At 49.6% G+C, this 142,598-nt stretch overlaps 2 protein-coding genes and 1 long non-coding RNA gene across 16 annotated transcripts in view; 1 reads left to right on the top strand and 2 right to left on the bottom strand.

Annotated features, from left to right (window-relative positions):
- Positions 1-43,186, bottom strand: part of FHAD1 (forkhead associated phosphopeptide binding domain 1) — a 129,535-nt gene extending 86,349 nt beyond the window's left edge. For 7 of the 10 annotated variants that reach the window (XM_059376201.1, XM_059376202.1, XM_059376209.1 and 4 more), the window contains exons 1-3: positions 24,322-24,503; positions 17,954-18,160; positions 802-1,069 (exon numbers count right to left, since the gene is read on the bottom strand). In XM_059376201.1, the coding sequence (XP_059232184.1) occupies positions 802-1,069; positions 17,954-18,160; positions 24,322-24,501 (655 nt within the window). In that variant the 5' untranslated portion in view covers positions 24,502-24,503. Of the gene's footprint in view, positions 1-801; positions 1,070-2,372; positions 2,842-17,953; positions 18,161-24,321; positions 24,504-29,381; positions 29,750-39,240; positions 39,348-43,052 lie in introns of those variants that run through there. The other 3 variants (XM_059376203.1, XM_059376206.1, XM_059376210.1) reach the window with 3 other exon arrangements.
- A 16,870-nt stretch (positions 43,187-60,056) lies between these two features.
- On the bottom strand, positions 60,057-116,119 carry TMEM51 (transmembrane protein 51). 2 transcript variants are annotated; one of them, XM_059376193.1, is made up of 3 exons: positions 115,844-116,097; positions 63,305-63,850; positions 60,057-61,189 (listed from the first exon to the last, which is right to left on the bottom strand). In XM_059376193.1, the coding sequence occupies exons 2-3, from the start codon at positions 63,643-63,645 to the stop codon at positions 60,775-60,777; spliced, it is 756 nt and encodes a 251-aa protein (XP_059232176.1). In that variant the 5' UTR covers positions 63,646-63,850; positions 115,844-116,097; the 3' UTR covers positions 60,057-60,774. The 2 variants fall into 2 exon arrangements, with proteins under 2 accessions (XP_059232176.1, XP_059232177.1); XM_059376194.1 differs by having other exon boundaries at positions 61,034-61,185; positions 115,844-116,119.
- Positions 116,120-116,718: 599 nt separating this feature from the next.
- LOC132001501 (uncharacterized) lies at positions 116,719-125,675 on the top strand. 4 transcript variants are annotated; one of them, XR_009399628.1, is made up of 5 exons: positions 116,719-117,496; positions 121,197-121,341; positions 121,822-122,017; positions 122,523-122,724; positions 122,977-125,675. It is a non-coding gene; the product is annotated as an uncharacterized LOC132001501 (long non-coding RNA). The 4 variants fall into 4 exon arrangements; XR_009399630.1 differs by adding an exon at positions 118,500-118,616 and having other exon boundaries at positions 121,197-122,017; XR_009399629.1 differs by having other exon boundaries at positions 121,197-122,017; positions 122,523-122,613.
- The last annotated feature ends 16,923 nt before the right edge of the window (positions 125,676-142,598 follow it).

The raw sequence follows: 142,598 nt of genomic DNA, 5'->3' as shown, positions 1-142,598 counted from the left end.
GCCTCAGCCTTCTCTTACCTGCAAAATGGTAATAAAATATTTAAAAACTTCCTAAGGCTGTTGTGGCCAAGAGGGATTTCAGGTGCCAATATTTCTGCATGAGCGAGTCGAAGCTGTAAGTTTTCAGTCCTGCTACACATTCATGTACAAGCACACACACACACACATTGACACACACACACACACACCACTCACCACAGGGGCACTGATGTGTGCCTACGTGCCAAGCACAAAGTCTGAAGGGATATGCCCCCAAAAGCCAACAGGGGATATTGGGTGATGAGGGTGACAAATGATCCTTAACTATTTTCTTACCTCTGTTTATCCCTGATTTTTATAAAAGATTATTTATTTATTTATTTATGTGGCAGAGAGAGAGAGATCACAAGTAGGCAGAGAGGTAGCCAGAGAGAAAGGGGGAAGCAGGCTCCCTGCACAGCAGAGAGCCCGATGTGGGGCTTGATCCCAGGATCCTGAGATCATGACCTGAGCCGAAGGCAGACGCTTAACCCACTGAGGCACTCAGGCGCCCCCGATTTTTTTTTTTTTTGAACTAGGCTCTACCCTGGGCTTTAACCAACAATGTGGGGCTTGAAACCACCACCCTGAGATCAAGACCTGAGCTGAGAGCGAGAGTCAGACACTCAACTGACAGAAACACCCAGGTGCCCCTATCCCCCGATTTTCTCATGGTTAACTATGTTCTACTTTTAGAATTAGAGAAAATAAGCCAAAATCAAGACCCATCTCTGTGGCTCTAAGCCCATCCCCAAAGCCACCAGTGGAAGAGCGTGTGAATACCTTGTTTGATGATGGGAGGCCTGTGGGTACTATCCACCACAAAGGAGAACATCTTCCCACCAGCACTCACGGGCCGCCGGTGGGGGGCAGGCGGTACCATGGTGGGTCTGGGAAACCCCTGGGACCAGCTCCTCTGCACTGGGGCTGGCCGGATGCCCGGGTGGAAGGGTATCTGTGGCGGCGAGGATGGCTGTTTCGACTGCTGTGTGCCTCGAGTTGGCTGTGGTCTTGGCCAAGGTACCGAGTCACTCATCCATGGGAAGGAGACCTGTTGGGGCAGACAAGAGGGTCAGAGGAGGTTCCGATCTGCTGGGGGTTGTCCCTACCCTTGTCTCAGCCCTATAATTGTGGCTCTAGGGCTCAGCTTATAAGTCTCTTCTGTCAGGAAGCCCTCCCAGACTCTCCCAAAGTTTGGGATGGCGGTCCCCACCGTGGGTCACATTTGCACCACCATTAATGGGGGGCGGCCTCCATGCCAGGCATCCTGTCAAGAGGTTCACGTGCATTGCCCTATTTAATACACCCAATGCTCGGTCATGAGACTGAGGCTGAGCAAGACCTCGTGGTTTTCCAGATCGCAGATTTGCCGGCGAGCGTCTGAGCTGGTAGAATGTCACTTCTAAGAGAAGAGGGCTTTTGGTCTATCTTGCTCACCCCTGTATCTTCAGCACCTAGAATAAGCACCCGGCACATACAGAGCAGACCCTCAAATACTGGGTGAAAGAAGGAATGAACAGACCACTGAGATTCACACCCAGCTTTCTAGGGTCCCCAGCCTGCTTTTTTTTCCATCCACACTGTCCATCTCTTGGGCACTTAAAAAAATTATTCATTTATTTGACAGACAGAGATCACAAGTAGGCAGAGAGGCAGACAGAGAGAGAGGAGGAAGCAGGCTCCCTGCTGAGCAAAGAGCCTGATGCGGGGCTCGATCCCAGGAACCTGGGATCATGACCTGAGCTGAAGGCAGAGGCTTTAACCCACTGAGCCACCCAGGTACCCCTCTTGGGCACTTCTATGCCATCTGGCCTCTGAAGCCGAGAGCTCTGGGATGGCATGGACCACAACTGTCCCCTTAAGCTTTGATCCTCAACACCTACCACATCTGATTTTTGGGAGAGGCCCCGTAAGTATCTATCAAGGGAATCTTTCAGCACCTGACCTGTGGAAGAGTCTGCAGCTGCTGTCCTTGGGAAGTACACCCAACTCCACCTCCCACAGACAAGCATATGCTGAGAGGGGCTGACTCCTGGCTTGGGCCTGGGTTTAATGCCTTGGTGGTAGCTTCTCCCGGTGCCTAGCGGTGAAACAATAACACTGGGGCGGGCTGTCATTTTTGCTCTTTCCTTATGCATTCCTCACAACAGCCCTGCAGGTCTCCTGATTCCTGAGCCTACCAGGCTCAGGTAGGGGTAGTGTGGGGTGGGGGTGGGGAGACTGGGATGGAGGTCTGGTGATCCCCCTCTCTGTCCCTCAATCCTTCCTTACTTCTCTTGAAAAAACACACTAAGTTCAAATGTTTGTCACCTAGGTAAGGGCACACACCTCTCCCCCACCCCCCACCAGCTCACATTTCTCCTTCAGCAGACTGGAGAGAATATGAACTCAGAGGCACAAAGAGAGAAACAGACACTTCCAAAATACGAGCACCAGCTTGCAGAACTTCAGTTGGATTTTGTTCAGGAGGAAGGTTCTCTGCTCACTCGGGCGCCTGCACCAAGCTTTTAGCTCCAGGCTTTCCCAACAAGTCAAGGATCCTGTGCGTTCCCTCTGAAGATTCTTCCTTGGAGTTGGCGAGAACAGTGTTCGGGGAAATCAAGCTCCACGCTCCAGCTGCCTGGAGACATCTGGCCCAGCATTCCTAACCATACAGGCCCACTTTACATCTGCTTCAGGAGCAGACTTGGCAGGACTCCGAGACTCTGTCACCTTCTGCGCAGTTTCGAGTTTCTCTCCACTGTCAACACCTTAGTCTCTGCATCTGTGCCTTCTTCCTGTCTTCACTGTCAGCAGCCGACGTGTCCTGCTCCTGCTCTGACTTCTCCATCCATCTTGTCCCTCCCCTTCCCCACCTCTTGCCTCATCATTCCTACAACCTTTTCCCCTCACTTTGATAAATATTTATTGAACGAATGGGCTGAGGGTGACAAAGTGCAAATTCTACTGTGGTTTACCTCCAGCCTGCTGGAGAACAAATCTAGAGGTGACTGGTCATGGTGGAGGAATTCCCTTTCATGCTGGGGTCCTCAGGGAACCTGCTCGCCGCCAACCAACTGCAAGGATGGTAGCAAGTGTGAACACACAGGGTGGGGGAGGAGGCTCGAGTGCTCCATTTGCCTAGTGCTCAGGCCAGAACCCGCTCAGGTCTTTTGGAGACTGGGGGGGAAGTGGGGGGAGAATCCCCCACCCAATCACTGAGCTCCTTGTTGTGGGTGGGGTTACAAACTCAGCCAATCACATCCCCTGCCCATCGTGATTGGTTGAGTGGTGGGGCATGCGATCCAATCAGGGCCAAGGAGACCCAAGGGTCTGAGGCTGGGCACCAGGACCTGGAAGGACCTCCCAGGCTTGAGAAAGGAGCCCCCCGTGAGGGAGTGGGACCCCGGCAAGGAGAGATGGGAGCTGTTGCTGTTTTAATTTGGTAAAGCACACATAACATAAAATGTGCCATCTTAACCATTTAAAAAATTTATGTTATGTATTTATTTGACAGAGATCACAAGTAGGCAGAGAAGCAGGCAGAGGGGGAGGGGAAGCAGGCTCCCCGCTGAGCAGAGAGCCAGATGCGGGGCCGATCCCAGGACCCTGAGATCATGACCTGAGCTGAAGGCAGAGGCTTTAACCCACTGAGCCACCCAGGCGCCCCATCCAAACCATTTTTAAGCGCAGGGTGCAGGAGTGCGACGGACACGCACATTGCTGGGAGACGATCTTCAGAAAGCTTCCATCTTGCAGAACTGAAACACTGTCCCCATGAAACACCACCCCCCCTTTTCCCCTCTCCCCAGCCCCTGGCGCACCCACCATTCCACTTTTTGTCTCTATGAATTTGACTCTCTAGGTCCCTCAGGTCAGTGGAGTCACGGAGCATTTGTCTTTGGGTGACTGGCTTACTTCGCTGAGCAGCCCGTCCTTCAGGTTCATCCACGTTGTAGCAGGAGTCAGAATTCCCTTCCCGTTTTGCACCCATCCCATTTTGTTTATCTATTCAGTGTCAAAGGGCTCTTGGGTCGTTTCCACTCTGGCTTTTGTGACCATGCTGCCATGAACATGGACGTGCACACGGGGAAGCTGGCTTTGAGCCCTGGGTGTTGCCCTGAGCTGCTCAGCCCCATGAGGCCAGCGAGAGCAGCACAGAACCCTAACCATAAGGTCTCTAAAGGGGGAGGGGCCAGAGACACGTAAATGCAGCAAAGACTCCAATCCCAGCTTTTTGGGTTCAAAAATAAAATTATAAAGCCCCCCCCCAAGCTTGTTGATTGCGATGGCTTTCGTTGGAAGTTTAAAGTTGATTTTTTTCCCCCCTGGTTTGCATGCTTGCTCTATAATAAGCAAGGTCAAGGTTTTCTCAGAAATTGCAGCTGGTAACTATAAGGAAACAGGCAGGGGTAAAGCAAACACAAGAAAAAAGGCTCACGTTAAAAGCTGGTTCTGGGCTGTGCTCACATTAGAATGTACACAGAGCTTGGGGTCAAGGTCAGTTATCAACAAATCTGTTTTTAGAAACTTGAGTTTAAAAATACACGCTAATGCCTTTCTTGTCCTGCTCCCACTCCCAATTCTCCGACCATATGGCACTTGAATGTTTTTTTGTTTTGTTTTTGAGGCAGCATATGCGATGGTCCTGATTTTCTCCACACTCTCTCTGAAAGAGCAGGTTGTCAGCCACCTGGATTAGCCATGACACACCCATTGCTGAATTTATATCAGCTTGAACAAACACCCGTCAATGATTTACTCAAGAAAACACAACCCATTTTTTTCCAGGTTATCTACCTGTCCTTTGTGCTATGTTTCCAATATGTGCTTCTAGTCCTGTAAAAGGTAGCACGGACACCCTAAAATAATCAAGGTAGTTTGCATACAGAGTGCCTACAGGATACACATATTCTGCCAGACAGCCCTGGAGGCTGGGTACAAAGTGAAGTAGACCTTGTCCTTGGAAAGCCTGTCACGAGCTCTGCTGTTTGTAATTGCCAATACCTCTACGGCTATGAGCCACGATATCACAATATCGAGAAGGCACACATGTGCCAGAGACTGGGCTGTGCACTGAACAAATGTGTTCTCATCTAATCACCAGGATAATCTCGGAGGTGGTGAGGCCTTTCTACCCTCCTGTTGTGGATTAAGAAAGTGCAGATCAGAGAGGTTAAATGACTTGCCCGAGGTCCCACAGCCAGGAAGCAGTGATGCTATTTGACTCTAATACCTGTGCTCCTAGAGCACTGAGGCTATTTGAAAACATGATTTTATGCCTGCTTTCCATACTCACAAAAGGGTCTTAAATGATTAGTGGGGAATCAGAGATTTTCTGAGTTACAAAAAAGAAAATTATAAAGAACCACAAAACGTTGCAAGAGGTACTTGATACAGGATTTTCTAGGAACACTGATAACTCTTTTATGGAAATGTTATTCATATGGTACATACTGGATGCTACTCAGAGGACACCAGCCCTGACCCAAGCGGGAGGGGGGCATGTCCTCTGTACCAGAGGTGTCCTGCTGAGGCCAGCCGCTACCGGCTCCTGAGAGCCAGTTACTAAATGCCCAGGAATTTCTTGAGCTGGTTGATAAACACAGCCATTAATAAAAAAAAAAAATCAAATTACACAAACATACATTTAAGTGATATTGGAAAGAAAGGTAACAGTTAAAACTCACCCTTCCTAATTATTTCACTCTATTTTATTATTATCCATGCTCTTGAGGTTATTTAACTCTACATATGCATGTGCTACTGCTTGTCTCACTGTATCTCTGTATTCAGTGATGTCTCACTGGTCACTTGACATTGGTCTTGGTGGAAGTATTTATGTCCCAGAAATTAGGGAACACTGTAAATCAGAGCTTGATCTTTTTTGTTTTGATGATTGTCTACACTTATGGAGGTTTTGGCAAAAGCATTAACAATGTGGGGCGCCTGGGTGGCTCAGTGGGTTAAAGCCTCTGCCTTCAGCTCCGGTCATGATCCCAGGGTCCTGGGATCAAGCCCCACATCGGGCTCTCTGCTCAGTGGGGAGCCTGCTTCCCCCACTCTCTCTCTCTCTGCCTGCCTCTCTGCCTACTTGTGATCTCTGTCTGTCAAATAAATAAATAAATAACAATCTTTTAAAAAAAATGTTAACAATGTAAATTATATAAAAGCATGTTGTGTCTAGAGCCATTAAATTATTAGTAGCATGTAAAATTGATGACATATTCTTGAGGAAGTATTTGAAAACTATTATCTGGTATAGCAAAAAGATCACTGATAAACACGTGAAGTTCTACCGTGTCTTTCTCGTTTCACTTTTGTCTTACTTGTGGATGCAAACAAGATACCCACCCACGTCCAGGTTGGGAAACCGCCCTCTCGTCGGTTGTGAAGGTAAGTTGGCTGTGGCCATGGGAACTCAGCCCAAGTCAGTGAAAGTGCTTTATGAGAGTCGATCGGTTATACGCAACTTACTTTAAAGATTTTATTTATTTATTTGACAGAGAGAGATCACAAGTAGGCAGAGAGGCAGGCAGAGAGAGGGGGGCGGGGAAGCAGGCTCCCTGCTGAGCAGAGAGCCCGATGCGGGGCTCGATCCCAGGACCCTGAGAACATGACCTGAGCCGAAGGCAGAGACTTAACCCACTGAGCCACCCAGGCGCCCCGCAACTAACTTTAAAGAGAGGTATATAGTTCATTATTATTTGCAGAGAATGGGTTACACATTCTCTCCATCAGTAAGCCTTATGCTCTACATGCACACTTTACTTTTTTCAGAGCCGGGTGGTAAACATTTTCTAGTGGAGCACAGCTGGGCCCAACACCCCACGTCATGCCTGGGACACGTGGCGGGCATCGGCTGGCTGAGCTGAAGGGGACAACTGGCAAACGGCACAAGTAGAAAGGCCTTTGGCTGATGCTGGGAGTGGGGCGGGAAAAATACACTGCGAGCCTGGCTCATCATATAATAGTGGAGAGTGAGGAGGCCCTCCAGAGCCAAGGGTGGGGACTTCTCAAAGGACACGCAACCAACCTCAAAGAGCTCCCAATGGCAAGGCTGGGAGTTATTCCAGCAGCAAGACAGGATGTGGGATTGGATCATAACCCAAAGTATACAATGAATATACACGAGTTCATACTGATACAAAGACACGATTCAGGAAATACAGAAACAGGGAAGGAGAGACAATCTTCCTTACAGAAGAACTGAGCACCTGTAGATAGGCTGCCTTCCAGGAGGCGGGGCTTGAGTCCCACTGTCTGCGCCTTCCTCCCCTCTCCTTTGGGGGTGGACAATACTCAGGACCTGCTTCCAAAGACTAGGGAATGGAAGGGGAAAAACAGTAACTTTCTGATGGAGAAACCTGGCAAAGACCAGCTGAGTCAAGGGAAGAAGTTAACGTCCCCAGGGAAGTCATGTGGGTAATGGGTTCCCCCCTGATAATGCGACAAGAACCATAATCCCAGTCTAATGAGAGAAGAGAATCAGGCAAATCAGAGATGAACACAATCCAATCCAGTCAGCCATCCTGGAGAATGACACCTGGCCAATACTCTTCAAGACTATCAAGGTCATGAAAGACAGACTAAGAAACTGTCACAGACCAGAGGAGGTTAAGAAGACACAGTGATGAAAGGCAGTGCGGTGCCCTGGGCTGGGTTGAGCCTGAAGTTGAGTTAATAATCACGGGCCAGGGGGCACCTGGGTGGCTCAGTGGGTTAAGCCGATGCCTTCGGCTCAGTTCATGATCTCAGGGTCCTGGGATCGAGTCCTGCATCGGGCGCTCTGCTCAGCGGGGAGCCTGCTTCCCTCTCTCTCTCTCTGCCTACTTGTGATCTTTCTCTGTCAAATAAATAAAAAAAAAATCTTAAAAAAAAAAAATCACGGGCCAGTGTTGGTGTCTTGGTTTGGAAAACTGTACTGTGGCAACAGAAAATGCTTCAAATGGGGGAAATGGAGGGAGACATATACAAGAACTCTCTGTACTATCATTACGACTTTTATATAAATCTAGAAGTTATTCCAGAATGAAAATGTTAATTACTAAAGCCGGGGAGGAGACTTTGAGTTCCCAGGAGAAAACCATACAGAATCCTTACACAACTCCTAGCGTAGCTTACTCGTGGGAGAGCTCTCGGGGACTGCTTTCAGCCCCAGAAGTTTACCAAATACAGTTTACTGAACTTTGCTCTTTCAGCTACACAACAGTAATGACCGGAAGGGATGAAGGTGGAGAAAAGAGTGACCCTGCCAGGAGCAAAGAGGTTCGACTGGATAGACTAGAAAACACAGACATTGCTGCCAACGGCCAGCAGGGGGCGCCATTTGGCACCAGGGCCAACAGCCTTCCCTACCTCAGCAGCTCCTGGGGTGCTGCGCTAACTCTAAGTGGGGTGCTAATTCTAAGTCCTCCAGGAAAGGAGAAATGGTGTCCAAGACTTCCAGTGTGAGAAATCAGGATTATACATTTGGAACAGGGACCTGACACGTCGTTTTGTGGGGTTCAGAAGAAACATTCATTTGGATTTTTAGCAGCTGGGTTAAAAAAGAGATCGGTTCCATCGAATTTCCCCATTGTCTATAAGTCTTCTAGCCTACAGTTACCCTCCCCCCCTTTTAAAAAAGATTTTACTTATTTATTTGAGAGAGAGAGAGGGAAAGCATGAGCAGGGGAAGGGCAGAGGGAGAGGGAGAAGCAGGCTCCCCACTGAGCAGGGAGCCCGACATGAGGCTCAATCCAGGACCCTAGAGGATCATGACCTGAGGTGAAGGCAGATGCTTAACCCACGGAAGCATCCAGGCGCCCCCACTTTCCCCTTTCAAGCTCTAACTAGCTTCCAGGTCAGTCCACAAAATGGGAAATAGAGTCTAATGAGAAAAGACCCAGATTTTTGCAAGTAGTCTTTGCAAGTAGACCTAGATGAGGTCTACTTCCGGTCAGCCTTTCCAGATTGAGAGACTGAAGGGGGGAATGAATGAATGATTTCCCACTAAGTTAAGAAAAAGGAAGCAGCCACGTGGTTCTGGTGTGGTCACAAAGAGTGTGAGTGGCCAGAGGGCACTGGAAGCAGCCGAGGCTGGTTCCTCGGTTCCTGGGCTGGGTTGTTTCATCAGGATGCCAAGCCTTTGCCTGCCTCTCCCCTCTGCGTCCCCGCCCTGCCCGCCGATGTCATCTGGGGGGCCTGTAGACGTCTGATGACAACACAGAGACTTCGAGAGTCCTTTTGTGTGAGTTCTTGCTGAGGACACCCTGCCCGAGGCGTGTGCTGCCCAGCCCCTCCACTCCACGAGAAACACCCGGCCTCAGGGCACTTCATCACATCAGCGGGTCCCCACAGAGTCCTTAAAGCACAACTAGGAGATCAGGTTGGCGATGACAAAGCTTGTCTAGCAAGACGTTCATTCTGAAGAGTTCCATTTGGTCACTGGTCCCTCAAGCCTGGGTACAGGCAAAGCAACATCGTCTCAAGAATGGGATCTATGGAAAGGCCACCCTTCCCCAGGATGGACCAATGAACTCCCGGCTCTGTGAGCTTCTCATCACACCCATTCCCCAGAGGGGAGGAATGAACTAGTTGGCTTCCTTGGGGATCAGCTTCGGACTTTTTAAGTGGAAAACGGAAAAGCAGATTATTCCTCATTTTCTTCCCTCTTCCCCCAAATTCCTACTCTCAGTCCTGTTAGGAACATTTGGTTGAGGCAGTGGGAATGCTTCCTAATGTCATGGATGTCTGGCATTTCTTTGTTGTTTGTTTTGCCCACCCTGCATCCATTTCTCCATCTTCTAGATGGATACCTTAAATTTTGTGGAGCAGACAGCCTGTCTCCCGCCCACCCCTCATAATTCTGAGTCCATGCAATTCTGGTAAGGCTGATCCCTTCTGCTTCAGGGGAGAGATCGTGACCCAGGCCTGCCAATCAGACCATTCCATGTCCCTGGCCTCAGTGATAGGTTCAGGAATAGGCACACGGTCCAAGTCAAGCTAATTAAGAAATTTATTCTTTTCTTAGAACGGTGCTGGGGATGCTGGCTGCCACCTCACTACAGGTGAGGCAAAAGACTGCCTGAGATTGTGAAGCTAACAAAGGTAAAAAGACAGATTCCTGGCCATTGTTTGGGCACCTGGATCCAGCTGGGACTGAAGCTGGTTCTTTTGGCCTTTTCAGTTATAAGAACTCCTTCTGCCCCTACCCCGACCTTAGGCTATTTTGAGTTGGGTTTCTGACACTTGCAAACAATAAAATTTCCTGGAAAATAAGCTTATTGCGACTTCACCACAACCATCAGGACTTAGAACAAGAGGTGTTATGCGAGTTGTGATATACTTGGATACAACCCACCAGACTGTAAACATGTACCACATTTATCTTTGAACTTGTAAAAATAAAGCAATGGCCCAGAGAAGAAGTGATTTAAAACCAAGGAACCAACCATAAGACCAGTAGTGAAACAGGACATAGAGAAACTTTGAACAAATGAACAGTTCTCTAGCTACAGCAGACTTCAGACTAAAGTTCCAAATATCTTTTCAAAAGTTATACCAGGAAGAACCTTCCAAAGTTTTCAAAGAAAACTTTCCAATTGAAGAAACACTAAAATGTATAATACGCATCTGTTGTGTATGTTCTATATTAACGTCTAGCATACTTATCAGATATATCTGAATATGATTATATCACATGTGCAAATGCATATATATGTATCTATATATTTAGAACCACATATTTTCAGCTTTTTCAAAAAAGATGTGGTGAAAAGACTGTTCAAATCTATTTCTTCAGCTCGACAATTTTTGTTTTTTTTATTCCTCAGTTACCAAGAAAAAGCAACAAAACGGCACAGTTCCTGGAACACAGTAGGGCTCGAGCGGTCCTTCTCCCTGTCCTCACCTCCATTTTCAGCTCCTCTTTCACAAAACTAAGTAAAAGAGGGAAGTCAGTGGAGCATGGGGTTATAAGCAGACACTGGTCAATGTTTTCCATGGACCCAGACAGCAGATGTTTCCCGGTCTGCGTGCGGTACGCTCTGCCCCGCTCACTCTGCTGCCAAAGCACGACAGCAGGTGTAGCCACACCGTCGCGAACAGGATGATGGCTGGTTTCCCATAAAACTTTATTTACAGAAATAGGTGCTGGCCTGGCTTTGGCGTGTGGGCTGTAGTTTGCCAGCGTCGGGGTAGGAGCATGGGATTCAGCATTACACGGAATCAGGTGCTGCTCCCTCTTTGTCCCTGACCTTCGGTGTGACCCTGACGATGTGATCCTTTTGTGGCTCGTCTGAAAAATCAGGATGGCATCAGCTGCTTCTTCGCTGGTGAGAAGTGAACGAGCTAGTGCGTGTGTATCACCCTTAGAGTACTTCCTGGTAGGTAGCCCATGCATACTGAACAGTGTGGGTCAGACATGACCATCACCAGCAAAGAGGAAGAAGAAAGGGCGTGACACAATCTGCCCTGGAGCTGCAGCCACAGCCGGTAAAATGTTAGTGGAGCAAGTAAGGAAGCCAATAAATGCAATTGCGTTTTCTTCTACTCTTGGTGGCTTTTGTTTTTACTGCCGGGATAATCTTTCCCATCAGCAGGAAGCATGACAGATTGGCCTGGCGCTCGCCCTTGACTGCCCACAGTGAAGGACTGTGGTACTCCAGGCACCCCATGGTTAGGAAAAACCTCTAGACCCCCAAGGACATGGGAGAGTGGCCCTTCAGTCCCAGCACTGGCTGTAGCCTATACATAAACTCAAGGAAGTTGCAGGAAATCTTTGAGCACCATTTGCACAATGATGGGGTGGTCCCAAGGGCCTCTACAGAAATCCTGAAGGGAGAAGGGGGACCTGGGATTACTGAGTATCTGCTTGGCAGAAACTGGAAACAAAAACATTGACCAGTGTCTGCTTACAGAGGTGACATTAGCAGTAGCTGGAGTTTGAACTTGAATCTATCGAAATCCAAAGCACTTGCTTTCCTTCACTAGATCTGCCGAGATACCCCATCACAGCGGGGAGCAGTAAGGGGTGGGGGCTGATAGAGGCGTTCTCCGTGCGGGGTAGGCTGTCAGGACTTGCAGGAAGGAAGAAGGAGGTATGCAAGTCACATGGGACAGTGTGGCTGGCCTGGGAACAGGGCTGAGCAGCTACAGGGAAGGGTAGTCAAGTTTACCACTGTGGGGTAAACTGTGGTCAGGGTTAGCCCAGAGCCCTTTCTGGGGTGATTGCTGATGGGACCATGCGTGGGGCGAGGAAAACTGCTGCCGAGGGCTGTCTACCCATCCACAAAACAACTCCACACATCACTTGGGGTGCCTGGCTTCCTTTCTGCCTTCTGGGAATTTCCATTAGACTTGCCATATTTCATAAGAGAGAAAGACACAATTTATAGATTTGGGCGAGGTGGGGGTTTCCTTGCCCAGCTGCTTGATCAGGCCACCACCACCCCTACTGGACAGTTTGTTTCCACACCTCCCTTCCCGGAGACCAGAAAGCACTCAAAAAGGCAACCACAGACAAAACCCACAATATGGCGGACATGTCCAGCTGTGCAACTTCTACTGCTCACTCCTGGTGCTGAAATGGAGACTCTACTTCACTGGTTTTTTTTTGGGGGGGGGGGGCATTGCAAATGGCCCTGCAGCTCATGCCCTGCATAGCTTTGGGGGGTGGGGAGGGGTGGTGTCACCCACATGGACTCTGATGTGAATGGCAACCCTGGCGTTGTGCAACATGGCAGCCCTAGGTTAACTTTTGGTGAAAGAGCTATGATTTACAAAGCATGTTCCAGAATATATCCTTGGGGGCAGGTGCCAATGTATTTCGTCAACCAAGAGGGATTTGGGGGGCAGTTTTTCATCTTGGATGTCATCCCACAGGTAATTTATATGCATGTGTATCCATCTGCTGGCTGGGGAGGTCTTGGGAGGTTTTCTGGCTAAAGGAACACTCCCAGAGGAGGTATCCTGGCTGCCACGCTGCTTGTTTGCTTGATTCTAGAGCTGAGAGTTACCAGGAACTTGTCAGAGGGGCAGGAGGCTGAGCCAAGGGATTTGCATACATTAAGCTCTTAATGCCACAGTAACTTCCCGTGGTAGGGACTGTTAGTTCCCTGAGTTTACAGCAGTGGGAACCAAGGTGTGAGAGTCAGGTGACGTAGGCACAAACCCAGAGCATAAGAGCAGGGCTGGGACTGTGCTCGAGGCAGCCAGAGCAGGATGCGCACTCCCCCCTCCCCTGCCCCCGCACTGTGACAGCTTTTAACACATGTGGCTCCCTAACCCACACCCCACCTTCCCACCCCCATGAAAAGGCTGGCATATCCCTTCTGATTGGTTATGGTGACCACCCCAAAGCCTGAAATAAATGTTTTCCTTTGGGAACTCTTTGTCAGGAAGGGGCTAGTTCTGACCATGCCCAACCCTTTGGATTTCATGATGATTCTCCTTGAGAACTCCATCTCGGGGGGAAACACAGTGTCCTCACCTGGGACCCAAAAATCCAGTCAGAAACGCTAGCATAGGAATCAAAATGGCCGCACATTTCTTAGGAAGGCTGGACCTCGAAGTATTCAAGGATAGATGCCCTTCCTTCCCTTCTCTTCCTCCCTCCCCCCTCCCCTCCTTCCAGCCCACAAGGCTATCCTCACCCCAGCCCGCCCCACAGAGGACCCCTCCATTAATACGATCTCCATTAATAAGAGGATGCTTGCATGAAAGTCCCTCAGTTTAGGAAAGCTCTGAGCAGAGAGCACTCTGGGGAGGATGGACCATGGGTGAGTCCTGCGGGGTAAGGTGGCTCCCTGGGAAAGCCTGGGAAAGCACCCTGGGCACAGGCCAGGGGAACATTTGTGCAGCTCCTTGCCGTCACTTGGGGAATGAAGTGGGACACAAATGCTTGTAGAAATAAGAATTTTAAAGAAATGTGTGTTTATTCAAGTGACCACAAAAGTGTTTTTTGCTCCCTCTGGAAACCAGTCGGGGATACTGCTCTGGCTAGCGTTAGATTAAGTTCTCTTCTCTCTGTTCCCCACAAGTGGGGAGAGAGCTTAATTCTGCATTGGCCAGCTGTGTGACGCTGGGGAAATTACTTAACCTCTCTGAGTTTTGGATTCTTTGTCTGTAAGGTGGGGATCATGAGAGAACCCACCCCACAGATTGTGTTAAATAAGGGCGAGCAGGCAAATAGGTTAGCACAGTTAGCACAGTTTCGTTCATATCCGTGACTCCTGATACTCTACTGATTTCTCTTTTTACAAAGCGTCCTCTTCTGCTATAGTCAAAGTTCAAGGTCTTGATCATTGTTTCTTTTTTTTTTTTTTTTTAAAGATTTTATTTATTCACCTGAGAGAGAGACAGTGAGAGAGAGCATGAGAGACGAGAAGGTCAGAGGGAGAAGCAGACTCCCCGTGGAGCTGGGAGCCTGATGCGGGACTCGATCCCGGGACTCCAGGACCGTGACCCGAGCCGAAGGCAGTCGCCCAACCAACTGAGCCACCCAGGCGCCCTTGATCATTGTTTCTTACACTTACCCAATATCAGAAGCATCTCGTAAAATGAAGTACCCCTTCCATACTTATACACCTGTACGCATCACACTCTTACTCATGACAGCCAAAAGGTGGGGGCAGCCGTCGATGGATGGATGGACAAACGGCTCAACAGAATGTGAGGCAGACACACGACGGAATATTCCTCGGCTCAAAAGGATCCCCTTACTCAACATGTATGTTGAGTACATACTACCTGCTACAACATGTATGCACCTCAAGGACACAGTACTACACAAGTGAAGCGAGACAGTCCCAAAGGGATAAACACTATTAAGATTCCACTTACACGGGGGGCCTGGAGCAGTCAGATTCAGAGAGACAGAAAGAACGGGGGCTGGGAGCGGAAGCCTGCTTCTCCCTCTGCCTTGCTCCCTCTGTCTCTCATGAATAAATAAATAAAACCTTAAAAAAAATTAAAAGTTAAAAACAACAACAACAACAAAAAACCCTAAGTACCTCCCAGGTTTTTTGGGGGGAGGAACAGAAATGGATAGAAACGTTCTGAAAGGAAGTCGTGGTGATGGCCAGCTCCGTAAACATACTAAAGCGGGTGGGGGGGATGCCTGGGTGGTTCAGTCAGTTGAGCTTCTGCCTTCGGCTCAGGTCATGATAGGATCGAGTCCTGCACCGGCTTCCTGCTCAGCTCTCCCACTCCCCCTGCTTGTGCTCTTTCTATCTCTCAAGTAAATCATAAAATATTTTTAAAAAATCATACAAAAATGTGCTGAATCATAGGCTTACCATGAATGAAGTTTATGTTATGTAAACTGGAGGCAAGCGAACAAATGCCCTGTTCCCGAGGAAGCTTTTGCGGGCCACGGATATGGTCACTGTCTTGACCGTGGCGATGGTTATTCAGGTGCACACGTAGGTCAAAGCCCATCAGATTATATAACCTTTAAACACGTGCAGCTGATTGTATGTCAGTCATATCTCCATAAAGTTGCTCTCTTCCCCCCCTTTTTGTAAGTTGGCTCTATGCCCAGCTTGGAGCCCAATGTGAGGCCTGAACTCACGACCCAGAGATCAAGACCTGAGCTGAGATTAAGAGTCAGATGCTTGGGTGCCTGGGTGGCTCAGTGGGTTAAAGCCGCTGCCTTTACTCAGGTCATGATCCTGGGTACTGGGATTGAGCCCCGCATCCATCGGGCTCTCTGCTCAGTAGGGAGCCTGCTTCCCCCTCTCTCTGTCTCTGCCTGCCTCTCTGCCTACTTGTGACCTCTGCCTGTCAAATAAATAAATAAATCTTAAAAAAAAAAAAAAAGAGTCAGATGCTTAACTGGCTCAGTCCCCCAGGCACCCTCTATAAAGCTATTTTTTAAAAAAAAGCAACAGTTTTCCATATACAAACAAACTCTCGTATTTTTTTTTTTAGACAATGCCCCCTTCTGATGGATATTTAGGTTTCAATTTTTGTGTCCCTATAAATAATATTTCCATAAATATCTTCGTATGAAAAAAATGCAGACATTATCACCCTTTCCCCTTCTGGCAAGCCACAAAATGAGAACTTCCCAGGCAGGGGGGCTTGGGAACCTGTAATTTTGTTGGACATTTCAGAAACATTCTTATAATCAGACAAGTTTGAGAAACATTGACTCAAACTTCACAAACTTGGATTTACAGGCTTGGGGTTTGAAACTCCATTTTCTTTGGTTCCAGAAAAAAAAAATCTGTAAATGCTCTAGACAAGGGGCTCCATATTTAGGTTTTTATTCTGTGGGGGGTACAGCAGAATCACCAAGGAGCCTGGGAAAATGCATATTCCCACTCCCAGGGAGGCTGTGTAGAGTTGCCAGATTTAACATAAATAAATACATAGATTAAAAAAATATATATATATATATAAATGAAATACAGGGTATCCAATTAACTCTGAATTTCAGACAAATACCAAATAATTTCTTTAGCATAAGCAATCCCTTGGAATATTTCAGACATACTTATACTATAAGATTATTTGTGGTTTATCTGAAATTCAGCTTTAACTGGGTGTCCTGTGTTTTTTTCTGGCAACCTTAAGTATGAATGAGTCCCTGGGCCCCGGGTGAGGCCCAGGAATGTGCATTGTTGGTCTGCTCCCCACAGCATTCTGATGTGGGTGTGTGTGTGTGTTTGGGGGAATCCTTATTATCCATGTTGAGAACTCTTGATCAAGTCAACACCTTCTGGGTCAGGAGCCCCCCTCAGTGCTGCCCCAGGACCTTGGTGCGTACCATGAGCAAACAAACTTTAACGGTCTATGTAGGATAAGGCAGCTGAGCAGCAGCCGAAAAGTCTGCCCCACATCTTCAAAGCCAAATGTGATGCATGTGGCATCATGGCCCACGCAGCCTGGGGGATGCCGTCCGTCTTTCTGGGGTGCGCAATTAGGGCTGCCTATGGGCTCAAAACCCCAGGAGTCTGTCTCGATCCTCTAGACTTGATTTATTTAGACCCAGCCTTGTCCCAGAAAGGCTTTTAAGCCTTGGAGGCTCCAGTCCATGTAGCGTTCTTAGAGGCGGCGAGTAAGACAAAGACGCCATCTCTCTGGGACACACATGGCAGATATTAATTGTGTGCTCACCGCGAACCGGCACCGTGCTAGTTTTACAATTATAATCATCTCTTTCCACACTCAAGGTGAACCTGCAAGGTCATGGCTGTCATTGGCCCCATTTTGTGGAGTAAATGGGAGGTTCTGGGGGCTCCAGAGGCTTGCCCGGGAGCACTCCAGAGTACGCTGGGATTCTGGCCAAAGCCTGAGCTGCTAACCTCCCTCACCCCTCACCCCTCACCCCACCCCAGCCTGCCTCCCCCGTGAACGGTGTCTTCCGTGGGACTGAGCTTTAACGGGGAAGTTTTGTATTGCATTTTGCTTAAACTGGCCATATTATAGGTCAGGATCCCAAGGACATTTCTGTTCAGGGTATGGTAACAGCTGCCGGGCCCTGAGTCTCTGCTCCAGGCCGACACTGACTTTCACGCTCTATAGATAGATCTCTCAGTGCTGCGCATCAGCGGGGAGCCTGAGACCCAGGCATATAAAGAACCCTTGCTGATCGCAAAGTAAGGAAGCTGCAGAGCGCTGATATGCGTAAAAAAAAGCATCCATCTCTGAGTTTTCTTTCCTCTTGCCTCAACCAAGGTTTGCATTTTCAGGAGAATGCTATGGCTCTGGGTTGGCCCCTGTGCAACTCTTACATGTCATTCCAGGAAATGCCCAGAAGAGGGCGCTAAGATGCACACCCCCCCCCTCCCCCAAGAGGATCCACCTGGATTGGTGTGAACCTTGTAAGATCCAGTAGGTCAGGGTCACTTGTGGGCCCAGCATGAAATCCAGTTGGTACGCTGTGGACAAGCACCACCCTTTGGAGGTACAGAAGGCGACAGGACACCGCACCTCTGGCCCCTACCCTGCAAGGGCCTGGACTCACCGAGGGAGCGTTTTCGATGACAAGTTCGTAGGTCAGCCCTCCGGACCCGAATCTCAGGATGTCTCCGGGCAGCAGCTTCACGGCCACATTCTGAATGTGGCACTCATTGACAAAGGTGCCGTTTCGGGAATTGAAGTCCTGGAGAACAAAGCTGTCCTCGGCCTCATTATATTCAATAAGTGCATGATGGTTGTCGATGTCTGCAGACTGAAATACAGAAGGAAGACAGCTGTAGCCAGGGCCCCCACATCTACTAGGGAGTATGGGTACCAGAAGGTGCTAAGTCCCTTCCCTGGCCGGCTGGTCACCACAACCCTCATCCAAAAACGATGATGTTCAGAGTCAGAGAAGTGAAGTGGCCTGGCCAAGGCCACATGGTTAGTGTGCGATGGGTCTGGGGATGCGGTCTCTGACTCCAGACCCAGAGCAGGTGCCCACGTTGTGGCGTGGGGGATCAGGCAGCACAGAGGCAAAGGGAACTGAGGGGAGTCTGAATGAGCACACATTCTGGGCAGGGAGTTGGCCACCTACATCTTATAAAAATAACATTTTTAAAAATATTACAGAAAATGAGAATTGGAGAAAAGCACAAAGAAGACATTAAAACCACTTAGGCTCCCATCCCCCAGAGGCGGGCACTGTCAACACTGGTTCACCTCCTTCCAGTCCTCTGTCTGTGCTTACAAGCTTTTTAAAAAGCTCAAACAAAACTGAGATCACACCACATAACATACAGTTTTATAACTACTTTTACAAAACCTTGGCATGCAGTGAAGGTTTTCCCATGCGATTAGTTATTTTTATTGCTTCTTAAAAACTGCTCAGAATTTATCTCATCAGTGAGGATCTGCTTTTTCAGTAGGGGGCCGGGTGTGACTACCTGTCCAGAAAGAAAGGGACTCCAGCCCAGACGATGCCCAGACGGTGTGTCTGTGAATTGGCAATGCCAGGCAGAAGGCTCCTCTGTAATTTTCTTTTTGTCAGAAGAGTGAGCAAAGGTTAGCACCCAGGAGGAAATACTACATTCCTGGGGCGTGGGGCTCTGGACTGCGGCTGCAGGGCACATGTGAAGCCTTTCTCCTTTCAGGACACTGTGTCTGTTAGATATCTACCCCAGCCAGAGATTTGGCAATTAGTTTCTAAATTTATCTTCTCGGAGTGCCTCATCTGACATTCATAGAAAGAATATTTGCTCTTAGACAAGTGTAAAGTCCCATGATACAATGATACCAATAGCTTGTATCAATAATATAATAATAGATTATATTATATAGCTTATATTATTATATAGTAATATCATAACTTATATTAATAGAGTATATTAATTTAACATTACATGCCAGGAAGTTTGCGCTACTGCATTATTCCATTTCATCTACACAATAATCCAAAGGGATTGTTCTCTATTTTGCAGATAAAGAAACCGAGGCACAGAATGATTTAATTTGCCCAAAGTCACCCAGCTTGGCTAGCTTGTCTTGTATTCAGATTTGCTTGATTCAAATGTCTGTGTTCTTAACTATGTTGCAAATTTTTATCATACACGTGGGTACTTAGAATATTGAAACACAAAAAGAAAGCAGGAGGAACTATGTTAATTTCAGATGGAACAGACTTCAGAGCCAGAAACATGACCAGGGTAAAGAGAGGCGTTACATATGATGATAACGGGGTCAGTTCTTCAAGAAGATGCAACAATCCTTAACTGTATGTGCCTAAAGATAGAACATCAGAGTAAGTGAGGCAGAGAGTGAAAGAAGTTTAAGGAGAAACAGACAAATCCATTATGACAGTTGGAGACTTCAACATCCTTATATCAGTAATGGACAGAGATACAGACAATTAGGGAGGATAAAGCTAAACTAGACCACCATCAGTCAACCGCATCTAATCGACACGTACAGATTGCGTCACCAAATAATAACAAAATGCACACTGTGCTCAAGCTCACATAGAACATTCACCAAGAGAGACCACATTCTGAGCCACAAAACATAACGAATTTCAAATTTAAAAGAACAGAAGTGATACAAAGCATGCTCTCAGCCTATGAAAGATTCAAACTAGGAATCAATAGCAGAAAGATAGCTGAAAATTCCCGAGTATTTGGACATTAAACAACATGCTTTTAAGCAGCATGTTGGTCAAGGAAGAAGCTTTAGGAAAAAGAAAAAATGATCTAAATTAAATGAAAGCACGTGCAAATTAAAATACAACTTATCAGAATTTGTGGGAGGCAGGAAAGCAGTGCTTAGAAGGAAATTTATAGCATAGAATGCATATATTAGAAAAGAAAGACTTAAAATCAATAATCTAAGCTTCCACTTAAAGAAATTAGAATGAAGAGCAATATAAGCCCAAAACAAGCAGAAGAAAAAATTAGGACAAAATGAATGAAATTTAAAAATTTGAAAATAATAGAGAAAAATCAATGAAACCAGAAGTTGATTCTTTGAAAACATTGATAAAATTGGCAAAACTCTAGCAGGTTAGCCAAGAAAAAAGAGAGAGGGTACAAATTACTAAAATCATGAAAAAGAGACCATCACTACTGATATCATAAATATTAAAAGGCTAATAAAAGAACACTATAAATAAATCTATGCCCACAAATTTGATAACTTAGATGAAACTGAGCACCTCCTCAAAAGCTACAATGTACCAAAACTCACACAAGGAGAAATAAATGATCTGAAGAAGCCCATATCTATTAAAGAATTTGAATCAATAATTAAAAGCTTTTGGGCACCTGGGTGGCTCAGTGGGTTATAGCCTCTGCCAGGGTCCTGGGATAGAGCCCCACATCGCGCTCTCTACTCAGTGGGGAGCCTGCTTCCCTCTCTCTCTACCTGCTTCTCTGTCTACTTGTGATCTCTATCAAATAAATAAATAAAATCTTTTAAAAAATAATTAAAAGCTTTTCAAAACAGAAAGCATCAGGCCCAGATGGATTCATTGGTGAATTCCATCAAACACTTAAGGAAAAAAATAATACCAGTTCTCTAAAACCTCTTCCAGAACAGAGAAATTGAAAACCAGACACAGATATTACAAGAGAAACATCAGACCAATATCTTTTATGAACATAGAAGCAAAATCCTCAACAAAATATTAGCAAATTGAATCTAACAATGTATACAAAGAATTGTACACCACTAGCAAGTATGCAGGAATGCAATGCTTGGTCAACACTTGGAAATCAATTAATATAATCTATCATCTCAACAGGCTAGAGAAGAAAAGTCACATGATCATATCACTAGATGAAGAAAGAGCATTTGACAAAATTCAACACCTATTCATTATTGAAAAGCAAAACCAAAAAACTTTTGGCAAATTAGGAATAGAGAGGAACTGCCCCAACCTGATAAAGAACATCTACAAAAATCCTAAAGCTAACATCACACTTAATGGTGAGAAACTAGAAACGTTCCCGTTAAGATCAGGAACAAGACAAGGATGTCCCCTTTCATACTCCTTTTTAACACAGTATGGTGTCCTAGCCAGGACATGCAATAAGACAAGAAAAGGAAATAAAAGGTATATAGATTGGGAGGGAAGAAGTAAAACTGTCTCTGGTTGCAAATGACATGATTGCCTAGGTAAAAAAATCCCCCAAAATCAACAAAAAACACTCCTAGAACTAACAAACAATTATAGGGAGGTTGCCAGATATAACATTAATACACAAAAGTTGATTGCTTTCCTGTATACCAGCAATGAACAGCTGGAATAAGAAATTAAAAACATGGGGCACCTGGGTGGCTCAGTCGTTACGCGTCTGCCTTCAGCTCAGGTCATGATCTCAGGGTCCTGGGATTGAGACCTGCATTGGGGCTCCCTGCTCTGTGGGAAACCTGCTTCTCCCTCTCCCACTCCCCCTGCTTATGTATCCTCTCTCACTGTGTCTCTCTCTGTCAAATAAATAAATAAAATATGTAAAAAATTTTTAAAAAGAAATTAAAAACATAACACCATTTACGTTAGCACAAAAAAAAAAAAAGAAAGAAAGAAAAGAAAAAGAAAAAAAAAAGAGGGCGCCTGGGTGGCTCAGTGGGTTAAGCTGCTGCCTTCGGCTCGGGTCATGATCTTGGGGTCCTGGGATCGAGTCCCGCATGGGGCTCTCTGCTCAGCGGGGAGCCTGCTTCTTTCTCTCTCTCTCTCTCTCTGCCTGCCTGCCTCTCCATCTATTTGTGATCTCTCTTTGTCAAAGAAATAAAATCTTAAAAAAAAAAAAGAAAGAAAGAAAGAAGGAAAAAGGGAAAAGAAAGAAAGACCAGACAGAAAGAGTTAGGTAAAGATCTAACAAAATCTATGAAGATCTATATGAAGAAAACTACAGGTTCTTCTTTGCCATCTGTGTATCTTCTTTGGTGAGGCGTCTGTTCATATCTTTCACCCATTTGTAAACTGGGTTGTCTGCTTCCTTATTGTTGAGTTTTAAGACTCATTTATTTTGGACACATATTTATAGCATTCTTATTCATAATTGCCCCAAACTGGAAGCAACCAAGATGTTCTTTAAGAGGAAAATGGGTAGGTAAGCTGTGGTACATCTGTACAATAAAATAATAGTGATGAAAAGAAATGAGCCATCAAGCCACAAAAGGACGTGGAGAAACCATGGAAATGCACAATGCTTAGTGACAAAAGCCAGTCTGAAAAAGGCTATCGAGTGTACAATTTCAACTCTATGGAATTCTGGAAAAGTAACGCTATAGAGACAGTAACAAGATCAGTGCTTTCCAGCTGGATGGAACTGGAAGGGGATGGGATTCCACAGGGTTGGATTCGTGCCGCCCAAAGTGGATGTGGGGCGGCCAGAAGCGGGGAGCACAGGGATTTGGGGGCAGCCAAACCATTCCGTATGACACGGCAGTGGTGGATACTTATTATATATTTGCCAAAACCCACAGATTATGCGATGTGAGGAGTGAGCCCGAATGTAAACTATGGACTTTACTTAATATAGCAGTATTGGCTCCTCAGTGGTAACAAATGTCCCATTTTATTTTTATTATTTATTTATTTTTAAGAAGATTTTATTTATTTATTTGACAGAGATCACAAGTAGGCAGAGAGGCCGGCAGAGAGAGAGAGGGAAGCAGGCTCCCTGCTGAGCAGAGAGCCCGACGTGGGGCTCGATCCCAAGACCCTGGGACCATGACCTGAGCCGAAGGCAGAGGCTTTAACCCACTGAGCCACCCAGGCGCCCACAAATGTCCCATTTTATTTTATTTTATTTTTTAAAGATTTTATTTATTTATTTGACAGAGATTACATGTAGGCAGAGAGACAGGCAGAGAGAGAGAGGAGGAAGCAGGCTCCCTGCTGAGCAGAGAGCCCGATGTGGGACTCGATCCCAGGACTCTGGGATCATGACCTGAGCCAAAGGCAGTGGCTTAACCCACTGAGTCACCCAGGCGCCCCCACAAATGTCCCATTTTAAAGCAAGATGTTAATGATAAGGGAAGCTGTGTGTGTGCTTGGGGGGCGGTGGGTATGTGGGAACTCTGTGTACTATTTGCTCAATATCCTATAAACCTCAATCTGGCCTCAAAAAGAAAGCATTTTTTTCTAATATTAAAACACATCCGTTCTTTGGGAAATGCCACTCACGCCATGGTTGTCACCATTCTCATTGATCTCTTGCTCTAAGAACCCTTGATAACCCATCAAAGAGAGGAATTCTGTGTGCTGCATTTTTTTTCTTTTCCCAGGACTCATAACTTTCAGTTCCTCTGTAGCTGTCAGGCCATTATTAAGAAATCAAAGCAAGCAGGAAGTTTTGAATGACTCCATCAAATGGGGTGAGACCCTGCCACATGTTAGGCCAAGAGAGGGCTTCCTGGGGCTGCCCTGTAATAGCCGAGTGAAGAGCCTTGGCTTCCTTGGAAAATTACTAAAAGCAATTTTATTTACCCTGCGGCTAAGGTGGGCAGACTGTACAGGCTCCATCCTGCTGAGCTGCCCACCTTTCACCATCCACAGGTGCATTCATTAAAAGGTGCAGCTCAGGAATTGGCGTGGCTCGGTTGGTTGAGCAACTGCCTTCTGCTCAGGTCATGATCCTGGAGTCCCAGGATCGAGTCCCGCACCTGGCTCCCTGCTTGGTGTCTGCTTCTCCCTCTGATCCTTCCCCCTCTTGTGCTCACGCTCTCTCATTCTCTCTCAAATAAATTTTTTAAAAAATCTAGAAAGTAAAAATAAAAAGTGCAGCTCGACGAGAAAGACGGTATGGCAGTTCCTCAAAAAATTAAGAATAAAGTCATCAGACGATCCCGCAAGCCCACTTTTGGGTATACAACCAAAGGAACAGAAAGCAAGGGCTTGAAGAGCTATCTGGACGCTCGTGTTCACAGCATTACCTGCAACAGCTGGAAGGGGGGAACAACCCAGGGTCCACGGCCCGATCGGTGGCTAAGCAAAATGCACCAAGTACATACAATGGAGTATTCTCCAGCCTGAAAAAGGAAGAGAATCCCGATGCTTGCGACAACATGGCGCAGACCTTGCAGACATGCCTCTGAGTGACATAAGCCAGGCATACACGGGCAACCACCGTCCGAGTCTACTGATACAAAGTGTACCCAGAGTTGTCGAGCTCACAGAAACAGGAAGTAGGATGGTGGCCACCAGGGACCAGAGCAGGGGAAGTTGGGAATTGCTTGATGGTTTGATGGGTACAGAGTTTCAGTTTTGCAAGATGAAGAAGTTCTGATTGGTTATATATAACTATGTGAACACACTTAACACTGCTAATCCGCACTCGTATAAACGGTTCAGAGGGTAAATGTTATGTGTATTTTACTACAATACTAAAAATGGCGAAGAGGCGGGCATCTGGGGGACTCCATTGTTGGGGGCCGGACTCTTGGTTTTGGCTCAGGTCTTGATCTCAGGATCAGGGGATCAAGCCCCGAGTTGGGGTCTGCGCTCAGCTCAGAGTCTGCTTGTCTCTCCCCCTCCCCGCACTTGTGCTCTGTCTCCCTCTCTCTCAAATAAATTAATAAAATCTTTTTAAAAAATGGCTAAGGGGAAGGGCCTCAGCCAACATCAAGATGCTGACCCGTGGCACTGCAGGACCCAAATCTATATCCTTGACTTGTCCTCTATGCTTTTCAGAGTAGACAGTAGTTTAATAGGGAGAGAGGAGTGGAGTGGAACTTAATATGGGACATGCATTTTATTTTATTATTAATTAATTAATTTGAGAGAGAGAAAGAGAAAGATCGCATGCACACGTGTGTGTGCACGGTGCGGTGGGGCAGAGGTAGAGGGAGAGAGAACCTTAGGAAGACCCCACACTCCATCTCAGGACCTTGAGATCATGACCTGAGCTGACATGAAGAGTCAGACGCTTAACCCAATAGTCACCCATGGGCGCCCGGAACATGCATTTAAAACAGTCTCCTGCATTTTAAATATCTTTTAAAAGTATTTAGTGGGTGCATAAAACACTGCGACTTCAACAAATTTGCTAACAGCAAACATCTGCTCAGTGACCCCGGGGCTTTGAGGAAGTCTCCCTGCGGCCCTGATGATCTGGAACCCTCCCTCAGAGCCAGTTCTCAGCCCTGCCTCGTCTGGAACTCAGAAGCCCAGTCTCAGGGCATGACCTTCTTCCTCCTCCCCTTCCTCTTTGATTCCTTGTGGCCTCTGCTTCCTTATCCAGTCCCTGTGGGCACTTCCCTTCACCTGCCCAGGCCTGGCTCCCCGCTCAAGCTCACCAGCTCCTCCAAGTCCGGCTCTGTCCCCATCTCCCCCCAACCCTCACACTCTCTCCACAAGTCGGCCCAGTCCAGCCATATGCTGCTCCCTTCGCGTCCCCCAGCCACCAGTCCCGGGTCTTTCATTCTACCTCATTAACAGCCTTCTGGGTCCTCACCTCCTGTCCCCTGCCAGACGTCCTCCATTTGCCACCTCCGATCCCCACTCACCTGCTCCCCCTTGCCCTCTGCCCCAGCAGGTCAGCCCATGTGGCTTTGCCAACGGGGGGATGGGCTCCTTGCCTCTGGCATCTGGCTGGGGTTGGTCAATGGGGGATCAGAGATCTGAGCAGGGAGGAGAGAGGTTGGGGTACTTACTCCCCTGGCTCCTGTCCTGTGGGGTCACCATGGGCTGGGTACACCCTCCCATCAAAAGTCACAGCTCCTGTTGGGGATCCAGAAGATGTAACCCCTTCAGCCTTCAGGTCTAGGGTGGGAACAGTCCCTCGCTCTTAGTGGCTCTGGGCACCGCCCCATTCTGGGTGGTTTCCTTAAGTCTGGCAGCCCTCTCTAGGAGTCCCTTGATGAAACGCACCTCTGTCACTCTACGCCCACTCTAAATGGCCTTCCGCTCCCTGCCAGGACCTGGAGTTCCAGCAGGGAGAGGCTCTCGGATATATGGCTTTCAGTGGCCTTCTCTCAGCCGCCAAGGGACTCGGGGTTGTCTTATCACCCCACCTCGTCTGGTCCCAGCACACGGAGGGTCTCCTCTTTGTATCTTCAGTCTCAGTGTGACCCCCTAACCCATGACCACGCTCACCGTCCTCAGAACGCCTCCCCTCCCCTCCCCCATTCCTTCCCTTTGTTGTCAAACTGCCTGGAGAGTGTTCCTGCCCACCTGAGCCCCCAGCCCCCGGCCGCTGTCACCCACGGCCTCCCCAGCCTCTCTGCGGCACTTAGTCCGGGGGAGGCACACGGCCTCCTGGTTAAGGGGATGAAGAGGCAGGAGGGCGTGGTGGTTCTCGGACTGGCTTTCGGGGTGGGGGCCTTGGTTCAAAGTGCAGCTCTCCTGCTTCCTAGTTGGGTGACCTTGGACACGTGACCTAGTCTCTTCGTGCCTCGGTTTCCTCCTCTGTGAATACAGACCCCAGTTAAAGAGCGCGGTAGTTATCGGTGAGGTATAAATGACATAACACATACAACAGCGCTCTTAGAACTTTGGCACATCGAGAGAATACCAAGCCACTCACTATTTATTGCTACGAGCAGGAGGACGGGCTCCGGGGTTGGGGAGCCTGCAGTCGCATCCCCCCCTCCACCAGCGGTGCAGCCTGGGGCAAGTCTCTGGCTTCTCTGCGCTTTCTTTTGGGGCAAAAGTGGGTTTCATATGCTGTGTTTCTCAGGACTGACAGGAGGTACTGTTTGGAGGAATTTTCAAGGTAGTAGGACGATGTTTTTAAAATTACATGGGGGGTGTGTGTATGTGTGTGTACGTGAGATCTATTTCTTTCTTTTTTTTTTTTTAAGATTTTATTTATTTATTTGACAGAGATCACAAGTAGGCAGAGAGGCAAGCACAGAGAGCGAGAGGAGGAAGCAGGCTCCCTCCCGAGCAGAGAGCCCGACGCGGGGCTCGATCCCAGGAGCCTGAGATCATGACCTGAGCCGAAGGCAGAGGCTTTAACCCACTGAGCCACCCAGGCGCCTCAGATCTATTTCTTTTTACCTTTTGGGTCTTGGCTGTCCCAACCCAGCCCCATCTTCCTTACCGCCTCAAGAGAGATGTGGTGCCGAAGTAGTGAAAACTGGGGTTTTCAAAAGAATACGGAAATTGAGGAAACAGCTGGGCTCTGGTGAGACAATGAGTCTGGGAGGAGAAGGGAAGGGGAGGCTTCTCTGGCTCCCTCTGTCAGTGACACCCTCCTACCTTGGTCTCCCTGGGGGAGCCCTGCGGAGGGGCAAAGCCTCAAGAAGAGGCTGGTTCCTGAAATCAGACTGCCTGAGCAGGGTTCCCAGGCCCCAGCTCACTGTGTGTGACCTCAACTTCCTCATCCGTAAACTGGGGGAAATGATAGTGCCTGCTTCGGAGGGTCGTTGATCATACGGATTAAATGAGTTAATATACGTGGAAGTGTCCAGAAACCCTGCCTGGCACAAAGTAAACCCTCAATGTGTTACCTATATGTTACTGATGTATTCCTTGGCCCGGCCGCAGCTGGCTGGCTCCGCTCCCTCTCTGATTTCTCCTGGACCTCCGCGCTGGGCTCCTCTCCCTATGCTTGCCCCCAGATTCCACAATTCCCGAGGATTCGAGTGCCGGCTCCCTTTCCTTCTCACTCCGTCCACAGGTGGGGCCACTGCACCAGCCCCAAAATCTCCGATGTGTATTTCCAACCCCCGGCTCATCTCTGAGCCTCTCGGTGCCTGCTGGCCCCCGGGGACTGATGCCCTCCCCTCCTGCCTCTTCCCGTCCCGTATCACCCCCAAGCTCACCTGCCACCTCTCTTCAGGGCTCCTGACATTGTCCTTACTGGTTCCTCCAAAAAGCTCTCAAATCAACCCCTAAGTCCACACTCTCCCCACCGCAACAGTGCAGGTAAGAGGTAGGATTAACAATAGCAGGAAGGGGGCACCTGGGTGGCTCAGTGGGTTAAAGCCTCTGCCTTCGGCTCAGGTCATGATCCCAGGGTCCTGGAATCGAGCCCCCCATCGGGCTCTCTGCTCCACAGGGAGCCTGCTTCCTCCTCTCTCTCTCTCTCTCTCTCTCTCTGCCTGCCTCTCGCCTACTTGTGATCTTTATCTGTCAAATAAATAAATCTTTAAAAAAAAAATAGCAAGAAGATGGGTCCCCCAAAGAGATCCATGCCCTAAACCTGGGTCCTGGGACTCTGCTCCCTTACATGGCACAAGGGACTATGCAGATCTAGAGGTTACTAATCCGTGATCTTAACAGAGGGAGAATATCCTTGATCGTTCAGGTGGGGCTAGTCTAATGCCATGAGCTCTTAAAGCAGAGCACTTTTCTGGCTGGAGCTGGGCAGAGGAGACAGTACAGGGGGTCAGAGAGATCTGAAGCATGAAAAACCCTTGACCCAATGCTGCTGACTTTGAATAAGGGGGCCACCAGCCTGGAATGTGGACAGCCTCTCTGGGCTGAGAGCCATGTTCACGGACAGCCAGCCCGCCAAGGGGACCTCAGTCCATAACCGCACAGGCTAAGTTCCACCAATCACCAGAATCCACCTGGAGGCCGACTGTTCTTGGAGACTCTGTCAGAGCCCCGGCCCACCAGCACCATGATTTTGGCCTTGGGTGACCTGGGGCAGAGAAACCAGCTTAGTCCACCCTGACTTCCGACATGGAGAACAGTGACGTCATCCCTTTGTGGTGTTGTAAGTGGAACACAAATACAAGAGCCAATGTTCACTGCGGTAGGGACAGCACCGGGCACTGGTCTGAGCACATCCCAGTAATTCGGTTTGATAACGTGGTCACTGTAACTGTCCCCACAGCACTGACTTAGACATGGCAGTAGGGGACAGCTGCACAACTTGCCTGAGACCCCACAGGCCACCAGGGCAGAGCCGGGCTCTGAACCAGCCACCTGGGGTCAAGGTCATGCCCTTGACTGCTCTGCTGCTCTGGAGCCTCTCCGCCTGCCCCTCTCCCACCCAAATAACAAAGACCGTCAGTTCCTCCCCAGCTTTAAAATCCTTTACCTGGACGGAGGCTGGGGCAGTGGGGGAGGGGCAGAGGTTCCTCTTCCAATGCTTAGCCTGGCTTCCATTTTCCATATTGCCACCAATATGCCATTTTGTCCTCTTCTTCCAGGGTCAAGTTATTCACCAAACATCTCTGGACCTTGGCATGCGCTGTTTCAATACACCTGGGGTGGCCTTTCCTGCTTGCTCTGCCTGGAAAATCCACAGGCTTCTCTTTTTTAAAGGGGCAGCTCAAGTTTGGTCTTCTCGGAGGTGCTCCCTCACCCCCAGACGGGATCCTGGTGGGGCCTCAACTTAACAGCCCCAGTGCTCCTCTAGGCTGGAAAAAGCACTGGGTCAACATTCCCTCCCCACACAAACCCCCCACTAGATGGCGCCGCCCCCAGCCAGTTTGCGGAATGATCGCAGGAAAATGCGCGGCACGTTTCACCTACCGTCCCCACTTTGGATTTCAGCGGTGGAATATCCCTAGCTCAGTGAACTATTTTTTCTTTTTTAAAGATTTTATTTATTTATTTTGTGGTCTATTCAGCCAGAGTGGCCCCACCCTGGTTGAACTGCCATTTTGTTGTAAAACTTAAATGGACCCCCCCACCCCCACCAGGGGAACTTACTTAAAAACAAATCCCGGAAACAAGTCCCAGGTAACAAAGTCCAAGTACAAGGGTGGGTCAGGCCAGGTGGAGGTATTCAATCAGTGGGGGTGCATACTGTCTCCTAGCTACCAAGGAGTATGGGCCCCCGCCCTTTGGGCACCTTTTGGGCGCCAATTCTGAACTAGGTGATAGGCTGGTTCAAATGTCTACTAGGGTAAATTATAATTCAATTGGTCACCTAGCATCACTGTGGAGTTTCCTGTGTGTTTTACAATCTCATTGGCCGCCTGTGTGTGGCCAGGCCCAACCACATGGCCTTTGCTCTATAAAAGTTAGTCTGGAAAGCAGGAAGGGGTTGTCCTCTCTGTAAGGGGTCCCCCGACCGGTCTGTTTGAGGGTCAGTCTGATTCCTGACGCTTGGCGCGAAATAAAGCGTTGCTTGCCCTTCTCTTTGTATCAGTCTCGCTCCTTTAATCACTTACCCATTATTGGGGTACCCAATTTTGGGGGGACCCAACAATTTGACAGACAGAGATCACAAATAGGCAGAGAGGCAGGCAGAGAGAGAGGAGGAAGCGGGCTCCCCGCTGAGCAGAGAGCCCAATGCAGGGCTCCATCCCAGGACCCTGAGACAGGTCCTGAACCGAAGGAAGAGGCTTTAACCCACTGAGCCACCCATGCGCCCCTCAGTGAACTATTTTAATATTCCAGTGAACTCACAAGGAATTTCAGATACTTAGATTTTTTTTTTTTTAAGATTTTATTTATTTATTTAACAGAGCGAGAGAGGGCACCGAAGTAGGGGGAGTGCGAGAGGGAGAAGCAGGCTTCCTGCCAAACAGGGAGCCTGATGTGGGGCTCGATCCCAGGACCCTGGGATCCTGACCTGAGCCAAAGGCAGATGCTTAACAACTGAGCCACCCAGCCCCCCCGCCCCCAGATATTTAGATTTTAGATGCTCCCAGCTAAATTTGCACCCAAGGAATGAGACTTTTCCTTCTCTAGAAGCACTGAGCCAGACAGCCTGAATCTGAAACTCAGCCCCACCTCCCCTGACCGGCTGTGTGGTTTGGCGGAAGTTCCTTAACCTTTCTGAGCCCCAACTCTACATCTGTAAATGAGGCTAATAATGATAATAACAGTTCCTACCCCATAGGGTTTTTTTCTTTCCTTCTTTCTTTCTTTCTTTTTTCTTTTTCTGAGGCTGTATTTTTGTAAACACACATACAGTTCACAGAATATATAGGAAGCCACGTGAGGTGCGGTAAACAGTGGAGAAATGCACGCTCTGGCTGTTTGCAATATTGTACTATTGGAGAGATTACGATCTTCTACCTTACTTTCTGTTAGAATGACTTCTGTCAAAAAACTGGGTTAAAACCAATGTCGGGGGGGTGTGAGGACAGCGGAGTCCTGGTGCCCTGTTGGTGGGAATGTAAAATGGCACAGCAGGGGAAAGCAATGGTATGGCGGTTCCTCAAAAAATTAAGGATCAAGTTATCATATGACCCGGTGAGCCCACTTTTGGGTACACATGTAAAGAAACGGAAAGCAAGGGCTGGAAGAGATATTTGTAGTCCTGGGTTCACGGCATTATTGACAATAGCCACAAGGTGGAAACCACCCAGGGTCCACAGACAGGCGTGTGGATACGTAACAGGTGCCGAAGACACACAGTGGAAATCGCAACAACGGACGAACCTCGAGGACGTGATGCTAAGTGAAGTCAGTGTTGTAAGAGGACAAACACTGCATGATTCTACTTAAAGGAAGGACCTAGAGGAGTCAAATTCATAGAGACAGAAAACAGTGGGTACAGGGCTTTGTAGGATGAAGGGCTCTGGGGATGGAGGTGGCGATGGCTGCCCAAGGTGACGGTATTGAATGATGCCACTGACCTGTACACCAAAGAATGGTTAAGATGGAAAATGTGTTCTGTGTATTTTACCATCTCAAAAAAAAAAAAAAAAAAAAGCAAGCAACATGGCATCAGCCACTTTCTATAAATTCCCTCCCCCCACATTGGAAGCTCTCCATCTGTTGGAGGGAAGGTAGACTCATCAGTTGCTGCAGAAGGGGGCCACTGGGGTGGCTCAGTGGGTTAAGCATCTGCCTTTGGCTCAGGTCCTGATCCTGGGGTCCTGGGATTGAGCCCCGCATTGGGCTCCCTGCTCAGCAGGGAGCCTGCTTCTCCCTCTGCCTGCCACTCCCCCTGCTTGCGCACTCTCTCTCTCTGAGACAAATAAATAAAATCTTAAAAAAGAATTTTAAAAAATTGCTGTGGTAGGAAGTGACCAATGAGATCAGCTCCAAGTTCCAGCTACCAGTTCTCCAACAGGGGAGAGGAAAGTTCCCCTGGGACTCAGGAGACCAGGTAGGTGAATCCCGGAGCAACAGAGCAAAGGGAGGAGCCAGTGGGAGCACAATCCAGGTGAGTAGGGAATGAGAACAGCAGATGGACAGGCAGTTACTGCCTGTTACTGCCTCCAGGCCCGGGTCTCTCTGTGCCCTTCCCCACAGAGACTGAGCAGGGTAAGAATCCTTATCTAGCCCAGGTCCCTCCTGTCACCTCATCTCTCAAAATGCAGGGGTTCACTCATAAGAGAAACACTAATGTGGGGCGCCTGGGTGGCTCAGTCGGTTAGGTGTCTGCCTCTGGCTCAGGTCATGATCCCAGGGTCCTGGGATGGAGCCCCGAATCGGGCTCCCTGCTCAGCAGGAAGCCTGCTTCTCCCTCTCCCACCCCCTCTGCTTGTGTTCCCTCTCTTGCTGTCTCTGTCAAATAAATAAATAAATAAAATCTTTTTTTTTTTTTAAAGAGAGAAACAAATGAAAACGACATGGGCGCTGGGTTTAAGGGAAGATCCAGTGAGTGGACAAGGCGCGCCGGGCAGCGCTGTCCAGTGCTGATAACCTGTGGTGGGCAATCCAGAGTCGCCCATCAGAGGGACAGATGTATGTGCCCTTTGGCCCAGCCGACGTACCCACATGTCTGTGAAATAATGAAAATAACGGGACAATCATGGCAGTCTTGTTTAATAATGATAAACAAGAGGGATGCCTAGGTGGCTCAGTTGGTTAAACTACTGCCTTCGGCTCAGGTCATGATCCCAGCGTCCTGGGATCGAGTCCCACATTGGGCTCCTTGCTTGGCAGGGAGCCTGCTTCCCCCTCTGCCTCTGCCTGCCACTCTGTCTGCCTGTGCTCGCTCTCGCTTCTCTCTCTATGACAAATAAATAAATAAATAAATAATAATGATAAACAAGAAGACGACATGGGCTCTGATGGGTCTTTTCTAAGGGACAGCCTGGGACCGGCAGATGCCAGGCAAAGGGACAAGAGTCATCTGGCTGTATGGGTGTTGGTGTGTCTGCTGGACCAGTCTTGTTCCACGACCCTCAGATCCCACCTGAGAAGCGACTGCCACGTGCTGGACTGTTCTAGCCAGAAAGGAGCCAGCTGGTAAGGGCGTTGTGTGCCCAGCCCGGAGAAGCAGGTCATTTTTGTCCTTCATTCTTTTCCTGCTACTACCCCCCTCCCCACCACGGCGCTGTGCTGACTTGGGCTGTTCTGTAGCTCAGTCTTCGAGGGGATGTGGAAACCCTCGAAGGGTTTGAGAGGTTTCCAAATCTCTCCAGTGTGGCCCTGTTGAGTTCTTGGGGAGGGGCGAGGGTGTCAGCTCTCCACTGTGGAACTCTCGCTTCTCTTTCCCTTAAAACAGAGTATTGAAATATATGCACCGCCCCCCCACTCCCCGAAAGGGGCTCCCACAACATCAGGAGGGAAGAAACACGGGTGGTCAAGAAGAGGGAGGAAGGGTCCTCAAGGCATCGACCTGGAAGCATCTATGGGACCCTGGTCCCCACCTGCACATGAGGAATGAATATAATGTGAAGATTCCTGGTCCCTACCCAGAACCCACCGGGTCAGAATGTCTAGGGGCTCATGTTTAAGGAGCACTCTGATACAGATGGAAAGTTCTACAATCATTGGCTTGTAGTATTTCTTCGTTCTGGAAGAACTGAGCCCCTTTCTCAGTGGGGTTTAAATAACAGCCATATCTAACTCTACAAATTACAGTTCACAAACCACAACTGATCAGACCAGTTAAAATTCACAAGATTTATGTCTTAGATGAGCAAGGCTGGGGCTTTCAAGCTGTGGAAAATGGGAGGGGGAGATTCTGAACAGAGCTCTTCTTTAAAAAAAATTAAATGTACTTATTTGAGAGAGAGACAGAGAGAGCAAAACAGGCACAAATGGGGAGGAGAGGGAGAAGCAGGCTCCCCACTGAGCAGGGAGCCCCTCGCGGGGCTCGATCCCAGAACGCTGAGATTGTGACCTCAGCTAAAGGCAGATGCTTATCTGACTGAGCCACCCAGGTGCCCCAGAACAGAGGTCCTGATTGCGAGTCCACAAAAGACAGCCAGAATGGTCATTTTAAAATCAAAATGCAGGGCGCCTGGGTGGCTCAGTGGGTTAAGCCGCTGCCTTCGGCTCAGGTCATGATCTCAGGGTCCTGGGATCGAGTCCCGCATCGGGCTCTCTGCTCAGCAGGAGCCTGCTTCCTCCTCTCTCTCTCTCTGCCTGCCTCTCTGCCTACTTGTGATCTCTCTCTGTAAAATAAATAAATAAAATCTTTAAAAAAAAAAAAAAATAAAATAAAATCAAAATGCATGTCTCCTCCCTTGCTCAAAATTCCTCAATTTCTTCCCATGCCCTTCAGATATGGTGGCCGAAGGAGGCCTTCTCATCTTTTAATTTCTCTCCCTTCCCACTCATCTGGACACATTCATTTTTCTCTCAGGCCCTTGGGCTCATAATATGCTCTTCCACCCCAGGACCTTTGCACATACCATTCCCCCTTCCCCTTGTCTTATTAAATCTTCCTTATCCTCCATATTCCTTTCCTTTAGAGATCCAACATGAAGAGAACCATACATGTCTTTGTGGGATTCTTTGACTTAATGTGTCTCTCCTGGCAGCTTTCTGACTACAGGGACCATGACTTATTCTACCATCACTTTATCCCCAGGCTTGCCTCCGTGCTGAGGTTCCAGGTAAATATTTGTGGAAGGAATGAGTGATAAAAACAGAAAGCTAGCCTGGTGAAAACAGGCTTCCATTTGCCGAGAGAGAAGCAAATTCCTTACAGGATAGAGAAAGAAGTCTGCAGGGCAAAACCCTGCAAAATCAATATGGACTTTTTCCCTGAGCCCAATGATTACGAGGGACTTTTATTTTCTTCCTTATATTGTGCTTTCTCCCAATTTTTTAAAAGAAGCATGTGATGACCTTCCATTATCGGAAAAAGTAAACGGTCTCAAAATCTGATGACATCAACAATCAGCACGATACATCCGCCTCGCCAGTGAGTCTGAATCTCCGGAAATAAGACTGTCTCTTCTTTAGGATTTACTCAGGTAAATGAAACAATCCTTTTTCTTTGCTAGACATAACCTCTGGGTAACCTTGAAGATGACTTTTTATTAATATGTATTTCTGAACTTTATTTAGTGAAATGACCTCCCGGGGTACAAATAACATAAACTATAAATTGGCTGTTGAATTAGTCCTCAGCGTGCCTCGTGGCTAATCAAGGGTGATTCCTCTCATCAGAAAAGCCCAAGGAAGTCAGCAGAGAAGCAATTTTCACCTTGTCTTATTTTACAGAACTAGAAAATGTTGACACATCCACAAGTTTCAATTTTTCAAAATGGGCCTGCGTCCCTGCAATCCTTTTTAAACAAATCTCTACTCCCAAATCCATTTAAGCTTTGGGAAGAGGATTTGTCTAAGAGAAGACAGAAGCGCCCATCAAAAGTCTGTTCACAAAACATTAGGCAATTCATGTGTCATCCGTTCTCTAGGGAGCCAATGTGAGCTTGTGCTTCTGGAAATGCAGCCGATTGCTTCATAAATCAATGTGACTGTGGCTGGCGGGGGTGACTTACTTCTTAAACCAAGTCTGAGGAGCAGTAGGCAGTCAATTATTTTTATACAGTGAATGCAACTCGATTTCCGTCTATATAAAAATTGTCCTCATCAGTACCTTTTTTCCATACAGCTTGTTAATGTCAGTGGCTCCCCATTTTAATCCTGTGTGCATTTAAGGAATCTTCTCAATCTCCATTTCATGAGCCCATGTTAACAATCATGGTGTCATTTACTTAGAATCATGTGCCAGACACTTTATGTACATTTCTCACTTAAGCCTTACAACAACCTCTGAGGTCAGTGGCTTAGAGACAGGGAACATGAGCTCAGAGAAATCAAGGAATTTGCATGGAGTCACACAGCCAGCCCATGACCTAATGAGATTCAAACCCAGGTCTGTCCATCTCTGAAGCCTACAGTTTTCTAACGCCATACTTAAGTTTGAAACACAGATCTCTGTTTCTACTTTGGCCAGCCATGAAAGAAGACTACCTAAAATCCGTCCCTAGCTGTGATAAAGAAGAATATGCAATTCTTTTTCTTTTCCCCCACTTTGTGCACTGAACAGATATTTCTGTGTCCTTCCTTGTAGGGAGGCCACATCATGGATAAGAACCTCAAGGGCCGGTCCACTGGGTTATTTTTGAATTTGAGAGTTTCTGATAAACTCAGAAAATTAGGAATAAGCAATTAATATAGGTTTATATTGCTTTGATCACTGCAGAGCACTGGATGTTCTGGCTAGTGCATTAAAACAAGAAAAAGGAAATTAAGGGTATTAAGATCTTTTCTGGGGCACCTGGGTGGCTCTGTGGGTTAAGCCTCTGCCTTTGGCTCAGGTCATGATCTCAGGGTCCTGGGATCGAGCCCCGCGTTGGGCTCTCTGCTCAGCAGGGAGTCTACTTCCTCCTCTCTCTGCCTGCCTTTCTGCCTACTTGTGATCTCTGTCTGTCAAATAAATGAATAAAATCTTAAGAAAAAAAGATCTCCTTTTCTGAAAGGAGAAATGCAAGTTTTTATTTGTAGATGGCATGATTGTTTATGTGTAAAATCCTAATAAACCTATAAAAGCTTTCTAGGGGCACCTGGGTGGCTAGGTCAGTTAAGCACCTGCCTCTGGCTCAGATCATGATCCTAGGGTCCTGGTACTGAGCCCCACATCAGCTGGGGGAGGGCCTGCTTCTCCCTCCTTCTCCCTCCACTGATCCCCTTGTTTGTGTACTCTAAGCTCTCTCTCTCTCTCTGTCAAATGAATGAATAAAATCTTAAAAATAAAACAAAAAATAAATCCTAGAAAGTTTAGTTATGGTTGCAAGATAGCACAAAAGCATACAAAATTCAACTGTATTTCTAGATACTGTCAATGAATATGTGGACACCATATTAAAAATATAATACCATTTACAATCATTAAAAAAGATGAATACTTAAGTGTATATCTAACAAAATGTGCACAGAGCTGGTATGCTAAAACTACAGAACATTTATGAAAGAATTCAAAGACACCCCTAAACAGAAAGAGAGACATACCATGTTCATGGATTGGAAAACAACAGAGTAAAGATATCAGTTCTTCTCATACTGATATATTGGCTTAAATATAATTCCTGTCAAAATTCCAACAAGATATTTTGTATATATAGACAGGCTTATACTAAAATTCACGTGGAAAAGCAAAAGAACTAAAATAGGTAAAAAGAAAAAAATTTTTTAAAGAAGGATAAAATGAAAGGAATCACTCTATTTGTGTGAAGACTTACATAACTACTGCCATCAAGACTGTGTTGTATAGGTAGGGGGACAGACACATGGATCAATGAAACATACAGGAAACTCAGAAATAGCTCCCACACAAGTATGCCTAAATATTTTTGACAAAGCTCCAAAAGCAATCAATGGAAAAAGGACAGTCTTTTCAATCAATGGTGCTGGGACACCTACACATCCACATGCAATAAAAAAGAACCTTGACCTAAATCTCATGTCATATATAAAAATGAACTCAAAATAGTTCATGGATTTAAACACAAAACCTAGAAAACTTTTAGAAGAAAACATATGAGAAACCCCTTGGATCAAGACTCGGCGATGTATTCTTGGACAGGACATGAAAAGCATGATTCACGAAAGAAAAAAATGATCAGCTGAAGCTAATCAAAATCTAAAACTTCTGCCCTGTGAAATATTCTGTTAAGAGAATGAAAAGATAAACAATTGGCCAGGAGGAATGATCTGCAAGCTCTGTATGTGAAAAGGGACACATATCTAAAATATTTTTTAAAAAACTCTCAAAACTCTGTAGTGAAAAACCAAACAATGTGATTAGAAAACGGGCAAAAGACATGAAGGGACATTTTACCAAAGAGGATGTGCACACGGCCAAGAAGCCCATGAAAAGATATCCAACATCACTAGCTATGGGGGAAATGCAAATGAAAACCATGGGGAGGCATCATGATACACCAGAACAGCTAAAATAAAAAACCAGTGATAATACCAGTTGCTGGTGAAGATGTAGAGAAACCGTGTCCCATACATTTGCTGGTGGGGATGTCAAATGGTACAGCTACCCTGGACAACAGGCTGGCATGTTTCTTTAGAAACCATACACTTCCCCTCTGATCCAGCAATCACACTCCTGAACATTTATCTCAGAGGAATAAAAACTTGCATTTACACAAAAACCTGAGCTCAAATGTTCATAAGTGGATTTATCTGTTAGAACCTCAGGTTAGAAACAATCAAAATGTCCTTTAATATGTGAATGGCTAAGCAAACAATGTTACATCTACACCATGGAAATATTACTCCACAACGAAAAAGAAACAGGCCAAAAACCTAAATGGATCTCAAGGACATTATGTTGAGTGAGAAAAAAAAAAATCAACCTCAAAAGGTCACATGTGGTATAATATCATTTATATAACATTCTCAAAATGTGATACAAGTCACAACAGTTTCCAAACGCCTCTAGAAAGGGCGAGAGGCCATTGCTCAAGCTGAGTACTTCAGGTGGCCCTTGGTGAAGGTCAAAGCAAAGCATCAGCTCCATGGCCCCATTTGGCTGGGGGGAGGGGATGTCAGGTAGGGCATCTGTACTCATGATCAGCAAAGGACAGAGGGTACATCACCCCTAATCTCATACTCATTTTCACTACACATGCTGGGGAGACCCAGTACATTCCGCAGGTGGTTATAGGTCTCACGTGGAGGGAAGATGTGGCTGTGAGCCAGAGGGTGGGCTTTTAAAGAGACTCAAGTCCACAGAACAGCAGGGGTGTGGAGGGGGTGAGATGGGGAGATTGGGCGGGACCAGTTCTTACCTCTAAAACAAGGTCTGAGTCTTCATGCCTTCCAACAGTAGTACTTTTATTCAGGACAAAAAAGCCTTCTGCGCTCTTTAGGTAGGCTTTCATACTCTCTGCTTTCCCTAGAGGTTTGCGGAAAAAAATGTTGTTAGGAAAATGCGATCTTCTGATTGTTCAGTGTCACATTTAGAACGGATGAAATGCACCGTCACGTTTAAAGGAGAAATCAGCAGAGGAGAAATCAGCAGTGGATAGATGGACTTTACAGTGTGGTCACAATTTCTGCAGATTTTTAAGACTCTCTTTTTGAACAGTGACATCTAGCGAAGATGAGGTTGGTCCGGATCATCACAAAGAAGACATTTTTTACAGAAGTCAGAGCCCAAACTGCCAGTAGCTTAAACACCCCAACGATGACCCTGAATTCCATGGATAATTGCTGTCTGCCTCCCATGAAGCTCAGGACAAGGTTAGTTCTCTGACACAGAAACTATTCTGTCCCATACTCCTTACCCACCGCAAACTAGCTCTGAAACTTTGGGTGTGTTACTTCTTCTTTCTCTATGCCTCAGTTTTCTCATCTGTAAAATGGGGTTAATGATACTCTGCACCCCAAATGGTTCTGTGAGGATGGAATACAATCGTAAATGAAGCATTTAGAGTGGTGGCCGCTATGCACTGACCACACATTTGTCCCATTATTATTATTATTGTTGTTATTGTTATAATAATTATTATGAATTTTGGGCTTATCAAACTCGGACCCAAGAAGTCGAAGCCTTCTACAGAGCTTCTGAAACTGCTGAGTCAATCATTGAGGGAATGGGCTTTAAAGGACACTTTCTTTGTAAATCACTCCATTTCTTCATATAATTAAGGGAAAAAGGGCAACCTTGAAAGGCAAACTATCAAGACTCAAGCTGGGACATACGTTCAGGACTCTGCCCATTGTTTCCCCCCAATTTTTTTTATGACAATGTCAGATACACAGGAAAAGTCAAAAGAAGTAGTTGGTGAACTCCTTTATACCCACCACCTAGATCCTACAATTGACACTTTGTTCGGTTTGCTATATCACACATCCCTCCATCTACCCACGCATCCATCCATTTTGTAGTTTGAGGCATTCCAAAGCAAGTTCTATACTGGTTTTTTAAAATATAAAAATCTCAGGGACTTCAGTAGGTTCCAAAGTGTTGATAATTCATATGATGCTTGACTTCTGATTTGAGGTATCTGTCCAGTTACACAGCAGAACATCCTCCATCTCAACACCATGTCCAAGAGCAGAAGCCTCTCTCTTTTCCTTTCAACAGAAAGGTCACTGAAATGTGAAGCTGTTGGAGTGGATAAAAACAAAGCTCATCTAGTTGTGGTCATAGAGGGTCTCGGGTCTGATTCTGCTTTTCTTTTTTTTTCTTTTTTTTTTTGAAGATTTTATTTATTTATTTGAGAGAAGGACACAGCAAGAGAGGGAACACAAGCAAGGGGAGTGGGAGAGGCAGACGCAGGCTTCCCACTGAGCAGGGAGCCCAATGTGGGGCTCGATCCCAGGACCCTGGAAACATGATCTGAGCTGAAGGCAGATGCTTAACCACTGAGCCACCCAGGCATCCTGGTTCTGCTTTTCATCCACATCCTCATCATCAGTGACTGAATCCCTCCTCAGTACCAGGCACTATTGTATTTTATACACATCGTTTCTTTTCCTCCTTGGAACAACCCTGTGAGGTAAGTATTGGTACTGTCCCACTTTACAGATGGCAAACTGAGACTCAGAGAGGTTAAGGACACATAGTAGCAAGTGTCAGGGAGACAGCTCTGAGCCTTTGCATGAAACTACTACACAACTGGCCCGCAGCTCAACCTCCCACATGTTCACTGCTGCTGGGTGGGGCAGAGTAGGCTGATGGTGGCTGGGGGTGGGGGGCAGGGGGAGGGACGGGGGAGGGGTGCATTGCACTGTCTCTTGACTCTTGGGACTTGTAAGAAAGTCCTTGACACCTGCATTCCATCCTCTGAAAGGAAGAAAAGACCCAACCTGGGGGTAAGAGAAATAAAAATAAGCCAGATAGTGTATTTTATACTTGTAAACTCTGAGAGCTATGGATACCTCACACGTATGTTTTCCTATAATGTGAAATACATTTTATTAAGTTCAGTGTCATTCACAGAAAGGGAGAGACGTTTCCTCTTCCCAAAGAACCATGCTCTATTGCTGTTAAATCACTTCAGTTACTCACTTCAATGGCAGAGGACCATGTTATCAAGCAACACATTCAAGCCTGATTAATCTGGAATGCAAACTTGGGAGAAATGTCTCTTCTGCAGGAAAAGCACAGGAAATGCCACTAAAAAAACCCCCAGAACTTGGATCGTGTGTATACTTGATTTTTAGCTCTCCCCCAAGATGTTCCCAAGGCTGATGACTTCTCTCTGCTCAGATGTCCCCCTGTGTGGCAACCGCCCGACCCCCCCTAGCTAAAGGCACCCTTGAGTCACTATTGGCATATGCCACTTGCTGTGTTTCCTTCCTCGTGCTTATCAATCTCTGACATTTTCTGGTTCCTTTATTTAGTTGTGTTTGCTGTTGGTTTTCTTTTCACTGAGATATATATTCCAGGAGAGCCAGAACTGTATTGTTTCTATTAAGAGATAATTCCTCATGGTTGCCTTGTGTGGTTGCCATTATGGAGCAAAAGCATTGATGAATTTTGTCCTGTGTCTTCTGCAAGGATCTGTAAGCTGGCCAGGCTAACTTCCTAGCTTGCAAGCAAGATAAAAGCTCAGACCCTTGGGACACCTGGGTGGCTCGGTGGGTTAAAGCCTCTGCCTTTGGCTCAGGTTGTGATCTTGGGGTCCTGGGGTCGAGCCCCGCATTGGGCTCTCTGCTCGGTGGAGAGACTACTTCCCCTTCACTCTGCCTGTGATTCTCTCTGTCAAATAAATAAATAAATAATCTTTAAAAAAAAAAAAAAAAAACAACAGCTCAGACCCTTGGCGGTTCCTCACAGCTTTGTTCATCACCCCATCTCCAGCACCTGGAGCCTTCTTGTCTGACATGTAGTAGATGCTCAGTAAACATTCGCTGCATGAATGAAAATGCAAATGACCCGGCAAAGCAAATCTGTGCAGCCAGCTGCCTACGAATCTTCCCATTCAGTGTCTACCCTGGATATCCTTTCTGGAAACCCTAAATGCTACCTGGGGTGTTTGGGTTGGACAGTATCTCTCCATCTTAATCTTGCCCTGCGCAGTCCACATCCTTGCCTGAAAGTAATTTGAATGTGTTAAGCTCTGGAAATTGGCTCTTACTGCCCTGAAGCACCAGGCCTAGTCAGAGCAAATCACCTGCCTACCCCCTGAGCACTCTGAAAGCTCAGAATTGGACTAGAGAAGTAGTATGTCTTTTCTGGGCTACAGGTCTTCAGTGGCCGGGGAGCTGCAAAGTTTCCTCAAGGAAGGGAATCAAGTCAAGGGATCTCTGACCATTGGGTGGGTGTTGTCCCTAAACCAAGGGAACCAGAGGGCACCTCTCCTAATCTCAGCTGTGTACACCAGTGGATATCTAAGAGCCGCATGTTTGGTGCCCAGGACGGTCCTGAAGCTCCTACACAAGCTACTTCTGGAGGCGGGGCAGGAGTCTGCATTTTCGGGAGGACCAGCTGGTGTTGGAGCATCTCCTCTGGGGTGCTCCTGGAGACCCGAGCCGGGATCGGAGAGGAGCTCCCAGGTGCCGCGCCTCCCCTCCAAGCTCTTGACCTCGCAGGGCCGACCTGGTCCGGTCCCAGGTGTCCGCCCGCTACCTCCTTCCTTGCCGCACTCACCTGGCCGGAGGGAGAAGCCCACGCTCAGTCCCTCGCCGAAACCCCGGCGGGATCGGGAGGAGCCCGGCCAGCTCCCCGGCGAGGCCGCCTGGCCGCGCTCCCGCGGAGTCTCCAGCTGCGGGCCAGCACCCCGCGCGCCCGCCAGGCCTGTGTACGCGCGTCGTCATGGCAACGCCGCCGGGCCGGTGAGGGGCGTGGCCTGCGCGGCGTGGCGGGGAGAGGGGCGGGGGCGGACGCGGAGGGGAGGAGGACCGGGGGCGGGGGCGGGGCGCCAGACACGCCCCCGAGGATCCCAGCCCTCTGCCGCGCCCCGCAGCATCCCCCCACCGCCCCGCCGCCTGTCGCTTAGGGATGCCCAGGCCCATTTCACAGATGAGGAAACGGAGGCGTAGAGGTCCCAGAAATAGCCGGCGGTTGTCCAGCAAGGAAGGAGCAGACTCGAGAGTCCTTCCTTCCGACTCTCCTTTGCTCTAGGCTGCGTGCGTGGAGGAGGTGGGGGCGGGGGGATGGAGCTGAACCAGGAGAAGCTTAGAGGTTTGAACCCCCTGCCCCACCGGGATCGCTACCCCTCTGAGTTGCAGCAAATCGAGTAAGCTGGGATGGGGTCGGGGGACCAGCACTTCTGGGGGTGGGGCCGGGAGAGGATGGGGTGGAAGAGTTTTGAAAGAATGAGGGTTTTTTTATGTGCTGGGGAAAGGATCCCCCCCCCCATTCTTGTTCTTCCTTGTCAAAACTGACGTTTATCCGGCCATTTGTGTTTTGGTTTTTGGTTTCCCCTATCTCTACAAACATCTGAGTCCCCAGAGTTGACCCGCATCAGTCTTGTCCTTGGAACCCCCACCATGGGCATAGAACTTGGGGAGAAGCTGTGTGGAGAAAACATGCAAATCTCAACCATCTCCCACCACCCCCATGTCCCCTTCTACCTGCGAGCACAGCAGCCCAGCTGGGTACCTACCTAGAGAATGCTTCCCTTCCCTGGCAGGAGATGATGGCCAGCAAGGTGCCCCCAGAAAAACTCAAAAGCATTTAAGAAAGATGAAATGTGGCAGAGTCTATCTTAGTCAATCAGAACAAGATCTAAGAGAGAACTCATGGAAATGGACATAGTGAAGATGCTCAAACATGCCTAGAGGCTTTTTAGAAATGCAGATTCCCAGGCACAGACAGGCCCTCACACAGGGTAGAAGGTTCTGCTTGGGGTTAGTGCCCCACAATCAGAAAGAACCTAGGCATAAAGTTAGGAATTGACCACAGAAACTGGGGCCTGAGTAATAATAGCTTCAAGGGACAGGGAGGGTTAGGCTCAACTTCCTAGTGCCTTTCTGCCTCAGGGCCTTTGCACCTACCATTTCCCCGTCCCTACAAAGCAGTTCTACCAGGGATCTCCTTTGCCTCCATAAGATTTTTACTTGAATACTGCTCTATTTCAAATTCTTTTTAAAAATCCAGTATGCAAGGAAGAGCAACAAGAACAACAAAACAAAACAAAACAAAACAAAAATCTCCACACTTTCTCGCTCTTCTCATTTGATCGCTTATTCTCTAACATCCAATTTGATTTATCTCATTCATCTGTCTCCCTGCCCCACCCTCCAGAGAAACTAAGCTCCAGGAGGGCAGGGAGTTTCTTTTTTGTTTAGTTCACTGCTGGATCAAGTACCTAGAACAGTGCCTGAGTGAATGAGTTGGGGGAAGCGGGGAGCCCCTGACACTCACCCACAGCCTGGCTTCCTACCTTCTTGGACTGCTGTGCTGATCTGTCCTGATCCCAGGACATGTTTTCTCTAGCCAGCTGCCCAGACCTGGACCTCCCCCTCCACACCTGATTTAGCCCCCTTCTTGTCCCCAGCATGAGTGGGGACAAGAGGATGCAAACTTGCTTACTGCCAGGCAGACCCTAACGGAAGCCAGGCTGGCCATGAGCCGGAGCAGCCCGTGGCCCCAGACAATTTTTGAGAGGTCCTATGTGGCCTGTAGCCCATCCCACTAAAGAATATGAAACTGAGAGCAAAGCTGGCATTCAGACCCATAGAGCAGAAACTCCTAAATCTTGATTGGACTCCCCTTCCCCCAAATGCCACACTGTTATCTCCAAGGGTGTGTACAATCCCTGAAACACAATAACATGTAATCCATCTGAATTTCAAAAACAGAAAATAAAACACCCTAATAACATATGGCTGTATGATTTCTTGGACTGAGAGAGAGGGCTGTAACTTGCAAATAAACCATGATGGGGTGTGAAAAATATTGCCCCTGAAGGAAAAAATACAGGTTTCTAGATTTATGGGCTCCTTGGTGATACTTGTCATCAGTGTTCTCAGCTGTGGGTGGCTATGAAAGCCTTGTTGTGCCGTGACTCCCGTCAGAAGTGCTTGTGTGTGAAGGACCTGGGTTCGAGTCCCGACTCTCTTGTTCCCAGAGACGCCTTGCCTGAAGAAAGTAGGAAAAGGGGCCAGGCCAAGAGAGGGCAGCTGGGGCCTGCCAGCAAACTCAGAGGTGCACACGCTGGGCTTCCTTCCTGGGTGAGGGGCTCTGCCCCTCTAGAACTTTATTCTGTGTCAGCCGCCTTCCCTGGGCTGTCCTTGATTGGGGAGAATGCCCCCCCTGCCCCCCCTTCCCACCCTTCCCAGAGCTGCCTGTTCCTCCCAGTGCCTTTGCATCCCAAATTGAAATGAAGGTCGGGAGGCTTTCCCAGCCTCTCTGGGGTGAGGGAGAGGCAGAGAAAGAACAGGGACAGGAGCATGGGAGAGCCGGCAGGGAGCAGCCAAGCTGCTGAGTAGGATGACGAGGGGAGAGCAGACGGGCCAGCCCACTGGAGGCTCCAAGGCCACGATAACCTGGCCTTCTCAAACGGACTCTGGTTGCTGGTTCAACGCCTTCATTTCTCCTGCAAGTCAGTCTCCAGAGTCAGGCCCCTTGGTTCCTCCGGCTTTGCCACAGGAGCGGGTGTGTGCGCTGTTTGCACACGGCTGAGTGCACAGATCCCACCGTGGGTGTGTTCTTCCCATTTCTACTGTCCTCACTTCTGCCGCCCTGTCGGGTGGCGATGGCGAGGCGGGGATGCTGAGGATTCCGGGGCCGGTAAGTGTAAACGACGCAACTGTGCCCAGCACAACAGACCCGCTCTGTGAGTGTTTGCAATGACCAGTGTCCCTTTCCTTTGCTTGTTTTGGTTTCTGGATGGTATGGGAGGGCAGCCCAAGGTCACAGACACCCTGGGGAGGACTTTGATTTGCCTCAAGACTCAGTCTCAACCCAGAGCAAAGGTGACCTCTGACCAGTGGCACGTGATCTTCCCCTTTGCCACCTTGGGACCTTTCTGGGTGTGGGTGTCAGAGACGGGCTGAGCTCCCTTCCCTTATGTCCCCTGTAGGGCTTCCTGAGAACCCACCTGGTCTCTCTGGGGTGGGACCTGCTGGGAAACTCCATAAATTCTACTTTCAGGCTACTGGACAAACAAACCTCTGCTGGGTTGTTTTTTTTTTTTTTTTTTGCAAGAAACAATGAACCTTTACGAATGTGGTTTGCAAGACCAGGTAATACATGCCTACACGTGTGAGGTACCAGCTACTATAGCATGCACAGTTTTAGCCAGTTCTTAGCCTAACCCATTTTACAGAAATGGGCACGGAAGAGTCAGGTGACAAAGTTGTGAACCTTGTAACAGGTCGGACTGGGATTCAACTCCAGAATGCTGCATCTTTGGCAAACTGTTATCAAAAAAAAATAACACATTTTGAAATACTGAAAAGTGCACCAGTCATAAGCGTACACTTGAAGAATCCTTTCAAAGTGCTCGCATTCACCTAACCAGAGCCCAGATCCACAAGCAGATTGCCAGCCCCCCGCCCGGCCCCAGAAGCCTCCCTGTGCTCCCTTCTAGTCATTTCCTGCCTACCACCCTGACCTCCAATATCGTAGATTAGTTCTGCTTGGTTTTTGAGCTTCGTTTAAGTGGAAATATACAGATTCCATTTTCTGTCGGGCTCTTCTCACTTTCCTAGTGTTTGTGGGATTCGTCCTTGTTGGGTGATGTCACTGGCTCATTCATTCTCACTGTTCTACTGCATTCCACGGTGGTAGTTATCTAGCCTTTCATAACAAATTACGACAGAACAACACACCCTTATCATGTCATAATTTCTGTGGGTCAGGAATCCGACCACTGCTGGGGGTGGGCGGATTTCTGCTCAGGGGGTCTCACGGCCTGCACCAAAGGGTTGGCCGAGGCCAGGGGTCTCATCTGAGACTCAGACGGGGAAGAATCCACTTTCAAGTTCAGGTGGTTGTTGGAAAGATTCAGGTCCTCGAGGATAGTTAACTGAGGTCCTGAGAGCCTCACCACCTTGTTGCCTGTTAGCTGGAGGCGCCCACTCTCTGTTGGCTGGATGGACTTCTCCCTAAGGTGGCTTGGTTCATGAAAGCCAGTGAGAGTCAATGGAGGGAGAGTCCTAGTGAGATGGGTGTTGCCATCTCATGTAATGTAACCACAGAAATGACATTCCATCACCTTTGCAGCCTTGCGCTAGTTGGAAATAAGGTACAGGTCCTACCTACGCTCAAGGGGAAGGGATAGCCCAGAGGTGTGAACACCGGTGATCACTGGGGGTCATTGTATCTGTCTTTGGGGGATAGTCCTCCTGGGTATACACCTAGGAGTAGAACGGCCGGGCCACGGAGAACTCAGATGCCCAACTGTAGAAGATTCTGCCAAACATTTCTCCAAAGGGCTGGTACCATCTACAATCCTTGAGCGGTTGGGAATGTTCCATCCAGATCACCTGATTTTCAATACTATCCTCCCCTCCTTACAAAGGAGGGGTCCTGGGGTTCCTCAGGACAGGAGGTCCTCAACTTGGCCCCAGATCAGAATCACCAAATTTGGGGGCCACATCTCCAGACTTCATCGTTTGAGAGCTGGAATATGAACTGAACGGCACGCTCCATGAGGCAGGGACCCTTGTCCTCACTGAGCCATTCTTGGTGCCTACAGCAGGCCCTGTCAGTGGCTGGCACTCAGTAACATTTTTTTAAAAGATTTTATTTATTTATTTTATAGAGAGAGAGAGAATGAGAGAGTGTGTGCCATGCAGGCAGAGGGGCAAAAAGGGGGAGAGAATCTCAAGCAGGCTTCGTACTGAGCGCAGAGCCAGACATGGGGCTTGATCTCATGACCCTGAGAAACCAAGAGTCAGAGGTTTAATCGACTGTGCCACCCAGGCACCTCTACATTTCTTTTTTTAATTAAATGTGCAAGTTCAGGCTCTGCGGTTCACACTGATAGGCCTCAGAGAGGGTGTGAAACTCCTGAAATCAGGAGGAAACTTGGATGTATCGAAGCCCTGTGTGTTTTTCAGGGAAGAGGGCCCAGAGCCTTAACTAAAGCCTTCTCTGGCAAAGGCTGAGAGTCACTGTGATTGGATCCAGTCTGGCTCGGTTATCTGATCACTGTAAGAAACAGCTGCTCCTGGGGAAGGACAGAGCTTAGAAGAGAGGAGAGGGAGTGTGCTTGCTTGGACGGGGCGCCAAGGGACACTTTACGGCATTTGGACTTCTGACCCAGGGTGACTTTGGGTCTGGCTGGCCTAGCAACTCCCCGGTCTTGTGGGGCCCTCCCCGTGTCTGCTTGTTGAACAGCCACTTCCAGAAGCCTCGATTTCCTTCTGCAGGAGCCGAGACGAGCCGCACCTTCTCAGAAAGCTTCTCGGTGTATCCAGTTCGAGATGGCCTCATCATTTGTCACCCTCTGTCTTGTTTTCTGGAGGTTTCCCAGCATTGCGCTGCTGTCTGCATTCTTTCATCCTTTCAACAGGGCTCCTGTTTTCTGCTTTTGGTCATTCCAGTCACATGATTTTAATCTTCCTTCCCGAGCAGATCAACCTCATGCCCCTCTAAGACATTTCTTCTCAGGTTTCCTCTGAATCATTTCGTTCGGGCCAGATACGGCCAGCTTTTCCTCCTTCCTGCCGGCACTTGACATAGACCCTCTCTTTTCCCCAGAACAACTGTCCTTTCTTTCTGGTCCCTCACTTAGGTCCTCGTCTTTCACCATGTTTTCTGACTTCTCCTGTGAATGGATTGTTTTTTGAAATTCAAGTCTCAAGGATCATCCCTTCTAATCTGGGTCTGAATTTGGATCACCGTCAAGAGACACCTGGGACAGGAATGTTGCTGGGTGGTTAGACTCCTCAGCAGGAGGGCTGAGCGCTGAAGGGGGTGTCAGAGGGACCTGGGCAGAAAGAGGGAGATACATTCTTCTGCTATGGGGTGGGACATGGGGTGGGGGCCCCTCAGAAAGGTCCTTTTAAGGAAAAGGAAGCATTTTACCCAAGTCTTGAAGGGTGGGTAGGATTCTAGGCAGTAGAGCAGGGAGAGAAGATTCTATGGAAGGAAGGGGCAGTGGGAACAGAGGCTAGAAGACCAGGAATGGGAGAGGCTAAGTATGATCCTGCAGAGTAAGAGGGAAGGCCAGATGCTGAGACTGGAAATGGAGACCCATGCCAGCCCTTACAGATGTTTGTTTGGCTTTCATAGTGTCTTAAAGACTTGTAAGTAGTTGCTGAAGGGTTTGGTCTCCTTCTGTGGAGTGACAGAGAAACCGAATCCAACTGGAGTCAGCATGAAGCAAAGTCATTAGTTACCACTGACAAAAAGTCTAGAGGGAACAGCTGGGTGCCAGCCCAAGTGATGTCATCAAGCCCTGGCCTCTCTTCAGCTCTCTGCCATGCTTTTAGCCATGTGGGAATCCAAGCTCAGAGAGAATCCCTGTATCATGGGCACAAAAGGGCTGCCACAGCTCTGGTCCTTACATCTTCTCATGAATCCGACAGGGGACAAGGGAGAGTCTTTTCCTGAAGCTTCCCCTGAAGGCTTCACTGCTTCTTGTTTGCTCTGATTGGGGAACAGACCCATTCCTGAGCCTGTTACTGAGGCCAAGTGACTGCTCTGCTCTGACTGGCTGAGGTTTGAGTCACACGCGTCTCCCTGCCTCCAGAGACAATCCACACCGTCTCTGAGAGAGAAGGCTGAGACGGGGAGACATGTGGTCCCCAAAGGGGGATCATAACACCATGCTGTTTTAGAAGAGAGGACCCGAGTGATGAAAGCTGCAGATATCTCTCACAGTGGCCCATGTGTATAGACCATTTTAATTTACATTCAAATCTGGATTAATGCCTTTTCTTGGAAAATGGGAACCTGGGCTGTATTCTTGCATCTAGATCAGCAGTCTGTGAGGGCTGAGGGGGCTGCCCTCTAGATACGGTCTGCGTTCTCTCTGCCCACTGCACCGCTCACTTTCCTCTCTGGCAGCTGGGAGCACTTGGGTTTTTATCCCCAGCATAATTTGATTCCGTAAATAAATCTGTTTCTCCTACCAGAATGGAAATGACCAAAGAACAGGGGTCAGATAGCGCTCCCCATGCTGCCATAAACTCCCGAGGACAAATGCCGATCGTTTTTGATAGTCTCATTCCTTGCTCAGGCTTAAATAACCTCTTTGGGAAAAGGTTTAGTACGTGATGATTTTAGAAGCTGCATCGGAGCATTCCAGGGTCTGAAGTCCTCGAGGGTGATGGGTGGGTGGGTGGGTGTGCGTCTCTGGCCCACTCTGGCTCCCCCTGGCTTGTTTCTCAGATGTGGAGGGATTTGATTTTGATCTCATCTTGGATTGAACTTAACCTGCGGGAACCCTGAGGAACCCCTGAGGAGTCTGACTCCGGGCTGCTTTCCTTTAGGAAAGCTTTTTGTTGGTTTCAGCAGGAAGCCAGGAATGCTAACAACCTGTAACCACTTCCATTTACTCCCTTAGTCTGGAGTTTTCCCACCGAAGGCATGGAGTGGGAATGTGAACCCCGGGCCACAGGTGGTTCCACAGCCTCAGGGTCTCCGGGTGACGGTCATCTTTATTATTACCGGGGCCATGATTAAATCTTTTCCCCTCCAGACCCACACTGAAAACAGACAGACTGCCTCCTAGCCTCCCTTTTCTGGTAGTCCAGGAACAAAAAAATTTTTTAAAGCCCTCTCGTTACCAGGATGTATAACACCTTTGAGGGTGCGGGCTCAGTCTGGGCATCCGAGCCTCGGCAAAGGTCCAAGTCTTACCTTCCCATTTCTAGCACCTGTTAATGTCCCTGTTTGGGACAGAGTTGTTTATTATTTATTTATTTATTTATGCTGTGCTTGTAGCTCGCTCTACCAGTGCCAAATGCTCTCATGTTCCTTTGGGGCTGCTTACGGTAAAAAACTATTTTTATTATGGGACTTTTGAAACATACAGAATAGTAGAGAAAGGCTACAATTCAATGAGCTTCCAGTATCCATTATCTAGCTTCATTATTTTCCTAGTCTTCTCTCGTTTTTTGGGGGTTTTTTTCTTGATTTTTTTTTTTCCTGGATTAATTTAAAGCAGATCGTGTTTTTTCAGCCAAAAATACTTCCTAACGGGAAGGGGGATTTCCACCCCCCGCTCTTTGCATTACCTGCCATCCTCCACCCCACACATTATCACACTGAACAATAATTATAATAATTCCTGAATATCATCTAACACCAGTCCATGCTCAAATTGCCTTGATTCTCTCAAAGACCTCTCTTCACAGCAGGTTTGTTAGAACAGGATGTAGATAAGATCCTCACATCCCATTTGGTTGTTGTTTCTGAAATCCCTTTTCTTCTGTAAAGGCAACCCCTCCTCCCACCCGACCCCCACCCCCATTTTCTCAGCCACTGATTTATTGGAGAAACCAAGTCCTTTGTCCTGTAGAATGTCCACATCCCGGATGTGGCTGATGGCTTCCTCATGGTTTCAGTTTACTTGTTTCAGTGAACTAACATATTCTAACATCTTCTCCGTATTTCCAGTGAACTAACAATTAGATCTCGAAGTCTGATTACACCCAAAGTCTTTTTGTTGTCCAGACCACTTCGTGGGCGGTACTGTGCTCTTTCATCTACGTTACATAAATGTCTGGTTACAGTGGGTTAAGGCCTCTGCCTTCGGCTCAGGTCATGATCCCAGCGTCCTGGCATCTGGTTACATAAATGTCTGTTCATCCCATTTTTTTAAAGAATTTTTTTTTAAATTTGAGAGAGAGCACAGAGGTAGAGTGGGAGGGAGAAGCAGACTCCCTGCTGAGCAGAGAACCCCAGTGGGGCTCGATCCCAGGACCCCGAGATCATGACCCAAGCCAACGGCAGATATTTAACCGCCTGAGCCACCCAGGCGCCTGAGCCACCCAGGCCCCTGAGCCACCCAGGCCCCCTGCTCACCCCATTTTTCATGAGCCAGAGACTGATCTATGGGAGCAGGTCGGATAGACTGAGCCACCCGCCACAAAGTCCCCATCAGCTTTTTCTCTCCCAGTAATTTTTTATTTTCATTTTTAATTGTGGTAAAATGCACCTAATGTAGAATGTACCATCCTAACTGTTTTTAAATGTATAGTTCAGTAGTGGTAAGAATATTACATTGCTGAGTAACTCATCTCCAAAACGTTTTTGTCTTGTAAAACAGCACCTTCACACCCAATAAACCACAGCTCCCTCTACCCCCTCAACCCCTGACAACCACCCATCTATTTTCTGTTTCTATGACTCTGACTAGGTAGGTGCCTCCTAGAAGTGGAATCATGCAGGATCTGTCTTCTTTTTATGGCCGGCTTATTCCCTGGAGCATCATGTCCTGAAGTTCATCTGGGTTATAGCAGATGTCAGAATTCTTTTCCTTCTTAATAATATTCTATTGTATGTAGGCACCATATTTTGTTTATCCGTTCATTTGTTGATGGACACTTGGGCTCATCAGCTTTTTAATTAAAAGTTGTAGCCTTTTTTTGAGTATCATTCTCTAGACCCACTCTTTCCTTTGGAGTTGCTAAGTTGTGATTTTTCTGATTGCTGTCCCTTAGGTAAGTATTAGCTAGAATTCTTTGAGGAAGAAGGCTCTTCCTTCACCAACTATTTGTTTATGTTTATCATAAAATAGGGTTTGTTCAGGAGAGGCAGAATAAAGGATTGGTTTTCTTTTTCCTTTCTATGGGTCAATATTCAAAGTAAGAAGCAACTGTCAAAGTGACTGATGGGTTTTTAAAAATATCTTTAGGAATCTTTGACTCAAGGGGCACCTGGGTGGCTCAGTGGGTTAAGGCCTCTGCCTTCGGCTCAGGTCATGATCCCAGGGTCCTGGCATCGAGCCCCCGCGTCGGGCTCTCTGCTCAGCAGGGAGCCTGCTTCCTCCTCTCTCTCTGCCTGCCTCTCTGCCTACTTGTGATCTCTGTCAAATAAATAAATAAAAATCTTAAAAAAAAAACAAACGAATGGATAAATCTTAAAAAAAAAACACAAAAAACAAAACAAAAAAAACCCTGTAGATGTGTTGCAGCCCATCAAAGCCATTATGTGGGTTGATGTTCACACATACAATCTCCGCTGAGATGGGCTTTGTGTCCTTCATCTTTCCAGGTGGAAACCACACAATATTTAATTATAACCGTCCATTTTTGTATCACCTTGGGGTGATACTTTAGGGAAACATCTTTGTCTTAGTTTTCCTTCTCTGTACAAGGAAGTTGGACAAGATGAATTCTGGAACCATTCCTGCTCAAGACTAGTTTTTGTGGCATTTTCACGTAAGATGACTCATTCAACTCTCCCAGTCTTGTGACCCAAGGCGATGGTCAACATCCACATTTTACTAACAAGGGAACTACCACCTGAGCAATAATATTTTTTTCCAATTTCCCATCCTGCATTTTTTCCCATTAGACTTCAAGCTCCGGTTCTCAGACATATTTTGTATCTCAGGGGACTTGTGACAATATCTGGAGATCTTTTTATTGTCACACATGGGAGAGGCAACTGTCCTCTAGTTGGGAGAGGCCAGGGATGCTGCTAAACATCTTAAGGTGTGTAGGACAGCGCGCTCCCCATCCCACATCAATGTCATCCCGCCCCAAGTGTTAACCGTGCCAGAGGCGAGAAACCCTGACTTGCATATTCCTCTTAATCTAATGTTTCTTCAGCGAAAGGATGTATAAAAATGTACACATCTGAGAATTCAAGTACACACAAAATACAGTCTGTTCCTAACATATCCACAGAACTTAGCCATTTGGCGTTCTTCTACATTTCCCCTCCAGTCTTATTTCTGGCTCCTATTTTTCCCCTTGAGACTGTTCTATTATTGGCAAAGGGAAGATTAATGGGCAATTTTTATTGCTTTCAGGCCAATGAGAAAACATTATGCCTTGATTTTTTTTTTTTTTTTAACTTCGGAAACAAACATCAAAATCAAGTTTTATCCCATAGAGCAGTCAGCTTTTTGGGGTCCCATTCCTTTGCCATTTAGATCGATTGAATGGATGTTTTCCATAAACTTAGCATTACCTTGGAAAGTCATTAAAGTTATGGCTCACGGCTTCTCCCCTATCCCTTCTTCTGTATTGATTTAAAACAACCCACCTGGTGCTGGAGTGAATTTACCATTGGCAATTGCTAGAGTGGTGTGTCCTTGCCTATTTGAAAAGTCAACTTGTGAACTAGTACATTGAATCTGATTTTTTAAAAGGCAACTAATATGTCAGAAACAAAAAAAAGCAGCTTTTTATTTTATTTTATTGGTTCAATTTTTCAAGTTGAAGTAAGGCAGATGTATTTATTCGCTTGCTTATATTATGTATTCACACACTTTCTCTTATAAACACGTATTTTACAGATTGTCTAGCTGCTATCACACTGTTACATCATCTTTCCCTCTTTTGTGTTTTGTTAAAGTAGGTGCTAATAATTTTTCTTGGCTGGACACAACCGCCAAGATGATTTCTTAAAATAAGACATCTTGGGGTCCCTGGGTGGCTCAGTTGGTTAAGCACCTGCCTTTGGCTCAGATCATGATCCCAGGGACCTGGGATCGAGTTTCGCATTGGGTTCCTTGCTCAGCGGGGATCCTGCTTCTCTCTCTGCCTCTGCCTGCCACTCTGCCTACTTGTGTTCTCCTCTTCTCTCTCTGACAAGTAAATAAAATCTTAAAAAAAGATATAAAATAAGACATCTTGAGGAAAAATAGTAAGAACATTCAAGCTCCCAGTCAGTGGGGATCCTGTTTCTCCCTCTCCCTCTGCTTGCTGCTCCCCCTGCTTGTGCTTTCTATGAAATAATAAATAAGTAAATAAAGAAGTAAATTCTGGAAAAAAAGTTTCCATGCACCTTTCAAAGTTTATACAGTACTGAGCCCAGTTTATCCCTGAGAAGCATGTTATATCACTGACACTGTTTTTTGTTTGTTTGTTTTTCCCTGAGAAGATTTACATCCCAGAAGTTCAGGCCATAAGTTTTGCTTCTCAAATTATATTGTAGTTGTATTATTTTGAAATGAAGCCTTCATTAGTATGCTTTTAAGTAACCTAAACTTTTTAAAAATCTATTTAAGTTTGTAAATACTGACTATTATCTTTCCCACATCCTTTAAATGACAGTTAATAAATTCCGATGGAGAGTTTTAATGCACAGAGGGGGGCGCTGCGGATGGACAAAAGGAGGAGAGATTTGTCTAGATCGTGCCGTGGGGAATCCGATTTATAGTTCTGGACTGGGGTGGAATAGGAAAATGGGATAGGAAAATGGTCTTTGTAAAAATGACAGGTTTTTTTTTGTTGTTGTTTTTGTTATTTTTTAAAGGAAAATCATAAATACCACACTCGGGTTGGTCTCCAGGGATGAGGTTTGATGATTTGAAGTTTTCTTGTTTTTGATGGCACTGACACAGGGTGGCCAGGCTCTATGCCCAGAGCCCCCAACTGCCCAAGAGAATGGATCTTCCTTTATCTAGGGAAGGATTTGTCAACTTTGGACTATTGACATTTGGGGCAGGGTAACTCGGTTGTAGGTAACGCCCTCTGTATTGTAGGATATTTAGTAGCCCTCCAGCCCCACTAGATGCCCGAAGCAGCGAACCTCCCCACCCCCGCCACTATCGTATTCCAAATGGCTCCTGGGCAGCAAAGTCAATCCTGGTGGAGAACCACTGATCTAAGGTGAAGATGTCCAGTTCTGGTATTTGTGTGAATGTTTTCCATTGTCACCAGGAGCTAAGAATGTGTTGTCACACGTTGTATCTGGGGGCTGGTTGGTTTGTATCAGCATGTCATCTGTCTGCCTGCCTTCCTCCCATGTGAAGTTGGTTCTCCTCCGAGGTGTCAGGTTCTGGGCCATCTTGTGATCTTTGTGATCTTTTGCTGGGGCCCTCACTGGTGATCTTTGACCTGAATGCCACACAACAAGGAAGCTAATGGACAGCATTGCCCATGAGCTGTAGGACTTTGGACATGTCTCTTGTCTGTTTTGGGCCTGATTCTCCCCCTGTAGGATTCCTGGGTTTGGCTCAATCACCATTCCCTATGGGGTATTCCAATGAAAAAAGGACCATGGAAGAGCCTTTGTGGGGAAGAAAGGTAGTGCGGCCAAATTGGTTTGGGGAGTGCTAGATCCTGCAACATCTGCTTGTAGATTCATAACGTGCATAAGCATGTGAGATGCTTTCTAGAATTCTCTGCACCCAGATCTCCATGTACCTCACTCCCCACTTTTCTCCAATGTTACTTCCCAAGAGACTTTTCTAATCACCCACCGGCAATGCTCTAGTGTCTCATCTTTCTTTACATAAATGCTCATTTTCTAACATTATGGCTTAAGTATTTATTTCTTTGTTCATTGTCTGTTTCTCTGCACCCAGAATCTAGCCTTGGTGTTAACAGGGACTTGGTCCATTTGTTTGCAGCTGATCCATATAGCACGTGGCACATAGTAGATGCTTAGTAAAAATGTGTTGTTTCACTTGTGGATTTCCAAATGAATTTTATCAGGGACTTTTTCACTTCCACTAATTAAAGTCCAGAGAAGCAAACGTGGGAATCAACAAGGTAGACCCTCTCTAACTCCTGAAAGCTGTGGCCTCCTGACATTCACTTTCTTAGGACAAGCCACTGGGTTCTAAAGGTACCAAAAATCTGGTATTAGGCTGGAGAGCAAACAAAATGGACTGACTTGTCCACTGTCCACGACGGAAGTTGCCATCTGGTGAACTGAGGAAGAGAGCGACCTTTTGCCTCAATGATCTGATGTGGCTCCCCTTTGTCAGAACTGTAACAGGTCTGAGAAAAGTGGGGGGGAAAACCTAACAAACAGGGGCGCCTGGGTGGCTCAGTGGTTTAATGCCTCTGCCTTCAGCTCGGGTCATGATCCCGGGGTCCTGGCATTGAGCCCCGCAGCAGGGCGCCGGCTTCCTCCTCTCTCTCTCCCTGCCTCTCTGCCTACTTGTGATCTATGTCTGTCAAATAAATAAATAAAATCTTAAAAAAAAAAAAAACCTAACAAACAAACAAACAACAAAAACAAAAACCGGGGTTAGGCGGAGCGTCCACTATGTGCTCACACTGTTTATGATGCAAAGGCCTTGCCTGTCTTCAAGGACTTAGGCTAAATTTAGGATCAGATCTCAAAAGGGGGTTTTCTGGGGGGGACAAAGCATCTCTTAAAGAACCCAAGGGCTGGGCTGGGCTAGGCTTCCCAAGAAACAAAGACCAAGGACCAGAAATCTTATCTGCTTTGCTCACCTGTGGCCCATCAGGATGGGTGACTCCATCACCCAATGACGTCTCCATTCACTGCAGGACCAGTTCCTGAGGGGGCAGGGTCTAGCCCAGCTCAGCTTCTGATTGGTTCTCCTGGGTCAGATGGACAGTGCTCACGTGACACCAACATGGCTGCTGCGGTGCCTCCTCTTGGGCGGGTTGGGAGTGCCAGCTGGAATTTTTCCTCTGCTCTTTCTTGGCCCTGGGGCTATTTAGGCTCAAGAACAAGTGGGTGGTGTCTTTAATTTTCTCCTGTATTTCTGCCCTTTTATGTTTACTTTAAGAACATCAACATGATGGAGAGGAAAGGACTAGGAGCTTTATTCTGGCTTTTAGCTACCCTCCCACCTTTTCCTTTTTTTTGAGTCAAAAGAGAGAGGGCCCTGATCTGGACAAGGAGCAAAGAGGATGAGCATGCCTTGGGGAATTTTGAGGGGAAGGGGGTCCCCCGCTTTGACAGGTGGTTTTAACTTAATATTGCAGATGAATTTTTTTTTTTTTTTTTTTGCCTCATCACTGTTCAGGTCTCCAGCCCACAGCCAACATTCCCAGCTAACACTCTCTCTGCCCTCCTCTAGACAAAGATGAACCATGCTCTATATGCTGCATGCAACAAATTCCCACAGACTTGTCAGCCTAAAATAATAGAAAGAAATATATCTTCTCATGGTTCTGGACGCAGGAAGTCCAAAACTGGCATCAGCTGGGCCACAGTCAAGGTTGCAGCTCCCTTGGATGTGACGGGAGCAATCCCCTTGCCTCCTCCAGCTCCAGGGCTGCGGGCTGTCCAAAGCTTGCAGACGCATCAGTCTAGCCTCTATGCGCATGGTCACACTGCTTCCTCCTTTTCTCTGCGTGTGCTGTCCCCCAGCTCTCACTTGCAAATGCACTTGTGGGTGGCATATGGAATTCACAGGAAGATTCCAGGATAAACTCATCTCAAAACCCTTAATGCAATCACACCTGCAAAAAAACCCTTTACCTTGTAAGGTATCTTCCACAGGTCCTAGGAATTAGGTCTTGATATCTCTTAGGGGTTATCATTCAGCCCACTACCAGCCCCAAACCTTTCTTCCCCTGGGGAGGGTGTAGGCTGGGCAGATTCTCTGGCAAGATGATTTATCAGAGCCCAGATTGAGGGCCCTTTCTGACATTTGTAAAACTTGCTATTCTCCTTTTCTTTTTAAAAGATTTATTTATTTATTCTAGAGGGGGTGGGGGCTAACTCCGTGCTCTACTCCGGCCTCTGCTCGGGGCTCACTCTCACCACCCTGAGATCATGACCTGAGCCGAAGTCAGGAGTCGGAGGCTTAGCCAGCTGAGCCGCCCAGGTGCCCTGCTAGTCTCCTTTCTTTTTCCTCCTGTTTTCTCTTCCCACCAGGAAGCATAAAGACTCACCGAAGAACAAACCCAGCCCCCAGATACATGGAGAGCCACAGCGGGGCTGAGGAGGGGGCTGTTGACCAGATCACGCCCCTGGGGTCTTAGCCACAAGCAGTTTCCTCCTAATAGATGGATTTGCATAAGGAAAGAGAAAGGTGGGAATTTAGGCCCTGCTGCCAATCCCGAGATAAAGAGGTGATTTCCCTCTCTACCTGCGGCCCCTTGTCTACTTAGGAGCTTTTAGGAAACATCCAGGGCCTCAGAATTCACTCTTCTCCCAGCCATGCAGACTCTACATCATGCTCACCAGTACCAGGAAGGCACCCCTGGACTCAGGCACTTCCCAGACTCCCAGTCCATGGTCAAGACCCTGGTCCCAGATGTCACAGCCTCAGCCGTCAGCAATCCCCTGGGCATCCTCATTAGCTGAACTGCTTTCCCCCGGTTCCACAGGCAGGCACTGGGTCCCCTGAATGAGGACGCGCTCATCTAGCCTTTCTGAGCATACAGCCCGTCACTCTGGGCTGGGTCTCAGGGGGGGATGCTGGGAGGGCGTTTAGGAGGGTAGAAGCTGCTGTCTAAAGAGCCACCACGTTCTGTCGGGCATGTGGGTCAATGGGGTAGCCCTGGCTCTTGGGAAGCACAGATCCTCCTTCGAAGTCTAGAAAAGCTCTTGACATTGAATGGCACAGTAGAGCGTTTAAAGACCTCAGGCCCTGAAGCCAGACGGGGCTCAGGCTCCAGGCCGGCTGCTTGCTAGCAATGTGACATGGGGCACTTGAACCTGAGCCTCTGGGAGCTACCCTTCACATGGCAGTGATACCAGGATACAGATGAAATGGGCTAACACATGTGAAATACTCACAGTGCCTGGCAATGGAAAGTGTTTTGTGCAGATCAGCAGCAATCAAGACCATCAGGGATATTTGTCCTAAGCAAGTCAGTATTGGAAGAGCTGCTATAGTAACTCAGCGCCCAAACATACTACATATAAAATATTTTATTATAAAAAGCTCACTTGCACGGCATTTTAGAAGGAATAAAATATCTCATATAGCTCTCCTGTTTCGCCCCTGAAGCAGGTGGTTCTCGGAGGGCCCGAGGCCTGGTAATGTCTAAGATCAGAGTCTATGCTTCAGGGGTTCTGAACAGCGTCAGGGGGCCTCGCCCCCACACCATCGATCAGCCCCTTGTTTTGCTTCATTCATGGGACAGCCCCGCGTCCTTTCTAGAAAGCTGAGTCACATCTCCTGCCCACAGCTCAGGCAGGACTCTGGTGAAGAAAGCGAAGGCCTATCTTGTTTTCTTTTTGAAACAAAACAGTCCTAGTGGAAGCAAAACAAAATCACAACCTACACCAGCTGCTGGCGTCCTTTCCAGATTGGAAAGAGAGGTATTGTCGCCAACAACTCAGAGTTGGGGATAAACAACAGGGAAGGTGCGTACCCCTCGCCCCCCACCAGGTCCACATCCCAGATCCGAGGCAGAAGCTCCTCCCAGTGCACCTGCCACGTGAGGTCCCACGGACGTCGGTCAGTCCCTAGTGACCGGATCCCCCCGCCCCTCCCCTTACCCCCTACCCCCATCCACATCAGTCTGTGTATGTTTGGCCCCTCCGCTTCTCCACTGCTGCTGAAGTGGCTTCACTGGGGGTCCGTGGTGTGGAGGGTGAGTGACCGGAGGGACACAAATGAACGGTGCCGTCAGTCGGGTGGCCTGGCATCAGAAGCCTTCTCCTGGACTTCGTCGTACTGTGGTGGTGGAGTCAGAGGCTCGATGGAGGGAGGAGGGACGTTCTTGTCCGGCAGGTTGATCCTGAAGTCTTTAAGGTGAAGCTTTTCGGATTTAATCCTCCGAACTTTCAGTGGCTTTAGGCGTTTGGCCAACTTGGAGTTCTGCCTGTCGGGCGGATGCCCCGGGCTGGCCTCCGCGTTGGCCCTGGCAGCCGTGGGGCTCGTCTCATCAGGCCCAGTTAAGGACTCATAGGAGGGGAGAGAGATGCTCATCCTGGGGTTCTGGTCCAGTTCCCTCGCTTCTGAGTAGTTGGTGTTCATCACTTCCTCGTAACTGGGGACGTAGTACCTGGAGGAGGCCTCCTCCTCTTCCTCCTCCTCCTGGCTGCAAGGTAACAAGCACCAACAGAGTGTTAGCAGGAGCTCCGCGATATCTGAAATCACGAGGGGATGAACTCTGGATCCTGTGTCAGCCCTGGGTCCTCATATACCAGACTTGGAAAACAACCAGTGGGTTCCAGAAGTAACCAAAGCTAACACTTCAACTGTGTGCAAGGAGTTGGGTACTCTGCTAAGTACTCTGACACGGATCAACCAGTCTCATCTTCCTAACAACACAATGAGTTAGGTACTATTTTTATACCCATTTTATGGATGGGGAAACGGGTAAGTCAAGGTTATGTGACTTGGTCATATACTTGGGAAGTGGGACATCAGGAACGAAACACCACCCTCAGTGACTGCACTGGACAGTCTGGAAGGACTGGAAGGTTTCACACAAGGAAGTGTGAAACCCCTTTGCTTTTAAGCCTCACCCTTAACCACGTGCCGGATGGGCTGCTCTGGTGCCAAGCTGGGTCCTTTGGCCAAAGGCCACATAAATACACATGAACCAGCTGCCAGCCTGAAGCAAAGTGGTTGTTCCCAGGGAGAGAAGGAATTTCTGCTATAAAATTTATAAGTATTTCAAGTTATTCTGTAATTTTGTCTCCAAATTCACTGTAAGGCTCGAAGGTCTTATCCTCAGGCGTAGTCTCCTTTGACTGCTGAAAGAGAAAACCAGTAAGTCAGGGTGATTTTTTGGTTTTGTTTTTACACATGTGCAGGGAATAGTGCCATTAGCCATAGTCCAGGACTCTGCACTTGAACCTGTAGGGTGATAATGGCCAACATCAGCCCCTCCCTGTCTGTCCCGCCTTCCTGTCACTTCGGTTGGGCATACGAGTGCTCATGGCTAGCGTGGGTGATCAGGGATGGCTGATTTTCCTTCTTTGTTCGTTTCTGTATTTCTTAAGTCTTCTAGAATATGCACGCGTGATCTTTTATTATCAGAAAATGGGTTTCGTTTTTCCAAACTAAAAACAACTCCCTCCCTGCTAGAAAGATGACAGAGTTGCAGAAAATGTAAACAATGCCGAAAAAACCTCAGGCAGAAAAGCACACCATCCCTTCTCCTTCCACCTGGAGACAGGCACTGTTAACACGCTGTTGTACATCCTTCCAGACTCCTCTCTAATCCCACAGCTGCAACATTTGAGGTGATCAGGACCTTCCCAAAGACGCTGTACTGCTACCTCCATTTCCCACCGTGGAGCATATGGTCCCACGATAGCAAATATAGGTCAGCTATGGCTGTGCAGAGTGCCACCAAGGGGGCGTGCCATAATTTAGCCCGAATGATGGATATTTAGGTCGCTTGCTCAGTTTTTGCTGTCCTAAGCAATGTTCTGATAAACCTAAGGGTACAGACTCCTTTGTACTTGCGTGATTTTTCCTCCGAAGGGTAAACTCTTAGGAACGGAACGGAGAGGGACACACATCTTCAATACCTCCTCTCACTGCCTCTTCAGAAAGGCTGTGCCAGTCACTGCCCCCATCAGTGACCCATTTCCCTACAGCTCTCCAACACCAGGGGCAGCCTGTCCTGGCCACGAAGACAGGCAAACTATGACACCTTTCCTCGTTTGCATTTCGTGACTAATGAGGTGGAACATCTACTGTCTGAACATCCTATGAGATGCTTCCTTGTATCCTTTATCCGTTTTCCTACTGGTGTGCTCATCTGTCACATTCCTTTGCAAGGGCTTCTTCTAGTGGGGATGTCAACCTTCATCATGTGTTCCCTGATGTACCGCTTATCTCTTAAACACGCTTGTGGCATTTTTGTTCAAATAGAACACTGCTTCCCAACCTCTTCAATACAAAGCATGCACACACAGCCCATCTGGAGACTCTGGCTGTCCTGGGCCCCGTGCAGCTTCCTGGTCGGTGTCAGAATCTCGATATACTTGTCGTCCATTCATACCGCATTACTGGGGCAACTATAGAACTATAAAGTTATTTGGAAAATGATAAACTGCTTTTCAGAGCCCCAGTGGGGGAAAGTGGGAAGGCAGAGTGTCCTAGACTAAAATAATCTCATCAGCGACCCCTAGGAGTGTGTGTGTGTTCACGAGCATGTATCCATCCCCCGGTCTGAAGGCGGTCGGCCCGTTCTCACCTGTCTTCCTCCGGGGCGTGTGGCTCGACCCCCGGCTGGTGCTGGATGTGGACCATCTCCTCGCCTTGCCGCTGCTTCCTCTTGTCCCGGATGCTCAGGCAGATGGAGAGCAGCAAAAGCATCACCCCAGCCCCGACCAGCACATAGGCCACGGAGAAGGTCTTGCTCTTGAGAATGCCGCTGCCTATCTCCGTCTTGTTGTTCCCCTGAGCGGTCGGCTTTTCGTGGGCGCTGAACCCGGGCACCAGGTTCCACATGGCCATGATGACCCCGAGAACCAGCATCCCCAGGCCGATGGCGGTCAGTGCATAGTGGGAGCCGTTGGCCTTAGACTGGGCCATCAGGCCAGTGGGAGTGGGGCGAGGCCCGGTGTAGAGAAAGAAAATAAATAAATGGGAGCAGCAGCAGCAGCAGCAGCAACAAAAACCCGTTCGACGCACGGAACGAAATCCCTAGTGCCGCCCTAAAGAAACAGCGGCTGACCTCCCGAGGGACGGTTTCCAGCAAATTTGAAGCATCCTGTGTGGACAGCTGCGGCCGAGAGGTCTGGAAGGAAAGCAGAGAGAGAGAGAGAGAGAGGAGGATCAGTTCGGATTCCAGACGCTTTTGTGAACCCAGCGCCTGTCCTCCTGAAGGAGTTATGGAGCAGGACTGAGCTGCGGGCTCCGGCCGGGCCGCTGATGCATTCCAGATGTCTTACGTGCCGCGCTCGGCTCCTTCTGCGAGCCTGCAGAAGGAGGGCTGATCCGCCCACCCCACCCGAAAAGGAAAAGCCAGACCTCTCCATGCAGGAGACCAGAGAGGTCAGGGCTCTGGGTCCTGAAAACATTTTTGGAATTTAAGGAAGCGCAGGGCAGTCTCAGCGGGCACGAGGTCCAGCGAGGCACGCCAACGACGGCGTGCACGAGCCGTGGTCAGCAGCCCAGATGGCCTGGGCGACGGGCATCGGTCGGGGATACATCCCGGTGCACACAGCCCTAGGGCCTGGTCCCCACCCTCCATGGCTCCCCATCTCCTGCAGTAGAAAATCTGGGCTCCTGGAGTCATGCGTGTGACTCTTGCCTCTTGCCTTCATCTCTCACCTCGCCCTTCACTGCACAGCCCCCTCCAGCATTTCTGCAGTTCTGTGCGCCCTCCCCCCAGCTTCCCCTTTTGTGGGCTGCCACAGGCCACCAGTGGCTACCGTGGCCAGTGTCTCTTTTCCCATGACACATCTCTGTGCCTGGAACAAAGCGGGGCTCCAGTATGTCCGCTGAAACATCACTGAATGAAATGAACAGAGGCCACCTGACGCCACCTGGGAGACTAGTCGCCCTTCAGCCACATGGAGTTTCGCTTTTCTTAAAGGGGCAGAAGCCTCCTTATTTCCCATCTTAGCTGTGGTGCCTAGCTGGGCGAGAAACCCTCTTCCCATAAAGCAGCTCAGAGACCTTGTGCTCAAGGGAGCAGCCCACCATCTGGGGATTCTACAACCATGTGTGGGCTGGGAGAATGAGCCAGATAAACAAGTCACCTGAAGGTTTAGCTCAGAATGCTTCCAGGGGCCAGGAGGACCAGCGACCAGGGCCCTTCCGGGCGAACTGTCCTCAATACATTATTCCCAGGACAGTGACCTTTGCAGAACAGCAAAGCCTGGCAGATGTTTGGATGGGCAAGGTCCTATTTTCAATGCTGCATTCCTTCCGATCTTTCCAGAGGGACGGCTAACCAGGCCACTTGAAATCCAATGCTTCAGAGATATTTTCTCATCAAACAACGGGCTCAATCTGAAAGTGCCCACTTTGTTAAAAAATACTCTAAATATATTTGGGATAATATCCTTTGTCAGCTTGAGGTCTGTTCTTTCTCTTTTCTCCATGCCACAGATATTTCTTGCGCATCTGCTAAGCAGCATTAGGCACTGGAGGGACACCAGTGAGCAAGCGAAGGGCTAGTGGAGCTTCCTGGCCAGCAGGAAAAGGTCTACAAGGAATAACGACCAAGTGGGAAGAGAGTCTAGAAACTGTTGCACTTGGTAGGTGGGTGTCCTCACTCGGGCTGGAGGAGCTGTGGAAAGTCTCTGTGAGAAAGAGAAGCCCCACTTCACATAATAGGGTCTGCACCCGGATTGTGCTATGCTATGTGTAGACGTGCATCCCCACTATACATGTATACTCATGTGTGAACATGTATGTGTAGGCATGTAGGGCACTGAACAAGGATCCCATCCCACTGCAGACAGTTGCTGGGGGTCAGCTGAAAAGCCTACAAAACCCAATGAGGGTATCTGTTTCCCAAATACCACTCGCAGCCAGTGCAGGAAAGGATGAGTGGTTTAGCAGTTCTGCGGAATGGAGCGAAGACCAGGCCAGAGGAGGAAGATGGCTTGGGGGGTGTGGAGGGGCAGCCCGAGGCTGGGGAGAGAAGCAGGAGATGAAAAAGCCCATGCCTGAGCCCCTACTGAGGGCCCAACAGGGAGGCCTTGTCCCTGGGAGGCTGACAGTGTGTTCTCTTAACTGGCGACTGGGGCCACTGGAACCTTCTACCCTTCTTGCTCTCTCCACTCAAGCTTGGCCTTACCTGTCACGTGAGTAAAACAGGCCCAAGAGGAGAGTCACTGACAGAGATGAAAATGTCAGGATTCATACATTTGGGCCTGTTACATGGTCAGTGATGGCAAACAGGCAATGATATCCGGTGTGGGCAGTGGTGCCGGGATAAGCGATCTCATACAATTTGTCCGGATGGGAAGTGCTGCCACTGATGGGTCAGAAGTTTCAAAAATGCTTATACCCTTTGGCTTTGTAATTCCAACTTCTAAGAGTTAGGTACACACCAAGGATATTCATCATAGCTTTGTAGCAGTGAGAAAATAGAAATTCTTTAAAAAGCCCATAATCTGAATCTGGTGAAATGAAATACAGTACACGTACTTGTTCAACTATGGTTTCAAGCTGGCTTAGGATACATTTTAAAGTCAAACAAACAAACAAAAAAACCAAAAGCCAGTACGTTCAGTGTGATTCTAATTTTTAAAAAATTCTATATACAGATCTGTACACACGAATACATAGGAAGGAAGACCAGATAATCCTCCTTATGTTAAAATAAATAAGAGACGAAAGATTTTCATATGTACAAACACGCATGTAAAAATTTCGGACAAGGGACACATTCCAAATTTAGCAATGATTGCTTCAGAGAAGAGAGAGGGCTTGGGGAGTGTACCTGTTACCCTGTTTCTGTATTTTGGACTTGTTACAATCAGAAGGTATCGCAAGGTACCGTAACTTGGTGGTTCAACGTGAACTTCAGAACCAGGCTGCCTGGCTCACATCCTCACTCTGGACTTTCCCAGCTGTGTGCCTTTAGGCAAGTTACTCAACCTCTCTGTGCCTCAGCTTCCACAACTACAAAAATGGAGACAAAAGCCTTCTGGTATTCACTCATAGGAGAGTTATGATAAGTAAACAAGAAAACGTACATTAAATACTTAGAATTATATGTGACCAGCACATAGTAAGTTCTAGAAAGGTTTGCTCTTTAATATTATTTAAAGCTTGCATTCCAGGGCACCTGGGTGGTTCAGTGGGTTAAAGCCTCTGCCTTGAGCTCAGGTCATGATCCCAGGGACCGAGCCCCACACATCGGGCTCTCTGCTTGGCGGGGAGCCTGCCTCCCTCTCTCTCTGCCTGCCTCTCTGCCTACTTGTGATCTCGGTCTGTCAAATAAATAAATAAAATCTTAAAAAAAAAAAAAAAAAAAAGCTTGCATTCCTAATGGGGTGAGACCACCCATGGGGTAGGGGCAAAAATTCATTCTTGGGGATGGTGTAAAAATAGTCTTACGCATTACAATGGTTTGTGGCCCTCCACAATACATTAACAGACACACAGGATACCTGCACTTTTAAAATTTCACCGGGGCAGGGGTGAAGTAGGGAGATTACAAAAACGATGTCTAAAAAGACTCTTTAGGGGACAATACTGGGAGGGGGAAGGCTGAGAAACACTAGTTAATGTTTCATATTAAATTTCAAAACACTCAAATTATGCATTCCATGGTCGTCTTAGTTGTTTTCTGTGCGCCGGGATTACAGTGATTTTTATTTTCTTTTTCTTACTGGGAGAGTAAGAACTGGAAACACAGAAACGTGTATGTGTTGCTTTTAGAATAAAAAAAATGAAATGAAGGTTTTGGTGTTTTGGGGCTCGTGGCAGGGTCATGTGCCCAGGGGTCACTTAAACTTGTCCATCAATTCCCATCGATTCGGCCCTCTCCCTCTGGCGTCCGGGACCCCGGTGGGCTCCCCAGGGTGTGGGACCCAGCCCCGAGCTGCAGCTGCTGGCTGTTTATCTCATTTTTGGCTTGTTGACCCATGTTATATTTAGTAAGGTGTTCTTTCCCTTTCAAAAATATGGAAAGAAGCTAATTTTGTGCTAGAGGATTTGGACCACATAGTTTCCAACACATCCCTAAAACAGAGGAGCCTTGGCGGGCAGACCGGGGTCCCCGCTCTGCTAGACCCACCTCTGGCTGGACGCATCAACAGCTCAGGTTTAGGGCGGCCCTAAGGGATAAGTGAGTGATCCTATACCTGGATATTCAAGAACAGTGGTTAACTAGTTAACTAGTTTTAACTAGTTAACTAGCCTTAACTAGTTAAGAGAGGTTCCCTAGTTAAGAGAGGTAACTGTTGTTACCTGGCTTGGAAACAACTCTTCATGCTAAACTCTTTTTTTTTTTTTTTTTAAAGATTTTATTTATTTATTTGACAGAGATCACAAGTAGGCAGAGAAGCAGGCAGAAAGAGAGGAGGAAGCAGGCTACCCGCTGAGCAGAGAGCCCGATGCGGGGCTCGATCCCATGACCCTGGGATCATGACCTGAGCCGAAGGCAGAGGCTTTAACCCACTGAGCCACCCAGGCGCCCCTTCATGCTAAACTCTTGAGTTAAGGACCCACCTGTAAAAAAACCAGAAACACAGCTTTCTAAGTAAGCTGTGAGCATTTCAATGTGAGGGGCTCATGGGGGGAGGAATGTGTTTTCTTTTGGGCAGGGGTTGGGGGGGCATAGGTTGGGCTGTGTGGTTGGGACATATAGTGAGAAAAGTTGTATCAGAAGAAACCAGGATTCTGTACCAAAAAGTGGGGCCACAGAAGGATGACAGTCTGGTAGCTGTGTTTACCAGACCTTTCTGTGGTTTCATCCATCTTCCACAGGTGCCCCTGAGGCTTAAAAGAAGAGGAAACATTCCCCCAAGTCATTTGATGAGGAGTGTATCATCTTGATACCAAACCAAACAAGGACCAGGCAAGAAAGGAAAATGACTGGCCAATCTGATCTGTCTGCGCACAGACAGAAATCCTAAACAGGAGGCCAGCACATAGAATCCCACAACGTAAGAAAGGAATGCACCCACGTCCTATTGGAGAACATAGGCGGCAACCTCCATGACCTCGGCAGCAAGCAACTTCTTGCTAGACACGTTGCCAAAGGCAAGGGAAACAGAAGCAAAAATGAACTATTGGGACAAGATAAAAAGCTTTGCACAACAAAGGAAACAATCAGCAAAACCAAAAGACAGCCTATGGAATGGGAGAAGATATTTGCAGAGGCGTTATCAGATAAAGGGCTGATATCCAAAATCTATAAAGTACTTATCAAACTCAACATCCAAAGAACAAATAATCCAGTCCAGAAATGGGCAGAAGACATGAACAGACATTTCTGCAAGGACATTCCAAATGGCCAACAGGCACATGAAAAAAATGCTCCACATCACTTGGCATCAGGGAAATACAAATCAAAACCACAATGAGATACCACCTCACACCCAGTCAGAATGGCCAAAAAGGAACACGTCAGGAAAGGACAGATGCTGGTGAGGATGCGGAGAAAGGGGAACCCTCCTACACTGTTGGTGGGAATGCAAGCTGGTGCAGCCACTCTGGAAAACAGCACGGAGCTTCCTCGCAAAGTTAAAAATAGAGCTACCCTCTGACCCAGCAATCGCACTCCTGGGTATTTACCTTAAAGATAAAAATGCAGTGATCCGAAGGTGCACGTGCACCCGAATGTTTGTAGCAGCAAGGTCCACAATAGTCAAACTATGGAAAGAGCCCAGATGTCCACTGATGGACGAAAGGATAAGGAAGATGCGGTATATATAATATAATGGAATACGACTCAGCCATCACAAAAATGAAATTTTGCCATTTGCAATGACATGGATGGAACTAGAAGGTATTATGCTGAGCGAAATAAGTCAATCCGAGAAAGATCAGTATCGTATGACCTCATCCATAGGTCGAATTTAAGAAACAAAATAGAGGAGCATAGGGAAAGGGAGGGGAAAATAAAACAAGACAAAAATCAGAGAGGGAGACACACCGTAAGATCCTCTCAACCCTACGAAACAAACTGAGGGTTGCTGGAAGGGAGAGGGGTGGGGGATGGGGTAACTGGGGGACCAGCATTAAAGAGAGCACGTGACGGAATGAGCACTGGGTGTTACATGTAACTGATGAATCTACCTCTGGAACGAATACTATACTATATATACTATTAGTAGATTATGTATAGTATATAATAAATACTATATAGCATATGATAATATATGTTATGTATATGTTAATTGAATTTAAATAAATTAATTAATTTTTAAAAAGAGAAGTACATAATGCCTCACAATCAAGTTGGGTTTATCCCAAGAATGTAGGCTTGGTTCAACATTAGAAAATCAAAGAAGGCCGTGCACCCGGAAAGGACAAGCCATGACAGCTTTCTCCTGTGGATTAGCACACAGCCAAGAATATGAGTCACCTATCGCCATGGGCACCAATGTGGCCCATTCTGACAAACGTGACATCGAACAGAAAAGCAAATGCAGCACGTTTCCATTTATGAGAAGTTCCAAACCAGGTAAAACCAAACAATATATGGGTGTTTATTTATTACTTTATTCCTTACACTGCACAGGTGCCTTATAGAGAGCCTTGTCACTGGCCAAATTACTTTGTGATAGGAATTTCTGACACCCACCAACACCTTTCCACCACTCTTAGCATAAATTCCAAACTCCTTTGCTGTGGCCTCCAGCCCCACCAGACTGGACTGGCTCCTGCCTTTCTCCTATCTTCTCTCTTGGCTCACCAACCCTCCATGGCTTCTGTACTGTTTTTCACCCACACCAAGCACATTCTGCCACAGGGCCTTTGTACTTGCTGTTTTCCATGCCTGAAACACTCTTCCTTCCGTCTCTTTGGTGCGGTTACTTCTTTACTCAAATGCCATCTCCTCAGTGAGGATTTCCTTAACTAATCTATATAAAATGTCCTTCTGTTACCCAGCTAGTCTTAAGCCCCATGCTTGGTTCCTTGAGGACATTTCTTCCCACGGATGGATGACATTACCTCACAATCTCTAATAGTATTGTTTTGCTTTCTTGTTGGCTCCGTCTCCCCCAGTGGAGTATAAACTCCCTGAACCAAAGTTCTTGTTAGGGAACTGAACAGGTGCTTAATAACTATTGGCAGAATGACTTTCTGGCAAGTTAAAAAGTTGGACTAATGTTCTGTATCAGTTTGGGGAAATTCCTAGTCTACAGTTGGCGCCAAGGGGGAGAGGATGAGTTCGAGGAACTTTCTGGAGGATCCGTACGCACATGACTTGCCAGCACCATGGAGAGGGGACCAGGCTAAATGTGACCTCCATTCTGACCTGAGAAGGTGACTCGATCAACATTTCCTGGGGCACTCGGGTGGCTCAGTGGGTTAAAGCCTCTGCCTTTGGCTCAGGTCATGATCCCAGGGACCTGGGATCGAGCCCCGCATCAGGAATCTCTGCTCAGCAGGGAGCCTGCTTCTTCCTCTCTCTCTGCCTGCCTCTCTGCCTACTTGTGATCTCTGTCTGTCAAATAAATAAATAAATCTTGAAAAAAAAAATTTCCTGATGGAGTCTGAGGTTTCAGCATTCCCTGGTGTTCCCAGGCAGAAGTCGGCAGGGCTGAGAGCCCCGAGCCTCTCTCCTTTTGGGCAGCTGCTGTCTTCTCTCCCACCAGCACCCAGGGTTGACAAAGACAGCAGGGATTTCCGAGGCGGGGGTGGACCGTCACAGCTCTGGACATTTGAGCACCCCGCCTGGCTGAGACCCAGACTGGAGTCTCTGTGAACCTAATGTGAAGACAGCAATGCTTTGAATAACAATGAACAAAAGAAAGAAAGAAAGAAAGAAAAAATGGTGCTGTCCTAGCTGAGGCAGAGGAAAGGGTTCCAAGTGATGGTCAAGCCTTCCCTTGACCTGTTCCAGCTGAATCCCAGAAATTCTATAGGGATCATCGTCTCCGATCCCTGTGTGGCCATCGAGCTTGCCTTGTGGCCCTGGAAGGTGCGGCGTCAGAGGTGCCTGGCCCAGCCCTGCTATCTTTCCTGCCTTTCGTGGGAGAGCATCTCAGCAGCCCGAGGTGCCTGGCAGCTTGACCAGTCCCCAGGACAAAGAGGCTCCTTGACTGGTCTCCCTGTGCCCAACCTCTGCCTGCCAAGCTGCATAATTGGGAAAGGGATCCCGAGCTGCATTCCCAGGGAACGAGGCCACGTTCCCATCACAAAGGAAGAACTCAGTGGGAGCCCTCTGGGCCAAGTTGCAGCCAGTAGTCACTTTGGTCACCAAGTTCTGGTCCCAGGCAGGAGAGGATGGGAGGAGAAAGGCGCTGGGCCACCCCCACCGCTGCTGCCCCAGTCCTGCCTGGGCATTTCAGGCCACCTCCCCACCAACCAAGGGCAAAAGTGTCAGGTTCCCGTTCTTTGAGAATGAGTTCTTGTAGCTTGAGCATTCAGGAAAAATGAAGATCACCTTGCAAATGAGTCATACAGGGAGAGGGGAGGAAAGAGGGCTGCCCGGGCCGGACAGAGCGGACTGGGGTAAAAGGAAAGAAGGAATGGGAAGGAATCTGCCAGGCCCGGCGGTAACTAGAGGAATAGTAGCAGAGGCACCAGCCAGTCAAGGAAGGATTAGCCCCATTTTCTCTGAGTCTCAGAGAGGTTATGTAATTTGTCCCAGGTCACAGAGCTCAAGGCAGCAGGCAAGATTCACAATCAAATCCCGCTGAGTTTGCAGTGCACCTCCTTCCCTCGCACCACACCCCTCCCTGGGCAGGGCCCCTCCCCGGGCAGGATGGGCAGGCCAGCGGTGAGCACCATAATTCATTCTCGGAGATACTTTGTCCCAGAAGCAGCAGGCGTACTAGCTGTGCCTTTCTTTGAAACGGGCTTTCTAGAGAATTCAATCATTCCTGGGTCCCTATTGTGTGCCAGGGGCTTTATGGGGAGACACAGATGTGTGACTGACATTCACGGTCCAGCAGGAAGACAAAGGGATTCTTCCTCCCAGAAGGGATGTCAATGTCAGGTTAAGAGTGCACGTGTGTTCCATGTGGGCTCTGTGCCAGGCCCTGTGCTAACTCCTTACACGCACAATCCTTCCGGAGGTATTATTTCTGTTTTACAGATAAGGACACTGAGACTCAGAGAGGTAAAGTAAGCACTCCTAAGTTACACAGCTAGTACAAGGCAGGGATAAAGCATGTCTGATTCTAAAACCCATGTTTTTAGTCACCAGGCAGTACTACTAAAATGGGGCTTAGCAGGAGGCTACAGAGAGTGTAACAAATTAGCTCTGAAGGAGGTGGAGGAAAGAAGATAAAGCAGCAGCTTGGGGCTCCGGGGTGGCTCAGTGGGTTAAGCATCTGCTTTCGGCTCAGGTCAGGATCCTGGGGTCCTAGGATGGAGCCCCATGTCGGGGTGCCTTCTCCCTTTCCCTCTGCCCTTGCCCCCTGCTTGTGCTCTCTCTCTCTCTCTCTCTCAAACAAACAAATACAATCTTTAAAAGATTTTTTATAAAATTTTATTTGACAGAGATCACAAGCAGGCAGGCAGAGAGAGAGGAGGAAGCAGGCTCCCTGCTGAGCAGGGAGGCCCATGTGGGGCTCGATCCCAGGACCCGAGGATCATGACCTGAGCCGAAGGCAGAGGCTTTAACCCACTGAGCCACCCAGGCGCCCCAGTAAATAAAATCTTTAAAAAAAAAAAAAAAAAAAAAGCAGCTTTGCAAGGCATTGACCTCGGGCGGGAGTTTGAAGGGGGAGGAGACTAAGGTGACCGGCGGGAAGGGAAGGGTTCAGCCTGAGAAACTGCACAGAGAACGGGAGAGAGGATGGGTCCCAGACACCTGCCACTTGCTGCAGAGAAAAGAGGCAGCTTCCCCCTCCACATCGGAAGATACCCACAAATTTTTTAAGACCCAACATCTCCAGTTCCCTTGCTGATCCATTTAAAGGTTGGAGAGACTAAGAAGTCAAACATATTCTGAAGACTCCAGGCGTCATCAACAGAAGGAACAAGTTCACCAACTGGGTACTGGGACGCCGCGTGGCTCAGTGGGGAAAGCCTCTGCCTTCGGTTCAGGTCATGATCCCAGGGTCCTGGGATGGAGCCCCACGCGGGCTCCCGGCTCAGCTCAGCCTGTTCCTCCCTCTGCCCCTCACCCTGCTCGTCCTCTCCTGCTCACTCAGACACACTCTCTCTCAAATAAGTAAGAACTTTAAAACAAAACCCAAGCAAACCAACCAGGTATCTAGTCTTCTGGTCTCTTTTCTCTAAGCAACTGGCTGGCGTGTGACCCTATTTGCACGGCTGGCGCTGGGAACCAATCTCGAGGGCTCCAGCCATGTTCAGTCTTTCTTGGGTAAAGGTGACATCGCTGTGTGTCCCCCTGCAGGGACAGAGTCTGGTGCCCGTGAGATGCAGGGCAGCAACCAGAGCTCCTGTCACCATTCAAAGTGAGCCTGACAGCCTGATCCCTCACCAGGCTCTGGGGATGGGCCATCAGTGGCCTCCCACTCCAGTAAGCACGGCTGAGCAACAGGCGCTGACCATCCCCCTGGCCCCAGCACGCTGCCAGCAAGGGTTATATCTGCTACTACTTCCCGGACACTAGAGTGTGCCGAGCTCACACTAAGTGCGTGGCATGCATCAGCACATACGTTCGGCCCAAGCATCCTATTAGGGAAGTGCTCTTAATCCCCCTTCGGTCCATATTATCACTGAATACACAGAGGCACAGAGAGGTTGCGAAACTCGCCCCAAGTCACACAGCATGTAAGTGGTGGCCCTGTGCAGAGGCTCCTTGTTCAGGACTCCCTCATCCCTGAAGCAGTAGGAGAGCAGCCTTTCAGCCAAATTCATCAAAGGTGGGGCACGTGACACCTGTTACGTGCCCCCCCCCCCCGCCCCGGGGCCAGTGACATGTTGTAGCCGAACTTCTAGGACAGGGAGCTCATGCGACTTTGCAGTTCGGGTCAGTGTGCTGGTTGCTGGCCAGGCTTGGGTAAACCTGGGCACCTTCTGGACAAAACCTGTGTCCTTGTGCAGAAGGTCATTTTGGACACTGCCCTGACTCATTTGTTCCTCTTCCCCAAGAGGCATTTTGCAAAAAAAAAAAAAAAAAAAGAGGAGGGCAGAGGAGAGAACTCACATCAGGGAGCTCAGGTTTGTTGGCGAATAGAAACCCCTTCCAGCACGCGGTAGGTTCTCAGGGTGGGCTCTGGGCTCCCATCGTAGCCTGGCGCCTTCACGCTTGCCTAGAGGCTATCCCTGACCTTGGTCCGCATCAGCTATCTCCCTGGACCGGGGAGCTGGACTCGGATCGATCTTGTGGGTTGTTATGAGTGATGGGCTCAAAGTTTGGGGGTTTGGGTATTTAGTGATTTGCTCAACAAAACATTAACAGAGCATCTACCATGGGCCGGGGCCTCTGTAGGAGCTGGGGATAGACAAATGGCTGAAACAGACAGACGACCACCTGCTGGAGGGGGAGACAAGCTGGGAACAATGACACTGACACCCCCGGATGGGGACAGGGAGTTCGGAGGTGGGGACTTGAAATGCGGTGCTCAGGGCACACAGTCACTGAGAAAGGAATCGGTGAGCAAGGGTTTGAAGGAGGCTGGGGAGGGAAGCATGTGGGTATCGGAGCGAAGGACCTTCCAGGCACAGGGAACCACAGAACAGACGTCCTGAGGCAGGAGCCCTGGCCATTTCCAGGGACAGTAATGCTGGAAAATCCACGAGGGCCTGTATTATGAGCAGAGTAACGGCTCCAAATGTGTTAGCTGTCATTGCCAGACCTGTGGAGGAGCATGAGAATCCAACATCTTTATAGACCCGGGGTGGAGTGCTGGGGTGTGGGGGGTGGGGTGAGAAGCTAATTCAAGGCCACTGAAGTTGGGGGCAGAGAAGAATCTGGGGTTCAGCTCAAAGCTATTTGCCCCTTCCTCTGTTTCTCAGAATTTGGGAGAAGGTATGTGGATGGCAGAATAATCATTCCCCCTTCTCCCAAATATCCAGATCCTAAACCCTGCAATTTGTGACCGTTCACTTTACATGGCAAAAGGGACTTTTCAGATGTGATTACGTTAAGGATCCTGAGATGGGGAGATTAGCCCGGCTTAACCAGGTGGGTTCGATTTAATTACAACTGTCCTTAGAAGAGGGAGGCAAGGGGCGCCTGGGTGGCTCAGTGGGTTAAAGCCTCTGCCTTCGGCTCAGGTCATGATCCCAGAGTCCTGGGATCAAGCCCTGCATCGGGCTCACTGCTCTGCGGGGAGCCTGCTTCCTCCTCTCTCTCTGCCTGCTTCTCTGCCTGTTTGTGATCTCTGTCTGTCAAATAAATAAATAAAATCTTTAAAAAAAAAAAAGAAGAAGAAGAAGAGGGAGTCAAGCTTTCTTGACTCAGATGAGGAAGCAGGAGATGTGAGGTCAGAAGCCAGGGGCTGGGGTGATGAGGGGAGGGGCCCTGAGCCACGAGGGGGTTGCGCGGGCGGGGGTGGGGCAGCCACCTCTAGGGCTGGAGAAGGTGAGGAAGCAACAGGTTCCCTCAGCTTCTGGAAGGAATCAGCCCTGCAAACCTTCTGACGCACCATGAAGCTGACTGGGGGCTTTGGTCTTAGAAACCCACAAGAGAAAAAGTGTGTGTTGTTTTCAGCCTGGCCTCTGCCAGACTCAGACCATTTATTTACTTGTCCAAGAGTTCCTTCAACTGGGCCCGGTTCCTTGATCCCTTGGTGAATTTTGCATCTCTTCCTGGCATGGCCAGCTAGAGGGAGGCTGGGCAGCCTGGCCCTCTGGCCCCGGTTTACATTTTAACCCGAGATTTCTCTGGAGGGAAGCCTGCACTTGTTCCAACTTGGCTGGGGTAGAAACTGTGACAAAGGCGTGCATTCTCACGCCATATCAGCAGGCACCTGCTTTCCGGGTGGCTCAGACCTCTGGTTCCTAAGCCCTGGGGACAAAGCTCGGCAGACGTTTATTTTGTGTGGTCCTTATATGGGGGTTTTGAACCAAAACTGGAGGTGTGGAGAGAAGACAGGCAGACCTCCGCAGGCGGACGGATCCTGCAGGAGCAAAGCCCTCCCGGTTCCCAGGCCTTTATCAGGGCGGCCCTTGATGGTGGCCAGGACACAGTCCTGCCCATATCTGGACATTTTCTTTTTTAGCCACAGTGATGCTGCCTCCACAGAAGTGGTTCCCAAACCTTCTGCCAAGCGCCCTTTTGGAATCTGCTCAAGCTTGTCCAGCCTGCCCTGCACTCCCTCCCCCTGCTACCTGTGACTCCCACTTTAAGCCCCCAGTCTCCTCCTGCTTCCGGTTTTCAGGAAGTCCCTTCCCTGAAAGTCACACCCAATTCTTTTCCCAACTGCTACATTCTGGGATGCCACCATGGGCAGTCCCCAAAGTGTTTACCGAGTGCCAGGCACTGTGCTGGGTGCTTTCCGTGCATTTATTACTACTGTTATTAACGGTATTTAGACAATTTAGTGTATCTTATTTATTTTATATAAATAATAATGATTTATTATTTCTATGATTCAGTTAATACACTTATTTTAAAAATGTATTACATATTAACACATTTCACATTCCCAAGAACCCTGATGGGAAAGTTTCTAGAAAAATCCCCACTTCACAGATGAGGAAACAGATGTTCGGAGAAGTTAAGACGCCTGCTCGAAGTCATCCAACCAACAGCACAGCAAAGCTTTGAACTTGTAATGTCTGAGGGTAGAGCTGGCCTGCCCTCCTCACCCCCACCCAGCCTCCCGGCGCTCTGCACCCCCCCGAGAGCCCTCTCCCGTCGCCCTGGATGCTTCCAGCCCTCCCTAGGCTGACCTCGGTCTCTGTGGCAGAATTCCTTGTTTCCCTTCTTGTTATTTCCCCTCCATAAAAACCAGCTTCTCCTGTGTGAGTCACTCAGCCCCCTGCAACCGCTGATAGCCATCTGGACATATCGTAAATAATTGACGCTGGGATGTTTAATCATAAAACTGGAACCAGGGTTAAAATGGGGCAGCCTGTGGGAGATGGGGAGAGAGTAACAGCCCACGGGGGAGGCTTGCTTGGCGGGGCGGGCACTTCTGTCGGGAAATAAAAAGAGAACGAGCTGAGCCTCCGTGACTGCTTACAACGTCCACAGCATCACTCATGCTCCCCAACATCGTCCCCACTGTGGCTCCCAGCAGCCAAGGAGGAAAGTGTTACCAGAACTCCTAGAACCACCCCTCCCCGACAACAATACCCAGAAGTCGGGGCACAGTCCGTGCAAGGGCTGGGGTCCAGTCCCCTCTGTCCAGTAGATCAGCAGTGCTGATCTCATAAGGTTAAGGAAGGAAGGGTTAAGGGACAGATGGCCTTTGGATCCTGTACTGGCCACCACCCACTGCCCCAGGTTTAGGGACTGAAAAAGTCTCACTGTCCTTTCTCTGCAGCCAGCACGTGACTCTGAAGTGGCCACATTGTCAACAGATGAGCCCCAGTGAAACTCCCGAGGTGCGAAACGATTTCCACGCCTTGGCCGCTGTTCCTCTTGGCCATTCTGGTCTGGAACTGCCAGTCAGGCCCCCCAGCTAAGGGCTGGGAAAGGTGACGACCTCCTTGGGATGCCCCAGAGCCAGCCGGACAAAGTGAGGTGTCACCTGGAGGGCACAGCTCACGTCCCAGCCCAGCTGGGACTTGGCATCTGATCTTGGCTTCTCTTACCTGTGCTGGAGGGAGGGAAAGAAGAGCGGGTAATGCTGACTCACGAGCCCGGTATTTTCAGCAGGGAGGTTTTGTTCTGCCAGCTCCTGGTTCCCGATATCCACTCTGTCCTTCCTCCTCCATAAGCAAACTCCTGATGCCTAGTTTTTCCAGGGCTTCTCGGAACTAAGAGCATTACCCAGCCTCCTGAGCTGTTAGCTGTGCCCCAGGACTATGTTCCACCGCCATGGGACGTAAGCAGAAGTATCAGGAAGGGGGGCATTCAGGAAGGGTTTTTAGAAGGGACATTTGGAAGGTACATGTGTGTCCCCCCACCCCCGCTTCTTCCTTCCTGTAGATGTAGATGTGATGACTGGAACTCAGCAGCCATGCTGGAGCATGAAGTCGAGGATGGCAGAGCAGTAACAGAGAAGGAGCCCGGGACCCTGGTGATTGCTGAGCCATCCACCCAGCCCTAGACTGCTGAACTCTGGACTCCGTTTACATGAAAGGAAACAAACATTTACTTTTTCGAATCTATTGTTAGGTAGGGATTTTTGTCACCTAAACCAGCCCAGGCTTGGTGAATAGTAACAGCAAATCTGTTACTATTAATAAGCCTAACAGCTATGGCAAGGATAGTGCCAAAAGTTCTACTTAGAGAGTTTATTTAATCATCCCATGAACGCCTAGAGTCAGACCATTTCCCAGATGAGGAAACTGAGGTCTTGCTTAAAGCCAAACAGCAGGTCTCTCAGACTCTAGTCTCCCATCCTACCATTAAGAAAAGATAACCAGAGGGAAAGTATGGAAGGCAGACTCTTAAAGTGGTCCCACCGTGTCTGCCCTGGTGTTTATGCCCTTCCACGACCCTCCACTTGACTGTGGGAGGAATGTGTGGTTTGCTTTGGCCAACAAAATACGGCCAAGAGTGATGGGATGAAGGTTATTATGTGAGACTCCATTAGGTACAACTGTAATGCTCACTTTCCAAGAAGATGTCCTCTTGCTTGCTGACTTTATTTAAGCAAGTGAACCTTTTGGGGAGAAACCCACATGGCAAGGACCTGAAGTAGGCTCCCAGTGACAAGTGTAGGCACCAGTTCTGCCGTCAGCCATGACAGTGTGGCAGTGGGTCCTTCCCCAGTCGACTCTCCAGATGAGAACCCATCCCTGGCCTACACCTTGATTGTAGACTTGCAGAGGACAGGGCTGAGCTGTGCCTGTATTTCTGACCCACAAAAACTGAAATAATAAATGTGAGTTATTTTATGCCACTAAATTTGTGGTAATTGGGTAGAAAGTAGACCAAGAGGGGAACTTTAGGAAGAAGGTAACAGTGTGTTGCCAGTGGGCTCCAGAGAGATTAGGGGAGGTCAGTGAAGGACCCCATCTCTCCCCATAGGAGAACTAGGGGTGAGGACTGGAAGGGCGGGGTAGTCTGAAGGTGGGGACCAGAGGCTTACCACGTTGGGGTGAAGCCTGGAGGCCGGCAGTGGGCAGATAGATGCAGCTCTGTGAGGCAAAGGCAACAGGTTCCAGAGCCAGGTCTTGGAAATTGAGCTTCTTGGGGCTCAGGAAGGTGGGCGGGGAGGGGGACTACAGCCATGCAAGGCAGGACTCTGTACTGGCTGTGGCTCCTCTGCTCAACTAACTGTTCCTTATACCCTGCGGGAGCATCAATGTCCTCATCTGTAAAATGGCAACAGCAACACCTTCCCGAAGAGAGAATGGGCACAGAAAGTGCTTGTCAGTGGAGCGCTGGCCAAGAAGCCAGCCATCTGTGCAGGAAAGAGGGGCATGAGAGACTCAGTGTCTGCTCTCCGAGAACCTAAACCTGACCTGGGGAAAGGCGACAGTCTGGACAGAAAAGATAGGAAGGGCTCTTCAGGCAGAGAGGCCGGGAGCTGGGAACTCAGGGTCCAGAGGTTCCGGAGGTGGGGCAGGCGCGGGAGGCAATGGTCAGCCTCAAGGACACCGATCCACCCCAGTCACTGTCTGGACGAGCATCTGCTGTCTGCCACAGCTGCCCCGCCTGACAGCAGCTGGCCACAAGTGGCTAGAGAGCTCTTCAGATGGGGCCAGTCCACCCGGAGATGTTCTAGAAAATTGCAAGACACACACCAGTTTCCAAAGGCAGAGGAGGGGCACCAAGAACATCTCATTCACATTTTTAAACCAATTTCAGATTTATCAAGTTAAATAAAAATCACGATTTTTGCCTATCTCTTTGTCCTTAAAAAAAAAATGTGGGTACAGGAAATTGTAAATGACACCTGGGGCTATGGGACAGTGCTGCTCCAGAATGGGGGCTCCCCAGGGTGGGGACTTTGGTCTGTTTTGTTCGCTGCTTTCCCTGTGTCCTAGAACAGGTCTGGTGTATGCAGAAGGAGCCGCACTGATGCTGAAGGAAGGAACAGCATGACACAGCGGTACCGTGGAAAATATACGGGTTTTAGAGTCTGTGTGGCCCCGGCAACGCACTCCACCTCTGCGAGCCTTGGTTTCCTTCTCTGTACAAGGATGATTCTGTTTCTGAGGGTCTGGTGTCATCACCTCCGCCGGGCCAGGCAGACTACTGGCGGCTGTTGTAATGTGTGGGAATCCGGATGGTTCTGCCGCAAAGCCGGTGCCGTTTTGGGTGTGCGAAGGATAAACCCGAGTCTGGCGCCAGGCCGTGGCCTCCAGCACCTGCTAAGAGGTTTATCCCCAAACAGAAGTGTCTCTACTGTTCCCCCTGCTGGAGGCACCAGCTGCTTGGAGACGGAGGCCATGGTGCCCGTACTGGCCAGGATTTAGAAACCCCCAGAAGCATGGGACACACTGTTCTGTGGGGCTTCTCGGAGTCTGTTCCAGAGAAGAAATGACTGGTGGAAATCCGTCTGCTTGTGGGATGTGCTACCCAGAGATAGGGAGGAAGAGGGGAAGGTGTCTGTACTAACACCCAGCAGGGGTCCCTGGAGGCCAGCGGGGAGGCTCTGCACCTAGGACTGTACATCACCGGCCTGTCAACGCAGGTGGAAGTCTGAAACGGACCACAGACCCTCTCCCAACAAGGGCTGTATTGGTTTCCCATTGCTGCGGTGGCAAATCCACAAACTTCACAGCTTAAAGCCACTCCTCTTCACCCTCTCGTGGTCCTGGAGGGCGGGAGTTCTAAAATCAAGGTGTCAGCCGAACTGCGTGGCCCCTAGAGGACTTAGCAGAGACTCTCTTTCCTTGTCTTCTTTAGCTTCTAGAGGATACCTGTGCTTCCTAGCTCCCGGCCCCCTCCTCTTGTCTCCCAGGACTTCACTCCCACCTCTGTTCCCATCAGCACACCTCCTTTTGACACCCCCTACCCCCTCTTACAAGGACTCTGGTGACTAGGACACACCATCTGGATAATGGGAATCCGCAAAGGCCTTCGATCAAGGCAGGTAATAGAATCACAGGTTCTGGGATTAGGTGGACATCGTTGTGGGGAGGAGGGTGCCATCGCTCAGTAAACAACTTGCCATCCAGCCTATGGTAAGGGCTGTAGGCACCATCTTGCACCATCGCAGGTTCACGGGCCTTCCAGGGACTGTCCTCCAGGATAAGAAACCCCAGTCTGGAACCTACCCGAAAGTTTCTTGATGCTTCGGGTCCATCTGGATACAGACAACACACATCAGATGCAAAATGGGGGATTCCACGTTTTACAAAGGGCCCCCTTGTTTCAAAAGCATGTGTCTTTACATCACGATAGGAACAGCTAACACACGCTGGACGCTTACTCTGAGCCTGGATTATCTCACCTCATCTTCACAGAGAAGCTGCTACCTGCCACCCCCATGTCGCAGATGTAGACACGGAGGCCGGCAGAGGTTACGTAACCGGCTCCAAGTCTCATGTTAATAAGTAGCAGAAGGAGGCTGTGAATCAGATGGTCTGAGGCCAGAGTCCCTCTAAAATCCCGCCTCTCATCTGCCCCCAAGCCAGGCTTTCAAAGCGTCAGCTTTTTAAACGGCTACGGGTTGCTTCCCCGAACAAGGCCTTTCTTTGTCCACTGTCGGCAGCCAAGGTTTGCTGATGGCACAGAGATGGAGAGAGGGCTCGGGTTTGTCCCAGGCCGCCCAGGCACCAAGACAAACACCAGTGTCTTCAGTAACCTGCTTGGAAGTCCAGGGTCAGGGCTGAGGGCTGACCTTGGGCCTCTCCGCCACCCAGGCTCGGCCCCTGTGACTCCGGGCTTCAGGTGGCTTGTCACATGTCCCAGGACTCTGCCCCTCTCTCAGACGCCACAGCACAGCGCTGGTGGTTGCAGTTCCTTTCCGGCCCTGAGCTAAACCCTTCTGCATGTCAGTTCTGTAATCATGAAAGCACTCACCAGCTGCTCCGTCATCCCCACGGCAGGGGAAGGAAGGGGACTGAGGCTGGTGTGCACTGGGGCCACCGCAGGCTCTGCTCGTATCTAAACCAGGACCATGGTCTGGACCACGGACCATGCTCTGGTCTCCAGTGCGTCTGTGGGTGTCCCACCTGTGTCCCTGTTCTCTCAGGCCAGGAGCGATGCCAGATGGTCTCTACCCTACAGACGGGGCCCAGGCAGTGCCTGGACCTTCTTAACTATCTGTGAGCTCTGACTCTGATGCACACTGATCAGCCAAGGGATGGGAACTACACTTCTGGGCCTAGGATGCAATTATGGAAGCAAAAGGTAGCGAGAGTGGGTGCGGGTCAGCAAGAGTCAAGGTTGCTCCCTGAGCCAGGAGAAGCTTCCAGGCTGAACAATAACAATGGCCACGCAGTCACAAGAGGAACCACAACAGGGATGATCAATAATAATGATGATGGTGGTGGTGGTGATAACGTAGCTACTGTTTCCTGAGTACTCCGGACACGGTGGGCGCCGATGGAGGGGGCTGCCCAGTGAGGGTGGGTCCTGCGGGCAGGAGCGAGGCTGCGGACCTCTGTCTTGCAGGTTGTCTCCTGGCAGTCTGTCTGCCCACCCCCAGCATTAACTGGGCGCCCATGGCAAGCTGGGCGGAAGCCCAGGTGCTGGGGGACTGGGCGGCCAGCCCCACACGTAGGGCTTCTCCTTACAAAGATCCAGTATCAAACTGGAAAATCCGAAACAGGGAATCTGAGGGTTACCTATTCTTATCACAAAAGTCTCTGCAGGGACCCCTGGAATGAGGCACTACTGTGCTCTCCACACGGCCAAGTTGTCCTGAGCCTGGGCCACAAGTCACTCCCCGGGAGGGTCCCTAGAGGCGCGAGGCTAAGCTGGGCTGGAGGAACCAGGCAGGTGCTCAGCATCCCAGCCCCCTTCTCAGGGCCCTAAGTCTGGGCGTGACCAAGCCTGACCAATCAGATCTTCCTATTTCTCTGAGGGTGGTGCCTGGCCCGGCCAGGACCAACCAGACGCGAGTCTTCCCGGTTGGGGAAAGCCCGGGTCCCCTGCAGGGTTTGCAGGAGGGACAGGAGGTAGCTGGTGGCAACCGGTGGCCATCTGGTGGGAGAGGCCGTCGGAGAACGAGCCAGGAGGAAATGAGAGCGCAGATGGACAGCGAGCCCGACGCCAGAACACACCCCTCGAACCGCCAGACTTCCCGAAGTGTCAGTTGCATGAACCAATATAAACCCTCTCGCCTAATTAAAAAGAAAATTAAAATAAATAATGACAAAAACAACCCCCCCCCCAAAACCCCTCAAACACCCGAAAGCGAAGCCACACTGGCCAGTTGCCGCCCACCCTCCCCTTTCTGAGGCAAGCTTGGTGCTGACCAAGTAAGCAGTGACCACCTTCTTCCCCTAGGACACCTCCTCACGCGTCCTCTCAGATGGCGCGGTCAGGCCCGAGCACCTGCACAAGGAGGCGTTCTGGAATGCAGGGCCAAGAATCAAGGACCGACGGCAGGGTTACTGGATCTCTTTCCTTGGTCGGGATGTTTTGAGGATGACTCTTAGGGGCACTAAGAGAGGCCTGTGGCCGTGGCAGTGACTGAGGAAGGACACGGTCTGTGGGCTGACAGTGGGCGAATCTCTCCCTGGGCCACTGCCCTCGAAGGAGCCCCCCAGTCGATATTGCCGTAAATCATGAGGCTAGGAATGCCTCGAGGCTAGCAGGAATCACAGGGCAAAAAGAACCAGGCCTGCCCTTGAAAAGGTTACTGCCAAGGTTATGAGGTCCATCCAGCTGACAGACACAGGCAGGAAGAAAGGTAGGAAGAGCAGAAGGCATTGGAAGGGGGTGAGGGGACAGGCAGACACGCCCGAGGGGACACCATGGCTCTACCCTGTGGGCCAGACACTGTGCTGGGCACCGAGAGAGCCATCAACAGCACTATGCCCTCAGCTTCCTGCACACCAAGAGGGGGAGAGGGAAGAAATACGATGAGAGGTGACACAGGGAGTGGCCTGGGGGTGAGCACCAGGGAAAAGAGAGGCACCACCAACCCAAAGGAGAGAAAAGTAAGCAGAGATGGAGGGGCCTCAGTGGAAGGAGAAGACATGGTAGCATGAGGAAGAGATAGCCAGCAGAGAGCAGGAGCAATGCGAACCTGGTCCCCAGCTGGCTGGGGAGACCCCTGGGGGGTAGGGCTCAGATAGAGGGCTAGGATGTGGGCTGGAGTTTTTGGAAGGGAGGGTGAATCCGGTGCTGCTGGGCTCCCACGGGGAGCGGTACTGCCTCTCTGATCAAACGGCCAGGACTTTGTTGTCCTGCAGCTGTCGCGGGGGTGGGCCCAGCATCTGTTCTGTGTACACAGATAGGCCAAGGGGCACAGAGAACCCCAGAGCTGGGTTGCTGGGCAAACCTCTGCCTCCCCACACTCAACGCAGCTGTTGCCCGAGCACAAAGGAGACCCAGCAAGCGAGTGGGGCCCTGGAGAGAGTCACACCCCAGGATGGCCCCCCGCTCCTGCTCGGTAAAGGCCAGCCTCACCTGGATGTGGACCACGAAGGCCTCCGCTGGGGCCTCCCTGCCTCCTGGCCTGCCCTCTCTATGCTGCTTTCACTGGTTGGGGCGGCGGAGGGGGGGGGTTCTTTCCAAAAGGCAAATGGGATCTTACCACCCTCAGTCAAGATCCCTCCGTGGCTCCCCATCACCTTCCTGGCCCCTAGTGCCTGCTGCTCCCCTCAGGCCCAGGCTGATTTCCACGCACTCGCCAAGCACAATCTCAGTCCACCCTCCCGTCTCCCTGCCCCGTGCTACAGACAACCGAGGCTGGGAGAGGCTCCATCCTCTCATCTGGGCTGGAAAGCCAGTCATCTGCGACTGCTGGTGGCTCTCCCTAGTTCTTCCCATTAGCCCCGTCATCTCAAAGGTCCATTTCTTCCTTTTCTGCTTCCACGGTTACCACTCCGGGGTACTGCCTACCACCCCGCTGTCCCTACCTGGCTTCCTGCCACACCGTCTTTCCTTTCTATCCGACTCATCCAGCATGCTGCTGCCATTTTGAGCCTTGTTGCTCTCCTGCTCAGAAACCCTCCGTGGCTCCCTAGTGCTGGAGAATCAAAGACCGAAGCCCTTAGCTCGGTGTTTAGGCCCTTCTGCCCAGCCTGAGCGGGCAGAGCGGAAGGGGTCTGGGGCATAGGTAAGGAGCCTTCACAGGGAGGCACCCTAATGCACCCCTCGCCCCACTAGAGGTTCCACCTCTCTCCCCACTGGCCTGCTGGGGTCAGGGGCGGGGCTGGCTACCCCAGACCAGAGCTTTTTAGCTGTACTCCAGATGCTGGAACCTTCACGGCTGCCAGAGCCCGCCTCCCTGGCCCGCGGGGTCCTTGCTTGGGGTCATGCCGGGGCCCAGCATCACACTGTGCACTTTGGAGGCTCTGTGGGGCCTCCTAAAGTATGGGAGCGTGAGGACAGGGTGGGGGCCACGGGCTGCAGCACCCTGAGTCTGGAAGGTGACCGCCACACAGCTGTGGCACTCCACGGGCATTTGAGAGTGACGCCGAGCCTCACCCTCAGTCCGGCCAATCAGAGCAGATGAAACCAGGACTTCCAGACCCTGGAATGCACAGACCAGTACAGTCCCTCCCAAACTTTGGAGAAGCCTGACTGTGGATACCAACCTTTCTCTTCTACCATGGAAGGGCCTTAAAGCACCACGAAACCCAAACAAAAAGCATCATCCCTTCCACGGCCATGTCTGCGTGGTAGAAAGCCTCGTATCGCGGTACAGCCAGTCGGAGGGAATTTTGGGTAAAGGGCACACCCTTGGATGCCATCCATTTTTATTTGGGGGGACATTTAATACGTTGTTCTTTGTTTTACAGCTCTGCTGTGAACTGGTGAAGTGCCTCTCCCTGCCAGGCCAGAGCCTCCACCGAGCACTGAGAAACAAGGCAAAACACGTCTCCTCTGTCGGCCATCTGACCGACCTCAGGTAGGGGAGCGACCAAGAAAAATAAAATCAGCACCCTAAGCTGTCACCACGCATCACATTAAAAATCGGAGATTAAAATCCCAATAAAAGAAGAAGAGACCATTTATTATTATAAAAGGATCCTTCCATTTACAGAAGAAGTCTCTGGCCTCAGTTTTCCCATCTGAGAAATAGGAGGTCAGGTGAGACTGTAGATTCCCGAAGTTTCTTGCAGCACCGAAATTCTCCGATTTCGTAAGCCAGCCCTGCTGCAGAGGCTGTGGGCATCATCAGGATATGCAGTGCATAGAGAACTCTTTGGAGAAAAGGAGAAATTTCACAACTTCTAGAGGAAATAGCTTTTAGACCACTCATCCGCCTCCCAGCTCCCGTGGCTGGGCCATGACCTTTATCGTGGGGTGACAGCAGAATAGATTCAGCAAAATCGGCCCTCCTCCCAAGTTCTGAGTGCTTGCCTTGCATTCCTTGCTGGGTGAGGTGGTTTAAGGAGTCTTGTGTGTCTGCACAGGGCAGCCCCTGGACGGTTATGCAGCAGAATTGTCATGGTGGTCATCTCCGGGGTGGGCGTGGGGTGAGAAAACGGGGTGGCCTCCTTCTGACCTTCTACATTCCTACACCAAGCTTTCTCCACCTTGGACCACTGACATGTCGGGCTGATCATTCTTTGTCATGGGACCTGTGCTGTGCATTGCAGGATATCTACCCGCGTCTCTGATCTCTACCCACTAGATGCCAGCATCATCTCAGTCCCAGCTTGGGACCACAAAAATGTCTGTAGACATGCCCAAATGTTCCCTGGTGGGGGGGGGGGGGGGGGGGGGGGGGGGAGATGCCCTCAGCCAGGAACCGCAGCTCTAGATGACTGATCTAAGGTTTTTTAAAAAGAAGCACGAATAATCATTTTTATGGAGATTATTATTTTTTTTAAATATTTTATTTATTTATTTGAGAGAGAGACAGTGAGAGAGAGCATGAGCGAGGAGAAGGTCCGAGGGAGAAGCAGGCTCCCCGTGGAGCTGGGAGCCCGATGCGGGACTCGATCCTGGGACTCCGAGACCATGACCTGAGCCGAAGGCAGCCGTCCCACCAACAGCCACCCAGGCGTCCCTTTTATGGAGATTATTAAGTATATCTCTATTCAACACTTTGGCAAGTGTTATTTATTCTCCTTGCCCAAAGGTGTTGAATGTACCTACTTCCAAATACACCTGCAACCATTTCCACTGCTGTCACCACAACCTGGATGACCCCCGTCCACCCCCGGGTCCCCTTGCTGCTGCCCTTGCCCTTGGTTCCGACAGTGCCCTTCATTTCTGGCAATCTCCTGCCTGGCTCCCGACTGCCCTGAGAATAAAATCCAAAACTTCCCACCTGCCTTCTGGATCCAGGCTCCCTCTGCCTTCTTCCAGGCTTCCAATCTCCCAACAGCCCCCTGGGGGGTGGGTGTGGGGCGGGGGGAAGATGCACAACTGTGCCCATTTTACAGAGGATGAAACTGAGGCTCAGAGAGACAGACGGACAGGTCCTCAAGGTCACACAGCCATGAACAGAGTAGGGGTTTGAATCCAGAAGCGACATGCCATGCTGCGTCACCACTCTGCTTACAGCCTGCTGTGGTCACACACTTGTCATTTAAAAACCAGCCCACGTGATGTCTCACCAAGGCAGCTGGATGTCACAGTTTGATTTCTGTTGGCAACCGGAGGGAAAGAGAGAAGCCTCAGAAGCCCACACTGGGATTCCCAAGATGCAGGCAATCAGTCAATCCATCACACAAAATCAACAAACAAAAGGGTTGTTTGTCCCCTTGAGCTTGGTCTTGTGGTCTCATCGGGCTCTCAGACCGGCTTGGTGGGGCAGGAATCTCTCCCAGTGGCAATGGCCTCAACAGGATAGGCAGGAAACAGAGCCGGGGAGGAAGGCTTTGCATTTTTAAAGTGAGAGAATCCAAGACAGCGTTTAATTGCAGACCTTCAGATCCCTTGGAAATGGTTCAAGAAGGCTTTTTGCTACACGTGTTGCCACAAGCCACCCTGGAGACTGTCCTGTCACTTCCTCAAAGGCATGGGGACAGCTTCCCGTGCATCCGCCCTAGAGCCCCATCTAGCCCAGTCAGGAGCCGAGCGGGGTGCTGGCAGGTGTGACGGGCTTACTGTGTACAGGGGGCTGCTCTTCATGCCTTATGCCTAAGTGACTCATTTCAGCTTCGCAATAGCCTCTTAAGGTCGGTATTAGCAACCCCATTTTACAGATGAGAAAATTGAGGTGGTTAAGCAACTTGTCCAAAGTCCCGCAGCAGGTAGAGCAGGGATCGGAACCCATCTTCGGAGCTAGTGCTTACAGCCTTCCTGAGGAATGGCACGTCTCTCACTCAAGCAGTGGTGTGTACTCATTCCAGTACCGGGGGGTCTTTTATAGTGAGAGCCCCCTCCCTGCACACAAAGCTGATGGCGGGTATGGTGCAGTGGACGGCATCAGGAGTTTAATTCCAGCTCCTCCCTGTATGACTCTGGGCCAGGGGTATGGCCTCTCTGAGTCTCAGATGCTGCTCTCCAAAATAGGGTAAGAACAGCCCCTAACCCATAGGGTTGTTAGAAGGATTAAATTAGATAGTAATAATAATAATAGCCAACATTTCCTACATGTTTTCCACCCTTAAGGCAAGAAGAAAAAAGTATGGCCATCCTCTTCATTTTACAGATGAGCTCAGAGAGGTTAAGTCACTTGCACAAAGACACACAGCTAACTGTGGAGATGTGGGGACGTGAGCCCCGGTTGCCTCTAACTCAACACAAAACAGCCAGCACAGTGTCTATAACACAGTAGTTCCTCAACACGCAGCCAAAATCGTTATCATCTGGAGGGTGGCCAGGGAGACAGAACCCAGAGAGGGCCTGTCTAATTCTGCCTGATGCCCAGCACCTGGCGGATGTCTGCAGCCCCGCGTGGAGTCCTGCCCTCTGTTCCTAGCAGAGCGGACCCTGTGATGCCTGGCACATGGCCAGGACCAGCGTGGAGACTGAGGCTGCTTTGTCCAGGGCTTAGAGCTGGTCTTGCTGATTACAGGGAGGCAGCCCCAGGGCCAGACTTTGACCCTGGTTTATGCTTAAAAACAGACTAGCAGTTAAGAGCTCAACATCTTCAAAGGCTCCACTGTCTTGGCCAGAAGAGACTTTCATGATTCCAGCCTGCAGGTGCCTGTCCCAGGTTTGGGGGTGGGGGTCACCACCGGCTGTTCCCCTGGCTGAACAGCTGGGGTCCCACCCAAGACCTCCCGGCTCAGAGTGACAGGGCCCGGGGCGGAGACGTCTGTTCATTTACTTACTTGTTTACTTAAAGTATAATTTGTATATAGTAAAATGCACAGATCTTAGTGCACACTCTGGTGAGTTTTGACGACTGTATACGCCCACGTAACCACTGCCTGGATCCAGCACCTGCGAAAGTTCCTTGTGCGTGCCTTTACCCAACTGAGCGCCCACCCTCCCCGTCCAGGCAACCACGGATCTGCTTTCTGCCACGATGGGTTAATTGTGCCTGAACTAGAGGTTTCTATCAAGGGACTCCTACAGCACGTGCTGTCTGCCTCCTTGTCTTGTCCCCAGAGTTGCCTCATGGTTTACCGGTTCACCTGCTGACGGACACCTGCGCTGTTTCCTGCTCCAGGCTGTTAATGCAGAAAGCCGCCAGGAACGTTTGAGTAGGAGTCTTTGATGGGCAGATGTCTGCCCTTCTCTCTGTAAATACCCAGGAATGGAACTGCTCGGGCACAGGTAGAAGAATTTATTTTAACCCTCCCTCCAGGTGCTACCGCAGTCCTGTGGGGGTAGGATTCCCTCTCTTCAGCCCTCTGTCCAGGTGGGAGGCTCCTGGAGGTTGCAGGACCCCCTGAGGATCAGATCAGAATCGGTTTTCCTAACCAAAGATCATTCTACGTTTTGACTCACATTTAGATTTAAAGCTGAACTGAATGTGGATGGCTTGTTCTGACTAATGGTGTCAGCTGTTCACACTAGGACTTAAAAGCGCCCACGGAGATAGTGCAAGGAATATTCTGGGTACCAAGGCTTCCCTCCCCAAGATTGATTTATTTGACAACTCTGTGTGTGTGTGCCGGAGCAGGGAGAAGGAGAGAAGCAGACTCCCTGCTGAGGAGGAGTTCCCTGGGGGGGTTCGATCCCACAACCCCGAGAACATGACCAGAGCCAAAATCAAGAGTCAGCCCCTTAACTGACTGAGCCCCCCAGGTATCCCTGGGGATCAAGGCTTGGACTGAGTTTCATGGCTCCTTCCCTTATAGTCTACGTATCGAACGTACTCATGAAAATGCACCGTTCATGGCCCTTCCTTCCTCTAAACCTCAGCAGGGCCCTCCGGGACCCCCCCAATACCAGTTTAGCAGAGGCAGTAAAGCAAGACGGACCATTGGAGTCAGTGAGGATTAAAGCCAGGACTTCCCGAGCCTCGCTCCCCTCCTGCGTAAACCGGGGAAGCCAGCCATTCCCCCCGTAACACTGGAGGAAGGATCGGACCCGCTGCCGTGTAAGCAGCAGGTGCAGCGGCTGGCTGAGCAGCAGAAGGGGGGGCCCAACGCAGAGGGAACGGTTCCTTGAGACCCACGGCTACCTGAGGACTTCTGCATCCCCAGCGTGGCATGGGAAGAGCGGGGTTTGCTCAAGAAGCCGATTCTGGGGCCCACACGCTGTCCAAGTGGTCCCAGTGCTCACAAAAGCCTTGGAACTCTCGTCCCGAGTGTGGACCCAGGCAGAGCCTGGGAAATCAGCCAGACATGAGGATGCAGAGACAGGCGGGGTGGAAGGAAGGCCACGTGAGGGTTGGAAGAGCCACAGAATGGAAGGAGGCCAGGGAGGACCGGAGACGGATTGATTCCTCCCCCAAGATGGCCTCCTGGCTCTGCCTGGGACTCCGGCTGCGTGTGCCTCGTGGCGCCTGTGGGTCAGCTCCATGAAGCACTAACACCTTAGCAACCGTGGCATTCTCGGGCCAGGGTTAAACGTTCTGGCTCTAGAGTTAGGGGGCCCTAGGTTCAAATCTCAGCTACCCTACTTCCTGGTTAGACGAGCCTGAGAACATTGTTTCAGTTCAGCTGGAGGGCGGTCATGGTCATGGGCGCGAGTGGGTACGGCACTGAACACCGTCCCATGGTTAGTACTGAGAACGCCAGGGCCTTATCTTGCCTCCTCTTTAGGTCTGGGGAGGCACTGGGTGACCCCTGACAACTGAGAAACTGTCCTCAACCCACATGGCCTGAGGACACAGGACATGGCTCTCAGGCATCTCCAGACAGCCTCCTCCCCTCGGGCTGCATTCCCCACTCCTCCCAGTGTTCCGAACATACCCATTTGCCTCGCTCTGTACAGACAAATAACGGGGTCTCCTGCTAGCCAGGGAGACCCAGCTCTGCAGCCTGAGTGGGGGCGGGGAGCAAGCCAGTTGGCTGCACTGGGTCTCAGTTTTCTCATCTGTAAAGTGGACATGATACCGAACCCACCGTAGTGCATCGCTGTGGGGGCTTCAGGAAAGCAAGTGAACAAGATACACCAATTAACCTGGTGCCAGGCTCAGAGTAGGTACTTAACCTGTAGCCTGTGTCACCCTCCCTACGGCCAGCGACCGTGAGTCCCACCACCACCAGGCCCTGTCAAGACAGTCTACACCCAACAGGCATTCGGGGTGTCAGGATGCTCCGTGGCAGCTCTGACCAGGGAGGGGGCCGAGGACCGTTCTTCAGGACCCTCCCCACCTGGCTGAGAGTCCCCCGATGGGGAAAGGTCGTTTGGGGCTGGTTTGGGTGTGCTGCGGCGGAGAGAGAACAGGGGGAGGGAGAACAGGCTGCCTCGGCGGGCAGATTCCCGCTCTGCATTCCGCCTCCAGCTGCAGCGCATCAGGCTTCAAGGGGAACCTCGAGGTGGGATTCCCGGGGCCTAGGCGGGATGAGTGGAACCAGGAGGGACCCTGGCTTCATCATGTCTGTGTCCCTCATTTCAGAAGAGAAGGTGGGAGGCATACAGGAGGGATGAGAGCCAGAAGCCAACAGTTTCCACCATTGCATGTAGGACATGAGCACTGGGGAGGGGGCTACGGATGCCTCCTCCCAACCCGTTAGGCCTGGCATTCTCATCCATGACTGACAAAGACCCAGGACAGTGGGGCCCAGAGGGACTCTGCTCCATGTCTCTGACAGCCAGGGGCTAGGCCGGGACTCGGACCCTACATCTCTAATACCATCTCTTATGTGTGCCTCTTGCCAGGAGCCAAATCAAGCCATCTTAAAGGGGAAAAAAAGATAAAACCCCAAAACAAAACCCCAAACCAGAAAAAAAACCCTTAAAGAAGCCCAGGGGGCCCAGAGAGACCACCTCCACACTAGAACCCGATTAGGCACAAACAGGCCCTCCCTCTGCTCTCAAACCCACCACCTCTGAAATTCATCAACTCCCCCATGAAGAGCTGTTCTTGCCAGGCCGTGTCCTCCTTGGTCATAAGACCATTCACCTCACTTCAACATCTTCCACTCCGCTCACCCCTCTCCTTGCTACTTCCTAATTATAGAGCAATGGCTCACTTGTCCTCGAGCCCTGGTCTCGAAATCTCAGTGCCCTTGGGCATTCCTTCCCCTCCTTACTCTAACCCCCAAAACACACACACACACTCTAGGTCTCAAACTGGCAGGCTGAGGGCTGTACCTGACCCACAGAAGTATCTTCTTTGGACTGCGGAGGATTATTCCTTTTATGTAATATGGAGTGGTAGCCAACCGTAAGAGCATGGGTGTGATCTCATACATAAAACTTGAAAATCTGGTAAGCCTGGCCCCAATTTTCCCATGTAACAAGCAGCTGGTGCTGATTCAGAGCTGTGTCCTCCCGAAGGGGCCTGCCTTCCACTTTGCCGCGATCCCCACCACTCCCTAATGCCTCACACCTGGCCTGACTATCTTTAACACGGCCCCAGCAGCCTCCTTTCAGACATGTGCGTTGGCAGCCCCTGTCTGCTTCCACATTCCGTTGGTCCCAAATTCATTTCTTCTCCCTTCCCAAAGCCTTTCTTTGGCCCCCGTCTTCCTCCCTCCAATTCTCAGGCCTGGCTGACCATGAGAATTACTAGAACCCACTTCTCTAAGGCCTTCTCAGCCCCCATGGGTCAGTCGGGCCAGGCCAACCCTCCAGCTGCTGTGTCTATCAAAGCCTCAAAGGAGTCCCTCACAGCCTAGACAATGGGAACGCCCTACGCCCCCATTCAAGCTTACTTCCCATGCCAGTGCTCCTGGAACACCTGCTTTGGCACCTGCACCAGGCACCAGTGATCCAGGGTGGAGGAAAACGTGCTTTATCCCAGGAGAAGGATCATGCACTGTCAGGACCGTGTCCAAGGGAGGGAAACAGTCCTGATGTCACAACTCCAGTCACATGGGCCTGCCTTCTGTCCTCTGCACGCTGTCCGGTCTCCCTGTGTTGGCTTCTCCCCTCCCCCAGCTGACCATGAAGGCCTAACCTCCTTCCACATTCAGCTCACATAACCCGTCTCTGTGCAGCCTCCTCCCACGGCCAGCGAGAAGGAGTTCTCCTCTTCTCGTGCTTTGTCAATGCCGGTCCAAACCGAGCCACCCCATCCTGGCCATTTAGAGACGCCTGGAGGGTGTCATTTTCATGCTACTTTCTCTAACTACATTTGCTGTTAAGCAGGCAGGACTTAATACCCGTGTTCCTCTTATCGCTGCCTCTGGGCATTCTGACATTTCTCTGGGACTCCTCTAACGCTAGGCACAGAGCTGTACGCAACCCCAAGTCTCTGAATCTCTGCTGACTTCATTTATTCATTCAACAAACGTTTGCTGAGCAATCCTGGGTGCCAGACACAAGAATGAACACAAAAATGAGAAAGACAAAGGCCTGTTCTTATGAAGCCTTTCTTCTAAGCATTAGAAGGCATGGACTAAGAGTTGTTCAGAAAACAGAACATAAGCATAAAAGGGAAGGTGGTTCTTTAGATGAAGTGATGGAAATATTTCTGCTGGGACCAATAAAGTAGCAGCACAGCCAAATGGGAAGGTGGGAGGAGTCCCAGGTTGAAGACAGCAGTGAGTGCAAAGGCCCTGAGGCAGAAACAACTTTGGAAGATGGGCAAGGCAGAAGGGCAGCGGGGAGCCAGTTGGGAGGGTACACTCCTAGCTCAGGGCAAGGATCACTAATGGAGATAAATTTTATCATGGATTTGATTGGGGAAGGAGAGTAGGGTGAGGGAGCAGATGATTTTAACCTCAGCAATCAAGGGGATGCTAGGGCACTATAAAGAACTGAATTTAAACCCACATGTTGAAGCCCCAACCCCCATTGTCATGGTATTTGGAGATGGGGCTTTTGGGAGATAATCAGAGTTTGAGGAGGTCATAAGGATGGGGCCCTGGTCTGATGGGACTGGTGCCCCTATAAGAAGAGTCTCTAGAGAATTTGCTTTCCCTCCCCCACCCCCATCACAGTATGTCCCAAGGAGAGGCCATGTGAAGAGACAGCAAGAAGACATCCATCTGCAGACCAGGAAGAGAGCCCTCATGAGAACTTGACCATGCAAGACCTTGATCTTGGATCTCCCAGCCTACAGCACCATAAGAAAATAAGTTTCTGTTACTAAACCACCCAGGCTCTGGCATCTGTTCTAGCAGCCTGGACCGACTAATACAGGTCCTGTCCAGAGATGAGGAAAACACCCCAAACAATGAATGATTACAGATGTCTCTAAGACGAAAAATCCCAGCGTTGAGACTGATACAGTAAATGGTGAGACCACGTCACCGAAGCCTACCAAGGTGTGTCTAAGCCGTGGAACGCTGCATTGGCTCCCGGATGCATCAGAAGCGCTTGGAGCTCTTCTCCAAAGGGCCCCCCTCCCTGACGTCTGACCATTAAAATCACCCGTTCCTTTTTCACCCTTCTAGCAGCTGAAATGCAAAACCCTCTGTTTTTCTTTATTGCTGCCTTTGCTTGCTTTGGGAATAACAGCTTCTTTAAAAGCTCACTTCAAAGCGAAAGCTCCTTTTATCAAGCAGCCTGGCCCGGGACACGCCGCTTTCATCCGCAGCGAGGAGCAGACCTTGCGAAATCTTCCAGCTCTGCCTTCTTGGAAACTCGGTTCGTTCTATCTCGCAGACCACAGCAATGGACGGGGTGTCAAAATGACAGACAAGAAAGGAAGGAGATTTAGGGCAACGTTCCAAGGAAACAACAAAGATTCCAGAGTCCAGAAAAACGTTCTGAGATGAAACAGGGCTGGAGGTTGGGAGGGTCTTGATGGAATCCTTTTTGTTGAAAGGTGGAATTTTATGAAATTTGCCTCAAGAAGACCTAAGCAACGGACTTTTTTGGGGGGAAGGAAATTATTCTTCTTTAAAAATTCAAGTATAATTAACATACAGGGTGATGTTAGTTTCAGGTGTACAATTTAGTGATTCGACCATCCTACACGTTCCTCCTGCTCATCACAAGCCACTCCTTCATCCCATCACCTGCTTCTCTCCCCCCCACCCCCCACCCTCCCTCTGGGAACCATCAGTTCATTCTCTGTAGTTAAGAGTCTGGTTTTTTATTTTTTTGTTTTGTTTCTTGAATTCCACATATGGGTGAAATCATACAGTACTTGGCTTTCTCTGACAATTACACTTATTATCTTCTCTAGCTCATCCATGTTGTTGCAAATGTTGTAAGATTTCATTCTCTTCTATGGCTGAATAATACTCTCTTATAAATATGTACACACACACACACACACACACACACACACCCCACAATCTTCTGTATCCATCCACCTGTCTTTCCATTATTTGGCTTTTGTTGATAATACCGCTATGAACATACAGACGCACGTTATCTTTCTGAATTCGTGTTCTCATTTCCTCTGGGTAAACACCCAGGGGTGGAATGACCGGATCACAGGGTCATTCTAGCTCTGATTTTCTGAGGAGCTCCGTACTGCTCTCCACAGGGGCTGTACCAGTCTGCATTCCCAAGAACTGTGCCAGAGGCGTTCTTCTCCTCATCCTCGCCAACGTCTGCGGTTTCTCGTGTTTTGGGTTGTAGCCATTCTGAGAAGTACGAGGCGGTATCTCATTGTGGTTTTGATCTGCATTTCCCTGACGATGAGTGATGCTGAACATTTTTTCATGGATCTGTTGGCCATCTGGATGTTTGGAGGCATGTCTGTTCGTGTCTTCTGCCCATTTTTTAATTGGATTATTCCTTTTTTTGGTGTGGCGTCCTATCAGTTCTTTATCTATTTTAGATAGTAACCCTTTATCAGATATGTCACTTGCAAATATCTTCTCTCACCCGGTCGGTTGTCTTTTGGCTTTGTTAATGGTTTTCTCCGCTGGGCAGAAGCTTTTCATTTTGGTGGCGTCCTAACAGTTTATTTTTGCCTTTATTTCCCTTGCCTCGGGGACGTATCTAGAAAAATATTGCTGCCATCGACTTCAGAGACATTTGAGCCTGCGCTCTCTTCTAGGATGTGTATGGCTTCAGGTCTCCCATTTCGGTCCTTCATCATTGTGAGTTTATTTTTGTATATGGTGTGGGAAAGTGGTCCCGTTTCATTGTGTTACATGTAGCTGTCCAGTTTTCCCAACATCATTTGTTGAAGGGACCGTCTTTTTTTTTTTCCCCCATGGCGCATTCTTGCCGCCTTTGTCACAGACTGAACCTCAAAGTGTGGGTGTTTTTCTGGGCTCCCTAGTGGTCTCTGTGCCCACTGTTGGGCCGGTCCCAGACTGTTCTGATGACGGCAGCTCGGTAGCCTATCTTGGTATCTGGGAGTGTGAAGCCTCCAGTTTTGTTCTTCTTCAAAACCGAAGCAACTGATCTTTCCATAAAACAATGCCTGGAGGGATGAATGGAGACGCAGGAAAAGCAAGTCTGGGTTTCATGATGTCAGGAAAACAATCCATGAAAGAATACGGCCAGGTGAAGGCCCAGATTCCTGAGAAGAAAGAGAAGACTCCGGGCCCGTCTGACACATCCCCCTGGATGGGTCTATGCACGGTTATTAACTATATGAAGCACCGTAATAGTCCAATACCAGAAGTTTGTGATACATTCTGTTATTCGATCCCCATGACCCCCCATGGGGAAGGCAGGCATTATGTCCATTTTATAGATGACTCAATAGTACCACATAGGGTAAGCAGGGGCGCCTGGGTAGTTCCGTGGGTTAAGTCTGCCTTCTGCTCAGGTCATGATCTCAGGGTCCTGGGATCGAGCCCCTCATCGGGCTCTCTGCTCCGCAGGGAGCCTGCTTCCTCCTCTCTCTCTGCCTGCCTCTCTGCCTGCCTCTCTGCCTACTTGTGATCTCTGTCTGTCAAATAAATAAATAAAATCTTAAAAAAAAAAAAAAAAAGAAAAAGAAAGGGTAAGCCACTTGCCTAAGATTACAAAGCTAAAAGCTATAGAACCAGAATTCCAACTCAGGTTTGTCTGGCCCCAGAGGGTCCTTTCTGCTCGACATGTCAGGAGTTCCAAACTTGGCTGGATGTCAGAATCAACGGCAGAGCAAGTGAAAAATCTGGATTCCTGGGTTCCATCATCAGAGGCCTGGGCTGGGGCCTGGGCACCTGTTTTTGTAATCCAGCCGATTGATGCTATGAGCAGAAGATCGCTGGGCAGGGGGCACCTCTGTGTCAGCCAGAAGGTCCTGCTGGGAGAGCTGGGGAGCACCCCCCCAGGCTCCCCAAAGCACCTGTGGGCTCCGGGAGGCAGCTCCATGGCAGGGACTAACTGACCTGCTATAGTAGCTTATGCTGTGTCAACCTGGTGAAGCTAGAATTGCTTTCCCCGGAACCCTCCTTCCCATCGGCCGAGGGGTCTGCGGGAAGTTTGGAAGTTGGAGGTAAAGAAGTGGCCAGCCATTATGCATATGAGGTAGATGCGGTGATGGACAGGTCCCATGGTGCCCAGCAGGTTTGAGCCTGTCATGCTGCCTGATCTGTGTCCAGCTCTTTGACTGCTGGTCCTGCTGACCCACAGTGTCCCCAGGCCTGTCACCGGACTCCAGGCTGGGCACCCATCCGACCAGAGCTGCCCACGGACTTCTCCACTAACCTCCCTGTGGTTGCGCCTTGGTGGCTGACATCCTGGTCCCTCGGTTCCCGTTCATCTTCACTTCTGCTCCCCCACCCTCATTCCAGGGTAAGCTCTAATTCTTCTCATAAATCCCAAATTCCACTGTCCCAGTGGCCCAGCTTCCCAGTTGCGGCCTGAATGAGGTCATCACCTGCCCTCTCCGGAAGCCCCTGCAATCTTCGGCAGTGGTTCTCCAAGTGTGGTCCTGGACCAACAGCATCAGCACCCTTGGGAGCCTGTGAGAAAGTCAAGTGCTCGTGTCCCAACCCTCCAGACCTACTGGAGGAGAAATTTGGGGGGAGCTTCTAGGATGTGCCGAAACTTAAGAACCCCTCCTGTAAGCCTTTCAAAAGCCTTCCTCCGTTTCTGTCTGGGATGATGAAAAGATTCTGGAACGCTACCTGTGTAAAATATGTTGTATTATTAATGTAACTTATGTCATATGAATTTCTGAGGCCTAACCTGTGAGCACTGGCGTTTACTGAGACCCTGTGCTAAGGCTGCACAAGCTTAGTACCGTTTCCTCCTCACCCGCACCCTACAGAGATGGCATTAAAGTCTCTCTGTATAATCGATGTGGAATCCAAGTAGTCTGACTCAGAACATTTGAGGTATTTCCCTATGCAGCAGACAGAAACCAGACATCAGCCAGAGTGCCCCTTGGCTGACACTTTAAACATTTTATTTATTTATTTGTCAGAGAGAGAGCGAGTGCCCAACTGGGGAGCAGATGTCAGAGGGAGAAGCTGGCTCTCCACTGAGCAGGGAGCCCGATGCGGGACTTGATCCCAGGACCCTGGGATCATATCCTGAGCTGAAGGCAGGCGCTTAACTGAGCCACCCGGGTGCCCCTAAATCTGAAACTTTAATACCAAGTCATGCATGGTTCTCTACGGGAAATTTAGAAATGGTAAATATTCAAATTTCCAACTTCTTTGTATCCTTTTTAAAATGAAAAAAGCGGACCACCTTTATAATCTGCTTTTTTTACATTAAGAGATTAGAATTGTCTTTCTGGGTCTCTCAAGGGCTCCATCGCCACCATGTTTAACGGCCATGCGGCATTCCCCGTGTGGACGTACCACAGTCTACTGTCCTGGCCCAATGTCGGACATTTGGGTCATTTCCCTAAGAAGACACTTCAGCTGGGGAAGAAACGTTTTAACCAGGATGCTAAAACTTAGCAAGACCTCTTCTCCCTGCAACAAGCAGCAACAAGGGGCAGTCAGCTCTGCACGCTTGATGTCTCTTTTGATGTCTGTGGCGGGAAGACCCATGGGCCAGGCAGCAACATGGCTGACGCACATTTATTTCAGGGGCAAACTGTTGGGGGGAAAGGCTTTCATTTTTATGTGCAGAAGATGAGGTAAAAATGTCCGTGAGGTTTACCCAGCTCAGTCCTTAGGAAGAAGAGTTTGATCCTGTGACAATGAGGTGCAAGTGTTCTCCAAAACGCCGTGTGTTCTCCCTCCCTCCTGCTTTGGGTGACACACCGGCTAAATCCAGCTATAAGCCAGTGCTCCCTTCTCTACCTATGATGCAGTGGTAAAGAATACAGATTCCAGGGGCACCTGGGTGGCTCAGGGGGTTAAGCCTCTGCCTTCAGGTTAGGTCATGATCCCAGGGTCCAGGGATCGAGCCCCACATTGGGCTCTCTGCTCAGCGGGAAGCCTGCTTCCCCCTTTCTCTCTGCCTGCCTCTCTGCCTACTTGTGATCTCTGTCAAAAAAACAAATAAAAACTCTTAAAAAAAAAAAATACAGATTCTGGAACCAGACTACCAGGGCTGAAAACCCATCTCTAGGGGCGCCTCGGTGGCCCAGATGGTTAAGCATCTGCCTTCAGCTCTGGTCATGATCCCAGAGTCCCGGGATTGAGTCCCACAATGGGCTCCCTGCTTGGTGGAGAGCCTGCTTCTCTCTCTCTCTCTCTACTATTCTCCTGCTTGTGCTCTCTTGCTCTCCCTGTCAAACAAATAAAATCTTAAAAAAATAAATAAATAAAACTTGTCTCTACAGCTAGTAGGTGGTGTTATTAGCTCACCAAGCCCTTGGAAACCAAGGGCTGAAGACAAAAGAAGCCTGGGTCCCTGAAGGACCCTGTGGAGCAAAGACCCCACCTTCCCCACCCAGCCGGGGACGCTGTGACCTAACTGTCTCAAGCCCTTGAGATGTGGGGCTTTTTGCACAGTAGCTAGTGCACTCCTGCCTCAGTTTCCCCTGTCACTGAACTGTTATGAGGATTGATGAATTATGAGGACCGATGAGTTAATATAAGCAAAACACGGCATGCATTTAAACTAACACAGGAAATACCTTGGAAGGTCAGACCCTCTCTGCATCCAGCCAGCCAGACTCTGTCTCCTCCTCCAGAGCCACCCCGAAAACAAGGATGTGGGGGGCGCTGGCTGTTCCGTACCCACCGCGCCTGACCCCACGAAGAACATCTCCCCACACTTTCATGACCGTCAGCACCAACCAGATATGGCTCTGGCTCCCAGAAATTTCCCTAAAATCTTTCCAAATGCTTTTCAGCCAGAAATCCTCTTGTCGGAAGCAAGTTGGTCTCCTCCTCTCTTACCAGTGAATGGGTAACTCCGTCCCGGACAAGAGCCAACACACTTCCCCACAGGCAATGAATCAGTAGAAACAGCGCAGGGCTGACGAGCTTGGTGAATGTCACGGCTGTTGGCTCAGCCGGGCACAGCTCCCCTTAGCCCGGGACAACACTGTTCAATGGCTCCATCGGCTTCCGACCGCTACGCTGGGGACCGGTGATCCATAAATTCGGAAACGTCCCCCCCCCCGCTAATTACACATTAATTACACATGTAACTGCTTTTCATCGGTGAAAGTTTGCTTCTCTCATACCTGCTCGCCATTTTGTGTGAGCCACGTTTCTTCTCTGTGTGTGTGTGTGTGTGTGTGTGTGTGCACGCACAGACCCCTGGTGAAAGCTACTGATACCTCCGCCGAAAAATGCACAGATGGAAGTTTGCCATAAAATTTCAGGTGGTTCATGGACCCTGATAAGAGTGATGACAAGGGGCACCCAGGTGGCTCAGTGGGTTAAGCTGCCTTCGGCTCAGGTCATGATCTCAGGGTTCTGGGATCGAGCCCCGCATCGGGCTCTCTGCTCAGCAGGGAGCCTGCTTCCTCTTCTCTCTCCCTGCCTCTCTGCCTACTTGTGATCTTTCTCTGTCAAATAAATAAATAAAATCTTAAAAAAAAAAAAAAAAAGAGTGATGACAAGTTTAAAAAAGTACCCGACAATCTCAGAACAATCTGGACAATGATAACACTTGAACATCACAAAGCGGTATTTGAGGGCTCCTCATCCACACAGAACATTTCTGGAAGCTTGTCCAAGAAATGGGGAGCCGCGGCTATCTCTGAAGAACGAGACTGGGGGTCTGAGATGAGATGCAGACTCCTGTTTCTTCCCTGGCTGTCCCTTTATACAGTGTGTGATTTTTCTTTTTTTTTAAAGCAGTGTGTGATTTTATTTATTTTATTTTTTGTCTTTTTTTTTTTTAAGATTTTATTTATTTATTTGAGAGAGAGACAGTGAGAGAGAGCATGAGCGTAGAGAAGGTCAGAGGGAGAAGCAGACTCCCCATGGAGCTGGGAGCCCGATGTGGGATTCGATCCTGGGACTCCGGGATCATGACCTGAGCCGAAGGCAGTCGTCCAACCAACTGAGCCACCCAGGCATCCCAGCAGGATGATTTTAAAAGATTTTTACCATGGGTAACATTTTTTTCTGATGAAACAAAAAGCGTTGAGAAAAAGTTATTTAAGTTACGAACTAGACACAAGCTACTGTGACTGCCTTTCCTATGACACAGGGAAGGGACAGATCAACCAAGGCGGAAAAAGTCAACTTACTACCTGGCGGAGTAGGACCCCCATGGGGTGGGGAAAGGCAAAACCTGCACTCAAGAGGGCGGGGGTGGGGTGACTGTTTCTCCTGCGTGATCAGCTCCAGTCACTAAGTCCCAAGCTAAGGCAGCAGGAGATTCCTATTTCATTAGGTCAGTACACAGCGTGGTGCTGGCAGTCAGAACTGGGAAGAACCTTCTTAGGGAAGTGCAGGGAGACTGCACTCAACCCAATGGACTTTGAGCCCGGTGGGGGGTGATGGAGACAGTAAATGCTAGAACAAAGCCTGAATGTAGAGGGAAGACATTCAGAGCAGGCTCAACAGCCTGAGAGGCAAACCCTCTCCAAGTTCAAAGAGAATGGCTCTGTTTATCAGGTTGAAGTGAATGTCATTGCCCGTTCTGTGGGTCAAGGGGCAGCCCGAGCCTGTTACATCCCCGGCTGCACTGAGCACCACGTGAGGCCATTCGCATGAAGCTCCTGGCCCTCTGGGTGGCACCCAGTAGGTGCTCAGCAAGCAGTGAATCCTCCCGCCCACCTACAAGCCAGGAGGTGGACCCTCACCAGACACGAGATCTACCAAGCGTTGGGAGGGTGATGTCTTAGCTCAGGCTGCTATAACCTCCACTACAGACCTTCATCAACAGACAGTGACTCCTCCCTGTTTCCCGAGGCTGGAAGTCCAAGGTCAAGGTGCTGGTAGACCTCATGTCTGGTGAGGGTCCACCTCCTGGTTTGTAGATGGTGGCCTTCTGGCTGTGTCCTCCAGGAGCCTCTCCTGGGGGATCTCTCTCTTCTCCGCTCCCCTTAAGGACACTAATCCCATCATGATAAACTCACTCTCACAACCACATTTAAACCTCATTACTGGGGCGCCTGGGTGGCTCAGTCGTTAAGCGTCTGCCTTCGATTCGGGTCATGATCCCAGGGTCCTGGGATGGAGCTCCACGGCAAGCCTGCTTCTCCCTCTCCCACTCCCCCTGCTTGTGTTCCCTCTCTTGCTGTGTCTCTCTCTCTGTCAAATAAATAAATAATCTTAAAAAAAATAATAATAAACCTAATTATTGCCCAAGGCCCCATCTTCTAATACCATAACGCTGGGCGTTGGGCTTCACCATGCGAATTTGGGCGGGGTACAGAAACACAGCCTGTAACAGATGGTTTTCCCAGGTGCAGACGAGTGCGCTGCTGTGTTCTCACCATGCTCCCCTCTCAGCTTTTTAAGTCCGGAAAGGCAGAACCAGATGCTCAAAGCTAAAGTTATAAAAGAACCACCTGGACTAGGGGCTAAAATCCAATGCAAGCCCCCTACAGCTCACAAGCACATCACTTAGCAAACACCCTTGGGGGACCCACTACAACCCTGGGAGACTTAAAAAAATTTTTTTTAAACATTTTCCTCTTATTATAAAAACAATACTTCTTTATTAAGCAAACATTAATACATCTAGATTAGCAGAAAGGAAATGAAAATCACTGATTACCCCACCATCCCGAACTACTGATAATATCTATGACTGCGTTCAGACTTTCTTGTATGTTCTATAAACAAACATACCTTTTCTTTTTCTTTCTTCCTTTTTTTTTTTTTTTAAAGATTTTATTTATTTGACCGACAGAGATCACAAGTAGGCAGAGAGGCAGGCAGAGAGGGGAAGGGAAGCAGGATCCCTGCCAAGCATAAAGCCCTATGCGGGGCTCGATCCCAGGACCCTAGGATCATGACCTGAGCTGAAAGCAGAGGCTTTAACCCCCTGAGCCACCCAGGGGCCCTCCCCCAACACTTTTTTTTTTTTTTTTTTAAACAAAAATGAGATCTTACTGCAACATGGCTTGGTGACCTAACTTTTAAAATGTTGATATATAACAAACGATTCTGCACATCATCAGTATTCACCTAAACCATAACTTTCAGTGGCTGAAGAACATTCCATGGAGGCCTCATAATTTACCCAACTAACCAATCCTCTACTGCCAGACGCAGAGTTGGTTTCTATATTTATGGCTCTTTTAAAAAAATAACAGCATTGAAACTAACTCCTTACACAATCGTGTGTCCTCTGGATAAATTCTTGGTATTGAGACGGCTGCGTTTTTTAACGCTTGGCCACGCATTTCAGACTGTCCTTGTCCCCACCGTGAGCTGGTGAAAGACTGGCATTGTTTCTTTCACTTAAAGTTTTGAAACATTCAAGACATTTAAAATTTCCTGTGTGAAAGATGATACAGTTTTAAGCGTCATTTTCTTTAATACGATGGGGGTGAATGTTGGGGTTTTTTTCCCATGTGCTTATTGGCCAAAGGTATTTGTTCTTCTACTCCCTCTCCCCCACCCCCGCCCCCTTCTTCTTTCTTGAGCTCTGACATGCTGTGCTTCGTGATGGGAAGTGATGACAACAGTACCACAGCACATATGACAGTGTCTTGCCATGAAAGTCTAAAACTCATCCAGTCATGAGGGGAGAAGCAATTAAGACCCTGGGTCCATCTCTTCAAAAATGTCAATGCCATGGAAGATCCAACAAGGTCGGGAGACTATCTTGGATTAAAGAAGACTAGAATTGATGGGCAGCCCAGGGGAGTAAGGCGTGCGCCTGTTGTAATGAGTGCCGGTGTTGGATGGAAGCACGGAGTCACTCTACTGTCCCCCGGAAACTACAATGACACTCTAGGTTAACTACCTGAAATTTCAATAAAAACTTAAGAAAAAGAACATCAATGGGCGACCCCAATGTGCACCCTGATATTGTGGGGTCTCTTGAACGGGAACGATAAATTAGACGATACCCGTGTATCATGGTTACATGTCTTGTTTGCCTCTTGTGCTTTTCCTTTTCTCCGCACCCATTTTTTTGTCTGTTTGTTTTTGGTTTCATTTTGGTTTTTGTTTATTCCATTGCTTGAAGGCAGTTGACTTTTCCTCACTAACCGGAAAAGCTTGGTATGTGTTCAGAAAACAGCCCCTTGTCTGAAAAGGGTGTTGTAAATGTTGATCTAATTTATGTGCTGTACTGGTTTTTTTTTTAAATTTTAGGAGCCTAACCTATCAATCATTTTCAGTCATTTCTTCGATAATTTTACCTGTTACTGTCATCCTTTAAAACCCCCTCCCACAAGGGGCTGTAGAAATTCTACAGTGGAGAAGTCATGCAGACGCCACTTTCAACCAAATGATCAAGGTCAGCATCACCAGTGAGTCATGTGGCCCTATGTCAAGTAGATCCTGATGGGACGTAATGATAAGGATACTTCACCATCGTCACGTTCCTTCCCCGAACCCCAAATCCCAGTCGAACCATGAGACAACATCAAACAAACCCAAAGTAAGCGGCATTCTAGAGAATACTGACCAGTACTCGTCAAAGCTTTCAAGGTCACACAACTCAAGGAAAACACTGGGATAGACCTTAAGAGATGAAGAAGACAGGACAACTGAAAGCCGTGGGGTGTCTTGAAATGGATCCCAGAGCAGAAACAACAACAAAACAACCTGGTGCCATCCAAATAAAGTCCGCCATCTTGTGAGTAATAACCTGAATTTCACAGCTTTGTTACCTACGCCATGTTAGGTAAGATGCTAACACCAGGGGAAGCTGCGTCAAGAATATAGGAAAGCTATTATTTCTGCAACTTTTCTATAAATCGGAAATTATTCCAAAATAAATAGAATTTGTTTTGTTTTGTTTTGTTTTGTTTTTTTAAAGAGTTTTGTCTAGGACTAAGAATGGTTTAGGCAGAAAAGCAGAAGGAATAGAAAGAGAAGAACCATCACAGTTCATGGCTATGGGTGGGGGAGTAGGAGGGAGATGGAGGTGGCCAGGGGCTCTGGATCCTTACAACACATCCATTGGTTGCGGGGAGCCATTGGGGCAGCAGCAATGGGTCTGGAAAGGTAAACGGAGTCTGAACTCTAAGGAGTCCAGTGTTTAGGAGACTCTAGTCTTTAGAACTTTGAAGGCTAAGGGTTTCAGCTTAGCCTTGATCCTACATGCAGTTAAGGGGATGGTAAAGATTTTCGTTCTGTGAATATATGATTATTGGTTACTTCACTTGTGTCCTAATTTACTGATTCCTTGCAGTGCCCCAATAAGGTGTCAGCTCCATGAGAGCAGGGACCATGTCTCTCTTATGGACGATGTCCCCCTAAAGCCCAGAACACCTGGCCTGCAGAAAAAACTGAATAAATATCGGTTGGATGAATGAGTCTCACTTCCCAAATGACCTTTTTTTTTTTTTTTTCCAAAAGACTTTTAAGAAGAAACTGTATAGGGCGCCTGGGTGGCTCAGTGGGTTAAGCCGCTGCCTTCGGCTCAGGTCATGATCTCAGGGTCCTGAGATCGAGTCCCGCATCAGGCTCTCTGCTCAGCAGGAGCCTGCTTCCCTTCCTCTCTCTCTGCCTGCCTCTCTGCCTACTGTGATCTCTCTCTGTCAAATAAATAAATAAAATCTTTAAAAAAAAAAAAAAAAGAAGAAACTGTATAAAGGTTTTTCTCATTGCACCATTCACATGTAGTATCAGCCCACGTCAATTAACCTCTTCTACAGCTCGGGGCCTTGGCCTAGACTGTTGCTTCAGCCAGGTGCACCCTTTTCTGGTGCCTACCTTCTGATTTCAGCATAGATTCAGCTTTCTGAAAGCCTGCCTTTGACACTCCATCCAGGTCCGGGAGAAATTTCCTCTTCCCTCTCCTGGGTCACTGTCAGCTGAATGGTAATGGCGCCTTTATATCCGGCTCCCTCCTTCCCCAAGACATAGAAGCCGGCCCTCTAGTTCACCACTGGCACACAGAACATCCCAGTACATTTGTAAAAAAGCCACAGCTTGCGGCAAGCCAAAGGTAACGTCCCCTGCCACCATAGCAGAATTTGCACCCATCACGGCTTGAACACATTGACCCAAGGACAATTCCCATAAGTAATCGCTACTGTCCAAACTCCAGTTAATGAAGACATAATATTTGGGATCCCAACGTGTGAGCGTTTGTTTTTTAATCATACCCTCTCTTCCACCAAATATCAACAAAGCATGCTTATAACCCTAACCAGCATGGGCACGCTTCAGAGATATGGCAGGCTCGGTTCCAGGGCACTGGAATAAAGTGAATATGGCAATAGAACGACTCAAATGACTTTTTCAGTTTCCCAGGGCTCACGCTAGTTTCCTAGCTAGTTTCCTAGCTAGTTTCCTAGCTCACGCTAGGCTGTAGTCTGTTAAGTGTGCAATTATGGCTAAAAAGAACAAGGTCCATACCGTAATTGAGAAATACATTGTTACTAAAAGATACTAACCATCTTCTGAGCTTTCAGCAAGTCATGATCACTGATCACAGACCACTCTACAAAATATAATAATAATGAAAATGAAAATGAATTATTGGGAGAATTACTAAAATGTGACACACAGACAGGAAGTGAGCAGATACTGTTGGAAACATGGCACCAAGACACTTGCTGGATGCAGGGTTGCCACAAATCTTCAATCTGTAATATATGCAGTCTCTATAGAGTGCAATGAAAATAGGTATCCCTGGGACGCCTGAGTAGCTCAGTGGGTTCAAGCCTCTACCTTCTGCTCAGGTCATGATCCCGGGGTCCTGGGATCGAGCCCCACATCAAGCTCTCTGCTCGGTAGGGAGCCTGCTTCCTCCTCTCTCTCTGCCTGCCTCTCTGCCTACCTGTGATCTCTGACTGTCAAATAAATAAAATCTTAAAAAAAAAAAAAAGAAAGAAATTAGGTATCCCTGTACACACCCAGCCAGTAGGTGTGGGAAAAATGTAGACAAGGATAAGGTAAGTAAATTCTCTCTCTCAATCTCTCTCTCTCTCCCAGACTAGACGTGGAGAGGAAAAAGTGGCAAAGACATAAAATTCACCGAGAATTAGAGCTACCGGGTTCTATATCCTGCATCAAAGAAATACCAGAACCTTCTGGAGACATCCAGAATGTACGTCATATGAGGCCACAATCATGTAAAAAAAAAAAAAAAAACACAAAGCTCACCTACCATGGCAAGTTCTCATCCTGGATCTGCCACAATCTGCTGGGTAACCTTGGGCCCATCACCTTTAGGACGCTTCCACTAGCAAAGCTCTGGGGCACATTCAGAAAAGAAGAAATGCCAAAATAGACTTACCAATCCTGCGATGGGTTTTAGATGCTGGCACAGAACAAATGAATGTTTTGTGCACCATGGCAATATAAACTGGGCCATTAGTGTTATGGGCTTTATGATAAACACTAAATTCCTAGTGTACATACACAAACAGCACTGCCTGTGGGGAACTTGAGCTGCTTGGTGAATGTGTGTTTCAGCCCAACAGCTGTGTCTGATACTGACTTTGGCATGTCATTTGGAGAGGTGTCAGAGGTCTACACTTAGAGATGTTTGAGTGTATGGCCAGAGAGCCCATCTGTCCTATACAGACTCTCTGTTTTCTGGCCTCTAAGAATTGAGGTGGTTGGACAAGCACTGGTTTCTAACCTGCTGTTTGGTATTGTTCTTAAAGCCACAGAATTTTCTTTTCTTTTTTTTTTTTTTAAAGGTTTTATTTATTTATTTGACAGAGAGAAATCACAAGTAGATAGAGAGGCAGGCAGAGAGAGAGAGAGGGAAGCAGGCTCTCTGCTGAGCAGAGAGCCCGATGCGGGACTCGATCCCAGGACTCTGAGATCATGACCTGAGCCGAAGGCAGCGGCTTAACCCACTGAGCCACCCAGGCGCCCCGCCACAGAATTTTCTTAAAGGAATCTTTCTCACCCCTGACATCTGGAACATTTGTAGAAAGGGCTTCCTTCCAGCCGGCCTTGCCTCCCACCACTCAGCTCTGTCCCTGCGAACTCCTGATTGCTTCTGGGACCCGTCCAAAGAATTCCAAGTTTCCCAGAATCACAGTATAAAAAGCAGTGGGCTGTTAACACCATACGTAAAAATCAACTCACAATGGACCGAAGACTTGAATGTAAGACTTGAATCCACAAAACTCCTAGGAGGAAACAGAAGCGGTAAACTCCTGGACATTGGTCTCGGTGATGTTTTTTTGGATCTGACTCCAAAGGCAAGGAAAACAAAAGCAAAACAAAATAAAACAAACAAAAAAACCCACAACCAATTGGGACTATTTTAAACTAAAAAGCTTCTGCACAGCAAAGAAAACCATCAACAAAATGAAAAGAAAACCTACAGAATGGGAGAAGACATTTGCAAATCATATATCTGATAAGGAGTTGATATGCAAAATATATAAAGAACTCACACAGTTCAGTAACAAAAGAAACCCACAAAGAATCTGATTAAAAAATAAGCAGATGATCTGAACAGAGATTTTTCCAAAGAAGACATCCAGATGGCCAGCAGACACATGAAAAGATGCTCAACATCACTCATCATCAAGGAAATGCAAATCAGAACCACAATGAGATACCACCTCACCCCTGTCAGAATGGCTATCAGCAAAAAGATAAGAAAAAACATGCGTTGGAAAGGATGTAGGAGAAAGGGAACCCTTGCGCACTTTTGGTGGGAATGTAAAGCGGTGCAGCCACTGTAGAAAAAACTGTGGAGGTTCCTCAAAAACTTGAAAATAGAACTACTTTATGATCTAGCAATTTCACTCCTGGGTATTGACACGAAGAAAACAAAAACACTAATTTGAAAACATACATGCATCCTTCTGTTCATTGCACTGTTATCTACAACATCCAAGACATGGAAACAACCCAAGTATACATCAATGGATGAGTGGGTAGAGAAGACATGATATAAATATTTATATATATAAATAAATACTACCGAGCCATAAGAAAGAATGAAAATCTTACCATTTGCAGCAACATGCATAGACCTAGAGGATTCATGCAAAGTTGAAATAAATCAGACAGAAAGAGACAAATCATGCAGGATTTCAAAATATGTGGAATTTAGAAAACAAAACGAAACAAACTCTAGACTCATGGATACAGACACCAGACTGGTGGTTGCTAGAGGGGAGAGGGCTTGTTGGAGGCCACATGGGTGAAGGGGATGAGGAAGTACAAACCTGCAGTTAGAAAACAAATAAGTCATGCGGATGTAACTTACAGCATGGGGAATATATTCCATACCATTGTATTAACTTTGTCAGGTGACAGGTGGTAACTAGACTTACTGTGTTGATCATTTTGCAACAGATACAAATGTCAAATCACAATGCTGTCTACCTGAAACTCACATAATATTGTACGTGAACCGTACCTCATTTTATGAAACTGACGCGCTACCTACTGCGCTAATGAGGCACCTTGCACCTCGTTTTAAAAAGAAATCCAATGGACTGGGGCAAGAACTAACCAAGGTTCTTACTATGCAGATGGAAATATATTTATCTGATGACTCAGTGCGTAGAGAGATATAGAGATAATTGAGATGAAAGTTTTACTAAAGGATGCTTCTCACGACAGGAGATACATTTTGTCTCTAGTCTGCTTTCTTCTACATCACTTTTTAAAAGCCGGTGGAAAACTACTTCACTGATTTTAAAACCCACTAAGTTGCTGCCCACAGTCTGTAGACATTGGCCTAAGGAATCCTCTGAGATCGCTTCTAGCATTGACAATTTATATGGCGTTAATGAAGCTGTGATACTGTTAGACCAAGAGAGATGACATCAGGTGACCCTGTCCCAAAGGTGAAGTTACCAACCTGGGTCTCCTGAGTAGCCAGCAAATTCTCTGCTCAGGGTTGTCATTGAAATACTCGCAGTCCAAGAGGCAAGACTCGGAGACGAGCAAGCCGAGTACGTTACTGATTTTCCTAGGGACCCACACTTGCCACCCCAGTGCCCAATCCTGGGGGGATTCAGGACAAGAGGTGGTAAGGGGGAGTGGGAGCACTTGGCTGGGTTAAAAACCAACCAGCAAACAATCAGAGGAAACGAAGACTTCTCTTTCCCTCCTATACTCTTTGGATCATACCCATCGCACGGAGATGGCTAACCTCCTCCGTTTCTAAGAGGCTCACTGAGAATCGATCTTTGCTTCAGACAGTAAACACAGCCCTTTCCCAAACACCATGGCGGTGCAGAGACATGGCCCCCTGAAGCCCCACTCAGTCCATAATCTACATAGCATGCTAGGATTTTTGGTTGCTGGAGTGTTCTGACATAGCCACAGAAAGCCTTCCAGCCATCAGAGGGCACAAATGCATGAGATTGACAGGTCAGAACCAGTGCACTGTCACACAAGGGAAAATACACATTACGACGATGAACCAGATATTAAACAGCAGCAGAGCAAGCAAGCAAACAAAAAATCTGCATTAAACATGGAACTATCAGCAGTGGTGGCCTGCATATCGTGATGGGTTCCTCCCAGGTTTTCTACATGGAGCAGGTACTGCCTTTGTAATCGGGGGTGAAAACATTAAACACCCGCCCATGCCCAGGTGCACTGTCAAATATGCTTAGAAGAACAGCAGACAAGGTTGGTTAATCACTAGCTTACTCCCTGGCATTCATACCAGTCTCAACAGACAGGATCTGAAAATGTCAGGATATATACGCCTTGACGTGCACCCCTCATCTTCCGGGTCCTTCAGCACCTGCCGGGAGGTGCGTGGAGAGAAAGAGGGTTCTGAGGGGCTCTCCTCGGTTTTATTGTTTTGGTTTATTTTCAAGAACCACCCCTGAAATCAGAAAATGGGGTCTAGTCCTAGCTCTGAACTCAGACGAGTGCTTTCAATTCCCTGAGCCTCGGTTTCCCCATTTGTAAAATAAGCAGATTAGATATTTTGATGGCTAAGTTTCCCTTTGGTTCTGAAACACGAAGAGCTGAAAAGACCAGCATTCAGGTTTTAAGGGTTGCTAGGTCTGATAAATCTAGGGCAAGAGAGAATAAGAGACTGTTGGCAGCTTAGCCCAAGTAAACAACACTGGATAGAAGGCAGGGCCAACCAGCCTCAGGAGATACGAGTTCGGGCGGAGGGGAGGGAGGAGTCAAGAATCAGTGGGAGCCACAGCTAGTCGGGGAGAGCGCCACAGAGACTCTCAGGGGGCTGCCTCTGGCTAGTGCCCTGGGCAGTCTGGCATGAAGCAGGGAAAACCTGTTTCTTTGGGGAGCCACAGCTCCCCGGAGAGGCAGCCGGTGTACCAAGGGCTCAATCCAAGGGGAGGAGAACAAAAATGCTGCCAGGCTTAAGCTGGGCCACCTGTCCAGGCTGGGGAGGAACAAGACTCTATGAAGTGGCCAGCAGGGCAGAGATCCTGAGAAACCACCAAACCTGTACTAAACTGGGCTCTAAAACGAGTTCCTGACCTGAATGTGGCCAGGTCTCCTGGGAGAACGCAGAGTAGTCGGGGGCCGGGGGAGGGGGGCAGTCCCAGCTCTGCTGCTGACCTGCTGTGTGCTCTTCCCTTATCTGAGTTTTATTTGTCAAATGAGAGTGGTCCCTTCCACCCAAGACATTCTGGGGTCCTCCTGTGGCTGGTCCTCCTTCCAAGCAAAGGGAAACTTCCGACATGGAGAATAGTCTTAGAGAGCTATCAGTCGCAAGAAAGGCCCATCCAAGCTTCCGAACAAAGTGAAAGCAAAAGCCAGGAGCCAGAGGCAGACCCCTTGCCACATCCCCAACAGAAGACATCTGAGCTTCTGGAACCTTCCCAGCACTTCAGACTCTGCTCAGTCCCTCGAATTCCACCTTAATTTGGAACGGGAGAAAGAGAAGCCCAGAGCCAAAGCCCTTTGTTCCAGCCCGAGGGTCCTGAGGGGTTTACTGCCAGCCCCATGGAGGAAGAGAACATTTACCAGAACGGTGACCCAGGAAAACAGGAGCCCTAAAGGAGGCAGGTTGCCCAGGAGATGGGCTGCTGGCTCTGTGTCCAGCTTTGCCCTTCCTCACACAGAAACTCCTAGGTTGTGTGCCTTCTGGAGTCAGGGAGCAGGAAAGCCAGAGCTGGAGGGGCTTGGGCCCTGCCAAGTTCCCAGGCATTTGCCCGCGCTCTCTGTCGGAAGACAGGCTGGCAGTTTGGGCCTCACACCAAATCCACAAACCTCACCCTTGGGCAGTGGTCACGTGTGAAGACCACATGGTAATCTCTGCCTCCTGCGCGGGGCTCCACTCCAGCCTGCCCCCGCCCTTTCATTCCCACTGCCTCCCGCCCGCCGACCAGCCTCCTCTCTCCCAGCAGCCTTTCCCAAAGTCTCATCTGACATCCACACAGACAGAATTATCTTCCTCACATACCAACAGGATCAAATGACTCCCCTCCTTAAAGAACTTGAAAGGAATCTGTGTCTTTGTCTTTCTTGTCCAATGATCCATCCTGAGCACCTAGAACACGGCCCGGCCCTTGGAAGGCACTCAGTCAACATCCACATGATAAAGCCCCACGTGACCAGCCCCCATTCTAGACCCTCCATTCCCTTTACTTTCCCCACCTTCCCACAAACCATCTGCCACTGCCTGAGCGCACTCCCTGCCAGGCCCACCATACTCTGGGTGTGTACCTTTGTACCTCCGTGCCTTTGCTTGTGCTGTTCCTCAGCCCAGACACCCTTCCTCCCCCTCCACGAGGGGCTCCAATACACTGCTGCATATTCCAACATCCTTTTCCTTGCGGGACCTCCTGGCGCACCTCAGCCCGAGTTATCTTCTCTCTCCTGTTCTCCCCTAAGCCCTGTAACAGAGCTTCCTGCTAGGCGTCAAGGTCCCACCGAGAAGATTATCACTCCCTTCCTACAGAGGAAGAAACTGGAGGCTCAGTGAGGCGGGTCATGAAGCCAGCCAGTGCTGGGGCCTGACTGTATCACCACCTCCGAGGAACACTTGTCATATACCATGCAAGATGCTGGGAATTCTTGAGGTCCCCAAGGCCCTGTATCCCTGGGGCAGGCCTGGCCCTGCTTGATGCCCAGGAGGCCCTATCATCCAACCACCCCCCAGAAGAGATGCGCCACCAGCCTCCTCCCCTCCCTCTCTTCTGCCTTTTGTCCCAGTCTGGGCAGTACCTCTGGCAAGCTGCGGAGGGAAGCATGTGGAGGAAGAGGGGCTCCTGCCCAATTCCATTCATTCCTATAAACTTAGGACAAGATCCTAGTGTGACAAATCTCCAAAGTGTGAAAGCCGCGCACAGGTCCCAGAGGCGATCTTCCACTAGAGAAGCCATACTCGAAGACCACCACCACGTCGATCAAAAGCCAAAAGCCAGCACCAGAGGGAAACCCCTCTCCAGCCGCTCGGGCTCCGACTCCGCCCCCGCTGCTCCGGCCCCGCCCACCCAGGCTCTGCCCGCTACGCTCCAGCCGTGCGGGGGTTCCCGGCTTCCCGACCACCCGCACTGCTAGCAGGGATCTGGCCCGGGCCACACAAGCTGCTACCGGCCAGGGAGGGCCCAGACAGGGCTGGGGAACCGTACGGACATCCAGGTTTCCTGTTTCCCCCACGCCCTGGTTAGGAAAACTTACTTTCTGTAAGTGACCATCCCTTGCAATTTGGCACTCCCAGGCCACACGCCTCCCATGGGGACGCAGACAGGAGATCTGAAACGGATTTCAAGCTCTGGCTATGGGCTCGGCTCGAGCGCCCCGCCTCATCCCAGGAGGTTATCACGCCTGTTTCACAGGGAAGAAACTGTGTCTCCCTACTTTGCTCACGCCCGACTTCTTACCGTTTTTTGTTTGTTTGTTTTCTTTTTGCCTCTGGCACGTTAAACATACACTCGAATCTAAATTCCCCAAAGCCTCGGTTTCCAGAAAAGAGTTAGGGTTGGGGGACGAGGGATCGACTGGGCAGCGCCAGGGTGGTTTCCGGGGACTTACTGGGAAGTTCTGCTCCAGGCACCGGTGGAAGGTGCCTCTCGGTCGAGGCCAAGGGTTCGAAACCCGCCTGGCGAATGGCACCTGACCTCGCCAACAGAGGGCCCCGGAGGCTGGCTGCCTTCCCCGCGCCGAGGTCAGCGCGCTGCCGGGGACGCGGGGTGTCCCGCACTGGCGGGGCGCGGCTCCAGTGGGTGCGGGTTCAGAGTCCTCCCGGCGGCGGACCCGGGACAGGAAGCTCCCAGACGGGCGGACAAACAGACCCCGACAGCCCTCGACTCCCTCCACCGCCCTGCCAACAGTCCGCGGGACGGAGGGCGCGGCGGCGCAGACTCACCCGGGCGGCTGCGGGTCCAGCTCCGTCACGGTCGGGCGGCCGGGGACCGGGGACTCCACGACCCGGTACCCCCCACCCCCACCACGGGCTTCCTCCTTCGGGGCGCTGTGATCGCAGGGCCGGAGGTTCGGGGTGGGGGTCTCGGTCGAGGGAGGCGGCGGCGGAGAAGGCGCACCACCCGCTCCGGGACCGGGATGGGGACGCAGGAAGCTCTGGCTCCGAGCGCCGGCGTGCAGGAGGGAGGGACCGCGAGAGACAGAGGGCGGCGCCGGCCCGGAGCGGCCTCCAGCCCGGAGAGGCGCCGCCCACCAGTCGACCCTCCCTCGGCGAGCTCAGCGCCACCCCCAGGACTGGGGCGCGGACCCGAGCTGCGGGCGGAAGGGACCCGCTCTCTCTTGTCGGATTAGCGGGTGGGGGGATGCTGGGCCCTCGCCCGACCCCCGCCACTCCGAGTTGGCTAAGCAGGGATGGGGGAATGGAACAGAGCCGAGACATCCCCACCCCCGGGCCGCGGAGTTGGAGGTGGCGGTGGAATGGGGGACGGCGACTTGGCCCAGGAGTCCAGGTTATTGAAATGTTAAGTTGAGCTGGGAGACCGTCCCTCCCTCCCCAGACCGCACTCTCATCTCAGGCGCGAGCGTGCAGAACAACACTGCGGACACAGCTGCCGCGCCTTTACCTGGCCGGGCGCTCACCTGGCGGAGCGGTGCGCCCGCCTCTCACCCCACTTTCTGGGGAGGCCACCGCCTCCCCCCTCACCCTTGGGCGCGTTCGCGGCGCTGGGACCCGCCTGCACCGCCCAGGGCTGGTGGTTTGCGAGGTGACTGAGGGGTGGAGGTAGGAAAGGAGGAAGCAGGTGTTTTTTTTTTTTTTTTTTTAAAGCAAGTCTGCTCCTGCCCTCGGCCGGGCGCCCCACCCCCACCCCTCGGTCCCTCCCTGGTCCCCTGAGCGCCCCCTGCGGATTCCCGGTCGTACCGCACGGGTGGAGCCCATTTCGGGGGCCCGCTCCTGCAAGCATCGGGATGCGGAGGCCCTGTCCAGAGAATCCTGCCTACTGGGTGCTTTCATTCCCGGCTTTCCGGAGAACTTTCCCAAAGAAACACCGGCTGTCGTCGTCCTGACCGCCAGGTTGCGGGAGGGGTGGCCCACCTCTGCTTAGAGCCCCAGAGCTACTGCCTGAGGCCTGGCTCTGGGGAGGGTAAAGCCGAACTGGTGAGGGTGCCTCTCATCGACGGCGGCTCTACCAGTGCCCCCCACCCCAGAGTTTTGCCCTGGAACCATGCCTCTCTGGCGCCCAAATGAATCTGATCTCTGCCAGACCACAGAAAACCTGAATTCTAAACCTAGAGGGAAAAACAGCCCGCAGCCTCCCCCAGTCTTGGATTGTTTTGAGTTGCAAGAGAAGCCTGGTCAGGGATCCCCATCTCCACCCCCCCCGCCCCCCCCCCGCCACGCCCCCCTGCAGTTCTTTGAAGTTCAAATCCTGAGAAAAGCCAATAGGCGGCTGGCCGGGTGTCAGACAATCCAGCTGACGACAGAAGGCGCCTCCTACTGGGAATCTGCTGTGTCCGGGACAGAAATTAGACACCCTGGTGGGACCGCAGTCAAGTTCACTGCCGAACTGCCAAGTTCATGGGTACACATCATCCAAAGGTATGTATACCCATGTCATCCCACGTGGGTGTTTCCTCCCACTGTTGCTTTTTAACTTGGTGTCCACAGATAGGCAAATTTGGGGCTGACCTGTGATTTGGGGATGAGGAAAGCATTGAGGGAAACAGGGATGAGTCTTCATGAATATAACAATAACAGCTTATTCCTCACATCCTGGCAATGGACCCATCATCAGGTTGCTACTCACTTCCCAGCCCATTGAATCCTTATAAAACAAAAACCCCAGGGATGTTCTTTGGCTACACCCACTTAATACAAGAGAAAGCTGAGGCTTTGGGAAGTGAGGTCATCATTTGCCCAAGGTCATACGGCCGGGAAGTATCAGCAATTAGACCCCAATTGGTTGGCTCCAGGGCCTGTGCTGTCCCATCTTTGGAAGAATTCCTTTTCGCTCTGCATCTACTCTCTCCCCCGAGACAAGGTTCCCTGCTTCTCCCTCTCTTTCAGGAAGGGAAGTCACTTTTATCTCACTCTACACAGTGACATAATTTTTTACAAGTCTGCCTCCTGCTCTCCTTGAGGTTAGGGACCCCTTCTCCTGGCTCCCTGCAGGTGCTTCATAAATACTTGTTGGTTAAATGAAAGCCCCAAAGAGTAACATTATCTTATTGAAGGGGGAGAACTGTTTGGCAGGCAGGTGACTAAACAAGTTCACGTTGGAGAGCTGTGTGTATTCCATTACAACGTTTAGACACCGAATTTGGGAACCTTCCAGTCTCTAAATGGTTGATGAGAAACAGTCATGTAGCTCTCAGATAAGACCCAGAATCTGGCTTTCCTTTCACTCTGCAAGACCAACTTCAGAGAGGCCCGGACTGGGGATAATCATTTCAGACAGCGGCTCTAGCTCCCACCTGGAGGCAAAGAGCTTCAGTATTTTTCCATGCCAAGATCCAACTCCAGATCCACCCAGCTCTGCCACAAGCCTAACTGGGCAGGTCTCGTCTATCTCAGCAAATCATCTTCAGAGTGTTCCCTTTAGGCAGGCTCGCCCTGGCTAATCTGGGAAGAGGCTGGAGAAATTCCCATCCGAAGTGGAGCCACAGGCAAAACTGGAAATGGACAGAGGCAGTGTGTTTCTCCCTCTCCCTCCACCATGGTATGTTTCTCTGATTCTTCCCTGGTTCTCTAAGTCCTATTGAAGAGCCTGACTTCATTTAATGGCCAACTTCTCTGTCAGCTCACAAGGGCCCGAGATGTGTCTGTGTCCTTGGGGAAAGAGCCAAAGAAGTAAATCTCAAATGGTGGAATTTCTGTTACCTGTTACTATAAGAGGCAGCAGGGGAGATGACAGTTCTCATTTACTGAGCACGGTATTTCAAGGGCTCTGTAAACTTTGTATTATTTTGTTTAATCTTCCCAACAGCCTTGGAAGGAAAATTCTATTATTTCAGTGTTTCAGGTCGGGCTAGCTGAGACTCAGAGAAATTACACACTTCCATCTGCCGGAAGACGGTAGGGCCAGGATTTGATCTGACATATGTGCTTGCTCTTAACCACTATGCCAGGAACCGCACGAGATAGGCAGAACAATGGCTGCTGAAAGATGTTCATATTCTAATCCCCAGACCTGGTGAAGGTGTTACGTGACATGGTAAAAAAAGACTTTGAAGATGCGTTTCAGAGAAGGCCCTTGGGATGGGGCAGTCATCCTGAATCATTGTGGATGATCCAGCATACTTCTAAGAGGGAGGCAGGAGGGTCAAAGTTATGATGGTGGAAGCAGAGGGCAGAGCGATGTGGTTCCTGTAAGGGGCCATGAGCCAAGCATCGGGGGGAGCCCCTAGAACCTGGAAAAGGTCACTGATGGATTCTCCCCTAGGCCTTCCAGAAGGAGCATAGCTTTGCTGACTCCTTAGTTCAAGCCTCCTGAGACAGAGACTGGTTGGACTTCTGACCTCTAGAACTGTAAGCTGATGAATCTGCGTTGTTCTAAGCCCTGAAGTTTATGGTCATTGGTCCCAGGAGCTCTAGGAAACCCGCAGGGAAGGCAAATTCAGCCTGTAGACAGATATTTGCGTCACCTACCTTCTCAGCTAAGCGTCCACCCTACGTCTCTTCTCTGAGAGTCACCGTGATACAGCCTGCACCATGGGTTTAGAAAGAAGGCAAGAGTTCTTCAGATCAGTCTCTCCTTTCTGAGTCCTCTGCTGCTTATGAGCTGTGTGACCCCGGATAGATGTCTCATCCTCTCTGAGCCAGAGTCAGGTGAGACAGGATGTGGCTGCGGGCCTTGTCAATGGCCCAGTGTTGTCTGAGCACGGGTCACTTGGCATGTTAGCCTGACCGTTTCTGGGGGTCTAGGTTCTAAGAGGGGAGGATGTTGCTCTGAGCCTTCTCCTGGCAAACATTTGTATTCGCACTGGCTGAGTAACTAAGTAACTAAGTAACTAACTTGAAGTATTAGACAGTCTCTGCTTGGTGATTGACCTCGGTCTCTCAGGAAGTGAAGCTGGAAACTGACTGGGAGGAACAGGTCACCATGTGGAACTCACACAGGTGCATGTGTTCAAGGATTTTCACTGTTGATTATTTAGAACAGGGAAAATGCTGAACGCTGCCGGCAGAAGCTAGCTAAGTCACGGTGCAGGCTTGTGCGGGGAGGCTATGTGGTCACAAAAAAGGAGACAGAGCAGACAGGGAAGAAGAACCAAGATGTATCATGAATTGAGAAAGGCAAAGACTGGGTATTATGATGCCACCCAAGTGGTTTTTTTCAGACATAGATACACATGTATTTGCTTGTGCATAGAAAGTGAAAGTGAGGGGTGCCTGGGTGGCTCAGTGGGTTAAAGCCTCTGCTTTCGGCTCAGGTCATGATCTCAGTGTCCTGGGATCGAGCCCCACATCAGGCTCTCTGCTCAGCAGGGAGCCTGCTTACCCCCCAACTCTGCCTGCCTTTCTGCCTCCTTGTGATCTCTGTCTGTCAAATAAATAAATAAAATCTTTGAAAAAATATTAAAAAAAAAAGAAAGAAAGAAATCAGAAAGCAGTGTGCGTATGTGCAAAGAAAAAAAAAAAAAGAAGACCAGAAGCCATGGGTATTGTCCCCCCAGGAGCACACCCTCCCTTGCCCCCTGTGTCTTCCCCCATCTGCCACTCTTTGGCTCTGTCCTGAGTAGGTGACCCCCTCTTCCCACTCGCTCTTGACGAGGGCTCCCTTCTAAACCTTTGAGAAGCTGAGCAATGTCTCCACGGTGTGACTGTTGCCCGAGTCAGCAGGAATCACATCCGTACGTGCTTGATCCATGTCCCTCATCTGGAGGAGTTCCCATTAGTCACCGGGAAGGGCTGTGCCCACATGTAGGTTTCACGCGTGACAGACTGGCCCAGCCTCTTGGAAGGTTACATCAGGTCTGGGTGGCAGAGAAGTTGTGTTCATACACTGCAAAGTGAAACCGGGTAGTTTTGGACTGTTGGTTTAGATGAAACCATTTTGATCCAATTTCCCAAAAAATGCTTCAGAAACGGTGTCTCTTCCTCAGTTACCATTGTAACTGGGCCCGTGCAGATGAGTCAGGCAGCCCAGAATGGAGCTAGTGAGGACCTCCTGACTTTAGGGTACAGTTTTTGAGGCCTCTGAGCTCAGAGAACCAGCAAGTGTCTCTACTCATCGCCCCTGTTCTTCGGTGTCTCATCCCCTAGAACCTTCCTGTATGTCCCATCTGTATTCATCCAGGTGCTTCCTAACTGGTGTCCTGCTTCCAGGCTGTCCCCCTGGAATGCATTCTCCATGCCACACAGTCAGCGTTGTGACACAGAGACCTGAGCCACGGTTCCCTGCGGACCGCAGCATCGAGTCTGACATAGGCCTTCGTGACCAGGTGGGACCCTCTGATGTGCCCAGCCTTGTTACTCATGGCTCCCTCGGGCTCCAGGCCCTGTCACTCTTCCGTGGTCCCTTTTCCATCAGGGATCAAATGTTTCCCAGAAGCTCCCCGTAAGCTTCCTTCATAGCTCCCTTGTTGGAACCGGGTCACATGCTCATTCCAAAACCCATGACCAAAACCCGTGACTGGTATAGACCCTCAGGAGTCCCTGGCGTTGGCACAGATATCCAAATCAGATGGAGGCTCTGCCAATAGGAGGAAGAGCCTGGTGCACCCAGCAGGCACCTCTAGGTGCCCCGCCCCCACCCCAGGTGCAGGGAGCCCGCCAGGTTCCACTGAGGCAGGAAGCCGGCTGCAGAGAGAACTCAAGAGGGAAGCTCCCTGGTTTGCTGTCCGCCTTCCTTCCTTCTTAGTCCTGAGCAGCATTCCGGTTTTTCCAATGAGTTTCCTTTCTTACTTAAACTAGTTTGGTAGGTTTCCATTTCTTGCAATGAAAGGCTCTTGAGAGAAACCCTCTGAGGCTCTTGCCAGCGGCTGGGAGAAGTGCCAGAGGCCGGGCATAGGCGTCCTGATCCTCTCCTGGTGAAGCGACTGCATTGAAACCCCCGGCAGCAAACACCGGGGCCCCATGTGACTTGGATTCCAGGAAACCCATTCACTTCCAGGCTAGGTGAGTGACAATAACAGCAGTCAGCCCTCCGACCTCGCTGACTACGTGCTGGACAGTCTTCTACACGGTTTACAATTTCTGCTTTATTAATCACCCTCATAACCACTGGGAGGAGGAGTTACACTCCCCTTTTACAGGCGAGGAAACTGAGCCCCAGAGAGGTTAAGTGACTTGATCAAGCTCGCTTGGCCGGTGGGTGGTGACGTGTGGCTGGGAACGCAGGCTGACGCGGTCCGGGCACACACACGCTCCTCTACCCTAGCTCTCCTGCTAGTGCAGCTTGCGATGCTCTTAGGGACTTCTGATCCAGGTTTGGAGGATGGGAGATGAACTTGGGGACAGACATTCAGCTTCTCCTGGCTGGGAAGGGCCCAAAGAAGGAGCATGAATGATGGTGTCTTCCGTTCATTCCACACACACTGTTGGGGTGAACTAATACTTCATGATAGTGATGAAAGGTTTTTTGTTTTTGTTTTTTTCCCCCCTTTCCCTTTTACTCTTTCAGCCGGTGGATCTTCTTATTTCAGGAGTAAACCAGATTCAGCAGAAAAGCAGAGATAACGTTTTTGACTTTGAAGAATCAAGACTTTGGGGTTGTAAGAACCTGAGCTCTGAGTTTCAAAAGTGGGAGCCCTGGGCATAAAATCTATGTCACTAACAAAAGGTCTGGGGCTAAACAAGACTTGGCCAGACCCAGTTACCATCAGGTATTTCTGAGCGGGGGGTCCCTGCAGAGGGGAAGAGGAGAGGGGAAAGAGGTACAATGATGTGGATCTCCAGGGAGGTGAGTGGTGGCCAGTGCAATGGCCCCGTGCCAGTCTGAGAGTGGGTGTGGGCAGGGGGGAGCCCCAGAGAGTGTCTGCCCCCACCCAGGATGGTACGGGAGGGGATGGTCGCATGGGAGGTGTCAGCCCTGCAGCAATTTGCCTGACCATACCAATGTCCCCTGTATGCCTCAGAGGAGGGCAGAAGAAGCTGAGAGAAGAAAGAGGGAGAAGCTGGGCGAAGAGAGGGCGTCCAGGAGGCGAGGAGGGCACGTCTGCCATCCGGAAGACAGAAATGAGGCCATGTTGGCAGGTGCCAGAGAACACCAGATTGCTGCTGGGCCCTGCCCAAGTCTTGGCACTTTGTGAACTCCCTTCACCAAAAAAAAAAAAAAAAAAAAAAAAAGGAAGAAAGAAAGACAGACAGACAGACACAACCCAGAAAAAGTGGTAGGGAGACCCTGATTAATCGTGATTTTTTTCTTCCACCCAGCAAAATGGGGACTTGAATAGAAATGAAGCCTAGTTCTAAGAACTGAGGTTACGTTTCTTGCATACTCTGCAATGTGGACGGAGCATCCTGCCTGCTTCCCAGCTGTTTCTAAAAAGGCTTTGCACATTCAGCTCTGCTCTCCTGTACGTTTCTGCATGAAGGAGGTTAATAAGGTTCTTCAAGAGAAGCAGAGGAAGAGAGCATGGGGCAGAGGAGCAATGCTCCCGCATGCTTTGCGTCTTCTTCCAGGCAGCCTGCCAGGCTCTGTCTTCTACCATCCCAGCTCCCCCTGTGCCCTCATCCCCTGCAGAAAAGCCACCCAGTATTGATGTAGTGGAGGTGACAGTGCTTTGTACTTGCTTCATAGTGACCCTCTATCAGCCAGCCCCCGACCAACAAGGTGCTACCTTCCCCATACTGGTCATGCAAATAATTGTGTCTCCTGGGGTGGAAGTTCTATATTACACTGTGCTGTCTGGGGAGTTTCTGTCTTTGTCCATGACTCTTAGGCCTCTTTACACCAGAGTTTTACAACCTTGGCACTAGTGACATCTGGATGGGATAAGTCTTTGTCGTGGGGGCTGCCCTGAGCACCATAGGGTGGTTCGCAGCTTCCCTCAACCTCTACTCACTAGATGCCCGTAGCAACACCCCTCTCAAGCGCTGACAACCAAAAATGACTCCAGACACTGTCCAGTGTCCCTGGGGTGAGGGAGGATTTACCCCCTGCCCTTAAGCAAATTATATAGCCTCTCTGAGCTTCAGTTTTTCCCGATGGGTATTGGGGATAACCAACGAGAAAAGGATTTGAGTCTGTTTTGTTCACTCCTGTATCCCCAGTATCTAGACTAGTACATAGTACTAGTACTAGTACATAGAAAGTGTAGTACAAAGAATGTGTTGACTGGCTGACTGAATCTCTGGCCTGCCTCCCTCCCAGGGCTTTGGCAGGGTTCAAATGAAAAAGGCTATGCCCACCTCCATGACTGGGGATCACGGAAAATATCGCACCATGTCCAAACTCAGAACATGGATGCCACTGGCTGGCATTTTCTGAACTAATTTTATAAAAACATAAGGATTCATGAAAGCCCAATACTGGAAGTAACCTTCATGTCCTTCGATGGGTGAGTGGCTAAACCGTGGTATGGCCACACGGTAGTAAAATACCACGCAGAAATAAAGAGGAACAGATCCTCCAGGTATGAGGTAGTCTGGATGGCTTTCAAGGGAACCAGGCTGAGTTTAAAAACCCAATCTCGTAAGGTCCCATACTGTATGACTGCATTCATAGAATATTCTGGAAACCACCAAATTATGGAGATGAAGAACATTGCCAGGGGTTGTGGCTGTGCCAGCCTGGGCGTGGCTTCCACGGAGCAGCACGAGGGAGCTTGTGGGAACGGAACTGTTCTGAATACTGAGGGGGAGGGTTCGGTCACATGAATCTAGACACATGATAGAACTACATAGCCCTACACACAGACACACACAGACATGAATATACATAGACGGGAAATCCAAATAAACTCTGTGGGTTGTACCAATGTCAATTTCAATGTCAATTTCCCAGCTACAATATTGCAGGAAAGACTGAGGGAAGGATGCACAAGTCCTCCCTGCGATGCGTGTGTGTGTGTGTGTGTGTGTGTGTGCAATTTCCTGTGAATCTGTTATTATTTCAAAACAAAGATTTGAGGGGCGCCTGGGTGGCTCAGTAGCTTGAGCCTCTGCCTTCGGCTCAGGTCATGATCTCGGGGTCCTGGGATGGAGCCCCGCATCGAGCTCCCTGGGAGCCTGCTTCCTCCTCTCTCTCTCTCTCTCTCTGCCTGCCTCTCTGCCTACTTGTGATCTCTGTCTGTCAAATAAAACAAAAACAAAAACCCAAAGATTTGAACCTGAAGAAAATAAATACGTAGGGACAAAAGAGAAGAAAGAATTCCCCCAAAACATGTGCAGCATAAAAACAGTTAAATTCCCCAGATCACTAGAAGAGGTGAGAGACAGACTACAAACTCGAGCTGGCAGGAAATGGAACTATGTTTCCATGACTCAGCTTGATTTATCTTAGGAGCCCCTATTCTGCCAGGTGGCAGAAATGTCCCCCCCCAACCCCCGCCCTGCTGCCCCTGCTGGGGTTGCATCTAAATTCTGAAGCCTGTGTCATGCTAAAGCCTCCTAGGGGCACATCTGGAGCAGATGCCATCCATTCCTGTTCCCACATTGGCTGCACGGCTGTTGGTCCTGGCAAGTCCATGCTGAGCCTGAGGGAAATCTAGCAGGACAAGTCACTACCTGGTAACCTCTGACTCACGTGTCATCCACAGATATGTTCATTTGTCCCATATAGCATTATAAAAGGTCAGTCGCCAATATTTGAAATGGGAATTTTCACAGAAGAATCTAGATATTTGAAAGAAAAACAAGATTTTCGTGTCTTGTAAAAAATATTTTCATGTTTTATAAAAAAAAAATAATAAAGATGTTCATGTCTTGTCATGCTCACTGTTGGCTTGCCACGGTCCCCACCATTCCCTATTACACGGGGCCTGCTTCACTCATTTGCAAAATCTGCCCAGCCCACATAGTTTCTTGAGTTGGCAACCTCACTCTTTCCTATTTCTGTGTCACTTGTGGGTCCCAGGGGCCCATTTCTCTCCTGCTCCTTGCTGGGGGACAGAAAAATGCTATGACTATGGTGCTCTGTCTCAGACTCATCTGCCTTCATCTATCAAATGGCCATTCAGCCCCGGGGTCTTGCTGTCCTCCCAGGCTCCACACGGAAAAGGAACACAATGGGACACAGCCCGGAGCCCTCATTCTCAGTTTCCCTTCCTTTCAAACTACACCCTCCTCCTCCAGATCTGGGAACCTTTGTCTGCGCTAAGAGGCAGGAAGCCTTGTAGGTCCAGCAACAGTGCCTCTCCCCGCCCTGCCCGCCCCCTGCCCCAGGCTATTATCTAAACACACCAGTCCTTTCTATTTCCCCTGATGTCCTAGGCTTTCCAAATCCAAAGCCAAGACTATTGGGTTCTTTTTATCGTTGTGCCATCCCTTCCTGGAGGCAGATGATAACAGCTGCCTGAATTTTGGGGGTGGAGAGGATCTTGAAGCAGTAACAAAAACTGGAAATGAAAAACGCATCAGTTAATTCAAGACGTCCCCCTCCATCCTCTTTCTGCACGCCAGGGGCTGTGCTAAGCTCTCCACGTGCGTTCTCTCATTCCAACCACAAATTGGAAGTGGGGCTGAGATGAAGTGTTTGTCCAAAGTCAACAACTAGCGAGGGGCAGAGCTGAGACTCGAACCCAGAGCAGATCATCCTAGCCACCTGGGGTCCCCAAAGGTGTGGTTTTAATTCAGCTCTACTCTCTGGGTTTCCAGCGCTCACGCTACTGACCACCTAGGCAGAGAGGCCTGTCGGAATCCTTACCTGGGTGAAAGGGAAAGGCCATTGGTTGAACGTTTATTAAGCCCCGCCCATTCTCCCAGCTGATTGGCAGGGTGGCCGTGACTGACAGGTGGCCTACCCCTGGCACAGTGCAATATATTGACCCCCACCGCAGGCCACGGTAACCGCAGCGTGAGAGTCCAGACGGCCAGGGCAGATCGACTCCCTGGAGAAGAGCAGGGATAAAAATGGAAGGACAAGAGGTTGAGTCAGAAAGTTGGCAAATCTAGTTACGGGAAAGGATAGAAGCGGGCTGCTATCAATTTGTACATCAGCAGCCCGCCTTGCAAGCTGGGTAAAGCTTTTTTTCTTCAAAATCTAATTACAAGACAGAGCCTAGAGAGCCGTCCTGGGTTTTTGGCTTGGCTCCCTGCAAAACTCCCCTTACCCCCCACCCCCCACAGCCTACTGTCCCTTGACTGTTTCCGGTCCAAGGGCCTTGCTAGCAATCCCTGAGCTTGCTTGTCACGGGGCCTCTGGAAGAGTTACTTGGGCACGGAGGCATTCCTTCCTCACCCCTGCTGGGCAGGAACAGCTGATAAGCCATCTGTCCTGCCAGCCCTCTGCACAGCCCGGGGCTCTGGTCTGAGGCTTTCTGCAGCCAGCCGCCTGGGAACAATCAGTCAGTGCCGCCTCTAGAAAAGACAGACCCACCCCAGGTCCCTGGGTTTTCTCTGAGGCAGGTCCACCTGCCTAGCATCTGGACCAGCTTTGGACAGCACCATTGAGCTAACTGGCCCTCTGTTTGGCCAGAAAGAGGGAAGGGCTTTGTTTTGTTTTTAGTCCAGTGTAATTCAACATTTTAAAATGTGCATTAAGTGAGATTGAGATAAATTCCTGCTAGAAACTTAATGCTTTCCCCCACCTACATTGCTCTTTAGCTAACACTGGGCACCATGCGAAATGCTGGCTCTTGCATTTAGCGTCGTTCCTATAGGAGGGAGTCTAGCTCAGTACTCCGGGGCACATGGCTCTGCAGCTGGGCTGCCTGAATTCAAACCCCGGCTCTGCAGTTGCTGACTACCGCTCCTTAGGGGAGGCATTTAATCTAGTGGAGTCTCTGCTTCCTCAGCTGTAAAATGGGGTTAGTGAGAGTCCTGACCGAATCAATGTCTGTGAAGGGCAGCAAGCAATGCCTGGCTCGTGATAAGTTGCTCTGTAAAAGGAAGAGCTTATTATTGAGGAAAAACTCCCAACACAAAGGAAACTGTTGTAGGTCGGGGAGGGATGGGGAGAAAGGGTTGCTGCACAGAGGCAGAGGTTACTCCGCAGACCTGTGACTGCAGTGTCAAAGACATAGTGCTGCTGGTCGAGCAGACTCTCCAGGGTCTTGGCTGGTTCCTGAGGACCAGCCACAAGACTGACCCAGCAAACCATCGAGGCCTGGAGGGAGGAGCCAGGCTGCGATTTCCTCTCTAGCTTATCCTGGGTTATGGAACACTGTTGGGGGGAGGAGGGTGAGGGATGGAGAAACGGACCCATTCGGAGGGCTCTCAGGAAGGAGGTGGGAGGGCAGTAGAGGAGGGTAAGCAGCCCGGGGCCAGAGGCAGCTGTGCCCTGGGTCCTCTCTGCTTCTGGGGGCTGGGCTGCTCAGAAGGAGGAAGTCATGACCAGACGTGCTGAGTTCTGAGTTAAGGACTTTGCAGGCTGCTGGGGGAGGTGGGAACCACCACCCAGTCCCTTGGAAATCCCCTGTGGGTGGGTGTTGGGGAGTGTCCCCGTGCTAGAACTCTCCTCCGGCCCCAGCCTTTTACTGATTTATTCTTAACGAGTCATAATTTACATTCAGTGAAGTGCAAAACTCAGCGAGCAGCTTGATGGGTTTCTACTGATGTACATAGCCATGCAGTTACCACCCAGATCAAAATCTAGAGCATTCCCAGGACCCAGGAAGGCTGCCTCATACCTTTTCCCAGCTCAAGACTCCGCAGAGTCCTCAATTTTGCTATACCTTCAACAACTGTTGCTTATTTTTGAATTCAAATAAACAGAATCATACAGTATGTCTTCTTTTGTGACTGGCTTCTTTCATTCGATATTGTGTCTGGGTTTTCGTACATCTGTACTTCTTTTTTTTTTCTTCATGGCTGTATAATATTCCATCGTGGGAATATCCCCTAATTTATGTTCTTATTCCGTTCTTTTCCAGCTTGGGACTATTATGAATAAAGCAGTGAGGAACACTTTTGACCTGGCTTTTGGGACACAGAAGTGCCCGTTTCTGTGAGACATAGAGCCTGGTGTGCTTTCAGGCCTTTTCGACATTCTATCTAAAAATGCTCCAAAATCAGAGAATAGGGAATTAGCATGTTTCCCGCCCCCCTCCTCTCCCCTCCCCCTCCACAGCCACTTCGGGGTTGCAGCCGTGAGAGCCTGAGAAGCAGAAAGGAGACCAAAGCCACCAAACTACACCAGCCACATTCAGAAGCTGTAAAACTATGTTTACCACTTGCCAACAGCATTTCCCCTTTCAAAAATGTTAGCTGACCTTATGCCGGCAATGTATGTAGAGATTTTCTGAAACTTGGAAGAAAGTTCTGCTCTTTCTCTTGCTGGTGGTGCCTGCTGAAGTCTTGAGTGTTGTGTAAGGACTCAGAGATGACCAGATGCATTTCCCCCATTTTACAGATCGGAAAACTGATACCCAGAGAAGCGACTTGCCCAAAGCTTCACAGCGGGTAAATGACGGGAGGAGGGCCGCAAAGAAACCCGGCCTCTAGTGGCCTCCTCTGTGGGTTGGGACAAAGGGATCATCTTCGTTGGTCCTTCCCAGTGCTCTCCGGCTAAACCGGAACTGCTGTCCCCGAAGCTTAGAGTTTCCTAGTGACCATCCTTCCATGATTAGTGGATGTCAGATTCTAGATTTACTCTCTTGATCACGTACTATGTGCCAGGTGTTGGTTTATTAGTTTTGGGGGATACAATAGGGTAGGAAACAGACCAGCATTCCTTCCCTCATATAACTTGGCATTCCCACAGGGGAGAAGACAATAAACTCTTAATTAAGTTCATAAAGTGAAGTAAGTCGGATCAAGGTCCTTGCTGTAAGTAAGACAAAGGAAGGATGATGGGAAGTGCTTGTGGCTTGGGGGACAGAGAGGGTTGGAGTTTTGAACACAGTGGTCAGGGAAGGTGACATTCAGAAGCCCTAGAGGAGGTGAGGGATGCTGGGGGGTGAGGTGGGGTCTGTGGGGTGGGGAGAGTGTTCTGGGCAGGGAGTCCAGCAAGTGCAAAGGCCCTGAGGTAGGATCCTGGGGCATCCTGGAACTGTTTGGTAGAAATGAGGTGAGCAAGTGGGAGGGGTATGGGAAATGAGGTCAGAAAGGTGAGGGGCCGAGGGGCCATACAGGCAGCTAGGACTTTGGCTTTTACTCAGTGAGACGCAGAACCTTCAGAGATCCCCCAGGGGAGTGACAAGGTCTGACTTAATGTCAGGGGAGCTGGCTGCCGGGTGGAAAGTAGACGAGGATAAAGCGGAAGCAAGGAGACCAGCTAAGAGGCTGTGACAGTAATCCGGTGACAGGCGATGGGGCTTGGCCAGGCAGGCAGAGACCGTGGAGGGAGACAGGTGCCAGTGATGTTTCGAAGGGAGCACCAGTTGGACTCCCTGGCAGGCTGATGTTGGCGCTAATACAGGACCACCCTGAATACAGAGCAGATGTGCTTTGCAAAGAGGGCCACTGAATTTCAGGTACCACGTCTTCTTTCTAGATCCCTCCTTTAGGTTCCTTTCCCTGAAGTTAGCCGGGGAAAGGTCTCACCGTGTCCTCCCCAAACATGGGGCCAAGCCCTTCAACCAAGAAAATGTGTGAGTGTGGACATATGTGTGTACATGGGTGTGTTTGGGGGAGGGGGAGATCACTTTGATGCTTCTTTGCCTGTCCTTTGCCTGCTCCCCCAATTTCCCTTTTCTCTGGGAGGCATTTCGGCAAAGTTCTAACCACTCCGCAGACCTACAAGCATCTGCACGATCAAACCTTGTATAAGGCTATGCCCCTTGACTATGCTCCAGCCCCGCTGACCTTTCTCCTTGGGGTCCCGGGCCTTTTCCACCTCAGGGCCTTTGCACTTGCCGTTCAGACCCACTCTGACCGGCATCCCTTCCTCATCTTTCAGGTCATAGCTCAAATGTCACCTCCTCAGAGAGGCCTTCCCTGCCCTCCCTGCTGGAAATGAGTCACCCCAGCTGCTCTCTGCTTTCTTCACAACACTGCAGTTTGTAATGATTTATTTATTTGTTTACTTATTGATTGTTTCGTCTCTCATACCTGAAGGCATTGGAAGGGCAGGGAATGAGTTGGTCTTGTGGACTGTCAGTTCCCCAAGTATAAAGCTCAGTGCCTAGAGGGGCAGAGCCTCTGGGATGGCCTGGGCGAGCCCCACTTCCTGGTATTCACACCTTGGGCTCCCTTCCCACACCAAATAGGGCTGGCCTCATGCGACTGATAGAGTACAACCGGGAGGTGACCGGGGAGGTGACAAAATGTACCTTCCGTGCCATATATGCATATATACATACTTATCATACAGAAAGGTTTTTAAAGGGCAATTCCTCCCTCCCTTTAGAAAATCTCCTACTGGCTCTGCTGCTTTGAACCCCAATTAATACACGGGCAATCAAGGATTATGGGCTCTGAAGCCAAACCACCTGGGTTCAAATCCCAGCTCTACCATTTACCTGTTCTGCGACTGTGCACCGTTTCTTAATCTTTTTGCCTTGGTTGCCTCATTTGTAAAATAGGAATTATACCTACCCCATTGATTTGTGCATAGTAAATGAATTAATAGGCATAAACACGGCTAGCACCTGGCACACACTCACAGAGGAATGCTAACTATAGCTTTTTTACTTAGCACATAATAGGTGCTCAATAATTAGTCTCCAGATGCATGGCTGGCCAAGGGTCCTAGTGTGCCGTATTTCTTCCTGGGGTTGCTTCTGAGTTCAGGTCTTTATATGCAGGAAGGTTTTTAAAGGATATTTTTGGCCTCTCTCTCTCTCTTCCTTCCTTCCTTGTGCTCTCTTTTCCATGTATACTAAAAAGTTATTCATTGTCTGAAATTCAAACTGAACTGGGCATTCACTTTTCCTTTATTCTGTCTTGAGACCCTAACCCTCCTCCATGTTCTAGAAGGCTTAGTGAGGTCACCTCTGGGTGATGGACACTTTTATGTGTCAACCCAGCCGGGCTCTGATCTCCGTGACACCATCAAATGTTAATCTAGGCGTTGCTGCCAAAGTATTGTAGAGACGTGATCAAAGTCCAGAATGACTGACTTTAGGTAGAGTAGTTTATCCTAGATAATCTGGGCAGGGCTAATCTAATCAGTTGAAAGGCCTGAAGAGCAGAGCTGAGGTTTCCCTGATGAAGGATAAATCCTACCTGTGGATCTTAGGGACCGCTGCCTCGCCCCCTGCCACAAGGGGCCCACCCCTCCCCATCGCCCGCCCTACGAGGCTTGACTCGCCAGTGGGCCTAACTCCGTGCAGAGAATTTCCACATATGCCGCCTGTTGGTTCCATTTCTCTGGTTCGACCCTGAGGTGTACCGAAAGGGTCCGTAGACAAAAGGACAAGACTGATAACAAAGCGAAGGTCAAGCAAAGCTTTATTTCGCCCCAAGCATCAAGAATCAAACTCACCGGCCAGGGCCGTCTCTTGCAAAGAGGCAACCCCTCCCAGTCTCACAGACTAACTTTTATAGAGTAAAGGCCATGCGGTGGAGAGCCTGGCCACACACAGGTGGCCAATTGAATTATAATTCACCCCATGATAGTTATTTAATTCAGCCTAAGACCTTGGCTGGAATGGGCGCCTTTGTCTGGCACCTGATAGGTGGGGCCCCTTGCATTGACTTAAGGGTTTTTTCTCCCCTTCCTTAGATCTGTAGCTTCTTTAACGCGATGGCGGCCTGGGGGAGAGAAAGGTGCTCTGTCCTTATTTACACAATGGCTTTGCCAGCGATGATTGTACCCTCAACGCTCCTGATTGATTAGTCAATTGAAATGGATCGTATAGTGGTTAGTACTCTGCGTTGTGAAATGGATCAAAACAGTCAGGAAAGCTTTGTGGGAGGGGCCAGTCCGAAGCCAACCATCGGCTTACATTCCAAAGCTGCCTTGACAGGTGGGTGAACTGGGAATCAAATCTGTTTTCTTATGGCAACAATGTTATTAAAGCCAAGGAGGTTTTCCAGGTTGACCCACAAGTATCTGTTCGACGTCTATGAATAATTGCAAAGCTGTATGAATAACTATGTTAATAACTTTTCATCTGTATTAGTTATCTAAGGTTATGGATGGGAAAAAATAAAACTGAAAACTCCCAAAGTACATAGACTCTGTATCATTAGAAAAATATTTACATCTCCCTCTTAATCTGTATGTTTGGGGCAATATAGAATGTTTATCTTTTTTTCATTTTCTGTCTTCGAGGTCTAGATTATTTCCTGAACCAGAATAATATTAGTACAGCACATGGATGGTGTGCGATAGAACACGTTTGTCTGCGGGCAGCGGGGAGGGGCCATGCTGATAAGGACAGTCCCCCCTAGTGGGACTGTCCTGCAGCCCATGGCCCAGCTGCCAACCCCCGCCCCATGTAGCTGAGCCCCAGGGGCCAATCAGGCACAGGTCATTGCTGCCCACTCAGAGCTGTGCTAAATAGCTCAGCAGCCCCGTCCTGTGTGGTACCAACATTAATGACCGGGACCCCACTTCTTAAGAGGAGCCACGAGGACATTGGGGTGGGCCTCCGAAGAGTAGACACCTCTGGGCAAAGGCACAGAGCTGGGGCTGGGGAGTCTGACGGGGAGGAGGGGCAGCTGGGGCAGACACCCCTCCCCCTCTCCCTTCCTGGGGAATGCGGTCCAGCTGAGCCACCAAGTTCAGGGTCAGTCTGGCAGAGTTCTAATGGGAACATCACCATCTTTTCTAGAATCCCTACAGTCAGGGTGGGAAGGGCTGCATTGCCCAGATGCTTTCATTTTTGGATGAGAGGCTGAGACCCGTGAGGGCTGTGGCTTCCATGCCCGGGATCACAGGGCCAGTCAGAGGCAGCGGGGGACTCGAACTCTTGCCCTCTGTGGCCTGTGGTGCAGCTCTCTGCTCTGACCCTCCCTACAGTTTTCTCAAACTCAGGTTCAGGAGGGCAGGTGTCTGTCATCCCCCCACACAGATGAGGCCCACTGGAGAGTCCCAGGAGGCCAGGGCACCCCCTTTGTGGCCTTTTTCTCTGCCTTGGGTGCCCCACGAGAGCTCCTGCTACTCTTCAGGTAGAATGTAAGCCCCTCGAGGGGAGGGACCATGTCCCATTTGTTTCCTTACTGCTGACACTGGATAAGCAGGTGATGAATGAAAACGTGAACTTCATAGCATGATTTCCTTCTATTCCGGAGATATCCCACCACTGTTTCTCCCCCTTCACCTGCCCCCTCCCAGCTTCTGAGGGGCGGTGCACGGGCACGACAAGCTCAGCCGTGGGTATTACATGACAAGAGTGGGGTTGGAAGGACTCTGCCCTGAGGATACTCCTTCACCTGGGTCTCATCCAATCCCCCCAACAACCCAGGGAGAGAAAGGTATGCCTAACCTCATGCCCTTTTTCTGGATGAGGTGACTGAGATTGGGGTATCGTCTAGGCAAGCTTACACGGGTAGGAAGTGGTGGGACCAGCCTTTAAGGCACGTCTCTGAGTGCTGGATCTTCCCAGAGTCCGGGCTGGCAGGAGGGAAGCCTGATACGAGCGAGTGTTGTGTCTAGAAGTACCTCCCGTCAGGGCTGAATTGAGGATCTTGTAACCTGATGTTAGGGGTGACATCCCATTCTTTTCGCTGGATTCTGTCCTTAGTACCAATTCACACTGGAGGGGACGGGTTTCACCAGAGTGCACACACCAGGAGGCGGACCTGATGGGAGCCACGCCTGGGGTGCACAGCTTTGCCATCAGGGCGTCAGAAAGATCTCGGTTTTGGGGTCTGGCAGAGTGGAGTTTGATGCCAGGTTTTCCTCTTTCCCTGCAACGTGAAACCACCCATTAATCAACCTCACTGAGCCTCTTCTGTAAAACAGAGGCTCCTTCCCTGGCCGGTCCCCCGGGGTTAAGCAGCGGAGGGCTAAGTGGAAGGAGCCTGCTGTGCCTCCATTGCCCCGTCTTTCACAGGGCTGCTTAACAAACCCCCAAAACATGATGCCTCATACAACGTGATGTATTATTTTTCAGTTCTGCAGACCAGGAGTCCTCCATGGGCCTCCCTGGGCTAGAGATCCCAGTGTGAGCAGAGCTGCTTTCCTTCCCCGAGGCTGCAGGAGAGAATCTTGTTTCCTCGCCTTCTCTGGTTCCTAGAAGCTCCGGTGTTCTGTGGCTCGCGACCCCTGCCTCCAGAGTCCGCAAAGCAAGTCCGGTAGCATCTTCGTGATTATGTCTCCCTGCACTCTCTGCTCTCTCTGCTCCTGTCCCCCTCATCCACTTCTGAGACCCCTTGTGTTCCCACCCAGGCAATCCAAGAATAGGATCATCTCCCTATTTTAAAGCCACCCGAGTAGCTGCCTTAATCCCGTCAGGGACCTTAATCCCCCTTTGGTCTTGTCAACTAACCGGGGTTGCAGGTTCTGGGGATGAGGGATGTGGGTGTTTCCAGGAGCCACTGCTCTGCCCACCCCAGACCCCTTCCAGGCCTTTGTCTTCATTTGTGCTGAGGGTCACCCTCTCCCCACACCTGGCTGCCTGATCGCCCTTGTGGCGACCTACAAAATGAGGTTTATGTCCATGCTTCCCCCACTGTGTATCTGACTCTGTTGGAGAGTCATATGGTCCCGTTGGGGGCAGGTTTGTAGCCTTCCCTGCCTGGGAACAATGGCTGGGAGAAAGTGCCCTGCTGCACCCCGCTACCTCCCAGCAAGCAGCCTGCTCCCGGGGCCGCTGGCCTGGGGTCCCTCAGATGGAGGGAAACTGCTGGAGCCCGGGTCAGCATCGGCCCCAGTCCTCAGCTCATCTCCAGCCCTGTGCCCGCTCGGGATCCGGGAGTCCTGCCTGGAAGGGAATCTGAGTGGGCCCAGGGGTATTCTCATTTGCCCTGAGCCCAACTTCCAAATTTTGCCTGTCCCGCGGAAGTTGTGTTTTTGCCTCATGTGGGGGAAACAAAAGCAAAAGCCATTTCCCCATCAAGAGTCACCCTCTTTGGGCTGCAGGAAGGGGCAGAGACACTAAGGAGCACCTGCTCATAGGAGGCTGTCCCCATTGGGTAGGGGTGGCTGGGTGGTCTGGGTTGGTTTGCGTCTTCCTGGGTGGAGCTGGGTTGGGCTGGAAAGGCATGTAGGTTCGCGCCATCTAGTGGTGGTTGATGGGACTGGGCGCTATAATGGCTCAAGATGGGTCTAGACTTACTGGACTTGGTTATCCTGGGGCCATGATTCCAACTCCTGGATGTGCCGCAGAGTCGCCCAAGGAGGTTTTAAAAAATATGAATGTTCAAGCCCTGCCCCACACCTACTGCATCAGAAACTCTGAGGCCCCAAAATCTGGAGTTTAGAATATAGATTCCTGGGATTTACTTCTAAACTACTAGGTTTGGGATAAAATTGGGAATCCAGACTCTTAACAAGACTCCTCTAGTAACTCCCATAGGCAGCTTGACTTCAACACCACTGACTCATATGGCCATAAATTAAATGAGACAACTGTGGGATATGGATATTTAAGAAAGCTGATGCTATATTCGGTCATATTATTAGAAGCATAATACCTAGGTCAGGGGAGGATATAACATAGTGGTTAGTGTCTGGGTTCAAGTCTTACTTTTGCTACTCCCAATTGTGTAACTGTGGGCCAATGTCTAAACTTCTTCCTATATCTATAAAGTGGAGATAAGAGTACCTATCTGCCAGGGTTGTTTCAAGGACTCAATGAGATCATGCTTGAAAGACTTAGCACAGGGCCTGGGCCTTAGGAAGAAGGTCCTGCACAAACAGTCCCACGGCTCAGATCTATTGGGAGCACGGTGTCTGACTTCAGTAACACATTTATAAGGGGAATGTCCAGAGGAGGAGGGGATGGAAGAGCCAAGGGACCTGGAGAACGCTTGAGGGTCTGGAAGTGGGAGGGAAGAGGTGTTTGGGGAGCAAGGCATGTGTGCTGCTTTAAAATACCAGGTCAGGCTCTAGTGTGCAAGAGGGAATGGGGATCAGGAAGTGTGATGTGTGAGCAAACACCTTCAAAGCACCAGAGCTAGGAGGGGTACAGACTAACTTATGGGGGAGTGCGCTTACTGTCATGGAAGCCTTTGGACAGATGCCAAATGAGAACTCCGTGCTGCAGAGCAAGCCATTCCAACGTGGCACCTACACCCCTCCTGGAGTGTGGCCCGATCGTGGGGGGGCAGACAAGCATCTGCGACGATAGCTTTTTATATGCCTATGCTTACCCTTGGCACGTATGCGGACATATACTTGGTATGCCTGTGCACACATGTGTGTATGTATGTTATGCATGAGAAAAAATGAGGCCAGCATCTTGTAACTGTGGTTTCACCAAAGTGGGTAGCAACATCAGGCCCGAACCAAATTTAAAAGATGTAAGTAGCAAGTGTTATGGGCAGGATGCTTATTCCCCTCTCCCGTTCATGTATTGGATCCTAACGCCCAATGCGATGCTGTTTGGAGGGGGCCTTTGTGGGGGAGACAAGGTCATGAGGGTGAGCGGTCATAGATGGGATGAGTGCCCTTAGAAGAGAGACCCCAGAGAGCTCCCTTGTCCCTCCTGCCAACCAGGATGATACGCACACAGCGAGAAGGGGGCAGACTGCAGCCCAGAAGAAGGTCCTCGCCAGACCCCATCCCACCAGCTCCCTGATCTTGCCCTTCTGGCCTCTAGAACTGTGGGAAGTGAATTTCTGTTGTTTAGAAGCCCCCCTGCCTGGGGCACTTGGTTACACAGCAGGCTGGACTGAGACAGGATGTCGGCATCTATGGGGCAGGTCTGTGGATGTGGCAGAAATAGTCAGGGCAGTCTTGGGGGATCCAGCCTCAGAGGAATGTTCTGGATGGGTCTTAAGATGGATCTGGGTGATGCTGCAGGTTGCTTTTTCCAACAAATGCAGGCTGTACCCCACACCCCCCACACTCTGGGTGTCTCTGTGAAAGGCGCTGGCACCTTTAGCAAGCCAGTCCAAGCCAGACACTGGAGTTCATGGAGTTAAGAGGCCATGAAACCAGAGCCATGGGTGGTTCCAGAAAGGGAAGAAGCTTTTGGGCACCATGCCCACCTTCTGAGCATCTCCGGCTGTCTTCTCCCCTTGCCTTGTGTGTTTCTTTCCCCACACACCATGTTGTGTGTTTCTTTTGTCCCTCACTTGAGGCCAGAGACTGGTCCCTGGCTCTCCTGTGGACAGAGCCGCATGCTGTCTGCCTCCATGGGACGCCCCACTCCGGGAGCTCTGGGCTCATTGTTGTGGGGGTGACATTGGCTCTGTCCTCTTGGCTCCAGACTGACCGCTATGGTGAGCTACAGCTGGAGTGGTCCCGCCTGGCCAGAACAGAGTGGCACTGAAACCCCACCAGGAAACTGAAAGAGGGGGACATCCCATGGGGAGGGCTGTGTGTGCACACGCATGCATGTGTTTGTGTGTGTGTGTGTGTGTGTGTGTGTGTGTGCACATGTAGGTGGCATATGGAGGGCTTAAGAGAAGGGACAGGGGCACTTTGCGGTGAAGCCCAGTGGACAGTGCATAGCTTAATAGAGGCTCAAGGGTCAAGAGACTGAAACCCAATCATGCTGACTTAAGTGGGGCAGGGGGGGAGTGTATGGGGGAGAGTGTTAGGGGCTGAATTAGGTCCCCCTAAAATGTACCTGTTGCAAGTCTCAGCCTCAGAATGGACTATGCTTGGCAGCAACCTCTTCGATCTCAGCCACAGCAACTTCTTCCTAGGAACATTGCCAAAGGCAAGGGAAGCAAGGGCAAAAATGAACTATTGGGACTTCATCAAGATCAAAAGCTTTTGCACAGCAAAGGAAACAGTCAACAAAACCAAAAGACAACTGACAAAATGGGAGAAGATATTTGCAAATGACATACCGGATAAAGGGCTAGTATCCAAAACCTAAAAAGAACTTACCAAACTCAACCCCCCAAAGAACAAATAATCCAATCAAGAAATGGGCAGAGGACAGGAACAGACATTTCTGCAAAGAAGACATCCAGATGGCCAACAGACACATGAAAAAGTGCTCCATATCACTCGGCATCAGGGAAATACAAATCAAAACCACAATGAGATATCATCTCACACCAGTCAGAATGGCTAAAATTAACAAGTCAGGAAACAACAGATGCTGGCCAAAATGCGGAGAAAGGGAAACTCTCCTACACTGTTGGTGGGGATGCAAGCTGGTGCAGACACTCTGGAAAACAGCATGGAGGTTCCGCAAAAAGTTGAAAATGGAGCTACCCTACGACCCAGCAATCGCACTACTGGGTATTTACCCTAAAGATACAAATGTGGTGATCTGAAGGGACACCTGCACCCGAATGTTTATAGCAGCAATGTCCATAATAGCCAAACTATGGAAAGAACCTAGATGTCCATCAACAGATGAATGGATAAAGAAGATGTGGTGTATATATACAATGGAATACTATGCAGCCTTCAAAAGAAATGAAATCTTGCCATTGGCAGCAACGTGGATGGAACTAGAGGGTATTATGCTGAGTGAAATAAGTCAATCAGAGAAAGACAATTATCATATGATCTCTTTGATATGAGGAAGTTGAGATGCAACATGGGGGAGTTGGGGGGTAGGAAGAGAATACAGGAAACAAGATGAGATCGGGAGGGAAAGAGACTCTTAATCTCAAAAACAAACTGAGGGTTGCTGCGGGAAGGGGAGTCGGGAGAGGGTGGCTGGGTTATGGACCTTGGGGAGGGTATGTGCTATGGTGAGTGCTGTGAAGTGTGTAAACCTGGCGATTCACAGACCTGTACCCCTGGGGCTAATAATACATTACATGTTAATTTAAAAAAAATGTTAAGAAAGAATGAAATGTTCTTGGAAGCAGGGTCTTTAAAGAGGTAATTAAGTTAAAATGAAGCCATTACGGTGGGCGCTAATCCAATCTGACTGGTGTCTTTATAAGGAGAGGGACGGGGGACCCAGGTACGGAGGGAAGGCGGTGTGGGGACCCGGGGAGAAGACAGCCATCTACACGCCACGAAAACCAGCCGTGCTGGCACCTTGATCTCGGATTTCTAGCCTCTGGAACTGTGAGATATGACATTTCAATGCTTAAGCCACTTCTTACGGCAGGACTAGCAAACTCATACAAGGAAGCAAAGGCGGGTGCAGGGTGGGGAAGCTGGGGTGGAACCGGCAGCAGCAGGTTGATCCAGGGAGTGTACGATCCTGCAGCCTCCATCATCTTGTACTCTGGCCCTGGGCTGTTCCCCCCATTCTCTGGGGCATCCTCTTGGGGGAAGGACACACAGTCTGCAACTTTGGGGCACATCTTAGGGCTCCAGATCCAAACGGAAAGTGAGAGCTACCCTTGCAGTCCCTATTTGGAACCGTCTCCGTGAAGGCATTTAGGGTTTCCCCTTCCAGAGTTCAGCGCCCATTCCTGGGGCCATTGGTACCGCCCTGGGGCGGAGGGTTGGAATTGGTTCATCCAGGATCCTGTGATGTCCCTGAAGGCAGGAGTGGAGGGGGAGGGGGGACAGGGGGAGGGAGGCAGGGAAGGGAAGAGGAGCCCCTGGATCAGCCCGCCCCCCCCCCCCCCCCCCGCCGAGAAGGGAAGGGGGAGCCATCCCGACAGGGAAAGGAATGGGCCCCAGACCACATAGCTTGGGTCTGCGGCCGAGCCTGCAGGGACAGTCAGCCCTGGGCCAGGTCTGTGACTTGGGGTGGGGTTGGAAGAGGCAGGCGGGCCGGTGCCTCAGCTGGTGTCACCAATGTGCTCCGAGGCCTTGGGTGAGTGTCCCAAACCTACGCTTTTGTTTCCTGTTTTTTTGTTTGCCGTCTTAATAAAATGGGTTCGATGGGGGTGTGGCGTGAGATTAGCTATTATAGGAACTCACTGAACCAGACCGTTCTAGGCCCTAAATTATTACCTTGTTTTAAGCCAGGAGCTCATGGGGCTGCCTGCAAGCCTGTAATTTACAGAGCAATTTTCTGCCCGGCAGAAGGAGCGGGTCCAGCTTCCAATAATGTCATGCTTAATACGGAGGAAGTCTCTTTTGCCCTGGGAGCACCTGGCTTGAGGATTTTTTTTTTTTTTTTACTGTAACAGCTGGGTGTGGCCGTTCAGTCTCAGGCCGTTGGTTTTGAGCCCAGACTCTGGCAAGAGCCAGTCTGCTCCCCGGTCCCGCTCACTCATCGGGACCCTGGGAATCTAGGTAACCCCTCCATGCCTCAGTGTCCCCATCTGCCAGATGAGAACAGCCATGCCTACCTGAAGGGGTTGCTGGAGGAATTCAACGGGCAAAACCATGTCCAGCTGGGATTCTCAACCGGAGGGTGGGGAATTCTGCCTCCCCAGGGGACATTGGTGATGTCTGGACAAATATGGGAGTTTTCATGACTGGAAGGGGAGGGGACGATCCCAGCATCCGCCAAGAAAAGGCCAGGGATACCGCTATGCACCCTGCAATGCCCAGGACAGGCCCCCGACAAAGTATGTCCTGAATGTCAACGGTGCTGAGGTTGGGGAAACCCTGCGGTAAAGGGCAGGGCTTGTGTGTCCAGTCAAGGCTGGCGGTTATTAGGTCTAACCTCTGGATCTGACCTTGAATCTGTCCCTGCTCCTGTGAACTGCTGGGTACTGGGACTCAGGTTTCTTGCCCTCTGAATATCAGGGGGCTCTTCTCCCCTGGGATCCATGCTTGCCCCACTGCTAGGGAGGGGAGACCTGAATCAGGGAAGAGAAAACCTTTGGGCCACATTAAAGCACCCACTGCCAGAGTCACCTAAGAGCCACGGGCACTCATCCCTCAGGACATGAGACCTGGTGGGCTGCCCCCATTGCTGGGAGGCTAGAGACCCCATCCCACGGAGCCAATGAGATTCCACCCAGAGACTCTGCTTATCCTCTTTTGATGAGCAGGGCTTCAAAGAGACATCTCAGGTTTCTACTTGTGGTCATTAAAGAGGCACGTGACACCTCTGTTGGCCTCAAGTCATTTCTGTCCTGACAGCCCACCTCATGGGCCCATTGTGTCATTGTGTGGCCCAAGGAGCCCAGTTTAGCTTTGATCTAGAGCAAAGGGAAAGAGGGACCCGTCGGCAAAAGGTGGGACTTCAGGTCCTGTTAGAAAGCTCTGCTTGCAATCAGAGTGACACAGATCGGCAGGAGCCCAGCAGGTTCCTCCAGCACTCTTGGGAGATGAGCCCTTCATTTCTTTCTCCCAGCTATGTGGGCCTTTTTTCAGTCCTACTTACTCTGGCCCTCCTACCACAGGACCTTTGCACATGCTGCCCCCACTCTCTAGAATCCTTTTCCCTTTCCTCTTCACCTGCTGAACTCTCCTCTCTCCAGGCCTCACCTCCTCTTGATTACAGTAAATGCCCATGTGATAAGCCCTCCCAACTACCAGCTACCTCTGCTCTCAAGACTGGTCATGGTTACACTCTCCCATTGCTCGAGGAGTATTTTATTGTGTTTTTTTTCCTCTCTGGACTGGAAGGTCTGCAATAGCAGTGGCTGGGCCGGACTTCATTCACCACTATATCCTCAGCACCCAGCTTAGTTCTGACTGCCTGGAATGTTCTTCCCCGGGGTCTTAGCAGGGCTGGCTCCTCAGAACTTAGGATTCAGTTCATAGGTCCTCTGGGAGCCCCCACCCTTCCATCACGTTACCGCTGTCTGTGCTCAGTCCCCCTGGCCA

Source organism: Mustela nigripes, chromosome 14 (assembly GCF_022355385.1).
Source record: "Mustela nigripes isolate SB6536 chromosome 14, MUSNIG.SB6536, whole genome shotgun sequence".
NCBI classification, from domain to species: Eukaryota; Metazoa; Chordata; class Mammalia; order Carnivora; family Mustelidae; genus Mustela; species Mustela nigripes.
The sequence above is the reverse complement of the archived record's forward strand: the minus strand, read 5'-3'. Positions and strand labels throughout refer to the sequence as shown.

Excerpts from the sequence above, each read along its gene's own strand:
- TMEM51 (XM_059376193.1), bottom strand. The coding sequence starts at position 63,645 with ATGGCCCAGTCTAAGGCCAACGGCTCCCACTATGCACTGACCGCCATC. Across the intron at positions 61,190-63,304 it reads CACGCCCCGGAGGAAGACAG|CCAGGAGGAGGAGGAAGAGG; the intron begins GTGAGAACGGGC and ends GTTACCTTGCAG.